Here is a 101,907-nt window from a genome sequence, read left to right as displayed (position 1 = left end):
TGTATTACATCGAAAAATACATAAAAATATATGAGATTCAACCACACGTTAATCAGATATGTTCCATAAGTTTGTCACTGGTTGCTGAAAGTTTGTCAGGAAGTGACGAGGGTGAAACAGCATAGATTGTCGAACAGCGACGCCTGGTAAGGCGTTGTCAAAGGCTTAGCAGAGACTAAATAGGAGCATGGACTGCAAAATCGTGTGTAGTTAATTCTCAAACTAGCTCTCAGTAAGTCCCTGGCATTACTATGTATTGGTAGTATCATACTTAAGGAACATATTTTATAAACTTATGATTCAACATAGGATCCGATGTTTTCAGAAAGTTACACATGTTGTTGTTAATATAATTTTGTGGTTGTTATATTTACCCTAGTTCCAAAAAGTTCGTACAAGTTTCCAGGAGTAACACGAATTTTGAGTTCCGTTTCCAATGGAATAGCAAAGGGGCTGTGTATGTAGATTGTACCTTGACGCGGCCTTACATCACCACCAAGGGTTTCATTATCGTCGAATTGTATCGCGAAGTAGTAGTCAACTATGACGAAAAACATTGCACACATTAGTAATTAAATTGAACTTATCCGAAGTTAAACTTACGCATTTGTCTAACACCTTTAACACGCCTTAATGGAGAAAAATTCCACTGACTGTTGATGGTATAACAAGACAATAAACCTCTGTGAGACCAGGAAGCATTCCTGAAAGTAAATTTTCAAATCATATTCCGTTATAAGACAGTTTGCATTAAGTTACTTGTGTATATTGTCTTCTTCGTAACCAGCGTAGCCAGTGACATTCGCGAAATTAAATAAAAAATCTGGTGTAATACGAACATTATGAAGCTCTTGCATGGTCAAATTTTGAAAAACTCCGTATAAATCCTACGTATGTGTATATTTTAAGGGTTTAGTGGTTTTTTAAAAGTGCGACAAATCTTACTGCAAAGTCATTCGTTCTACAAGTATCCTTGTAACGTGGCAAATTGCACAATTTTGATTTCATTATTCTGAAAAGAAAAAATAATTTTAATTTGCTGTGCTAATTAATTAGTTAGCTAATTAAAATTCTAATTAATTAGCATTATTTACTAATTGAAAATGGTAATTGAATTTTAATTACCGTAGTGCTAATTGAGAAGTAACTCTAATTAATTATTATGCATCGGAAATGCATTTATCTATTTAAAATTTAATTAGATCTAGGATTAACTAATTAGCCAATTGGATTTTCAATTAATCTTTTACGTCAATTTGTAGTAAAAACTAAAAATCGAGGAATTTGTTTATGATTCATCTATTTGAATATGAAAAGGCCTTATAATATCGATGAGGAAACCTTTGTGCTATACTCTCTAACTTTTTCAGCTCCTCAAAACAAGAGAGAATACTAGTACAAGTACTCTCTTCGTGAATGAAATTCCCCCACAGTGAAGTCAAAGAAAATTTCGTAAATCGTAAATCGTAACTGCCCCTTTTCGAAATTTCAACTATTTTCCCTTCTTGAATTAATAGCAGTGCCCATGGATTTACTACTCAGGAGTCCATTATAGGAACTGTGGCAAGAAAATGAAGAAATGAAACCAATTTTATCATGACGGAAGGTTCGAGGCTTGTTTCATTTTTCGAGAACAATTCACTGCTTCCGTGCCCGTTTTTCGAGGGCATTAAAACATTTAACTTTGCAGTACCAAAGTAGGAAATCCATGGGCACTTTTATACTTTTATGTTTACTTATGGTTTCTTTTTTATCTAATTAGACAAGTAATTAATTAATTAGAAATGAGTAATTCTAATTAATTAGGTCGATAAATAAATGCCTTATTTCTAATTGAATTTAATTAGTATATCTAATGGCTAATTGGCTAATTAATTAGTTCAAAAATAATTATCTAATTGCTAATTCTAATTCAATTAGTTGTCAGCTAATTAGCACAGCTCTTTAAATAAATAAATACCTATTCACTTCGCAAAAGAGAAACAATAAGAAAAAAGTGAAGAGCACGATATGCAGTTTGTCGACATTAAAAAGTTCTATGGCGCGATTTCAGGCACCATTTACTAGAAAGCTTCAAAATTATCTTTGCAGTGGTACGATATTTGATGAAACATAATAGCTAGCAGAATAGAAACATATTGTCCTCACAGATAACTAGCTATAGTTATTTCATATTTACTCAAGGCTAAAACGAATATAATGCAGACAATTGCCAATCTTGTTGTCAATAAATGAGTCAATTACAGACTCCGTATCAAAAAGGGTTTTAGTGCACAGAGTATTTTATGAACCCTTAAAAATTAGAAATTGGTGGTTGCTCACGGATGATTGTAACAAACTGAAACTGCTGGTAGAAACACTTCGTCTGGGAACACGACTTCCACGTTGATTACCATAGGATAGTCCATATACTGATAGTAAAAATTAAGAGTTTGGTTAGCGAAGAATACGAAACAAAATGCGCACAGAGATAGATAAACGGTTCTTCTTGCCTAAGGGCATTTAAAAATATTTGTTCTATTAATTTGGTCTTCTTAATAAAAGAATTTTAGTTATGGTAATGATATATTTTCATTGCTCGAACAAAATTTAATAAATTCATAATTACAATGTTAAGAATTTTATGAAATCCATGTGATTTTTCTCTTTTTGGTAATTTCTTTTTAGATTCATCTTTTTTAATTGTACCGCGGTGCTTCTGATTAGAGTGATATAAAAACCGACGATAACGTCTGGGCGCGTAATCATTTGGTGAATTGTAATACATTGAGGACTCAAGTCATAACCTAAAGCTAATTCATCAAATCAAAGAGCTCAAATGTTTTAGTTATGATCAGTTATCTCCTGAATCTTGAACTGGGTCTGTATCGTAACAAACCAGACTTCTTATTAATAACTCGTAGCCAAAAGATGTAGCAACGCGTTAAGATTTGAAAATTGGTTCTACGCACCAAAAAGTATAGAACCAGATGTCTTACAGCTTTAACTCCGTTCTGTTTCGTTCTGATGGGATAGGGACATATGCTAATAGCTTCCGTGACAATCAAATTGACTTTTTCAATAAGTACATTTTCTTCAGACAATTTCCATTTTTTCACATTCGGTTCCGGAAAAATTTGGTTTATGCCAGGCTTATGTGGTAAATGCCGAGACTAGCAACAATTTGAGAATATGCTTCGGCTGCACGTGTTAACGTGACGCAATCGGATTTTCTGATAATAAATTACTTATGAAAGTTGCTAGTACGTAATATTTTCTAGAAATTTATTAGAGCTGTAGTAAAATTTTGATTCCACGACTAAATTGGGTGCATTGAAGTTACAGCATGAGAAAAATTCTAAGAGAGCGGTAGCTCTCTTAGATAAGACTTCACACTGACTTTAATGTATAAGGAAGGTGTTTTAATTGGATATAACTTTTTCTGTATCGTACTAAATGTTTTGAAAAAATTCCACAGAACTACCGTTCGGGCCCTCAATTTTCAAAGAGATCCATTGAATAGTTCATTTTTTATTTACAACTTTAAGGGATGTAATAAATAATGAAATGACGAACCCTTATATTTCCAGGACTGGTTCAGCGACAGCACAAATAGTACCAAGAAAAATGAGCCAAATACAATATTATATAAGTTAGCAAGGTGTAAGGTTTTCCAACGCTTCCTTTTCCCGCCAAAACAAAAATGACTTCACGGGAAAAATATGGGAAATCTCCTACTACTAACATAGACTTTTGATTAAAAGCACAGAGGCGAAACAAAATGAAATTAAGGGACCGCAAACATCAAACTAGTCAGAAATCAGCCAGCCTTAATAAAGAAAGTTAGGTTCACACAGGTGGAACTCTATACTGAAGACCCTTAAAAATTAAAACTAACCTCCAAACCTACTTCGCGTTGGTTCGCCAAGTAACTTCAAGAAACCGTATTTGCAATTAAGTACTCCATTTAGTTGTGTTTGAAAGCCAATTGAATAGCTTTGAAATAGTTTCCCTGTAAGTGTTAACATGGCTTAAGTGACCTTTTTATCGACATTAGTTGAATAAGCCGAGTTGAAAGGGCTGGAGCTCATTTACACGCACTACAATAGCATTAACGCTTATTGAATTTTCAACTGCTCGGCGTTAATGTTGTGTAGCATTGCCAAGATCAGAAGTGAGATGAGACTAGAAGTGAAGGGCTCTAGCATTGGTAATAGAACAAATTTGAGGATTTTATGCCGCTTCAATCGCGCCTACACTAGAGAAAAAAAAATTGGTCGAGTTCCAAAAAATTTCTTACCCCCTTCCCATCAACCTAAAGCGGCGGAACACGGACTAGTTCGGCCGTCTACCACCGCGAGCGTGTCACGTTTTGGAGGGGAAATTCTGAAACCGCCACCAGAGGGCCAACCGTTGGTGTGTTATCAAGAATATTCACTTTCGCCAAGTGAAGATTTTAGTTAATACCTCGATACTTCTAGTCTCATCTCACTTCTGCCAAGATCAAATACCTTGCTTACGTACAGCAGATGCTGCCGTGTCTCTTATTCTACATCTTATATATCCCTTTTCGTTATTTAGTAATTTAAAAAATATTCTGCTTTGAATAAATAACGATGCTTAAAAAACCGCTAAAAGATATGTTTTCGAGAAATAATGCAATATTGTTCGTTTCCTTTAATTGTTTAAAACGCCTTTTTAAATTATCATAATATAATATTTGGATTAAAGGAATATTGTTAACATTCAAAATTCGCACACCATATTGCTAATGCCTTAATTTTCGTATTGACCCTTATCAAGACGTATTCTTTAACAATAGAAGTTGGACATCGTATAGCGAGGCACTGTTTTGAAAATATCATTGTTTTTAACAGAAAGAGACTCTGAGTTGCCTGTTATAGGACATTTTTGTTACTTTTCGAGGTGTTATTTCAAAAATTTCAACCGGAAAAAATATCTCGGATATAATGCCCGAGTGCAATATTAGTGAAATGGTTTAAAAGCTTGTGACGTTATTGCAGCCATGTTTCAAGATCATCTTTCCTTACACATTTGAACTCCAATTGCCTAAAGGACTCTTCATTTAATATCGAGAGTAATTTTGCAGAAAAATATTTTTTTATGTTAAAAATAGTTTTCAATTGCACAAAACGATACAGGCTTTGAGCGAACCTAAACATAGTTCTCCATTAGTTTAAACTGTGGGGTTTCATTAGAAAATAAGGTTTCGCAATAATTTCAAAAAAATTAGAGCTCTTTAAAATTACGTTTTCTTTTACTGCTATCCGGCGAAAATATTTCTACTTTTGTGGCTTCGGGGAGAATATTTTTGGTTCTTGGTGATGCAAACCTGGTAAATGTAATGCGGTTAGCCTTCGCACTAGCGCTACTAGTGATTCCCGAGTTTTACCATATTAAACCATTAAGTAATTTATTCCTTGACTTACACCCTCACTTTTTGTTTTTTAATATATGCATTTGATGAATCTGGTACTGTGAAATTGGTGCTATTTTCGCTTTAGCAGAAGTTGATGACTTCTTATCCTGGGAAGTATTGGACTCTAAGGCATTATACAGTATCCATCCCTGCAATTCAAAATTGCCTATGGCAATCGTAAAAGAGGGTCGAAAGTTTCCTCCCCACTAGGAAAACTATCTAATCTACTGAAAAAATCCCACGCCGAGAGGCTGTGGCACTCAAACTGTGGGGCGTGTTCAAAACTTCTTCAGCACCAATCGTTGAAAAGCCGTCTGGCTGGAACTCTATGAAAATCCATTACAATCCGTGGGCCTAGGACCCCACACTAGTTTGACCGGAATTTCTAGCAGTCTATTAAAACAGCTGTTCTTGTCACCATTTCTGATTCGTTTCCTCAAACCACAGGACACACCTTAAAGTTTCGTTTCTTGCCCGCTGCTGGCGCGCAAATCAGCCTGCCAACTCAAAATGAGGGAAATGCCGTTGGTGGCGTGGTGATCGGACTTAAAAAGAAGTTGGCTAACAGAGATGGTTCCGGATACGGTTAGAGTCCAATACTTCCCAGGATAAGAAGTCACAAACTTCTGGCTTTAGCAATGTTCAACATGTTCGGCGCAATTCTATATTAATGATAAATGTTTAAATAACTCTTGTTTTACGGTAACCAGCTGTTGTATCTCGCAGAGTTAATTATCGAAAATGAGTGGACGCAAGAAATTTCGCAGAAACAGTTTTATGGCGTAAAAAGGCCCGTAATTGACATAAGCTTTTACTTTCTACCATTTATATGGAAAATATACTTTCCGCGTGGCAACTGGCAATATTTGTTTTCATTTGAACGAAAAGGGTTCTTTCCAACCCGCATCACGTTACAAAGAGAAATATTTCAGCAATTAACTTTTATCGCGGTGAAATTGTAAACGATATTAATTTCTGTAAATGAAGAATAACGTTTAAATTTGAGAAATTTCCAATGATTTGTAAAATTTAGTTTTCTGTTAGAGCTGACTTCATCGATGACGAATAAACCAAGAAAAAAATCCGCCTGTAAGTAGTTTTTCCCTCAGTAGTACTGGATTTTGGTATTGAAATCAGTTCAGTACAAGTTTTCATACGGTTTTTATTTTCTCAGCTCTCAACGATTTTCTTTCCATTTTATTCTCTTTATAGGGCTGAATTCTCTACCTGATTGTAAATTTTTGACAGAAAATAAAATGCAAACGCGTACTATTTGTAAAATGATGCGCATGCTTCATATTAAAATATTTTACTGAAGTAATTTCGGGAAAAAAAAGTTATGTAAAAATTTTTTAATATAATAGATGTTTTATAATCATGTCTTTAGAAGTGACAATTATAATATCTGTTACTTCAGGCAATTCATTTTCTACACTTATCTTTTACACTTTCCGGTCTTTGCCTAAAATGACAGTTTTTTTAATGTATATATGAGTTAAAATATGTTTTTCTGTTGTAGCTACATTTGGTTTCTATACAGCGAAGTTAAGTTTCGGAATACTTTTAAATTAACAAGAATCTATTGAAGGTGTGCCTTTTCCAAGTTTTATTAAAAACAATTAAGTCTAAGTATAATATTTTAATTAATTTGTAAATTATGGTAAAACCGTTATTCGCTGTACAAAGTCAGTTCAAGATGTTAGATGCAGGGTCAAAGCTGTTTTGTCCAATTTTCGTGCTGGTTAATCACGGTGAATTAGGCGGCGTACTGTACATCAGTATTGTGTACGAAGGTTATTTTTTTCAGAGCTCGAAGTCATTCGATATCCCTCTTAGTTTGAAGTAACCGAGAAAAATCCAGTGATCTAGGAACTTGTAAATGGCTGGGATAGACATACCAAGACAAATGCCTAAATTGCCGCCGATGAGCCCAAAAATCTCCATCGTCTATCAATAATAAAGTCACATAATTATGTAGAAACCGAAATCTGCAACTGTTGCAGTGAGAAAATTTATAGTTATATTTGGAAACCAGAAGTACGTAGCACATTTATCTGTTTTTCTAACGAATCATCCCTTTCAAATCAATGATTTGGAATATTCCATAACTCTTACGAAAAGTTTGATAATAATATGTCACAAAACCGTTCTCTGAAAGTTTGATAAGATATGTTCCATAAGTTTGTCTCTGGTTACTGAGAGCTTGGCATTTTTTGTGATAACATAATGTTCTAAAAACTGATGCCACTGAATTATATCTGAGAAACATACTACGTACTTCCAGTGTTAGTTATTTTATCGTCGTTGAAAAAATGTTCTTACACCGAATTTGGGCTGATGATTGTAAATTAAAGATCTATACGTAAGTAAATACATATGAACAATAACCTTGTCGTCTGTATTCGTAAAATTGTAGCTGCCAAAAAAGAAGGAATCAGTCTCGTGAAGTCCAACTTCTAAATAGAAAACTCACCAACTTTCACTGAAACATTGCAACTGCAGAGGAAAATTTAAATATTTAAATTTTAGCTCTTTGTCTTAAACGACCTATTACACCAGCCAATAATTGCCTACAACTAGTTATAAAAATATAAAGGGTCAAATAGATCAAATCAAAATCGTTTCTGGCGATCGAACGCATTTTTGTGTTTTCCTATTTTATGCAATGCACGCTGATAGAATTTTCTCTTGACCCATTGCATTCGATCGAAATAGTTATTGTCTTATCTTATGGTGTCTAAAACCGTCTTGGGTGTGCACTATCAATAGAAGGGAAGGGGGCGATCTTATTGGTACGCTTAGCAATTCTCAAAGACTATGATTATGGCTTCATTTTCAGTTGTACCCCTAGTGCCCGATATATACATGCGGTGCTAAATACGTCACTCAAAAGATATTTTTAAAATTGGTAGTTATAGTTTCAATCAACTGAATGATAAAGTGGAGCTCCAGCCTTTCTGGCTTATCTTCTGCACTCCAACTGCCGGAACGAATGAGAGTTAATATATGAGGGTGAATGTAGTGCTAGAACCCCAGTAGTATTAGGGTCAGTTTAATATTGTTATTCCAATCCGAATAGTATTTGGTACACGTCAGGTTAGGTTAGCGTATTAGGATCGTGTTGTACTTAATAGGTAAGGTAAACTGTAGGGCTAAAAATTGTTCAAACTCAAGGTTAACACTGCTATATCCCAAAACAACAGTTTTTAACAACGCCCCTGTTTTTATGGGATCGCGGTTGATATTTCGGGAACTGCTAATACAAGGTACACCCCTTATAGTAAACTTAGCATGCATTTTTCATGGCAATTATATTTCACGGTGTCAACGGAGTCACCCTTTGGTTTAAAAAATTAGAGCCGTGTGTCAGTGGATGAGGCTGACCAATACATTTTTCCAACTAGTCGCGAATAAAAAATGGCTGATGTAAAGGCTTTTAAATTTAGAAATAGCGCTCATGAAGAAACCGCCATTCATTATTGGGATTAATGAGTATTGCAAAAACTGTTACCGCTTGCGATGGTCCTAAGTCGAACCGATTCGATTGCATATCGTACATTTCCAGGCTATTCGCGAGGATAAAAACATTCGTAATGAGGGAAAAATTATGAAAATGGAGAAGAAAGAATACAATAGAAATATAAAAAAGTTCAAACTTACTCGCATCTATTGGGACATTCGTCATTGCAAGAGTCGAGGTATTGAGTGTCATAATCGTTATAGCAATAGGCTTGATAAAAAATGAAATAAAATTTAGTGCTCAGTCTAACTCTTATTTATTTTTGTGTAAACTAATTATGTTAAAGTTCCCCTTGAGTCTCATATAATGTCTCCCTTGTGTAATATTCTTTAAAGGGCGTTGTTTATGGGCAATTATTTGATCTATTTCTAGAGCTTAGATTTCTTGAGGGTTTAAGCTTCTCTCAAGGCTCCCGCGAGGGTCGTAAATTTTTGTTTTAGAAAATTTGATTAAACCTCAAGTTCTCTGTGAGTCAAGGGCTCTTGTATTGATAGACCACTTCTGAAATGCCATAGGAAAAGCAAGCAGCTTGGTAATATATATTTTTTCCTATTCTGGCATTAATCTATAGAGATATAGGTAAACCTTTCTTTCGAAACGAAACTACTTCTTATAGTTATAACGTGACTCAAGGCTCGAGTAGAAAATGTACGCGACTAAAGACCTTTTACATGTTCCATAAGTTTGTCACTGGTTACTGAGAGCTTGTCATGAAGTGACGTAAGTGAAGCGTCATTGATTCTCGTAAGGCGACGCCTGGTGAAGGAGGCGCTACAGACTAAATAGGAAGATTGACTGCAAAACTGAGTGTAGTCAATTCTCGCGAGTCGCGACGTTCTCGAACTAGCTCACAGTAAGTCTCTCGCATTACAAAGTATAGCTATAGTGTCATACTTATGGAACATATCTTATAAACTTAAGCAACCGAAGATCTTTTCTCAAAAATTCTTACAGTAATCACCGACGCATTTTTGACTGCTTTTCGTTAGTATTTGAAACCTAGCTGGTATGCATTTGCAACGTTCCATGAGACGACGTTTCCGACACCTCACCAAGCAATTCTACACGTTTATATTGTAGAATTAATCAAGATGCCATCTTTAAAGTTTTAGAAATTTCACTCTTACGTATCTCCCTAAAGGTTGGGTAAAGTTACTTTCGATCCAGGCTTTGGTATAATTTCTACAAGCCGTTCTGAACGGTGGTTCTAACAACAAAATTTGACTCTAAAGAAACAAAGCACCCTGTATTAAAATTTTGGAACCATTATAAGTAGTTTATTTCGCTCTGTGAGACACTATAACGTCGCATTTTGGTTTATATCTACTAAGGTCTCTAACTTCGATGTAGATATAGGCTTCTCATTCGTCTGTCAATCTCTATGTAGGCCTCGATAGAGTGGCATCTTAACCATTGGGCCAGATGGAAACCATGATTAATATACATTTACTTAAATATGATAAGAGGTGTACCACTTTCCCAGGTGCCTGTTAAGATGGCCTAGCGTTGAGGAACACAAAAACCTTTGTTCCTTTAGAAACTGAGAGAAATGTTTTGGTTTCTAAGGTCGTCGTTGTAATTTTAATACGTTATTAGTCCAAAAGAGCTCACGCTTATACTGTTTAAGTCGAAACAGAACAGGAAAATATGGTCTCGCTGATTTGGTCGCGGGACTAATTGGTCTCGACGTTTTGGTCGCGGGACCATTTGGTAACGTGATTATTTGGTCTCGGGACTGTTTGGTCTCTTGATTATTTGCCACCTTTTCGACAACGGTATGTTATCGATTGGGCGTGTTATCATAACAGCATTGTCCAAAACGGCTTTTTCATAAACGCGTTTGCCATTATAGCCATTTCTCGTTTCAGCGCATTTTGATTACAGCGTTTATATCTTGAGCGTTGTTTCGTATTGTTGAAGGTATAAGTATTAGAGCTCGGCATTATCTATCCATTATCCACGTTATTTTATCCATAATCCAGAATTATCAACAGAAGTTGTATATTAAATCGAACTATGTCCACAACATTTATCTATAAATAATCGATTATTCACTATCATAAGTGAATCATATTACAGCTCCCTATAAGTACTGGACGTAGGTTATGCTTTGTAAACAGCGTTATCTTCCAAGACATCCAAGCCCGCCATCTTTAGCTCAGTTTTACAAGTATAGTTTTCCCATTAACCCGGCCCTGGAGTTACGTTAACCTAAGGAAGTTCCGGTTGATGATAACGGCTGTCAGACCGCCGTCAGTGTCGTGATTAGTGTGAAGCTTATTATCGCGTTATAATTTTGATTTAGAATGGCTTATGTTAAGATCAATGTAACTAATTTCAATTGTTGCATGCCCACATTAAAGAGACATCTGAACACGATCTATGTGATATTAAAAGCACTTAACCGTAAGCAACTAAAAAACGTTTTGTAAAACTGAAAAATATTGACCAGCATCTTTCGCAAACGGAAAACTTTAAAGCATTGAAAAAATTTGTCACACTTAAAAAAGGAAATCAAATTTCTATGTCGACGCACATAACCTTTAATTAGTAATAAATCGGTCTAACTATCCCCGCTAAAAATCTTTAAATCGATCGGTGGAAGCTTAGCTCAGTGCTGTACTTGGGATACATTAAAAATATTCTAGCATGATGAAGGCTATTTTGATAATTTGAATTCATATTAATTTCCTTTTCAACACAAGCGTTTAAAAATACCTATAGACCGCCAATTATTTTTCAAAATCGGAAAAATAAAGTGGACTTCTACTATTATATTCACAACCCAACATTTGTATGGAACAACTTGTTTCCTTCCGCGCTCTTTTCTCCCAAACCTTTCCTCATTGGCTACCAGACTACCACTTATTTCCGTTTGCTTCGCCCGCTTATTAAAAATTACTTTCGCGCCAAAATCATTCCTCTGGTTTAGTTCACAAATTCGCCGCTGCGTTTCGCATATACCCTTTTCTCTTCAGTGCTAGGAGACAATGCTGATGCACGGCGATGTTATATCGTCCAGTACTTCTAGGGAGCTGTAATATGATCCACTTCTGTCACTATTTCACGGATTACGGATGGATAATGCCGAGCTCTAATTAGTATTGATTTCAGCTTTAGGTTTGAATTTTAATGGTTGTCAAACAAACAGTTTCGTGGTCTAGTGTGTTAATGCGTTTTAATGTTTGGTTGGGATGGGTTATTTGAACTCCTTTAAATTACCTTCCACCTTATCCAAAATATCCTCCTATTAATTAGCTGCCACCTTTTCCAAAATATTCTCCTATTAATTAGCTGCCACCTTTTCCTAAATATTCTCCCATTAATTAGCTGCCACCTTTTCCAAAATATTCTCCTATTAATTAGCTACCACCTTTTCCAAAATATTCTCCTATTAATTAGCTGCCACCTTTTCCAAAATATTTTCCTATTAATTAGCTGCCACCTTTTCCAAAATATTTTCCTATTAATTAGCTGCCACCTTTTCCAAAATATCCTCCTAATAATTAGATGCAACCTTTTCCAAAATATTCTCCAATTAGTTAGCTGCCACCTTTTCCAAAATAATTTCCTATTAATTAGCTGCCACCTTTTCCAAAATATTCTCCAATTAGTTAGCTGCCACCTTTTCCAAAATAATTTCCTATTAATTAGCTGCCACCTTTTCCAAAATATACTCTTATTAATTTTCTGCCACTTTTTCCAAAATATATTCCGCGAACCAGTCCCTAACCTGAGGATCACAAACGGTTATGAAACGCTGTAGTGCTAAACCGCTGGTTGGGAAAATAGCGCTGTATTGAGAAACGCGGAAACAGCAACCGCTGTTTTGGGAAATTGCGCTGTATTGAGAAACGCGGAAACAGCAACCGTGGTTTTGCTTCCACGCGGTTTTGCAAACCGCTGTTTTGGGCACCGCTTTACTCCAAAGCGCTCTTTTGAAAACAGCTCTACTACCCGTGAACCTTCGACAACAATGGTGCCAATAATTCGTTTCCACAATTTCAAAAATATTGTCCTATTAATTAGCTGCCACCTTTTCCAAAATATTTCTATTATTGTTAATAAATTGTTCGTGCTAAGAGGCGGATTTTTCATACTCTTTATATAAATAATCTGCTTACCTCCAAACAAGGTTGGGTTGTCTGGGTTAGGTTGGGTTTGGTTAGGTTAGGTTAGGTTTGGTTTGATTGGTTTAAAATTGGCTGGGTTGAGTAAAGGCTGAATGAGTGATAATTGTTTTATAACGAGACTTTCGTGTCCAGAGACCAATTTGTCCCAAGATCCAATTGTTCCGGGACCAATTTGTCCCGAGACCCAATCGTTCAGGGACCAATTTGTCTCAAGACCAAATCGGCAAGACCATAACAGCGAGACGAAATTGTCGCGGACCGAAGTTGAAAACCGCGATTTTCTCTGATGCTAACTGAAGGCTTGGATGGGGAACGTTTTACAAGCGGGTTTCTTGAATGTATTGTGTGTAGTGTCGGCGCGGTAGTGATACTTATAATCCATCCAAAGATACATGAGATTCAATTTCATAAGTTATGTTCCATAAGTTTGCCACTGAGAGCTTGTCATGAAGTGACGTAGGTGAAACATCATAGTTTCTCAGTTTCTCATAAAGCGACTCCTGGTAAGGCGCTGTCTAATGCATAGTACAGACTAAATAGTAAGATGGACTGCAAAACCGCCCTTACAAAATATTTCTTAAGAAAGCATAAGAAATACTAGAAAGAGTGTGTTTTAGAATTTCTTAAAAAGTATCAACGAGAAATATTGGGAAGTTTGGCACCTATTTCCAAAAATTATTTCTTAAGAGTGTCTTAATAAAATTCTCAGGGAAGTACTTAAAAAACACTTAACAATTGTTTCCATGGAAATTCCCAAAATATGTGCAAACGATTTCAAGGCTTATGTAAGGGAAAGGAGAAATAAACCATAATCCGTAACATTTCCTTTGGTATTATTGTAAAGTGATGCTTAAAAAGAGAAAGTTTTGTTTAAATCAGGGTAAAAAACATGTTAGGCTACTGTAAATTGTTGAGATATTGGATTTTTAAGGAACGTTTTGTTTGTAGTTTAAATTTTCAGCAACAGAACCAAGCAATTATAGTGCAGAATAAATTTTGTTATTTGCGATTCCTAAACTTTTAATTCAACAAAAACCCACCACCTTGGGCCGTTTAACGATAATTTATCCTTGCTTGATTGATTTTATAACATTTTCGTAAGACTTTGTATAAAAACTCCCTTGAATGGTTTCTCCCATAACGTCCCAATAATTTTCCAAACACTTAATTCTAAGAATACTTTTCCCAAAAACTCCCTTAAGTTTTTTGTAAGGGCGTGTGTAGTTAAGATCCGATGTTTTCAGAAAGTTACACATGTTGCTGTTAATATAATTTTGTGGTTGTTATATTTACCCTAGTTCCAAAAAGTTCGTACAAGTTTCCAGGAGTGACACGAATTTTGAGTTCCGTTTCCAATGGAATAGCGAAGGGGCTGTGTATGTAAATTGTGCCTTGACGTGGCCTTTCATCACCACCAAGGGTTTCATTTTCGTTGAATTGTATCGAGAAGTAGTAGTCAACTATGATGAAAAACATTGAAAATATTTGTAAATAAAACGAACTTATCCGAAATTAAACTTACGCATTTGTCTAACTCCTTTAACACGCCTTAATGGAGAAGAATGCCACTGACTGTTGATGGTATAACAAGATAATAAACCTCTGTGAGACCAGGAAGCATTTCTAGAGGTAAATTTACAAATCATATTTCGTTGTCAGACAATTTTTATTAAGTTACTTGTGTATATCGTCTTCTTCGTAACCAGCGTAGCCAGTGACATTCGCGAAATTAAATAAAAAATCTGGTGTAATACGAACATTATGAAGCTCTTGCGTGGTTAAATTTTGAAAAACTCCGTATAAATCCTACGTATGTGTATATTGTAAAGGGTTTAGGGGTTTTTTAAAGTGCGAGAAATCTTACTTCAAAATCATTACTTTCACAAGTATCCTTGTAACGTGGCAAATTGCACAATTTGGATTTCATTATTCTGAAAAAAAAAAATAGATAAATACCCATTCATTTCACGAAAGATAAACGATAAGAACTAAATAATTGTAGGGCGAAATTTCTGCCATCATTTACTAAATATTGCATAAGCTCGTGATACGATACTTTTGAAACAGAATTTCTAGCAGAATAGAAACATATTGACCTCATAGCTAGCTGGCTATACTTATTACATATTTACTCAAGGCTAAAACGTATATAATGCAGACAATTGCCAATCTTGTTGCCAATAAATTAGTCAATTACAGACTCAGTATCAAAAAGGGTTTAGTGCATAGAGTAATTTATGAACTTTTGTGCTTTTCACCCTTAAAAGTTAGAAATTGGTGGTAGCTCACGGATGATTGTAACAAACTGAAACTGCTGGTAGAAACACTTCGTCTGGGAACACGACTTCCACGTTGACTACCATAGGATGGTCCATGTACTGATAGTAAAAATCAACAGTTTGCTTAATGAAGAATAGTAAACAAAATACGCACAGAGATACGTAAACTATTCTTCTTGCCTAAGGACAATTAAAAATTGTTTGTGCTGTTAATTTGGTCTTCCTTCTCAATAGAACAATTCAAGTTATGTTAATGATATACTTTCGGTGCTCGAGCAAAATTTGATTAATTCATAATTACAATGTTAAGAAGTTTATGAAATCCAAACTGGTCTGTTTTTCGTAATTTCTTTTTAGATTCTTCTTTTTTGATTGTACCGCGGTGCTTCTGATTAGAGTTATTATATAAGAACCGACGATAACGTCTGGGGGCGTAATCACTTGGTGAATTGTAATACATTGAGGACTCGAGTCACAACCTACAGCTAATTCATCAAATCAAAGAGCTTAAATGTCTTGGTTTTGATCAGTTATCTCCTGAATCTTGAACTGGGTCTGTACCGTAAGAATCCAGACTTCTTATTAATAACTCCTAGCCAAAAGATATGGCAACGTTAAGATTTCAACATTGGTTCTTGGCACCAAAAATTATAGAGCCAGATGTTTTACAGCTTTTACTTCGTTCTAATTTTTTCTCACGGGATAGGGACATATGTGTATTTCTTCCGTGACAATCAAACTGACTTTTTCAATAAGTACATTTTCTTCAGACAATTTCTAACTTTCACATTCGGTTCCGGAAAAAATTGGTTTATGCCAGGTTTATGTGGTAAATACCCAGACAAGCTCTTTACGTGTCGTAAACTGGTTTTCTTATAATAAAATTACTTATGAAAGTTGCTAGTACACAATACGAAAAATCTTCTAGAAATTTATAAGAACTCTTATAAAATTTTGATTCTACGACTAAATTGAGGGCATTGAAGTTAAATGAGAAAACAGTATATGAGTCAAAATTGTTTTTTTTTGTTATTGCTACATTGGTTTGTAGGGAATATCAATTGACATGTTCTTTCACTTTTGCACGGTGTTTTAAATCCGGTTAAATTTAAGGAAAGGCCCAAGCTGGATTTTATAATCTTAGGCCAGGTTAGGTTAGGTTTTGTTAAATGGAGGGAACGGTTTGCGGTTTAGGGGATCCAGGATTTTATTTTACATACATTATTTGACTCTTATGGTTTTTAAAAATTATACTTCAGCAGGATGCTAAATTTCGCTTCAGTAATATTATTTGAGATGTGACAATATTAGAAATAATACTTAAGAGGGATACACGATTTTGTGTCAGAAATGTTTTTTAGTTGTACGAATTTTTTAAAAATACCTTTGGGAGGTCAGCCGTATAAAATTACAATTAAGATCCAGCCCCTGGACCATCTTGTTTTCACTAACTTGTTGAGTTTTGTTGGGGTGGCGTAGCGGTTAGCGCTTTCGCCTCGCAGCAAGAGGATCCCGGGTTCGATCCCGGACTGTGGCACCGGGTGAAAATCTGGGACCAAATCCTTCTGCGTAGAGTTTGCAAGTTCTCTCCCCGCTTGATAAAAGGAGTTTTCCTCCGCGATCTAACCCGGTTTCTCCTTTCCATCAAAACTTGCAGAGGTTAACGGAAATAGTTAGTATAGGGCGCTGTAGGTTAGCTGTGGCATAGGGGCTAGCCACCACCCTCCTATGCATTGTAAAGGGACTGACCTGTAAATAAGCCACAGGCTTAGTGTGGAAATCCCTTCATAGACAAAAGCTTAGTTTATTTTATTTATTTTATTTATTTAAAAGTGTTCAGATGTTTAGCTATGGTGTGGTGCAGGTTATGACGTCATTCTCGTACGCAGAAACTTTCAGGTAAAAACCCTGGTAGATGCATATTCTTTTTGAGATTTTATATAAATATTGTCAGATTTTACCTCTCCGGGTGACTTATGTCATAAAGATGGTTCTGTCCTTGACATGTCTGCGTGAGTGTTCTTCTTGTAACACCCCAGCGGAGTTGACAATCGAATTCTTTCAACTTAATAATCCATTGTCTACCAGAAATTATACAAAAACGAGTTTTGCTTAGCGGTCCGTAAAGAAATGCACGTATGCACAATTCTTGGTGAAACAGGGACACTTTTTCAAAGCCACAAAGGGCCAGAAATTATAAATTAATATGTGTATTGCAAAGTGAAATTATGTTTAATTGATAGGAGAAAATTGGTTTTTATTGCGTAGTTCAAATATTTTTAATGATTCGAAATTTTCCAAAAATGGTATAAATGAGTCATTTTGAAAAAAGGGTGCTCTGATTTTCTTGTATGAAATCATATTCTAAAGGGCCGGTAGACCCTTGTAAGATATGACCTGACACCCTTCCGTAATGTTAAACGAAAAATTTACAGATTTTCTCTAAAATTTCTCACGCATCTTAACTTAAAAACTATAGCGGAGTTACGATTCGGAATACTTTTAAATTAACAAGAATCTATTGAAGCTGTGCCTTTTCCAAGTTTCATTAACAGCAATGACTAAGTATAATATTTTAATTATTTTATAAATTATGGTACAACCGTTATTCGCTGTACAAAGTCAGTTCAAGATGTTAGATGCAGGGTCAAAGCTGTTTTGTCCAATTTTCGTGCTGGTTAATCACGGTGAATTAGGCGGCGTACTGTACATCAGTATTGTGTACGAGGGTTGTTTTTTTCAGAGCTCGAAGTCATTCGATATCCCTCTTAGTTTGAAGTAACCGAGAAAAATCCAGTGATCTAGTAACTTGTAAATGGCTGGGATAGACATACCAAGACAAATGCCTAAATTGCCACCGATGAGTCCAAAAATCTCCATCGTCTATTAATAATAAAGTCACATAATTATGTAGAAACCGAAATCTGCTGTTGCAGTGATAAATTTATAGTTATCATTTGAAACCAGAAGTACTTAGCACATTTAACTGTTTTTCTAACGAATCATCCCTCTCAAATCAATGATTTGGAATATTACGAAAAGTGCGTTTGAAAAATGTAACAAAAAAACTTTCAATTTAACGATTAAAGTTTGATGGACATTTTTAATAATTCGTATGTGATTCGGTTTCGTAACCTTTCTCTAAATGTTCTGATGATGGTCAGAATTATGTTACATTTACCCCGCTTTGTGGGACACTTCTCAATATTCTATTATCATTAAGTACTGGTTCCGTCCGCAATTTTTGAAAACCGCCAAAGGTGCGGCGTTTCGAATGAATGGGAACTCGGAAATTTGGGTGCGGAAGAATCTGATTTTGGTTCAATCGAAAAAGTCACCGTTCTTCAGATCTCTTTGCAGAGACGTTTGCAGTGGCGGCGCCAGAATTTTTTTCAGTATAGGCTGAAGGTAGTTTTAGGGCCCCTAGCAGGGTTTTTCATCTTTCTACCCCCTTCTAATTAAATATCACAAGTCAATTAAAAATAAATAATAATTAATATATAATTTTTTAACGTTTACCTCTTAATTCTAAATCAGTTTTGCTTCTTTTAAAGAAATTTCTCATTGTTTTTCCTTGTTTCTCAATGTCTGATTGCCTTGTCCGTTTTTGTTTACTCTTTTGCGCACCAGATAACTATTTTCAGCTACTTATATTCTAGTGATGCCGCGAATATTGATTTTGCCGAATACCGAATACCGAATATTCGGCCATGCTCTCGGCCGAAGCACCGAATATTCGGCCACCGAATATTCGGGCGTGAGATGTGTGCAACTCGCGCGAAACCGGTTATGAGCTGTAACCCGTTCCGCGAAAAAAGTACATCCCCCACACGGACCGCAATGGGACAGGTCTCATCATGGAAGAAGAAGGGTATGGAATGGTGACGTGAATAGGCAGATGGCTACGCGAAATGTAGGGTCACGTGGGAAAACTCTCCACTCCTCTCAGCCCTAGCTGTAACGCGAATACTGCTCTGCGCAATATTGGCGCGCAAGCAGAGAGAGGGATACACTGTTTAGATCCGCTCTCTACCGCCTCTGCTACAGCGCGCCTGAGCGGAAGCTTTCAACGTTGGTGATAAACTCGGGAAGGAGGGAATGAAAAGGGGGAAGTTACGATTTTTCAACGCGCTCTCTTTAACACTATAGGACCCGTCTATAGCATCTTTAGGTTTTTGGTTCATTTGCGAGTAGATCGTCTCACTATATGCTTTTTTTATTCGTCACAACTTACCACTGGTAGATTATAAATATTAAAGTAAAAATTGTTATTGAAATAAATAATTTTTGAGTAATTTTTCCGTTTTTTTCCTTCATGATTGGAGATTCGGTATTCGGCCGAATATTACGAAATATTCGGCCGAATACCGAATACGAAAAAAAATGGCCGAATAGGCCGAATACCGAATAGTAGCCGAATATTCGTGGCATCACTATTATATTCAATGAACAGGTAGAGCAGCCTGCTAAGCAAGCGTTTTACATTATGAGAGACTTTCGTTGCATTAAGAGACTATGCTTGTTCAGACTGAAGTGCCATAAAATTCTTTTCTTACACACAACTTTGAACATTTACCCTATGGCTGGTAATGCTTATAAAAGTTTCCCATCTAAAGTCGACTCATCGACTGACTGTGAATGGAGCTGTCTTTGCTGTGTGGGGTTGGGAGGCGATGAGTCGCCTCTAGAGACGGAATTTAAACAAATGTTTACCATTCTACATAGCAGATTAAGCTGGAGCTATTTTACTACCAAACTTTGCTCCTTTCATTGCTCAGTTTTTGAGGTTTTTTGGGCCCCTCCTCCTCAATTTTGGGGCCCTTGTCTAATTGTCAGGTAGGCTATAGCCTACTTAGCCTTAATGTAGCGCCGCCACTGGCGTCACGTTTGAAACATTGAGAAACATTTGTTTGCTAGTATATGCTTTAATTTCATAGATGTGGGACCATTTGGTCTTTTGAAAGAAAACGAAAAGGTTCTAAAGCAAGGCTTACTGATGCTACTGAATTACGTCTGAGAAATATGCTACGTACTTCCGGTGTTAGTTATTTTATCATCGTTGAAAAAATGTTCTTACACCGAATTTGGGTTGATGATTGTAAATTAAAGATCTATACGTAAGTAAATACATATGAAAAATAACCTTGTCGTCTGTATTCGTAAAATTGTAGCTGCCAAAAAAGGATGAATCAGTCTCGTGTAGTCAACTTCCATAAAAAAACTCACCAGCTTTCACTGAAACATTGCAACTGAGGAAAATTTAAATATTTTATTTTATAGCTCTTTTTCTTAAACGACCTATTACACCAGCCAATAATTGCCTATAACTAGTTTTAAAAAATTGGTCCAATTATTCAAATCAAAATCGTTTCTGCCAGTCGATCGAACGCATTAAGAAATAATCGAAAAGTTTTTATTTTTTCCTATTTTATGCAATGCACTCTGATAGAATTTTTCCTTGACCCATTGCATTCGATCGAAATAGTTATTGTCATATCTTATGGTGTCTAAAAACGTTTTGGGTGTGCACTATCAGTAGAAGGGGAGGGGCGATCTTATTGGTACGCTTAGCATTGCGCAAAGATTATGGCTTCATTTTCAGTTGTACCCTAAGTGCCCGATATATATATATTTTAACTTTTAAATCCATATTTACTATTGCAGCATTGATAAAGTCGTGTATGGTGCTAAATCCGTCAATCTTATTATGTTTTTAAAAGTGGAAGTTAAAATCAACAAAATGCTTAAGTGGCGCTCCCGATGCCATTCTGGCTAATCTTCTGCACTCCAACTGCCGGAACGAATGAGAGTTAATATATGGGGTGAATGTAGTGGGAACTTGGGAAGCCCTCATACGGGAACTGCCCGATCATATAATAGCGGTCCTCAAATAGCGGTTTCCCGAAACTGCAGTTTACTCCTTACGGCAGTGCCCTGTGCAGCGGTTTCCGTAAACGTGGCATACCGCTACAGCAGTTGCCAATAGAATAGTACAACCAAGATGTGATATCCGTTTATGAGTTCTATTAGGTTAGGTTTGGCTATTTGAACCCCAGTAGTATTTGTTGGAGATAAGTGACAGCGCCTTAAAAATCGAAGCCTGCTAAACAACCTCTTTGATCTATTTTATATTATGTTATTTTTTACTGTTACTATATAAAGCTCGTTATCACTAAAATCAATGTTCACAATAAAATCCGTTATCAGTTTTGAAACTCGGCTCAATTGTTTCTATTGTCATTACGCTTACCCTTAGTAATCTAACAGTATTAAGATCAGTTTAGTTTTGTTATTCCAACCCGAATAGTATTAGGTCACGTCAGGCAAGGTTAGGTTTGCGTATGATCATCCTGTTGTACTTAATAGGTATAAGGTAAACTGTAGAGTTCAAAATTGTTCAAAACTCAAGTTTAAAACTGATATTTCCCAAAACAGCAGCCGCTATTTCTAAAACAGCAGTTTTGAACAACGCCGCTGTTTTTATGAAATCGCGGTTGCTATTAAGGGAACTGCTCATACAAGTGACACCCTTTATAGCAAGCGTAGCCAGCTGTGTTAATAAAAATCATGTTTCACGCTGTCAATGGAGTCAGCCTTTGCTTTTAGAAAGTCGAACTGGTAACGAATAAAATATGGCTGATGTAAAGGCTTTTAAATTTAGAAATAGCGCTCATTAAGAAACGGTCATTCATTATTGGCATTAATGAGTATATACAAAACTGTTACCGCTTGTGATGGTCCCAAGTCGAACCGATCTGATTGCATATCGTACATTTCCAGGCTATTAGCAAAGATAAAAACATTAGAAATCATGGGAAATTGATGAAAATGGTGAAGAAAGAAATCAATAGAAATATAACCCATGCAAACTTACTCGCATCTATTGGGACATTCTTCATTGCAAGAGTCGAGGTATTGAGTGTCAGAATCGTTATAGCAATAGGCTTGATAAAAAATAAAATAAAATTTAGTGCATGGCTTACGAGTCTAACTCTTATTTATTTTCGAGCAAACTAATCATTTTAAAGATCCCCTTGAGTCGCATAAAGTTTCTCCCTTGTGTAATATTCTATAAATGGCGTTGTTTATGGGCAATTATTTGATCTCTTTCTAGAACTTATTAGATTATTGAGGGTATTGAATTCTCTTAAGGCTTCTGCGAGTGTTGTTGATCATTAGTCAAGTAAAATTTCGTTTTAGTAAATAGTCTTTAACTCAAGCTTCGTCTGGAGTTGCCTCTTTGCGCGAAGGAACTAGCCTAATATGGTGGCCTCTGTCCTGAGTGTTTTTTCTCTGCAAATATTTAATGGGATAGTCTATTCAAACAAAATTTCTAGACTTTCTGTCCAATCTCTTGGTTCACCAACATTCTGGTAACACTGGGAGAAAACTGTTTACTTCAATAAAGCAATTACATGTAGGCTGTTTCATAATAATGGCGTTATTTGCACATTTTTGGAATAATTTAACATATTTTACTAAACAGAATTTTTCTACTTGGTAATTTCTATTTTTCCCTTTTCTGGCATTAATCTATAAGAAAATCTTTTTATGAAACGCTTCGAGAAGTGTGAAACAATAACTTTTCTTATTTATGAATGAAGGCTCGAGTATAGACAAAATACGCTACTAAAGAGTCCTTTACTATCAGCCTAAGTTCATAAGATATGTTCATATCTTTTAGACTTATGCTATCAAGGATAATTCTTACAGTAATCACCGACGCATTTTATAGCGTTTTCCGTAAGTATTTGAAATCTGGCTGGTACACATTTGCAACGCTCCATGAGACGACGTTTCCGACACCCCACCAAGCAATTCTACGCATTTATATTGTAGAATTAATCAAGACTCCATCGTTTACGTTTTAGAAAGTCCACACTTACGTATCTCCCTAAAGGTTTGGTAAAGTTACTTTCGATCCAGGCTTTGGTATAATTTCTACAAGCCGTTCTGTACGGTGGTTCCAACAACAAAATTTGATTCTAAAAAAAAACAAAGTGCGCTGTATTAAAAATTGAAAACATTATAAGTGCAAAGTTAAAGCCTGGCTTTCAACAACCAAAGTTTCACGGACCCGTTAAAAAAAATTCCGCGTGATTTTTCGGAAAAGTCCTCAAAACAAGATGAAGACAGGGTTGGGCTCATAATAGTAGCCACATCGTACCGTACTCAACATGCGTAGAGAAATTTTGCGTGAATAGCCCCTCCATGCGCTGTTTTTAACTGTGCTGAAATTATTACCCACAATGTTCACTTGAATAATTTACCTTCTTTTTATAATTGCAACACAAGCAGACAACTTGAGAGAGTAGCCACTCGATGCGCTAACTTTAATAGTGCTCAAATGATAACCAGTAATCCTTACTACAATAATAGTACTACTTGTAATAGTATGACACAAACAGGAAACTTTAACAGTGCTAAAACGATTACCTGTAATGCTATAATTGTAATATTCCGGTGCCTAAAGACAGAGATGGTACGACAGAGAACGAAAGGATATAGGAGCGGTCCGAGCTGTGCTTAGTGATCGAGCTCCAATATAGAGATTGAGGAATAGGATATAGAAGCCGTCCGAGCTGTGCTGAGTGAGCTCCAAAAGGGAGAGGAATAGGATATAGAAGCGGTACGAGCTGTGCTGAGTGAGCTCTAATAGCGAGAAGAATAGGATATAGAAGCGCTACGAGCTGTGCTGAGTGAGCTCTAAAAGAGGGAGGAATAGTTTATAGAAGTGGTCCGAGCTGTGCTGAGTGAGCTCCAAATAGAGAGAAAATTAGGAAATAGAAGCGGTCCGAGCTGTTCTGAGTGAGATTCAAAAGAGAGAGGAATAGGATATAGAAACGCTGCGAGGATTCTATAGAAGCGCGCTTTGGCAATTTTGCCCATAGATCTATTGGTTTCTTCTAAGCTACAAGGTATTGATGCATGGGACTAATAGTTTTTCCCGAGTAGTAGTGGTAGTAGTAGTGGTAATAGTTTTAGTAAATAATTAAGTAACGGGCGTTGGCGACACGTCATTCACGTTGCCAAGCAGCCATTGAAAAACTATTCCCCCTGACCGGTATATTAGGGGATATTTCACTAGAAGGATACTTATTGTAGTTGGGATAGCGAGAGTACGTAAACTATGTGGCTTAATTATGGGCTAAACCATCTTGTTTTTATGCGTAGTGTCGGCGCAGTAGTACTATTTATATGTTTAACCATGGATTCATGTCATTTTAGAATCAGGAATAGAGAACAGGGTATAATGGGCGTGCGTCAAAGTCCACGACCCCCATAACCGGAACGGGGGGTATGAAAGAAGAGGCAGTCATAGCGACAGAGGTAAAAACTAAGGAACTACGTTTTTTGCCGTTCCCGTCACAAAAAAGGCAGTGTAATTGAGCCAATAAGATCATTTAAAATTTTCGTTACGTGTTGAATAGAGGGGCTCTATACTGAAGAAAAGACTAACCGTTCTCTATACTTCTAAAATTACATAGATCCCTGATTCAACGTATGATCCGAGGTTTTTAGAAAGTTACACATGCAGTTGTTAATATTATTTTGTGGTTGTTATATTTACCCTAGTTCCAAAAAGTTCGTACAAGTTTCCAGGAGAAACACGAGTTTTTTGTTCCGTTTCTAATGGAATAGAGAAGGGGCTGTGTATGTAAATTGTGCCTTGACGCGGCCTTTCATCACCACCAAGGGTTTCATTTTCTTCGAATTGTATCGAGAAGTAGTAGTCAACTATAGTGATAAGCATTGAAAATATTTTCAATTAATTTGAACTTCTCCGAGATTAAACTTACGCATTTGTCTAACTCCTCTAACCCGCCTTAATGGAGAAAAATGCCACTGACTGTTTATGGTATAACAAGAATATAAACCTCTGTGAGACCAGGAAGCATTCCTAAAGGAACATTTACAAATCATACTCCATTATAAGACAGTGTTTATTAAGTTACTTGTGTATATCCTTTTCTTCGTAACCAGCGTAGCCAGTGACATTCGCGAAATTAAATAAAAACTCTGGTGTAATACGAACATAATGAAGCTCTTGCGTGGTTAAATTTTGAAAAACTCCGTATAAATCCTACGTATGTGTATATTGTTAAGTGTTTAGTGGTTTTTTTAAAGTGTGAGAAATCTTACTGAAAAGTCGTTTTTTTCACAAGTATCCTTGTAACGTGGTAAATTGCACAGTTTGGATTTCATTATTCTGATATAAAAAAACCCAATCACCAAAAGAGAAACAATTGACGAAGTAGAATAGAAAACATATTGTCCTCATCATTTTATAGGATCATTATCAAAACCGTTTCAGTGCATAGCGTAATTCATGGACTATTTTGCTTTTCACCCTTAAAAAGTAAAAATTGATGGTTTGCTTACGGATGATTGTAACAAACTGAAACTGCTGGTAGAACCACTTCGTCTGGGAACACGACCTCCACGTTGACTACCATAGGATAGTCCGTATACTGATAGTAAAAATTAAGAGTTTGGTTAGCGAAGAATACTAAACAAAATCCGCACAGAGATAGATAAACTGTTCTTCTTGCCTAAGGACATTCAAAAATTATTTGTGCTATTAATTTGGTATTGCTCCTTAATAAAACAATTTTAGGTATTTTAATGACATATTTTCTATGCTCGACCATTTAATTAATTCATAATTACAATGTTAAGAATTTTATGAAATCCATGTGATTTTTCTCTTTTTGGTAATTTCTTTTTAGATTCATCTTTTTTAATTGTACCACGGTAATTCTGTTTAGAGTTATAATATAAGAACCGACGATAACGTCTGGGCGCGTAATCACTTGGTGAATTGTAATACATTGAGGACTCAAGTCACAACCTATAAAGTTAATTCATCAAATCAAAGTGCTCAAATGCTTTAGTTTTGATCAGTTACCTTCTGAATCTTGAAGTGGGTCTGTACCGTAAAAATCCAGACTTCTTACTAATAACTCATAGCCAAAAGATATATAGCAACATTAAGATTTGAACATTGGTTTACGTACCATAAAGTAGAGTGCCAGATGTTTTACAGCTTTAACTTCGTTCTGTCTCGTTCTCATGGGACACAAACATCCGCGAATTGCTTCCGTGACAATCAAATAGACTTTTTTTATAAATACATTTTCTTCTGACAATTTTCGCCTTTTACATTCGGTTCCGGAAAAATTTGGTTTATGCCAGGCTTATTTGGTAGATGCCGAAACTAGGAATAATTTGAGAACATGTTTCGGCTGCACGTGTTAACATAGTGGCGTAACGACTTTTTCTGATAATAAAATTTTTTTTATGAAAGTTGATAATTTAATATATGTAATATTTTCATTCCCTTGTGATAACATCAGTTATTTGAAGAAATTACTTCTATTAGTATTTCACAAAAATTACATTTGCGCAAAATATTTCATCGTGAAATTTTGCATTATTGTCGAGCACATTAGAGGACATAGTATTCATTTCACATTTTTTAATTTTAAAAGTGTTAGCATGAAGAATATATGTAGGTACTTTCGTTCCCTGACTCGCTTATATTATACCTTTAAATATCCCTAATCAGCTAATTTTTCTTCCCTGAACAAAATTAGCCTATACAATAGACAGCAAGCGGTAAATGTAAGCGATGTCGAACGAGTTTGTTTTATACTGCAAGAGTATGTCACTCACTGTTTTAGAACTGTCATATCCTTTTCTACTCCCCCAATGTCAATGTTAACATGGGAATGGGATGACACTAATTTGCCTGTATTAGAGCTTATGGGAAGTTAACATGGGACGACAGCTTTGCGGGATCGGAAGTCAGTAAGTAAATGTATGAGTAGCATTTTGTTAAATATTTCTTACCAAGAAGTTATATCTAGTATCTCAGAGAGAAGGTATAAATTCTAAAGATTTCCAGCTTTATCTCCAGTCCAAACGTAGGTCCGCAGTCAATCCCCGTCTCTAATTTACAACCAGCATCTCATTGGTTCTTGAAAACTCACGTCAGCGCGACGACGCGAGTGACGAAAATTACAGTCATATTTTCCGACTGGGGAGAGGCGAAATAGCCCGGCGCCTCCTTTTACGTCCCCCCCTTGTATTTTGAAAGGGGGACTCGGACTATGGCGCGCGAATACAAAGGTATCTTATACCTTCTCTCTGATATAACTTCTTGTTCTTACCTTTTAATGTGTGTGCTAATTAAGTAGATAACGACTATTACGGCCCAGCCCTTGGGTCATCTTGACGATGACGTCACGGAGAGGTTTTACACTGGTGGTGTCTTTGTGTGTGTCTGTCACGGCGTTCGCAGTTGGCAAATCGGATCAAACGTCTTCGCACAAAGCAATTTTTGGCTTCTACTCCCATCGTTTGAATTGAGAAGTACGCGGCGATCGGGTAGGGTTGCGAGAAAGTCTAGCCTCCCAATTGCAGGGCTTCCATCAAATGTTCACGAAATTTGATGTTCACGTTTTCTTATCATTTATTGTGAATAAATCGCCTTATATTTCCAAAAATTGTTAAAGAAGCATACGTGTGAATTCAAACGTCAACATTAGCTATGTTTAAAATTATTTTAGAAATAAACTTTCTTAAAATGATTTTCTAAAACTAAGGTAGGTTAATGATGATTAAAATGATTTTACTGGAATTAAGGTAGGTTAATGATGATTAAAATAAATAACATCAAATATGTTTATTTAATTATTAAAACAAGTTGGGAAAACCAAAATATTACCTCTCCGAGTCTAGAAGAGGACTACTTACAAACTTATTTACCCAGATATGGAAATGTTTCTTTTTTTTTATGAGCAAATAGTGAAGTTAAAATTTATGAAATATTAAAGCAGTATACAAAGCATAGCAAATATACTGTAAATCAGACGATATTTTACATCCAATAAGGATATACTTGTACACATTAAAATCATCCGATGGGGGAAAAACGGGAAATGAAGAGATAAAACTTTGGGGGGATATTACCTTTACGTGTTTGTAAAGGCCCAATTTTCTACTCCTCAACTGTATACCCTCTATGTTCAAAGCCATATTCACAACAGGGTTGCCATGTAAACACTATCCTCTCGTTTCACCTCTCTCTCTCGTTTGTCAACATGACTGTTAACGTTACATAACACCAAAGCTAATTTGTGGCCACACACACTGAAGGTAAATGGGCACCATAAAAAGCATGAAAACACGAAGCTATAATCCGATTGCGATCAGACCTTTCTCTGATCTGGGCTGCGTTCAGCAGAGCTCACCAAAAAAGACAGCGGATTTGGAAAACGTTTACCTGTGAGCTCTGTCGTCATAGCTTTTCTCCGGTCATCGGTGTTTTAAAAATGACGCTAGCGCAATAAAGCGTGCAAGGTACCAAGGCTTAACAAAAATTGTATGATAACATATTTTAAGAGATAGATAACAACAACTTTTATAATTAAAATTAGAAACTAACATGTCTCTTAAACTTCTCGCGTGATCAACTTGTTTCACGCTAATTAAATAGCTCTAGTCCCATCATAATCAGCAAGAGCTATTTGTATTAATTCCTCCATGCTTTTTTCGCCAAGCTGAGAACTACGCGTTTTACGTCACGTTATCCAAAAACCCGACTATTTTCCTTGAAGACCGTGCTGGCTCAGCGCTGAGCACCGTGACGTCAAAATTCAATAACAAAATCCCGTTCTGTAGGACACTGCTAACAGCGCTGAGCTCTTCTGAACGCGGCCCAGATTTCCACCATGATTATAAAGTCTAAGCCTAATTATTTAAAAGTGTATTTAACTTTCGGCTCACTCTGAACCGTTAATGTCTCTGTATTACAGAAACGAAAACCAAACCCAAGCGTTTACTTTTTGGTTCGATAGGCCTATTGACAAATAAAAGTTCATTTGACCAATATAGATGCGTTCGTCTTGAAATCACTTTAGAAAAAATTATGCTATAAACAGATGTAGTATAGCTTAAGTAATATATAAACATCGATTTCAAATAATAATAATAAAAAATATTCTTGGCATATCAAAATGAAACAGAGCTTTATAGCTACAAAACCACTAAAGGCATCGAAATTACGAAAAATATTTCCATATATTAATTATACATTATGAGAAAACCAAATATTAAGGTTTTGTAGGATTTTTTCCACAAAACAAAGCGAACTGCTAACGCGGTGCACTAACGGACGGACACACACAGACTAAAACATAGGCTAATTTTTAACTCTTTCCGTTTTAATTTTGAGTTGAGAAACTAGATTATCTTAAATATTAAAATAAATATAATTAATATTAAATATTTTCTTCGTTAGTTGTTCGCCTTATTGAGCGTTACATCGCGTTGATAAAGAACAATTAGACATTCTTGAGAGACTTGACTAATATTGGCGTTTGAAATGAAGCATACTCCGGTTGCTTTGCCTTACTCAAATAGGTAGTATATAAGGGTGCCGCGAATGTCTTAAACCCAACGATGACGATGGAGTAGAAGCCAGGTGTACAGACTGGTGTCCAAGTGGAATGGACGAAGACCAGAAGATGGTGGTGATTAGAAGCCAGGTGTACAGACTGGTGTCCAAGTGGAATGGACGAAGAGAAGAAGATGGTGGTGATTAGAAGCCAGGTGTACAGACTGGTGTCCAAGTGGAATGGACGAAGACCAGAAGATGGTGGTGATTAGAAGCCAGTATGTACAGACTGGTGTCCAAGTGGAATGGACGAAGACCAGAAGATGGTGGTGATTAGAAGCCAGTATGTACAGACTGGTGTCCAAGTGGAATGGACGAAGACCAGAAGATGGTGGTGATTAGAAGCCAGTATGTACAGACTGGTGTCCAAGTGGAATGGACGAAGACCAGAAGATGGTGGTGATTAGAAGCCAGTATGTACAGACTGGTGTCCGTGTGGGATGGACAAAGATCAGAAGATGGTGGTGTGAGAACTCAAGTAGAGGAGCCATTTCCGTGACTTTTGAAAGCAGTTCGGAAATGGCGAACACGTTTGCTCCGATTTGGAAACTGCGAACGCGGTCACGTGGGGTGTAAGTCAATAACAACAGCCACACACACACACACGTCGAAATTAGAACCTCTCCGTGACATACGTCACTCGGAGAGGTAAAAAGAATATCTTAATTGCGTCTCAACTCGGACAGGTTTATTTTGGTTTCCCAATTTTTACTAAGCGAAACTAATCGAGAAAAAACATTTCACACGACGGACAGGAGGCCCCGATATAATGTTCCGTCCATTCCCAATCGTTATCTAACCGAATTCTTAATCCCAAATCTAACGTAACCTTGGAAAGACACTTTTTTATAACCTTATCAATCTCAGATAATTGAGCAGCTTTCCAAACTGTTTGTTAGTTTTTTTTATTTTTTTATCATCGCGACATGCTGGGTGTCTTAGCTATTCGAGGGCTGTCAATGGGGTAGTTTTATCCTACCGTTTAATTGTGTTTCCCTCTATATGGAGTGCTGTCAATATCCTGGCTTTGGAATTACTAATACATACCTAATCCTTATACTGTCTATAAAAACAATAGTTTTTGTCGTATATATGTTGTGTGTTTTGAGAAATACCAGAAGTAGGATGAGACTAGAAGTAAAGAGCTCAAGCATTGGTAATAGATCCTGGCACTAGTGAAGAAATTTGAGGATTTTATGCCGCTTCCATCGCGCCTATACTAGAGAGAAAAAAATTGGTCGAGTTCCAAAAGATTTCCTATCCCCTTCCCCTCATCCTAAAGCCGTGGAACCCGGACGCCTGTGCTTGAATCTAGTTCGGCTGTCTACCGCCACGAGCGTCTCACGTTTTGGAGGGAAAACACAGAAACCACTACCAGAGGGCCAAACGTTGGTGTGTAATCTAGAATATTCACTTTCGCCAAGTGAAGAATTTGGTTACCTCATTACTTCTAGTCCCTTATCCTACTTCTGGAAATACTTATAGCAGAAATTTAAATGAGCTTTAACCAATTTTTGAAGAAAACGGCATCATTACTATTCTCACGGTGGCGTTCTCGGCGCATTCTACAAAATAAAAATGCTAGTCACGAGCTACATATATATTCCAACACAAGGTAACACCGTTAAAACCTGATCATTTATTAAAAAAGAATATTTGATTTTCCGTTTTCGAAATATTTTAATTCCATAGTTTTCAGACTAGGAGGATTGATACCATTTACAACAGGAGACCAGGCTACTTGGTACTGCACTTTGTCCGTCAAGAAGCCTGGGCTCCTGGTGTAAATGGTATTGCTCATCCTAGTCCAAAGTGTTTTAAAATATTAATTTAAAATTGCGCTCTGACCAATTTTCAAACCCTTGGAAAATATTAAAGCTGCATTGGGCCATTGTTTTACATTATGGTTGAAAGCTGAAACCCAAAAACCCATGGAACTCGTCAATAGGATATAGCAAAACAAGTTACTAAATGACATTGAAATCAGAAGAAACGGACGGAGGTTATTCCTCCAGGAAAGTGTTTCACATTTATGTCAGCCATTTTTATCTGGCGTGTCTGTCTGTGTCTGTCACCGCGTTCGCAGTTGGCAAATCGTAGCAAACGTGTTCGCAGAAAGATATTTATGGCTTCTACTCCCATTAGCCCAGGACTTTTAGGGTTTGACCTAGAACATTTGAACATAAAGATGAAAACTGGTACATGTGTTATTTTCGACTCAACAAAAAATATACTAAAAGTCCCCTGCTGTAGAGCGCGAGCTTTCGCCGCCATCTTGGAAAATGGCCGCCGGGAATGCCAGCTACAATGTATTCCACGTTCTTCTTCAAAAAATATGAAAATTGGTACACATTATTATTGGAACCACTTGAACATCACGGCAAAATTTTATAGCTCTGTGTTCAATAGTTTGGCCGCCATATTGGAAAATGGCCGCCGTTAATGCTAGGTACAGTATATTTCACCATGTTGTTGGAAAATTATGAAAATTGATAGGTATTACAATCAGAGCTTTGTGAACCTCATAGTAAAATATTGAAGCCATTAATTGGATAGTTTGGCCGCCATGTTGCAAAATGGCCGCCATCAATGTCATATAGATACAGTATATGGTTCAAAAATTATGAAAATTGGTAATAATTATGTTGAAGACCGTCTAAGCATCATACTTGACTATTGAAGACGTGCTACTGATAGTTTGGGCGCCATCTTCGAAAATGACTGCTGGAAATGCTAAATATATTTCAAATATATAAATCTTTTTGAGATTCCTTTTTTGAATAGATGATTTTCATTAACGTAATAAACAACAAAAAATGGATATCTCGAAGTCGAAATTATCGACGCCATCTTTAAAAATGGCCACATGAAAATCATAGCCCTAAATTCTGAAAGAAAGAAAAGTTATTCTAAGCTGTTATTCTCAACATGTTGATTAGAGAATATGATTTAATATGGGGTTTATACATTCTACTGTTGTTTAAGATTAGAATTTAGACAGATCTCTAGCATTTCATACATATTCATCGTCATCCTGAAGATTTTTCATAATAATTGCATGTCACAACCCTTGAATAGGCGCTACACATAGCTGGGGGCCTTAACAGCGCCCCTCCCCATCATATTCCAATTTGAACCTGCGGAACCGCCGTCATGGCACACGAGATCGGCCAGTGGGACCGACAAACGCCACTTGAGCAAGTGACAGAAGCTGGACACCGTCAGCGGCGAGCCCAGTCAGAGGGTGGTGGGTGACAGGGAAGGATTAAAGCAGCAGAAGGCTCGAGGGGACGGGGGAGTTCTCTCCAAGCACAAAAGTGCCATACGGCCCAAACAAATAGAGTATCCGCGACCCCTAGAGGCTTGCCAATAGCGGGGGCGAGCCAAGGCAGCACCTGGGTGGGGCCGAAACGGCCCAGCAAAACCTTTACGGAATGGGGCAAGGAACGGTCTGAACCAAGGGTGAACCCAAGGAACTCCCGAACCGTCACACCAAACTCGGGCCCCCTCCGCCACGACCAGTCCTTTGAATTAAAAAGGTTAAGAGAACACTTCTTTCATTTACGTGCTGTAATTGGGTGTGGTTATGATAAGGCGTGGTTTAAAGTAATGACAGATAATCAACATATTACAAATTTGTTGCGTTTTTATAATGACCATTTTGCATCTAGGGAAGCCATAGCTGCTGCCGAAGAGAGATTTCTTTTCGCTTTTTTAGGGTGATAATTGGCACGTCACGCTTTATTTATGTAGATATTACACGTATAATGGAACCGTTGCCACATATACTGTCAAGTCCTCATTTGATCTCGCTAAGCTTCATCCAACGACCGACACCGCAAAACTACATTCTTTCCGAGCGTATCTTCAAGTCCAACAACAGCTAGAAAACGATTTAATCCCGAACAGTGGGGATTGGTTCGCGATCACGAAAGTAGAAGACCCATTCACACCATTCTCCTTCCGGCATCAGATGAACTTATTCCACTCATTATTTGTACCTACAGTCTGCAGAACATCTTGTATAAAGAACTGTGAATGTAGACGATCTGTATTAGCTTGCTGGGCAATGTGTGGTCATTTTCAAGGTATAAGCCGTAATAAAGAATCTTCAGGTGGACGAGAAATATGAACGAAATGTAAAAAATGTGTCTTAAAACTAATCCTTAACGACACTAGAATGTAAATACCACATATAAAACGGTTTTTCATAACCAAAATCCGAGTAATATGGCTTTCCTTTTCTTTTTTCCAGATTTTAGGATAGTAATATTTAAGGGACCATTTTTGAAGATGGGTCGATAATTTAGACTCGAAAATATTTATTTTTATGGCGTTTTATACGTTCATGAAAATCATCTACTCAATAAAAAAATATAGAAAAAATTTATATATCGGTAATATATTTGGCACTTCGAGCAGTCATTTTCGAAGATGGCGCCCAAACTATCAGTAGCACGTCTTCAATATTCATGTATGATATTTAGACGGTCTTCAACATAATAATTACCAATTTTCATAATTTTTGAACCATATACTGTATCTAAATGGCATTGATGGCGGCCATTTTCCAACATGGCGGCCAAACTATCTGACTAATGGCTTCAGTATTTTACTATGAGCTTCACACAGCTCTGATTATAATACCTATCAGTTTTCATAATTTTCCAACAACATGGTGAAATATACTGTACCTAGCATTCACGGCGGCCATTTTCCAATATGGCGACCAAACTATTGAACACAGAGTTGTAAAATTTTGCCATGATGTTCATGTGGTTCCAATCATAATGTGTACCAATTTTCATAATTTTTGACGAAGAACGTGGAATACATTGTAGCTGTAATTCCCGGCGGCCATTTTCCAAGATGGCGGCGAAAGCTCGCGCTCTACAGCAGGGGACTTTTAGTATATTTTTTGTTGGGTCAAAAACAACACATGTACCAATTTTCATCTTTATGTTCAAATGTTCTAGGTCAAGCCCTTTTTTGGCCTATCTGTCCTGGCCTACATCGTTAGGATTAAGAAGTATGGGGCGATCGGCAAGGGTTACGAGAAACGTCTAGCCTCCAATGGTAGGGCTTCCACCAAAGGTTCACGCAATTGCTGGTTTTCTTATCATTTATAGTGAATCAATCGCCTTATATACCCTTAATTTCCAAAAGTTGTTAAAGAGGCATACGCTTGAATTCAAACGTCAAAAATAAGTTTTAAATTATTTTAGGAATAGAGTTCCTTTAAACGATTTAACTAGAATTAATGCAAATTAATGACGATTAAAATAATTATTTATTTAAATATTTAAGAAAAACCTCTTAATTTCGTCTCGAGTCGGAGAGGTTTATAGTTTTGTCCCAACTTGTTTATTTTGGAGGCAAACTCAAAAACTCTTCCATAACGTAACGTCACTGCAAAACTAAGCTTCCTAAATAAAGCGGTTTGGTCTGAGCGTTAATTATAAGTAAGTCAAGACTTTTAAATACAAGGACTCGAAAGAATAAAACGTTTTCATCCAAAAATTAGTGATTGATATATTTGTTACTAATCTTTGAAGGTCTTTGCACTGTTACACAATTTACACAAGAATATTTCAAGGTAAACCAGATTGTGAAATGATAGCAGAAGGGAATAAGAGAGAAGGGATACACTTTATATCTCCATAATGCTTTACACTCGTAACAACAGTCTTACTAACCTCAAATCGACTACCCTTCACTGATTGGACATCTAACTTCTGTCGTAGCTGTGACGTCAGATAAGAAGGCGACGTCTCGGTTGACGTATAAAATGTAGTTTTGTTTACAACTTTACACTGAAGAAGATAAAAATGGCCAAATTTCATGTTCATAAACGAAATCAAGCTGTGCAATTAATTTAGATGCACGGGAATTGAGAACATACCAAAATCAGATAATTTGAAGGTAATAAATAGATGAAAACTAATTATTCTGAATTAATATTAAAAAATAAAAATTAAATTCAATAAAATGCATACTTGATATAATTACACAAGAACGAAACATCGACAGCCCTAAGCCTTTGTAGAATGAAAATCTAGCAGAAAAATAGGCCGCCTGATACCGCGGAGAACTTAAAGAACTATATTTGCAGTAAATTGGTTAAAAGCTGTGTGTGCTTGCGCAAAGTTTTCGTGGTTTTCTTGAGGTTGGTCGGACTCCCTTTACCATAGCAGGCTCTAATGTCTCCCTTCTCTCTTATTCCCTTCTGATGATAGTAACATAAAGTAAATGTATTTCATCGAATATATAAGCCACGCTGCACTGTGCATGAAACCGGGAAAATATTTTTTTTAAGAAATTTCGAAAAACATTTATTATAGTAGTTTTAATAAGAGGAAAGATTTTAGGATCATTTTTCTTGTGTTTAGCAACAGAAAAGTTACTTTTAAAAAAACCTCCAAAGAGAATGGATTGGATATTTTTATTTGATGTCGTTAAACTCGTAGGAGTTGTATCAATTATATTTGTTATTTACCAGTTAAGCGTTAGCAAAATATCAACGTCTAAATATTCAACTAATGAAATAGCCGGTCTTAAATCGTACCCAATTTTAGGAAATTTACCAATACTCTGGGGAGAGTGTCCACACGGATACACTAGAAATATACGTAAGTGTTTTATATATTCGTGTAATTACTAGTGATGGACACAAACCGATACGGTATCGGTATCGGTGACCGATGTGGCACATAAACCGACATATCGGTTAAAGCATATACCGGTTAGAGGTTATTTTACCGATATATAAACATTCAAAATATTCTATATATTTTAATCTGATATAAACATTCTAAATATTTTAAACATTTGAATCTGAAGAAAACAAGTTCCAAACATTGTAAATATTTTAAACATTTTAATCTGAAGTAAACTAGTTCCAAATGTTCTAACTGCTTTAAACATTTTGATCTGAAGTAAACCAGTTATAAACATTCGAAATATTTTAAGCATTTTAATCAGAAGTAAAGAAGTTCCAAACATTCTAAATATTTTAAACATTTTAATCTGAAGTAAACAAGTTCTAAACATTCTAAATATTTTAAACATTTTAATCTGAAGTAAACAAGTTCCAAACATTCTAAATATTTTTAACATTTTAATCTGAAGTAAACAAGTTCCAAACATTCTAAATATTTTTAACATTTTAATCTGAAGTAAACAAGTTCTAAACATTCTAAACATTTTAATCTGAAGTAAACAAATTCTGAACATTCTAAATATTGTAAACATTTTAATCTGAAGTAAACAGGTTCTAAACATTCTAAATATTTGAGACATTTTAATCTGAAGTAAACAAGTTCCAAACATTCTAAATATTTTTAACATTTTAATCTGAAGTAAACAAGTTCCAAACATTCTAAATATTTTTAACATTTTAATCTGAAGTAAACAAGTTCTAAACATTCTAAACATTTTAATTTGAAGTAAACAAATTCTGAACATTCTAAATATTGTAAACATTTTAATCTGAAGTAAACAGGTTCTAAACATTCTAAATATTTGAGACATTTTAATCTGAAGTAAACAAGTTCCAAACATTCTAAATATTTTTAACATTTTAATCTGAAGTAAACAAGTTCTAAACATTCTAAATATTTTAAACATTTTAATCTGAAGTAAACAAGTTCCAAACATTCTAAATATTTTTAACGTTTTAATCTGAAGTAAACAAGTTCCAAACATTCTAAATATTTTTAACATTTTAATCTGAAGTAAACAAGTTCTAAACATTCTAAACATTTTAATCTGAAGTAAACAAATTCTGAGCATTCTAAATATTGTAAACATTTTAATCTGAAGTAAACAGGTTCTAAACATTCTAAATATTTGAGACATTTTAATCTGAAGTAAACAAGTTCCAAACATTCTAAATATTTTTAACATTTTAATCTGAAGTAAACAAGTTCCAAACATTCTAAATATTTTTAACATTTTAATCTGAAGTAAACAAGTTCTAAACATTCTAAACATTTTAATCTGAAGTAAACAAATTCTGAACATTCTAAATATTGTAAACATTTTAATCTGAAGTAAACAGGTTCTAAACATTCTAAATATTTGAGACATTTTAATCTGAAGTAAACAAGTTCCAAACATTCTAAATATTTTAAACATTTTAATTTGAAATAAGTTCTAAATATTCTGAATATATTATACATTTTAATTTGAAGTAAACAAGTTCCAAACATTCTAAATATTTTTAACATTTTAATTTGAAGTAAACAAGTTCCAAACATTCTAAATATTTTTAACATTTTAATTTGAAGTAAACAAGTTCTATACATTCTAATGAGTCTGATCGCAACTAATCATTTTAAAGAATCTTATCGCAACTAATCATTTAATTCGATATGAACGTTTTAAACAAGCTTTATTCAGCTTGTATGGATTGAAACTTTTAAAGGCAACTTAGTTACAGCATGAGTGAATCATATACTAGCTCCCTATAAGTTACTCAGTCACAATGGCCTAATGTATCCAGCATTTTCTTCCGAATAGTCGAGAAGAGGGGAGGCGGGTGAAAGTGATAGTAGACGGCGCCCTCTCTTAGGGCTTTGAAATTAATATATCGAGAACTTGAAATTGATGAATGATAGTTCCAAATGGTATTAACGTTTTGGAGGTTTTGGTTTCTATGCGCCACATTCATTCTTTTGATTATTTAAAAATAATTTTGGTTTCACAACAGGCTTCGTTACAAATGGGTTGGGCCTTTCTTTAAGTTTTTCTATTAGTTCTTTTAGAAGCATTATTAAAAAGTTTAGTAAGGTTTTCGAGATGACTATTAAGTTGTTGTTTAGCTCTGCCTCTGAAGCCTGAACGTTGCCTACGGAATAAATTAAATAATAATTTAAATGAGTTTCTTTCATTTGGGCTTTGCCAAAAAATATCCAAAATTCTGCCATTTTAATTGCGCCAACCCTGACCCATTAAAATAATTTCAAAGAAAAAATACGACTGTGAACCGTCCGCAAACAATCACAACATATCTAAAAACGTCGTCTGCTTATACTAACTACCTTTTAGTTCGAAGTTTCATTGGTTGATCCCATTTTCCGGTTTTTTTACTGGAAATACGTAAGCGCCGAGAGTAGTGTTATTTTCTCTCACTGGGGGTCGCATATTGGTAACACATTTTTGGCGGGAAGAAAATGCTGGATACATTAGGCCAGTGTGGCTGAGTAACTTATAGGGAGCTAGTATTTGATTCACTCATGGTTACAGTTAATACGAAATACCTTTCGTTCTTGTTCCACTAATTTATTTATTTTTGCGCGGAGAGGTGAATATTGTTTTCCCTTTTTTTCTTTTTTTATTTATCAATTTTTATTTATTTATTTACATATTGTTAATTTTAACGTTTTTACTTTTTTTCTAGGACTTCAACAAGTTATTTTTGGATTGAAACACTTGTTCCCAAAGGAGTCTTTACTTAAACTCTCAGTTTCTGTTTTTTCATATTACTTCATAATAAAGCCCGATTTAGCCGAAGTTTTATTGAGCAGTACCAAGGAAATCACGAAATCAACTGATTATAATTTCTTCGAATCGTGGTTGGGTTTAGGACTACTCACGAGGTAATTAATTTTAATTTAGTACAGCGTAAGTTCATAAGATACGTTCCATAAGTTTGTAACTGCAGCTTGGCAAAGTCGAAGCACTTTACTAATATACCTAAATGTTCAAGGCAAATTCGAGATTTTCTAACAATATTCCCTAAATTACCTTCATGAACATACCGGCGATTTACCAAATACCGCCGCAAATTACCCATTATAACATACAGTAATTTTAGAAGGGTAATTTACCGTTAAATTATCGTTATGAATTACCAAACAATTTCCAAATTTTGGCGCTCAGCTTCAAAAAACTATAGTTTTTCTTTTCATATATTAACTTTTTTATACTTTTCATATTACGTTTTCCCGCAGTACTGGGGCAAAATGGAAGAAACGTAGAAAAATGTTGACCCCCTCGTTTCATTTTCGAGTTCTTAACGAATTTCAATCGGTCATCAATGAAAATAGCCACGCCTTAGTTGGTCATCTGTCGAAACAAGTCGATAAGGAGTACATTGATATATTACATTTCGTCACCATGTGCACTCTTGACATCATATGCGGCAAATATTAAAAAATAAATTATTCTTGAGCGAGGCTTATTAATTATTTTTTAATTTCGTTTGTAGAAACCGCCATGGGAGTTAATATCGACGCGCAAAATAATAGCAACTCTCCATACGTTCAAAGTTTGCACGAGTATGTTCACATATTTCGGTGTAATGAAAATTGGTGGTAAAGTTCAAGGTTATTTCTTCTTCTAGCATGAGTAAAATTGCGATCGAGAGAGCAATCAATGTCTTTCATTGGAGTGACTTCATGTTCAACTTGCTTCCAGTTGGTAGACATTATAATTCTTCATTAAAAACGGTCCACGATTTCACGAAAAAGGTTAGTAAAGCCTTTTTAGTCGATACGACTTTTGACTCAACTACCTGAGTCAACAAAAATTGGTCAGTCATCATTTTATAATTTGCCAATTCAATATTTCCAACTTTTGCTCACACGTCCCAAGTATAGTTTACTCAACTCAAGTTCACTCATCTAAATTAATCAAAGTTGTGTCGTCTTAAGTTATTTTTGAAAGTTTTAATCCTGACATGAGAATTATACTATTAGATCATAAAAAGTCGCATAAACGAAAGGTTAACTGGAAATACACAGGACAATGCTACCGACGTTGGAACTTCCGACGATTTAAATGTTAAAAAAAGATCAGCTTTCTTGGATCTCCTCGTAGATGAACATTTTAAAAATCCGAGTTTTTCTGAAGGTGACATCCAAGAAGAAGTCGATACTTTCATGTTTGAAGTGAGTATTGTGCTGAACTATATCCCTAGTATTCAAGTTTCCCTTCGTAGATAAAGGTTAGATATTAGTATTATCCGAACGGAATAATAAGAGATATGGGTACAGGATTATAACGTCAGTCCGACCAGCCTCAAAAATACCCTGAGACATAGCGCAACTACAAAAAGTAAAACCAACTTACTCAAAACATAGTCCCTAGGTTTCAAAAGTTTTAGCCTTCCTCTCAGGTTTTCTGCTACAGTGTGAATAGCCTGATTCAGCTTCACGAAGCTACAGCAAAGTTCATTTAAGGAATGCAGATTACACCCTCAACTTTTATTCGGTTCTACAAGTACCCCCCGCATGACACTAAATGGTCCAATAACGGCAGAGGATTTTTAGCCAATCAGGGTAGAAAAGGCAATTTGAAGTTGGGAAAAATCCTGTTATCAGTGCCATTCTCTATTTTCCCTTCTGGTATTATTATTATTACGTCTTTGTTTGAAATGTTTTAAATATTAGGTTTTGTTCTGTTCATGAAAAGTTGTAATTCTTTGAAAGGGCCATGACACAACGGCAGTTGGTTTAAGTTGGTGCGTGTACTTACTGGGCCATCATCCAGAAATCCAAGAGCGCGCCTACAACGAAGTCGTTAGTGTTTTGGGTCAAGATAAACAGGCGTGTATCACCGACAAAGAGTTGAAAGAGTTGAAATACCTCGAATGCGTCATTAAGGTAACTGAAGTACTTGGAATTTGAAAATTCATTTTAAATTAATGAATAACTTAGGAATCGCAAAGATTGTATCCTTCTGTACCATTCATTGGTCGAAAATTGGAAGACGATTTACCGATGTGTAAATGAACTAGTGCTATTTATGCTTAAGTAGTATATTTCCTCTTACGCAACTTAAACTTACTGTTTTAACAATTATTCAAGCTGCTGGTTCTACGATAAAAAATTTGTGAACAGCCCCTTTGAAAATGGCCAGATTTTTAGCTTCATGAACAGAAATTAAATCTTATTTTTAACTGTAATGAAATTTCTAAATTTAGGCGGGAACGTGATTCCCAAAGGTACAAACTGCTTCGTAGCCATCGCGGTCATTCACCGAGATCCTGATTTATATCCAGAACCTAATAAATTCGACCCTGATAGATTTACCATGGAAAACTCTATTGGTAGACATCCATACGGTTATATCCCATTCTCCGCTGGACCCAGAAACTGCATTGGTAATATTTAAAACAAGGTTATCTAATACCAATATTAAAGTGTTTTACGCCTCCAGGTCAAAAATTTGCGCTTAACGAAGAGAAAACGATTATGGCGAGTATGATTCGGAACTTCTCTTGGATATCATTGGATCCCTTGGATAAAGTGACCTTTGCCCCCAATATGGTGTCGAGGCCCGTGCCTGGACATAGAATTAAACTCTTTCAACGGGATTAGTTTAAGTACATTTCAAAATTTCTTATATCTTTGGAAATTACAAAATAATTAGTCCTTGTGGTAGTTTGAATTACAAATTATATTTTGTTTTTCGCAATTATTTAAACGTCTTTTAATTTTTAAGAGGATTCGCAGAAATTAACAGTTTGGAGGGAATTATATTAAAATGTGTCAGTTTTAAATTGCATGCACTGAACTTATCGATATTATTTACTGAATGTAGCATATTCGTTTAAGATATACTTGGGCCTATTTTAAATGTGTGAGAATCTATCGGGATTCACTTGAATTCATATGAATAGAGATGCTTATGGTTCACTTCCATTGCGCCGAATCCCAATCAACCGAACCCAATCCCATTCGACCAAAAAAACCCGCACATTGGCAAATTTATGATTCGATCCAATGGGACAACCCCATTGCACCGAAAAACCCGCACTTCGGGTTTTTCCCGATGGAATTTAAATAAATAAAATCCCGGGAACGCAAAGATTTGCTAGCAAAAATTAAATTAACTTAAAACAATTCAAGACCTACGTAAAATGAACACTAGATCCAAACATTTTCTAAAATCTAAATAATTATTTTAAAACTAAGTCTTGTAAGAAAAATATAACTTGAAAATAGTAATAAATCAGCAAAATATGACATAATATTACCAATTGCTAATATTTATTTATTTTTTTATGTTATAATCATCATGAAAACACTTTAAGCCAGCCGTTTTAATATACTTGAAGTGTATAACCGCTCCAAAGTGGAAGAGATGTCCTACTAACCAAACCTAACTTAACAGTAATTTTTTGGAAAAGACATATAATTTGAGAAGTCAATGAAGATAGACATCAATATTTTGGAAAAGGCGCAACATTTGTCAAGTGATTTATAAAATATTACTAACCTAACTTAACCAAATTTAATTTTTACAAGTTTTAATCACGAATCATTGGTTTCCGATAAGTATATGAAAAGATAAAAACTAAGTTTAAGCTATTCGACGAATTCGGAAACCCCATACTCAGAAAACAACTTTCAGGGGCGCTAGCCATATCGGGGGCCAAATATTTGTAATAACACTTCACGGTAGATGGCGCTAAAATACTTGCTCTTGATACCCATTATGGGGTGGTGGAATAAAGTATAAATGGAATAAAGTATAATGGGAATAAGGCATAATAACGAACTGGAATAGTGTATAACGTCGTATTTGAAAACTGGAATAAAGTATAACCATAAGGACATTATGGTATAACTGTCTTAATATATAATGGGGGAAGGGACAAAATGATAAAATGTCATTCCTGGACTAAAGTATAATGACCCAGAAGCCAATACTGGAATAAAGTATAACTGGACTAGAGTATAACCGCGAAATTCTATACCGGAATAATGTATAACCGGATTAATGTATAATGGACGTACGTATAACGCCAAATTTCACAACTGGAATAACGTATAACCGGACTAATGTATAATGGACGTAAGTATAACGCCAGGTTTCACAAGTGCAATAGTGTATAACTATCGGCTCTACGACAATTGGGAGTGCGACAATTTGGGGCGTTGAAAAGTGGGTGTCCAAAAATTAGGAGAATTAAATTTTTATTTTGTAAAAATTACAAATATCTTGACATTCTCAATTTTATTTTAAAACAATGAAACTAGATTAGGTGATATAGGTCAGGTTAGGTTTGGTTTGGTTGAAATAGGGTAGGTTAGGTTAGGTTGACATAGGTCAGGTTAGGTTTGGTTTGGCTTTGTTGACATAGGTTAGGTTTGGTTTTGTTGACATAGGTTAAGTTTGGTTTGGTTAGGTTACGTTTTGTTGACATAGGTTAGGTTTGGTTCTGTTGACATTGGTTAGGTTGACATAGGTCAGGTTAGGTTTGGTTTGGTTGAAATAGGGTAGGTTAGGTTAGGTTGACATAGGTCAGGTTAGGTTTGGTTTGGCTTTGTTGACATAGGTTAGGTTTGGTTTTGTTGACATAGGTTAGGTTTGGTTTTGTTGACATAGGTTAGGTTTGGTTCGGTTAGGTTACGTTTTGTTGACATAGGTTAGGTTTGGTTTTGTTGACATAGGTTAGGTTTGGTTCGGTTAGGTTACGTTTTGTTGACATAGGTTAGGTTTGGTTCTGTTGACATTGGTTAGGTTGACATAGGTCAGGTTTGGTTAGGTTGACATAGGTCAGGTTTCGTTAGGTAGACATAGGTCAAGTTTGGTTAGGTAGACATAGGTCAGGTTTGGTTAGGTAGACATAGGTCAGGTTTGGTTAGGTAGACATAGGTCAGGTTTGGTTAGGTAGACATAGGTCAGGTTTGGTTAGGTAGACATAGGTCAGGTTTGGTTAGGTAGACATAGGTCAGGTTTGGTTAGGTAGACATAGGTCAGGTTTGGTTAGGTAGACATAGGTCAGGTTTGGTTAGGTTGATATAGGTCAGGTTCGGTTTTATCTTTTGCCAAACATTTGTTGAGGTAGGTCAGGTTTGGTTTGGTTGAGATAGCTCAGGTTTGGTTTGGTTGAGATAGGTCAGGTTTGGTTTGGTTGAGATAGGTCAGGTTTGGTTTGGTTGAGATAGGTCAGGTTTTACCAGAAATATGTACTTTTTAAAAAACATTAATTAATTCACCCAATTCATTGACACCAAATTGTCGCTCACCCAATTTTCAAACCTCCCAATTTTAGGACAACCAATTTTCAACGCCCCAAATTGTCGCGCTCCCAATCGTCGTCACCCAATTGTCGTAGCAGTTGTGATACTTGGCGTTATACTTACGTCCATTATACATTAGTCCGGTTATGCGCAATTCCAGTTGTGAAATTTGGCGTTATACGTATGTCCATTATACATTAATCCGGTTATACCTTATTCCGGTATAGAATTTCGCGGTTATACTCTAGTCCTGTTATACTTTATTCCAATATTGGCTTCTAGGTCATTATACTTTAGTCCAGGAATGACATTTATAATTTTGTACCTTCCCCCATTATATATTAGGAGAGTTATACCTTATTCCAGTTTTCAAATACAAATCCCTAAATAAATAAATCCCTACCGGCGTTAACCTATTGCAGCGTCATCTACGTACACTATTATTTTTGGAACAATTTCGAAGCAATAATTATTAAATATTAAGTCTATATAAAATTTAGTGTATCAATTGCAAATTTTATTTATGAGAAAAAGGTTTAAAATAACTTTGGCAATATGCATGCAAAATTAGGCCAACACGATGGCGCTAAATAGGGTCTAGTTCTGAGGTAGCTCACCTGCCTTTCGTCCCGAGTATTCCTCCCCCATTTTTAGCGTCCCACCAGACCCAATCGCGTCCGAAGCTACTGCGCGTATTTCTCTCAGAATTCGTATCCACCCCCTATAATCCTTGACTCAAGTTGTTTGTTTAAGATTTACGCGAACTTCAAAATCCACATTTTAGCCCTACTAGCAGACGACAATGTTTGTTATGATTACAAGTATTAATAGAGGTAGAGCTTATAATAGGTAAGTTTAAGATATATATTAATCCTTGTATTTATAACCAAGCTTCCGGTAGCATCCCTTGCTCGATTTGAATAAAGTTTCCCTTTTGTGCCACCAGGAAGACTTGTGTTGCGAGTTTTACCTAGACAATGCCTGTGGCTAATTTCCCGCCGATTCACGCCTACGGGTGGTTTGATATGCTTATGGTTAAAGACATAAAGGCATTTTATTCTTCTAAATCGGAAACCCAGCAGCATTTTCGTAGAAGCTACAATTTTTAGCCACATCGTAGTATACGATAGGCTCTTAGTTTGACCCGAGCTGTAGTAGTAGTAGTAGTAGTAGTAGTAACAGTAGTGGCCGGAGTTTTCGCTTTCGTTATCGTCAGATTTTAGCTTAAAAGGAACTTTATATTACCACAACCCACCCATAGGGGTAACTGGGCTCGGTTAGAGATTTAATTTTAATTAAAATTTTTTTGAGATCGCGGCCGGGATTCGAACCCGGGTCGCTCACGTAGAAGACGGAAATTCTACCACTGAGCTATAGAGACTTGATAGAAACCCCGAGTTTTTTATTATTTATTTTTATCTCTAAAATGTCAGGGTGATGTGGGGTGGGGTACCTCTTAATCTGTGGGGTCGGATACTTTTGAATTTTTATCTGTGGGGTCGGATACTTATGAATTTGTATGTTTGGGGTTTTTATATTTATTTCCTTTTTGTTTATGTGCTAATTAAATAGATAACGATTTTCCCTGTTTTCTATTGCGCTCCTCGTGTGTTTCGTTCTCGTTCGGTAGCTTTGGCGGTTAATTCAAATGTGTCTCAAGAGTCGAGGATGGGGGCGTTGGGGGAGGGTACCTCTCTATCTGTGGGGTCGGACACTTCTGATTTTTTTCTTTTAGGTTTTTATATTTATTTTCTTTTTATTTATGTGCTAATTAAATAGATAACGATTTTCCCCGTTTCCTATTGCGCTCCTCGTGTGTTTCGTTCTCGTTCGGTAGCTTTGGCGGTTAATTCAAATGTGTCTCAAGAGTCGAGGATGGGGGCGTGGGGGTAGGGTACCTCTCTATCTGTGGGGTCGGATACTTTTGAATTTTTATCTGTGGGGTCGGACACTTCTGATTTTTTTTCTTTTAGGTTTTTATATTTATTTTCTTTTTATTTATGTGCTAATTAAATAGATAACGATTTTCCCCGTTTCCTACTGCGCTCCTCTTGTGTTTCGTTCTCGTTCGGTAACTTTGGCGGTTAATTCAAATGTGTCTCAAGAGTCGAGGATGGGGGCGAAGCCCTCTTATTTGTGGGGTCGGATACTTCTGAACTTGTATCTTTTGGGGTCAGATACTCCTGAACTTGTATCTTTTGGGGTCGGATACTTCTGAACTTGTATCTTTTGGGGTCGGATACTTCTGAACTTGTATCTTTTGGGGTCGGATACTTCTGAACTTGTATCTTTTGGGGTCGGATACTTCTGAACTTGTATCTTTTGGGGTCGGATACTTCTGAACTTGTATCTTTTGGGGTCAGATACTCCTGAACTTGTATCTTTTGGGGTCGGATACTTCTGAACTTGTATCTTTTGGGGTCGGATACTTCTGAACTTGTATCTTTTGGGGTCGGATACTTCTGAACTTGTATCTTTTGGGGTCGGATACTTCTGAACTTGTATCTTTTGGGGTCAGATAAAACGTTCTTGATTGCTGGAGCCTTACAAACGATGGGGCTCTAATCTGGCCGGGGCCGTCTTGTTTTATTGAGGAGTATATTGCTTCTGATTCATTAATGAGCAAAGCAGAAGTCTAAGTAAAAGAGTTTAACCAATTTTGATGTAGGCATTATTATTAATTAATTCGTGTCAACATTTCAGTGAGAATGACAGAGTCTTTGTTAAAGCCCTATGTTTCAAAAGTCAGAAAAAAAAAATGAAAATCCCTACACAGTTTGTGCTGCATTGATTATTATTCGGGTTCGTTTCAATGCTGAGAAGTGGAAAAAGATGGAATCCATTTTAAAGGCTTTTTTTTTTACATGCTGCCTCATTTAGCTAATTATAATAAAAAAATTAAAGTTCCTAAAATCGTTACTAAAATATTTAATCTAAAGTGTGCAATTGTCTCTGTCTAAATTGAGCAATTTTATGAAAGTTCCGAAAATGGCCTAAGTTTGAAATGCACAAATTTGTCAAAGTTGCTAAAATGATTTTACTGAATTGTACATATGTCTTAAAGTTTATTACAATTATGTTTTACAAAAGTTGTATGGAACAATATTTTTTTAACATACATTAGTTACCTTCCTCAAATGAGGTATCCAAATTAATTAAAGATACATCTTCCTTATTTTCATATTCATCTGAAATAAAACCATTCGGTTCGTCGCTTAGCGACTAATTTTCCGGTTGCTAAATTTCTTCTTCGAAATTATCCAACTCTTCATGAATAGGTACTGTTATTTCTTCGTAAAATTCATCATCTTCGAGGGACCTCAGAGATAAATTATCTGTGACATTGATGAGAGGATTTTGAAAGTTGGTCAATAGAGTTACAACTGTCCAGAGTTGGTTAATAACCGGAGCAAGAGTTAAGGGAACAGGACGGTTAAGGATGTGGAACCCTCTTATTCGCGCAATTCGTCGTTCTACATCGATGCGCAGGGCTGCAATCTTTTGAGATTTCTCTAGTTCTTCTTTGGTAAAGTGGTCTTTTTCGCTCAAAAATGGTGGTATATTTAATTTCACACCTATCTTGTCTAACATTTTTTCAATGAGAAAACCCTTATCAGCCATGACACTATCATTTGCCGAAAATTTCAAGTCCATAAAGCCACTACGTCTAGTTATTTCCTGGTCTGATATGGATCCGGTAAACAAATGTGAGACAAATGTGACATATCCATTCGGGCTTATGCCTATAAGTCCTTTGTATGTGTTAATCGATTTGTAATTTGAGCATGATGCTGATTGCGATACTAATGACTTAGAGGTTTGACATTTTATTTCGATAGCATCAATAATGACCCGGGTAGTGGGGTATTCCGTTTTAAAATCTTGCGGCATAGTTGCGTCGATTGCCTCTCGTGTTGGCCATATGTTTATTTTTCCTAGGCGAAAGTACATGAAATTTATCCATGTTATGCAATAATTTGATGCTGTGCTGGGTGAAATATTGAAGCGATCAGCTAAGTCTTTTAAAAATAGACCCAATCGTAGACGCATCAAAACAAGAAGAAACTGATCTTCTACGCTCAGTTTTCTGGGACGACCTGTAGGCGTTGTGTGCTGTGAAACATTGCCACAATTCCATAAATTTATATTTTCCCCCATTGGACCTGGATTTAGCCAATGGTATAAAGCCATGAGTTTTTCATAGTTAGGTAATCCTGTGTAAAATGCTATGTCCTTGTTGTTATTCTTTATTCTCTCTATGCTCGGTTTAAAATCAATATTTTTGACTTTTTTTAAGATCTTCCCATGACGTAAATCTTTTTCCGCTTTGTTCATGTTGAAATTTTGTACCTCAATTACTCTCTTTAGTTTTTCGATGGTTGCTTTCAGCTCTTTTATTGTTTCAGCACATTTACATTTAATATTATTCTCTGGTTGGTCAAAATGCTTCTCTGATAAATCTTTAATACATTGGTCTTCGGAACTCGCATAATCATTCAGTGGCTCAACAACTGTAACTATATCAGGTAACATTGGTTCTATAACACATTCCTGGTCTTCCGCTATGGGTATTACGCTTTCTTCGCTAGAATGGTTGTTTTTTGCACTATCGTTTTGCTCTGTGGTATATTCTTTCGATGTTGTTTCTACGGTGGTTTCATATTTTTTAGGGATTTTAATAGATGTTGATTCCATGGTGTTGGTAACTTTAGTTTGATGAGAAAACTCCCACGGAAATATTGAAGGTACAGCTCCCTCTTTCAAATATTTTGGTCTATTCCCAAATTTCCCATTAAAAGTTTTGAAATCAGACGATTTAAAATGCTTGGAGCATACTAAAATGTGCTTCACCAGTTTATAAATATAATCTCGACGCCGAATTCTCTTCAGCCATAGACATCTCATTGCAGAATTTTTTAAGGAAGGAACTTTATGATATGAAATCTGAAACAATTTTTTAATAATAACGTACTCGCCTTAAACTCTCAAATTTTAATTTTTAATTGTATTTACGTTTTCTGAATACCCTCTCTGGGTGCAATATAAAACAGAGCAAGCTTTCCCAGCAAAGCGAGGGCTCCTAGTTCTCGAACTCATAGTTTTGACCAAGGCTTACTTAAACTTATTATATTTCTAATTAAAGTAAAATTTAAACAATTTAAAACTTTTATCCTGGAGTTATTATAAACACTGCAAGTTGTACATGAACCCGTGAGCAGACGATGCTAGTGACTTGGCGGCAGGGCCGGAAATAAGCACAGGACACTGGACATTGTCCAATAAAATTTTAAAATGTCCCATAATTTTTCTAAAAACTCAGGGGGTCACTGGACATTCTGACCAATAAAGTTTCCGAAGTTTTGATAGTTTGACTATGAAGATGCGACTATATTTTTGCACACTCCAGTGGACAATGTCCTATAATTTTTCCAGTCAAAGGGGGCGTCACTGGACACTTGTCCTATAAGAAATTTCCCTTATTTTCGGCCCTGCTTGGCGGCGTTGGCGCGTAAGCAGGGCCGGAAATAAGCACAGGACACTGGACATTGTCCAATAAAATTTTAAAATGTCCCATATTTTTTTTAAAAACTAAGGGGGTCACAGGACGGTTGACCAGTAAATTTTTTCGGAGTTTTTATAGCTTGACTATGAAGGCGCCACACAATTTTTCGCACTGCAGTGGACAATGTCCTATAAATTTTCCTGTCAAAGGGGGCATCTCTGGACACATGTCCCATTAGAAATTTTTCTTATTTCCGGCCCTGCGCGTAAGCGGCGTAATTCTTGCCAATCACAGATCACAGAGTGCGCTTTTTCAAACCGTTCCCTACACTTTGAAACGAGAACTAATAACTAATTGTTTGACATAAATAAGTTTGGACCTTAGGTACAAATTTATTTGCATACATACAAACGCAAAATAACACGAAAAATATTTTAAGAAAATAATTAAAATCAAGAGCAAGTATTTTAGCACCATCTACCGTGAAGTGTTATTACAAATATTTGCCCCCCCCCCCCCGATATCAGTCTGGGAAATAGCACACTTCCTCTGGTCCAAAACCAGTTTATTAATTGCTTGGACTAGTTTTTTAATTCAAGAAGTGGGGGTTACTGGTCCTCAGGAACAGTTTATTAATTGCAAGTCTATAGGAGAACAAAGGCTGGGAATAGTCCGGAGACCAGTTAATTATTTCGGGGACTAGGGGGGGTCACTGGTCCAAAGGACTAGTTTAAAAAATATCCTTATTTCCCAGACTGCCCGATATGGCTAGCGCCCCTGAAAGTTTTTTCTGAGTATGGGGTTTCCGAATTCGTCTTTTTATTTCCCACTTTGAGAATGAAACGGGTTTTTTAGAGGATAAGACAGGACAATGCAATCGAGAATGAGCTTATTCTGTATATACTCTGTTACATCATCGGTTGTCAGCACGCGCAAAGCTAGGTCTCGATGTAACCTAGCTTTGCGCGTGCTGACAAGAGACAAAAAACTTCAGGATATTTTAAACGATTTTAAATCCAGAAGATCCTGAAGTTTTTAGTCTCTTGTCAGCACGCGCAAGGCTAGATTACATAGAAACCTAGCTTTGCGCGTGCTGACAACCGATGTTGTAAAGAGTATATACAGAATAAGCTGTCGTTCGAGATAGGGAGTTGCAGATCCTGTAGAGTGAAAACAAATTTCCTCACGCGCATTCTTTATCCATGATGTATGCTTAATTTCAAGAAAATTCACCGTTCGTAGGGGAAGATAGAAGGTTTTTTACCCGAAAAAATCCGTTTTTACTTAATTTCAATTAGAATGACCGAGTTGCAGTTCGTGGGGGAGATACAAACCCCCCCCCCCCCCCCCAAAAACTGTTTTTAATTCTTGTTTAGATTGGTCTGAAAATTGTTATAGGTATTTTTTGCTTTTTTCTTTTGGCAGAACTTCCGATATTTTCCCGACTTGATTCTGCCAGGGCATCAATGGACACATGTCCTATAAGAATCTTTTCTTATTTCTGGCCCTGCTTGCGTCGTGATGCGTGTGATCAAGTGGGCTATATCAGGGCCGGAAATAAGCACAGGACACTGGACATTGTCCAATAAAATTTTACAACGTCCCATAATTTTTTTAAAAACTAAGGGGGTCACTGGACATTTTGACCAATAAATTTTCCGTAGTTTTGATGGTTTGATTATGAAGATACGACACTGGTTTTGCACACTCCAGTGGACAATGTCCTATAATTTTTCCAGTCAAAGGGGGGGGGGGCGTCACTGGACACATGTCCTATAAGAAATTTTTCTTATTTCCGGCCCTGGGCTATGGTCCAGTTTAAAAAAATCCTTATTTCCCACCCTGGGCTGAGAAGTAAATTTCCGAAGCAGACGACTCTAATCATAATTAACCATTGACCATGACTAGTTTCATAGTTTTCTTACTTGTCACTTGACATCGTGGATTATTTGCGAAAATTATTTATTGAAATTACTAACTTCAATTCTATATTCCATGGACGCCAAAGTCACGTTATAAAAGTAGATATTCTCAAATAGGGAAGGGCAAATTTATGGCTGGTAGTAGTGAACGATTTGAGGAAGATTTCCCAAATGTCAGACCAAGTCCTAGCGTCGGAAATTTTAATATAGGTAGAAATACGAAGTTATCAAAGTCTGCCTCAGAAAGAAACGCGTCGTCGGAAAAAGTAGCGAACACGCTTACAAAAGTAAGCGAAAGGTTAGGTTTAGCTTATCAGGGAATCATTGGTTCTAATGTTAGCCAAGACGTTGGTCCTGGAACTAATTGTCAACCAGGACCAAGTCGTTCACTGAGTTTGCAGTGCCTTGCCAGGTCACCACCTGAGGCCAGAGTAAGCCGTAAAGCCGCTTCTACTTGTAAGTATGTGGTTCAGTAAAAGACCTTTTCCCAACTTCAAATGTTTGACAATTTCTCCTTTGATTCAATGCATAATCAGCTTCGTAAATACAAACCTGGAATCCTGGAAAAATCAGGGAAATAAATTGTTGACAAAAATCTCAGGGAAAACTCAGGGAAATTTAGTAGAATTTTTAGTAAAATTCAGAGAAATCAGGGAAATTTGCGTCAAACAGGGGCAGCAAAATGTTCATAAAAATAACCCCCTCCATAGGATTAACATTACACCATACTTTGGAGGCTCATAACTCTGGTTATATTAGAGATACGGGGATGTCCTTTTAGTATGTTATAGTCCTATTTGCCCCCCCCCTCCTTCGTTAACATTTGCTCCATAGGATACTCCATCTTCGGGAAAAACCTGGAAAATTCAGGGAAGTATATGGAGAAAAACCTGGAAATCTCAGGGAAATTTGTTTTCCAAAAGTTGTATGAACCCTGTGATAAATTAGGTTTGTACATCTAAGAGAACCTACAAGAGGTCTTCAGCTTCGTAAACCACTCTAAAAACCTCTTTGAGAGTTATATTCAATAGATACTTTGAAATAGTATTATAATTGGCAAATTAGTCCCTTTGAACAGGGTTAATACAAACCTGGAAAAATCAGGGAAATAAATTTTTGACAAAAACCTCAGGGAAAACTCAATGAAATTTAGAATTTTTAGTAAAATTCTAGGAAATCAGGGAAATTTGCGTCAAACAGGGGCCGAGTAATTAAGCAAAATGTTAATAACCATACCCTCCAGAGGATTAACATTACACTAAACTTTGGAGGCTCATAACTCTGGTTATATTAGAGATACGGGGATGTCCTTTTAGTATGTTATAGTCCTATTTGCCCCCCATCCAACCATACTAAAAACTCGGGTTTTTGTCAAACAGGGGCCGAGTGATTAAGCAAATTGTTCACGCCCCCTCCATGGGATTAACATTACACTAAACTTTGGAGGCTCATAACTCTGGTTATACTAGAGATACGGGGATGTCTTTCGAGTATGTTATAGTCCTATTTGACCCCCTCTTCCTTTGTTAAAATTTGCTCCATACGATACTCCATATACGGGAAAATCTGGAAAACTCAGGGAAGTATATGGGGAAAAACCTGGAAATCTCAGGGAATTTTTTGTTTCCAAGAGTTGTATGAACCCTGTTGAAATAATATTATAATTGGTAAAGTAGTCCCTTTGAAACACTTTAAAGTGATGACGACTATATCACAACTAACCCTTACCGAAAAAAAACCTCTAAAAAACGTCTTCAGCCCAACCTAAGACCTGTTTTAGAGGTGGTATTTTCGGTAAGGGAAAACCCTTAAGTAAATTCCAAATCCAAGCTATTCCTTACCCCCAGAAGTTAAGCTTATCAAGATTGTCAAGTCCCCGTTGTTCTGAATAACATGAATCATTGTTTAATGTGTCGTTTATAGGTATTAGCTCATCCAGTGCATCCCTGAATAGTTTTCTGCAGCTAGAACAAGACATGGAATCATTGATTAAAGATGATAGTCTTGGCTCATTTGCAATGCACGACCCAACATCTAATAAAGAAGTAATGAAGAAGAGCTTGTCATTTTGGGATTCTCCTACCAGACGGAAAAAGAAGAAAAAGCGAATCCCATTATTACCACCCCTTGTTAGTGGCGGAAGGTCCTCTTCAGCCACTCTGACGAGAAATTTGTCCTGTCAATCGCTAATCATAGAAGGCACCAACTCTAGTATTTTTGATCGACCTTGTGGAGAAAGCCATACACTACCGGGCTCTCTTTCCGAATTGACTAGCTCTTATCCTGGAAGTATTCTACCACCTATCACAACTAGAGAAGCACGCTCAAGGTACATGCAGTTTTAGGGTCTGAACCTTGTAGTCAGTCCCTTAAAGCCATTAAAGCAAAGGAGGCAGGGCCTGAAATTAGCACAGGACACTGGACATTTTCCAAAATGTCCCATAATTTTTCTAAAAACTAAGGGGGTCACTGGACATTTTGACCAATAAAGTTTCCGTAGGTTTGGTGCTTTGACTATGAAGATGCGACAGTATTTTTGCAGACTAAAATGGGCAATGTCCCATAATTTTTCCAGTTAAAGAGGGCGTCACTGGACACATGTCCTATAAGAAATTTATTGGTTAGAAATTTATTTAAATTAAAAAAATATCAAACTTTTTAGAATTTTCAGAAAATTCCCATTAGATGGGGACTCTATTACCTAATTATTTTTAAGACACCAAAGCGCCATCTCTCGTAATATATAAGAACTCTACCCTTACTATGTAGTTCATACGAAATATGTTGGATTTTGATGGTTGGTTTTGGTTATTTGCTTGTTTTGTGGTAACAGGAGCTATTTGGTTGGACGAGTGAGCTCACGGGGGTCTCTTTTGGGTGTTGAAGAAATGATTCGCTATTTTCCTGATAAAAAGCTTAAAATATTTGTTGGCACTTGGAATATGAATGGCCAAGTGAGTAACTAAACCCTTTCTTAATCTCTCCAACTTCAAAAAGACTAGCTGAGCAAGGAAGGGACCATTCATTTTGTGTCACAAAGTTTAGGGGGAGGTGTTCATCGGTGTGATGTCAACTTAGTTGCTTTCAAATTTTATTTCTTAAAGCAAAGCGCGGGTCCAGTGGATCCCCCTACAAGTTGACTTTCCTTGCGAACTCCAGTTTTGGCTTAGCTAAGGCAGGAGGCATTCGTGGGCGGGATTTATAAGTACCTTTCTAAATCCCGCCCACTAGTCTTTGCCAAGCTTAACCCGGAGCTAGTTCAGGAGAAAAGTAAACTTGTAGGGGATCCACTGGACACCCGCGCTTTGCTTTAAGAATTCTTTTATTAATCATTTCCCAAGATATCAAGAAATAGAGCACCTTAAGAGGTCTTCTGCTAATTATATGCTAAGAACTAGACCGCTCTTAGAGGCCGTCTACTAGTTATCGGGTATTAAGCTTATAACATAGGAATAGAACATGTCTCTAGGAATAGAGCACCCTTAAAGCTCAGGTATACAGATTAGAACATGTCTCTAGATAGAATACCCTAAAAGGTTGAGTATTAAGCTTATAACCTGTCTCTAGGAATAGAACACCCTAAATGGTCGGTATTAAACAAGCTCATAACATATCTTTAGGAATAGGACACCCTTAAAGGTCGGGTATAAAGCATATCCCACGACATCGAGGATTGCAACGGTTCTATCCCATTGGAGTGAAATCGCATTAGATTGAACTCAAAATTTGTAGGTCAGATACAATCGAAACCCTGCACCTTGGGTGGTTTATGAGAAGTTCTGGCGGAACTTAACGATATTTGAGTGTTGCATAACTATGCGGGAGTGGCCCTCGATTTGAGGCTTACCCTGAGCAGGGATGTCGAGCTTGTGACGTGATGGTTAGAAGAATAGTTAAAAATTACCAAAGAAAAAATTTGCATGACGTAGTTATGAATGGTCCCAAATGGTTGACTTACTGACTCCTGTTGGTACTTTAATGAAGTGTTGTAAAAGTTGTTTTAAGCGGTGAACGGTTGCGTTTTTGTGTTAGAGGGTTCCTAATATAATTTATACGGAATCTTCTCTAAACTAATAAATATTGTGAACTTTATTTCATAGAGTCCCCCTAAAAGTTTGAATGACTTTCTACTGCCAGAATCAGTTAAACTGGTTCCTGACATGTACGTAATAGGAACTCAAGAAGGGCCAAGTGATAGGTAAGTTAACAAAAAATAGATTGCGGCCTTTCAACCCTCGACTTGCACAACCATTGTCTACAACAAAGGTGTATGTGTAAGGGAAAGTCACCAGTGTCCCTAACTTGTTTGAGGCATGTAGTTGTCCCCGGTCTGGCGTCCTCTGAGCAAAAAAGCCTCACTCCAGGGGTCATTAAGAGGAGTTAAATAGCAAGACCGACGTACAGTGGGAAATCTTCTGTGACATTTTGCCCTATAGAATTTATGACTACAGATGACCTCTTAATTAATTAACATTGTCTTTCAGTTTTTTACTTAAATCTCTCCCTGTAGTATGAATCTTGGTCGATTTTAGATATTTATTTATTAAAACCTTGCATATTTGATCTTGGTCGCGCACTCAAGCTTAAATTGTCGGAAACCTCGTGTTTTCATCATCTAATTTCGATGTGTTCTTCGCTCCCTCATTGTGTTATTAGCATCCTGTTAGTACAGTTAGTAATTCTGTTGTCGATTTATGATTCTCTTTCATTTGTTTTTTATTTAACTTTCTAAAAAATACTAATTTTATTTAATTAATACCTAGCTCTTACCCTTTACCAAAGTCTGAGGGACCCTCACTCGATTCAGTTTCAGTCTTGTATGTGTAGACTGTTGGGAAAGCAAATTTAAAGTCATAAATCGGACAGTCTTAGTTGACCAATGCAGATTACGTTAATCAGGTTAGCTGGTAGAAAAGATGATGGGGGAGGACATGCGAAATCTAAGAGAAATAAGCGCGCTAACTGTGGAACAACTCAGGCCGGTGAGACGCAAGAAAATGGCGGAGGAATACTCGGAAAAATGGCGGGAGTTCTACGGGATTCGTTTGGCATAGACCGCCCTTCATTTTTCCGAGTATTCCTTCCCCATTTTCTAGCTTCCCACCGGACCTAAGCTGTTTCACTGTTAGCGCAGATTAAGCATCCTCTCCCCATCAGCCTTGCTGGTAATAGAGCTATCTCAGAAGCCTTAGTGTGACGTCACCCATGCTATTTGCCCATAGAACCAAAGCGGTACCAAACATGGCCGCCCACTGCCAAACCTAAGCCCGTGACGTTTTACGTGGGCACTTAACGGCACAACTAAAATGACTCTATAGTATACTTACGCTATCGCGGGTTTGACAGGGATTTGTATATATAAATGCAGTAATTGTGGTACTTACAAAGGTGGTTTTGGAAACCCACGTGACGTAATGCGGGAGGCAGTTGACAACGTAATACTTAGCGTATTTCAGTGTGACAAATTTAATAAGGCACCTTTTACGTATTTCAAATTTAGTTTTTTCAAAGTGAGGGTCCGTCGATAAAAGTTCTTTGTTAATAACCTTGCGTGATAGTGCTTCAATTCTTGCTCTATTTCTTCCATTTTTCTAACTAAGGCGGGATTGGGAGATTGGTATTCAGTCATGCCTCGGTCCCTCTCACGTTCTCTTCCATTCTGCTTCTCTTGGTGTTTTACATTTGGCTGTCTTCCTCAGAAGGGATCTGATCTGGTTTTGTTCCGGTAATGATACTTAATTTGATTTAAATTAATTATTGAAATATATGGCACGTTTCCACGTCTACTTTCTTCACTTTTAGGTGTTGTAGTTAATAATCGAATAATAGCTATTTGATTTTTTTCCGGAAGTATTTAAGTGTGTTTGTTTGAAATTGAATCAATATACAAGATGCGGTAATTCGGGAAATAAGCTTCATAACATTGTTCAGCGTTTTATTTTTCCTATATTAAGAAGTTTAAGCCACTCCCAAAATTCTTATGTCGGACGGAAACGCGTCTGTTTGTGATTATCTATCTGCCATTTCTGGTAATTAACTGTCGAACACAAACATAAGACAATTGAAGTCGTACAAGTGGTTCGTTTCTGGCCTACACCTTGGCGACTGTTTTTTTGGTCGCATCTGAAAAGTCGTTTCATGTCGTTAAAGGGACTGTAAAGAGGGTATAACGGACGGACTGTGAGGATCTATTCTGACAGTCAGGCCGCCCTGAATGCGCTGGACCAGTGTCAGATTACCTCTCAACTGGTGCGTAGCTGCCTTGATCTGCTAGCGCAACTGGCGTCCTGCAACAGGGTTCTGTTGTACTGGGTGCCAGGGCATAGCGGTTATTATGGCAATGAGCAAGCCGATAGATTTGCGAAAAGGGGCGCGGAGGCCAAGCTCTTGGGGCCGGAGCCGGCCGTCCCCATCCCCTACGGGCATGTCAAACGGAGCCTGCATGACAGGATGACTGTCATACAAAACCAGCTCTGGCATGACATGGATGGCCAGAGACAGACAAAACAGTTAGTCAATGGTCCCTGCAGGTCTCGTGCTAGAGACCTAATTTCGCTCAGCAGATGGGATATTAGGCTGGCCACCGGTCTTCTGACCGGACACTGTCGGCTAAATAGGCACCTCCATCTGATGGGTCTTGCTGACGACCCCCTCTGCAGGTCGTGCCAGGAGAAGGAAGAAACATCCGCTCACGTACTTTGCGAGTGCGACTTCTTCGCCTCGCTTAGACTAGAACATTTTGATTCACACACTGTGGAGCCCTCGCGGGTCTCCTCTTTTACGGTGGAGCGAATTCTTCGCTACGCTGCGGCTACGGGCCTATTCAAGGCCTGATTTTGAGGTTGCACAATATGCCTTTGGCATCGGTGCTAGGGCGTGAGCCCCGCCTCATCAACAATAATAATAATAATAATAATAATAATAAAGAGGGCATCGGTAAAAATTGTTTAAATACGTCACGGGCACTATGGGGCGCTAAGATGCAAAGACTCCACTTGGAGTGGAACTTGACACCTAATTCTTGTTTTTCACGAGATTGCAGCGCCAACTCCCTGAAGTGGTAGGTTTCGGAATAAAACGTACTAAGTTTCTTTGAACCACGCCGTTCCTCAGTCATGTGCCTTAGTGCCTATGACGTATTTTTATCCACCCGACGATGCGTTCCTTACAGTCCATTTAACATCTACACTAGATGTTCACATTGTTTGGAAAACATTTGGCAATGACAATAAGACAAGTCATGTTCGTGTCCGAAGTACAATTTTTATTAGTAGTGGCTTAAGCTGTTCATTACCATCCGGGCCAGTGGAATACTAGCAATTGCGGGTGCTGTGATATACGAATAAAAATTATTATTTTGTTAGAGCATTAATTACACATATCGAGCGCACAAATATTATTAGCAACTTTCTATTATGCGTGTTAATTTGAGTAAGATTGTTTGAAATCTAGTTCCAGAGGATGATTCTTTGGGTACTCGTCCTGGCACAATGGTGAAAACAAAAGGAGCCGTTGCTATATCATTTGTCTTTTTCGGAGTGTCATTTTTATTCATCAACTCTCATTTAACAGGTGATTGTACTTGTCTTAATACTGCTTAGATAATGGAAACTTAAAGCAAATTTCGGCTTTTGTTCCTAATCCTAAACACCAATAAGCAATCGGAACTCTTACATGAGTGCTGAGATAAAACTAGCCTTTGTTAAGCTTAGCGGGCCAGGAATTTCCAGCCCTCGACTATGGGGGCATCTAGTGGCATTTGTTTAAACTAAACCATAGCCGAGACTTGCTATAAACGCGACGTTAATGTCTGTTTTTAAAACCAAATTTTTCTTGCATTTGAGAAAATTGCCAATCTCGGGGATTTGTTTCGTGCAATATTTTATGCTGAAGAAGGCGCCTTAGGTTCCTGATATTTGATTAAATGAGATAGAGTTACAATTCAAATCGGCTAAACGCGAAACACATTGTTTTTATCAAGCACGTTTATCAAAACATAACAGCGCCATCTGTGAGCCTCTAGCGGAACTAATTACAACTTTTACTCGCATATTTGCAATCAGAAACATCGTTATGATTTTTATTTCATCTATTTATTAGATTAAAAAGGACTAGAGTTTTTATTATTTAACTCGCGTAGTTTATTTAACACGTATAAAAAAACTATCTTGACAGCCTGTTACGCATATTATAGCAGCAGACGGTAATAAAAATGTTCTTCGAGTGATTAATAGGTGGCGCCACCCGTATTTGATAAAGTTTCATGCTCGACAAAAAGTGTATCGCGAAACGTCGATCTCGAGATCTCATGTTGTGACTTTAGGTTTAATACGTACCTGTATATTCTATCTCATTGATTTGACTATGGCACTATCAGGACTGTTTCTTTCCAAAAACAACAAAACTATTTTTGACTGCGGAGAAATATGGCCCAATTTGAGTTTTGAAGTAAATATAATAAATTTTTTGTTTTCTTCCTGTTAATGCGCAGCTCATGAAAAGAAGACCAAGGAGAGAGTGGCTGACTATGAAAAAATATGCAATTCCATTTCCTTGCCAAAAAATATTCCTCCCAAAGCACAATACATTAACAAAGATGCCACCGCCAGGTTTGATTACGTTTTCTGGTGTGGCGACCTCAACTTTCGCCTTGATCAAGAAAGGTCAACAGTCATTCGAATGGTACAGGACTCTTCTCGTCAAACGACAGCCCGATACCAAAGTCTACTGCAATATGACCAGTTACGCAAAGTTATGGATAAAGGTATGTCTTTAATTGCAAGCTGAGTCCGCCTTATTCCCGATGCGTGTACCAAGGCTTAACGCTCAATTTTTGTCAGACAAATCTGTGAGTCTGGGACTAAATTATGCTTTGTCTGCTTCACAGTCAAAAATATTGAAACTTTTCTACTGTGAAGCAGACGACGCATTTTGATCCTAATTTGTTAGTAAAAATCGCGCGTTAAGCCTTGGCACACACATCAGGAATAAGGTGAGTTTATTCTTTGCATTTACTATTGTAGGTGTTGCATTTCGTGGATTTCAAGAGCCACATATTACCTTTGAACCTTCTTACAAATATGATTACGGAAGCTCAGATTTTGATACTGTCAAACAAAGGGTTCCATCCTACACAGTAAGGAACTTTTTCGTCTCTCGGATACGTTTTTAACTTCACTTCCTAAAGCTAAACGCGATCTACCATTCGAATATGCGAATAAATGGCCACTTATGAGTATAATGCTTTTCACATGAGTTAGCAGTGTTGTTAGGAGCAAAGTTTTTAACTTAAAAAAGGATACCACGTCCAATGACGTTTTCCATTTCCAGATTGGAAGATATAAAGAGCGTTTTGAAAGTGCTGTCAATGTGAATTTTTGTACGTCATTTTTCCCCACAGTCTTTATCATCTTGTTTTCAAGTCATTATGTAGCGCCAACTTCAGTTCAAATATTTTAGAAACAAACCCTAACCCAAAACAAACCGTGGCCATTGTAATTACCCCTACGGCAATGAATTAATTGTGGGCAGAGTTTGTTGCGTAAGTTCTTGTCGCAGGAGCATTGAAAAACATCCTGAGCTTCGCTAGTTTAGCCTTTGGAGTGATCAAGAGCAGTTTATAGAGGAGTTCGAGGTGTTGTTTAGGCGATGGATTATTCTATCCTGGATATTTACTTACATTACTGATGAATTTGAAGCAAATGTGGTCGTAATTGTCCATTAGCACGTTCTGTATTAAGTATTTGTTTTTTAATCATTACAGGATCGTGTATTATATAGAAGCAAGACAAATAATTCAGTAGAATGTTGTCATTATTCAATTGTTCCAGACTTACAAAGTTCTGATCACCGACCAATATTCGCAGTATTTGAAGTAAATTTAAGGCCTGGTAGGGACGAGTAAGTTTTTAAAAAGAAATATGGTTCCGATACATAGTTCAGTATTGATGAAGGATCTCTGTTTTTTAAAGCATTCCCCTGTCTGCTGGTCTCTTTGTTCGTGAAGTCTACCTCGAAGGTATAATCTTTGAAGTTTATTACATTCCACGAGTGATAAGTGGGTGGGAAGCGCTGTTCTCAAGCAGTAGATACTGTTAGATGCAGACTATAGTTAGACAATCAGTAGAAGCTGTTAGATGCAGACTATAGTTAGATAAGTGGTAGATACTGTTAGATGCAGACTAGAGTTAGATAAGTGGTAGATACTGTTAGATGCAGACTAGAGTTAGATAAGTGGTAGATGCTGTTAGATGCAAACTATAGTTAGACAAGCAGTAGATGCTGTTAGATGCAGACTATAGCAATAGTGTTAGATGCAGACTGTAGTAAGACAAGCAGTAGATACTGTTAGATGCAGACTGTAGTAAGACAAGCAGTAGATACTGTTAGATGCAGACTATGTTAGATAAGCAGTGGATACTAGATAGTGTTAGATGCAGACTATAGTTAGACAAGCAGTAGATGCTGTTAGATGCAGACTATAGTTAGACAAGCAGTAGATGCTGTTAGATGCAGACTATAGTTAGACAAGCAGTAGATGCTGTTAGATGCAGACTATAGTTAGACAAGCAATAGTGTTAGATGCAGACTGTAGTAAGACAAGCAGTAGATACTGTTAGATGCAGACTGTAGTAAGACAAGCAGTGGATACTGTTAGATGCAGACTATGTTAGATAAGCAGTGGATACTAGATAGTGTTAGATGCAGACTATAGTTAGACAAGCAGTAGATACTGTTAGATGCAGACTATAGTTAGACAAGCAGTAGATACTGTTAGATGCAGCTAGACTATAGTTAGACAAGCAGAAGATACTGTTAGATGCAGACTATGTTAGATAAGCAGTAGATACTTGTTAGATGCAGACTTTATTTAGACAAGCAGTAGATACTTGTTAGATGCAGACTTTATTTAGACAAGCAGTAGATCGTGTAGAGATGCAGACTAGTTAGACAAGCAGTAGATCGTGTAGATGCATATTATTGTTATATTAAGATGGTTTTTCTCTCTCTTCGGGGCCAATAGCCCTGCTTTCCAAAAACGTTTCTGGACTTGGTGAAACTGTAACTTTACCTTTGATCGTTTTCAGGTAATAAGAGAAGAGCTAAAGAAATGGCCAGCGAGCTTAAGAGACAAGGCAGCGTTGTTTGTAGTTTAATGTGATTAAGCGCACAAAATATAGTCATATAAAATTAATATTTATATACGCTGTTGATAAATAAATTCTAGGTGTTTGTATGTAGAAATTAACCAGTTTATGCACAGTTTGGATACATTCAGAAGTGCCATTATTTAAATTAATTATAATAGGAGGAATCATTGAAACTGTTATTATATTGTAACAAATCAAAATGTTTATTTTTAAAGCCCACAGTATTAATTGTGATACTTTTAATATTTTCTGACTGTTAATATTGCCGACGGAGAAAACCATTGACTATCTCTTTACATTTGTACGCTCGTGTTCAGACACACTTGGAAAACCAACTTTAAAAGCGTATGTTACTATGTTATAAAATGCCTGGTAAGGTGGAAAGGGTCGCTGAAATCCTGTTCATATTGCGACTGTGACAAAACATAATGAAAATGATTATGAAAATTAGTCTCTTGCAAAGAAATATTTACGTAGCACCGTTAGTTCTTAAGATATGTTCCATAAGTTTGTCACTGGTTACAAACTGGAGCTTGTCATGAAACGAGGTAGGTGAAACGTCATAGATTCAGGGTAAAGCGACGCCTGGTGAGGCGCCGTCAAATGACAATGGCTTAGTACAGACTAAATAGGAAGATAGACTGCAAAACCGAGTGTAGAGAGTTCTCGAGTAGTTCTCGAACTAGCAAGGGGAGGAGAAGGGGTCTTAAGTTGTGAGGTGTTAATTTAAAACTGTTTATTGGTGGCGTATAACGTCTACTTAAGAACGGTCTCCCAACTCGGCGTTTGTGATTAATTTTTTTTTGGCTGTAGCAGCAGCGCGTGATGTGGAATACACCTAAAAATAAATTCATTCAAAATTTACAACGGCCATACGAGTTTCTAAACCGGGCTTTCACGAATGAGGGGTGATCTTATTGGTTCGCTTAGAAATGCGCAGAGGCAGAATTTTAGTGTCAGAATGTTTTCAGCCAATGAAAAAATGTCACCTTTGAAAATGAAGCAAGCGCCATCTAGTGAACAGAAATACAAACGTATTTCTGTTAACTAGATGGCGCTTGCTTCATTTTCAATTTGCCCCTTAACGGGCGTATATATATGGCCAGCTTGTTTATTTTATTTTTAGGTCTATTTGCAAGTTCGTCTGCCGAAAACGTTCCGCTAGCTGAAAGGGGCGGCGCCAATTTTGTGATAGCCAATAAGGGAGCAAGAGAGACAGGGAAAACATTCTGGTTATGAAATAGATATAGCTAGAGGATAGTGATCGATTTTGATTGGATACAGTTATGGTGTTGTCAATACCCTTTAAAAAAATCCCCTCCCCTCCATCTTATCGCATCACGTGTCGATTTTAGAAGGGAAACAATTTTTACCCCATGTGTACCAAAAAAAAAGGAAACTTTCGGAAAATTTTCATTGTCAACATCGGTATCGGTTACTGTATAAAGGAATGACTCTTCGTAACTCCCTATATAATAAACCCCTGGTTTTATCAAGTGCGACTGAACACGAGTATAGAAAGATTGAATGTGCTAATTTGTGCAGGGTGACCACTCTTACTCTGTATTCCCTATTTTATCCTATATTTTAATAACCTTCCTATATCTCCATAATGCCTCATTTTATACAATCTGAAATGGTCTGTTAAGAAGGCAGTGGCAGATGGGTAAAAATTATTTCCAAAACGTCATAAGCACGTGACTGAGAAAAGGCGTTTAGTTATTTCGAAAACCTACCACTTCGGGGAATTGGCGCTGCAATCTCGCGAAAAACCTGGACAAATTGTTCAGTCCCACTCCATGTGTAGCCTTTGTAACCTGGCGCCACGTGGTGCCTGTGACGTATTTCAAATAATTTTTCTAACCCGCCGATGCCTTGTTTTACCATCCCTTGAAAGACCATGACCAGATTCCGTTGAAATGCGATATCCTGTGAAACGCCAGAAGGTTTAATGTTTAAACCTTTGACCAACTATTTTCTGTGGCTTTTTAAGCCTTTCTAAATAAAATAATCAGCACTATAAGCAATTCAACTTTAAAAGTAATAAAATAAATGTATGCAATAATAACTGTGAATGAAATGTATGTGTATATTATTTGAAAATTTTATCTAAATATAATTTTCTTCTATATTTTACACTTAAATGTGGTCACCCTATTTGTATTAATTTCAATAGACCGATTTTACACACAGTGCAAAGAATGAATGATGACACTAAAAAATGGAAAAGATAATTAAGAACACGACAACTACTCAATATATCAATAAATATTCAGAGATGTGATAATAAATTGATCAAATCTGAAGAATTGAATGATTTATCACCGATTGAGTCACATTTTGCACATAAGAACTGAATTTTCTTGCAGGTACTTGAGGCCAGAGTAGCTATGGACCGAATAGCGTCAATAGGCCTAAAATAACATGCATAACATAAAAGAACTGGTGAATGGATCAATTAGTTTTAGCTTATTTAAATAATCGGTTAAAATCGGTATCAGTCCCAGTTTTCAGTATTGACATCGGTTATTTTACGGTATCAGCCATCATTACTAGGGATGAACCGGTACCGATACCATATCGGTATCGGCACCGATACTCGGGGTTTCCCGATAGTATCGGATCGGTTGGTTCGATACCGATACTAAACCGATACTCGTTTAAAATGGGTTATATGGCGCTACATGACATTTTTAGGTCTTTTCGTAACGTAATGATGGTGATAATATCTCATTTCTATGAATTTCAATCGTGACGAGTTCTCATTTATATAAAAAGTACCTGAGTTCAGTTTATCTAACAACTAATAAGCGAAAATCTTTCTTAGTACGCGCCTACTACTCTAGGGATGAACCGATACCATATCGGTATCGGTTCATGTTTGTACCGGTATCGATCGGTATCGGGTTAAGCCTGGTATCGGCCATCTCTAATTTTTACATAATTACATCTGGAAAGAAAAAAACTGATCGAGCGCTGAAATAGGAAAATATCGTTAGAAAAAATTGCACTTGCATAGTAATAATAATAATAGTAATAATTATATTTAATTTTTAAACAAGTATGTTAACAAGTTACAGGCAACGACGAAAAACATTATATTACATATGAAACAAAGGCTGCGTTAAAATTAGTTAAGGCTAACTAACTCCTTCAAATGTTCTCGACAGTATTATACAATTCTACTTTGGGAATTTAAAACACCAGATTCCAGTCAGGATTTTCAAGTCTTGGTCGATAAAAATATTTTCACTACTATCAAAGGGGTTTTAGCTATGCCTAGCTAGCATACGGATTTACGCAATCCTTAAAATTTAAGCATGTAATTTAGGAAGCCAGAACGTCAATGTAGTGGGTGGTGAGACCATTGGAGTGATTCGCAAATCATGATATAAGTGGACTCAAAGGGCAACCTCCCTTACCAAAATTTAACCATACCTAGAATACAGTAATAGGCGATTTTAAAAATCACGTTTCACCAGGTGTGCGCGCAGAAATCTCTGCATTTTCCCCGGATACATATTTAGTACAGGGGACTTTTTAAAAAGGCTTATTTCAGAAAAAAATAGTGTTGAATGTTCAATAAATGGGTAAAATAATAGTATTAAGCCTCCACGGATTTTTAAAAGTTTATAGTCGTTTCCTATAGTAAACGAGGTGGGGAACACGATGCCGTCAAAATTTTTCACCGCAAATGATTTTGAAGTTTTTTTTTTGTTTTTATGAAAATTGCAATATTTTGGAAAAGGACAAATCTAATAGAAACTGAACCTAACCTAAAACCCTAACCTAACCTAAAATATCCCAAACATAATCTAAACAAGTGTATGCGCCCCAAATATCAAATATAAAAACAACCATAAGTAATATGTGCTACCTTTTTTTTTTTTAAAAAAAAAATCATTTGCGGTGAAAAATTTTGACGGAATCGTGTTCCCCACCTCGTTTACTATAGGAAACGACTATAAACTTTTTAAAATCCGTGGAGGCTTAATACTACCATTTGGCCAATAAATGTTGTATTCTTAAACTGGAATCAAGCTAGGGAAATTTCTATTTTTGCTCAATATAGAGAGTGAATAAGGGTTGAAGTATCGAAATTTTGGATGCTTGGTAAGAATGGTTTAGCAAGGCAGGTGAATATGTGGGCCTATTCAGCGAAATCTCGGGTGCATTTTAGGGCAATAAGTAATTATTGTATGTATGGTCTTAGGTAGCTAAATATTACCAAATAGGGGAATATTCCAATTCCTATTGGGATTTTTTCAGTTACATAAGGAGGTAAATTTCGCTAATTTTGACACCTGAATATCACGTAAATGTCACGTAACGCTATTTCATAAATACTGCAGCAAATCCATTGTAACAAAACTGAAAATATTGTCTATTTCAAATACGCAATACATTACGATCAGTTTGGTAAGGGAGGAGTCCGCCATTCCAGGAGGTCAGACGTTTGATGAAATTAATAAATTGTTCGTGATGCGAGGCTCTCATTTTCAGTACTTTTTAATTTATCGATTTTGACGAACTTTATAGCATTGCGGATTTAATTCTTAAGGTTTTATCACCACTTTACAGAGCCCCTCAAAACTAAATGTGTGCATAACGTCAATACTATCTTTTGGTTCATTGTACCTCTGCAAATAGATCTTGTGCACTGGCCTTGTACGGATTCTATTCCATCTGTCTATTTGTTTTTACTTGCGCTTTGGCCTTTGCTAAGAATAGACGTTGCGCTTCGGCGCTAATAGCAATCCTTTATTGCTAGCATTAATATATGTTTATATTAGTGTTAATCTGTACACCATATTTCTTTAAATTTTCCCACCCAACTATAAAACCAACATCCGAACAAACCCCAAAGATGACGCTCATATTGTAACCGCTATCCTTCTCCACCCAGTGTCCTGCTAATTTGGCATTTCTACAATGACATTTAAGTTGCGCGAAACTTGTTTAAATCCGTTTTTTTTGTGCGCATCTCAAAGTGAGGAACAATGTAGTATGGGTTACTTGGAAATTCACAAAGGAATAAGTACAAATTGTTTGTACATCCAAAAAACCCCAAAGGATGACACTCATACTGTAACCGCTATCCTTCTCCACTCAGTGTCCTGCAAATTTGACATTTCTACAATGACAAATATTTAAGCTGCGCCAATCTAGTTTAAATCCGTTTTTCTGTGCGCATCTCAAAGTGAGGAACAACGTTTGTAGTATGCGTTACTTGGAAATTCACAAAGGAATATTAACGAATTGTTTTGGTATCTGTCACTGTCACGTACGCTTATGGGCATGTATGTTTTGGATTGTGATGCTACGCGATGATATCTAAACAGTCAATCGTTTCAGAAGACCTTGCTTGACACACGTCATTCGTGCTTATTTCAAACCTCGCGACGTTAAGTATTGGCTCTGATGTTAAAACGGATAGTTCTTTGTTTAAAACAAGACTGGATTACGTATACAATAGATTATATTTAAAATCCTACTCTTATATTTTAGTTTAAAGGTAAGACTCGGAAAATTCAAAGTCAGAATGTGACGCTCTTGAACTTCTCGCGAAAGATGTACCAGTTACAAAACCCGAGTCTGAAACGGGATCAATTGAAATTGAATCTTTTTTGTGGCCAGGCGCGAGTAATAGTCCGTCTATTATTTGAGGCTCGAAACAAATCCGCACTCTCTCACCACCACCGCTGCCCAGTTGAGTAGTTGTAAGAACATGCGCCGATCGCAGGTTTTGTTTTTCTCGGAGTTTGATTGTCAGAATTTGAATTTCTTCCTCTTTCTATAAATGTATCGAACCACAATCTCGATTAATGACGTTTACGATTCTACTCTAAGTAAGCGCAGAAGGGGATATTAGAAGGATGACACTCCGTATCCTCTTAATGCTTTAGTTATGTAACGTCATTCTTCCGAGGCTCACCCTTTAAGTTTGCTTTCCCGCTCATCAAACTACAAATGGGCATCGCACCGTAATGTGAATTCAATAGTTGTTTGGCACTAAATCTCCAGCAATCATTCCACAAACCTCGTCTTGACGTGGGACAAAATGCACAAGCGCGTCTTGCCAACTATTTAATCGCTAATAGAGTAATGAAGAGGGAACTATTTATCGCGTATGTGATTCGGTTTAGTAGCCTTGCTCTAAATGTTCCGATGTTGGGAAGAGTGACGTTACACTTACCCCGCTTTGTGGTACACTTCTTTCGAAGAGAATATTATATACTTCTGGTAAGCGTTACCTGCGCAATTTGTCGTTTGAAATCTTCATTCTCAAGGAGCAGTCTCTGATGTCGTTCTTCCTCTTCTTTGCTGCTAATTGTGTCTGTGAGGCTTCTAGCATCCGCTCTCTCTTTTGGCCGCCTTACAAGTTCAATTATCTGAAAGTGTTTGGATTTTAATCCCCATATGCCATACCACAAATGAGTAATAACTTCCAAGAAATTTAACGAGATGCATTGTCACTATTAAGGCAATGCAACCACTAAGTTCTTTCGTGTATTTGAAATGCTAAATTTATGCGTCTGGTTTAGGTACGGATTCAGAATCATAAAAACAAGAGAAGAGAATCGTTGTGAATTTTTTTACCCGAAAAATATGCATTAAGGTAATTATAAACGCATAGAAATGAATTGAGAAATAGCCGCATTTTCGAAGACCACTTATTATGGGTAGAGTCGCGATCATAGCCTCTTGCGATCACGTGATAATTCAATAATTTCTCCACCCGTTTACATATGGCGGCATGTAATTTTTACAGTTTCATACTTGCGAGAGGGAAATGGAAAATTCAGTAAGAAGACTCGAACTATGTTATGGCTCGAGATTATTTGTAGATATTATATGTTGTAATATGTCTGCGGATGAATTTATACGTGTAAGATGTTTTTCAAACAACACGGAAGAAATCGGTGGTTACATTACATCAGTGAGTTATTATTCGCTTATGGGCGTATGAATAAATATTGATTGTACCTTTGGTATGAAAACAAGTGCCATTGAAAGGAAACTGCAGAAAATGATGGCAAGAGCGACAAAGGCGAATGTCGCATCTTGTTGACTACTTATAACTAGCGTCACCGGTGCCGTGATTAGACACAAAACCTGTAGAAAACAAATAAACAATTAATGAAAAAAATAAATAATTGACGAAGACATTGGTAAAACTATTGTAAATTCGTACCACAACATTGTAAATGCTCATTCCAACAAGTCTGGAATCATTGAGTTGCTTGATTTTGACACTCCTAGTTTCGTATGCCAAGAAGATACCAAATATAAGTAACAATCCTTTGTAACTGTAGAGAACGCCTTCAATACGAAATTGAAATCTTAGTATTATAAAATTTATAAATTATAATTTCCGAGAAAAAATGTCAAGTACCAAGCCAAATCGCGTTGTATTCAGATTCGCAATGTTCCAGTAATGGTTGAATTTTTATATCTCTTTCCGTTCCAGCTTCGGGATCTTCTTGGGGAAATATTTCCAGTTTTCTTTGTAGCGGGTCTACAACCTGCCACGTTGTCAGGATAGTGATGTCCAAAAAAAGAAGAGCACCAACCAAGACGTAAAGTTTCCAGCTTTCCACTTTCTGCGAATGATATAAGAAGATCATGAATAATTATATAGTTTTCAGTAAAGGGGCTATAGAAAATTAATAATGTTCGTTTCGTACCTTATTTTCATTATTTGTCTTTGTCGTCAATCTGTGAACTCGCCATATTTTGGAGAACATGGCGCCGTATGACAAAGTAAAACCTAGCGTTAACAACCATGCTCTCGCCTGACACATATGCGAGAATGACGCTTCTTCGACGAACTGTCCATCCAAGCCCAGGAAACAGACGCAAAGAAGACATAGGATGATGCCAGTAAGGAGGATGTTATTACACATTGGATGAGATAACTGGATGTACCTGTTAGAGCAAGGAACAAGTTATTAAGTGATTAATTGTAGTAGTACACTGCTTATCAACTTTTTACTACTAAAACTATGCTAACACCTTGGAGAGTACTTTTTTTCTATAATGATCTAACGTTTGAAAGGAAATTATACCTTGAGTGTCGAAATAACCAATTGAATACGAGAAGACCAACTGCCCATGTTATTCCAATGAAAGCAACGGAGCACATGCTAATAAAAAGCCCAAGTGACACAGTTCGTAACACTTCTACTATAATGGTTCGATCCTGAGGTGGCCGGCCATCTATAAAATAATAATAATAATCTAGTTTTTTTACACACTAAACACGTGAGTCCCTTAGGCAATGCATAAAGGGGTGGTGGCTAGCCCCTATTGCCAGAGCTAGCTGGCAGCGCCCTATACTAACTATTACAGTTTACCTAACCAAGATTTTAGAAACCGGGTTATATTGTAGAGAAAAACTCCTTTAACAATTGGGAAGACAACTTGCAAACTTTACTCAGAAGTATTTTTATCCATACATCGTAGCAAAGCTTCTATTATCTAGATAATCTTACCAGGCCAGTGTTCAGATCGTATCCAAGTTAGATTGTCAGTCTGGGTGTCATAAAAACCTAACTGGCGATATTCTCCATCTGTATCAATTACAAAATTAAACATTAGATCAGTGTACTGGTTCCATGCATGCAGTATTTCATAAAGCAATTATAATGGACACTGTGTAAATCAGCCTTATAAATATATTGGAAACATATGACCACTAAGAATAGTGTTGAAAATAAGGCAATATATGTCATGTCGGCCATCTTGCAGACTGTTCTATCTGTATAGTTATCACTACTCCCGGAGAACCAACCGGTTTTAGGTCGACATATTGCCAAACAATCCATTCCGAGAGGGCGAAATCGCAAAGATCTCGGTACCCTTAATGGCTTAAGGCATTTTTACATTGTAAGTTTTGATTAATTTTGCACAATGGGGGAAGATCATAAAAGCTTCTAAGTCATTTTATATAAAACATTCTTAACTGTAAAACTGTGAAACATTTGGTTTTGCTCTGCTAATCTAACCGCCTAACTTCAAGAAACATGACAATTAGTTGCCAGTTCTATTGCTTAATGCTAAGGGGTGCTTTGTTTGAACCTCCATGAAAGGGTAAAAGATATAACATGCCTATCATTTGTTCGATCTGTGTCCAGGCCATTCGGTCTCCTTTAGATGAAAATGCAACGTGTCCCTTAAAAAAAGAAAATCTTTGTAAGTTATGAAACGAAAGTAGAAATGTGGTATTACCGAAACCCCTAAGAATTGAGTTGAATTCATTGCCGAGTAAATTTCATTGGCTATATGGCTGTTTGTGTAAGTGAAATCTTCCAATGATATTCCATCGTTTCGTAGCTGTGTAATTGTTTTGTTTAGAGCCAATGTAATGGCCCAAATAGCGTCGTAAGCCAGAGGAGCTTCTTGGTATCCTTCTGGTCGACGATCCACGTAGCCCATTTTATTTAGCTCTTTTTGATAACGATGAATAAACTCTTGTGAAGTCTACAAATAAAATTATTCCAAGTGTAAACTGTTGTAACGTATGAAATAACAAAATGATTGTAAGTGTAAACTGTTGTATCGTATGAAATAACAAAATTATTGTAAGCGAACTCTCAAGTTAAAACTGAACAGTCAACGTCTATAGATAATAAATTTTGTGCGAGTCCGGGGTGTTTGTTTGACGTAGTGGGATATCAGTTTAGTTCGAGAGGTCAGATCGTCTGTAGATAAGTAATGGCGAAATCTTTCTTATTCAGGAAGTGAGTATTGTTCCTGTCGATTATTTTCAACGTAAATATAGGTAATTTAGCAGCGTCACAAACCTACAATGCGTGAACCCCCTCACCTTCTATAAACGTATACACTTTAAATATTTACCATTCCCGAAATAGTTTGCTTGCTATCTTGATTAAGCATCAATGCTTCTGTAGTAAAATGCCCTTCTACAGCTTCTTTCATTTGTTCTACAGTACAGTTGATGTTCGGATCTTTCATCGTGTACCAGTCATCTTCGTACCAACCAATAAGAAACCAGACGAATTGCTTGCCGTAGACTTTTTGTCTATAAGCCTGTGGAATTTATTTTCATTTAGAAGGAGCTGTTGTGCTTAAATGGTATCACGAGTCGCTTGAATTGGGTAAAATGGTTTTATCCGTAATTCAGGCGTATTTTCTGAACACAAAAGTTCACATTGACCAATGGGAAGAGTATGCGATAAGGTGTGCAAGCGGCTTGCGGAATCCATCAAGGATTATTGAACATTTTTATCTTACCTCGCATAACACTCTTCTCGCTGCTCCACCGTAGAACATACCAACAATAATCCTAGCGTCTTGTCTCTAAAATTATTTGGAAAGATGCTTCAGGTAAAAGTAAATAGTAGGCCACATCTAGCTCCCCTTCGCTGAAAGCGTTCTATTATCTATCCTTCTTTCACTTTTCAAGATCTGAACCAATTCGATTTTCAAAATGCTTACCACTAGATTTTTCACTGCATCAGTCACGTCAGTCAAAAAACTTTGTCGAGTTACAATTTCAATTTTCGCTTCCTTGCAACGGTGCTCCAAATCTTCGCTTGTCTAAAATTAAATTATTCAATGGTGTTAAAAATAACATTGATAAAAACAAAACGTATAGGCCTACATCATTAAAGCTTGCTCGCGCCATGTACTTGGAGAAACCCGCTTTACCCTCGACATAGTGTCTACCCCCTCTGCGTATGATTACCTACACGACCGTAGCACAAGGAACACGCGTGAATAGGCTCAATGTAGTAGACCTAATATAGTACCAAGTAGTAACGTTTGGATGGCCACCAAAGAGTACTATTTCTATAAACGTTTGACCTCAAAAAAGCCCATCTCTGATAAGTTCATAAGATGTGTTCCATAAGTTTACTGAGAGCTTGTCATGAAGTGATGTCTGGTGAGGAAATGTCAAAGGCTTAGTACAGACTAAATAGGAAGATGGACTGCAAAACCGTGGGAAGTCAAACCTCGCGTCGTTCTCGAACTAGCTCTCAGTAAGTCTCTAGTATTACGAAGTTTAGGTAGTGTCATACTTTATGAAACATAGCTTATAAACTTATGATGTAAGCGAATATTTGAAAATTTCTAATTCGCACCGAAATGAAAACTTCCTCGGCTTCTTGTATGATGGCGATTCTGGACCAGCCAAATTTCTGGAACAACTTTATCCGTGTTGGATTGTGAATTGTCGCTGATGGATGAGTGCGAAAAAATGTTGGAAATCGTTTTCTGTTTGATAAGGCCGGAGAACTGGATCCATACGAAATCTATAAAAAAATTCACGTATAGTAGATGGACTGCGGGTTAGGTAACATTAGGGGATAGCAGAAGTAACTTTTGGGACTGATTTACTAATGTAGGTCCTAAATCCGTAATTTTTAATGTCGATGAAGCCGAATATCTAATGATAAATATTCTAGTTTCTATGTATTTAAATGAAAATATTTGATGAGACAATGTTTTCAAGTGCAATTTTTGCCCGATTATAAATACAGCGTGTTTCTGAAATGTCTCAGAAATTAGGGAGTTTGTTCTTTGGGCGATTTCGAGTCGAAAATGTTGCATAACATTTTGCCGTCCGGACCACCTTTTTCAGGTTATTATAGAATGTTTCAAGGATGGCTCTTGAGTTTAATTAAAAAAGTGAAATACTACTTTTGAACGATGTCCCTTAGGAAAAAATGTCAAAGAACATTTTCGATCCGAAATCGCCCAAAAGAACATCCCCCTTAAAGCAAAATGCGGCTACAGTGGATCCCATACAAGGTGACTTTGCTCCTGAACTCCGGGTTTAGCTTGGCGAAAGCTAGTGGGCACTTATAAATCCCACATGGTATTTTTTTTTTTTGCCTTCTGCTTTTGCCAAGCCAAAACTGGAGTTCGTAAGGAAAGTCACCTTGTAGGAGATCCACTGGACCCGCGCTTACTTTAAGAAAGACTATTCAAAAACACCCTGTATATGCAACATCTTTCCATTAGGGATGTTCGGGTACCCGAAACTAAGCGAGTAACATTTCCTGGAACGGGTCAGCCCCTTGCCCCGATTTGAAATGACTTTTCAAATTACCCGAAACTAACCGGGTAGAAATATATTTAGCCCTATTACCCGCGTCGAGTTCTAATTGGTTGTCCCAGTTTTTTTTTCTTTTTGCGAATAGTAAACAGGAAAGGATGGAATAAAAACAGGGCGGGGGGACCCTCCTATTCCCAGCTTATTTTTTTCCCCCACAAAAGACATCATCCCCACTTTTATTATTCAGCATGTAAACCATGCGTCAATTAATCTGTACAATTGATACAGGGATTTTCAATCTTCAAAATGCGCCCCTGAAATATACATTTGAAAAACCCAAAACTAAGTTATGACGATGTTAAGAAAAGTGTTCCAAATTAGAGCTGTTCCAAGTTAGGACTGCTGAGCCTAGTATTCAACAAGTTATTGGTCTTACCACGACTAAGTTCCACATTTTTGCGGCTTCAGCGACCGTTGAACAAACTATACTGCAACCTCCGAGCAGCATCAATTTCTGTGGTGGTTTGTACAAGAGATCGTACATCACACTAGCGCCCAATCCGGGATTGCACTGAAAATTAATAAAATTATCCATATGATAAATGTTTCGTAAGACAAGTGGAATTTTATGTTTCATCTTAGGCTTGAGTACTTTCCGTCATGCCTATAATTCTGGCGTCTATCGAAGCGCAATTTCATTATTTTTGTGGCAACGCGAGGTCAGGTGCGCACGCTAGGTGCAACGTGCAGCGAAATAAGTTATTCGCGAGGAAAAATTCGTCACACATAATGATAATGTAGCTCTTCCCACAAAATCTGCCTAGCTGTGTTGAGAAAAGTTTTTTGCAATGATTTCTATTATCTGTATATACTGTTTCCATCAATTTCCTCCTATATTTTTCAAGGATTTCCTGCTATATTTTTAATTAATTTTCTCCTATATTTTTCATCAATTTCCCCCCATATTTTATGCAAATTTCGTGCCATATTTTCCTTTTTTAAAGATAAGCAATTGAAGGAATTGTTTTCAGTGGTCACCGATTATGATAACCCTTACCAAAATGAGAGTCTTATTTTAGTATAAAGTAAGTCTAAAATAAGGATCAAGGATATTTGGGTACCAAACATGTCTCAAAAATTGTTAAAAAATATAATGGTTTCATATTGGACTCCTTTGAGACTAAATTTAGTCTTACATAAAAGGGCTCAGTTTTAGAGACTGTAAAAGGATTGCTTTTAGACTTGATTGAGAACACAAATCTGCGACTTATTATAGGACTCCTATAAGACACATTTTAATCTCACTAAATAAGGCTTAGTTTTTGAGATTGGAAAGCGATTCTTTCTAGACTTCATTGAGAACACAAATCTGCGACTTATTGTAGGACTCCTATAAGACACATTTTAATCTCACCAAATAAGGCTTAGTTTTTGAGATTGGAAAGCGATTCTTTCTAGACTTGATTGAGAACACAAATCTGCGACTTATTATAGGACTCCTATAAGACACATTTTAATCTCACCAAATAAGGCTTAGTTTTTGAGATTGGAAAGCGAATCTTTCTAGACTTGATTGAGAACACAAATCTGCGACTTATTGTAGGACTCCTATAAGACACATTTTAATCTCACCAAATAAGGCTTAGTTTTTGAGATTGGAAAGCGATTCTTTCTAGACTTGATTGAGAACACAAATCTGCGACTTATTGTAGGACTCCTATGAGACACAATTTAATCTCACTAAATAAGGCTTAGTTTTGAGATTGGAAAACGATTCTTTCTAGACTTGATTGAGAACACAAATCTGCGACTTATTATAGGACTCCTATAAGACACATTTTAATCTCACCAAATATGGCTTAGTTTTTGAGATTAGAAAGCGATTCTTTCTAGACTTGATTGAGAACACAAATCTGCGACTTATTATAGGACTCCTATAAGACACATTTTAATCTCACCAAATAAGGCTTAGTTTTTGAGATTGAGAACACAAATTTGCGACTTATTGTAGGACTCCTATGAGACACACTTTAATCTCACTAAATAAGGCTTAGTTTTTGAGATTGGAAAACGATTCTTTCTAGACTTGATTGAGAACACAAATCTGCGACTTATTATAGGACTCCTATAAGACACATTTTAATCTCACCAAATAAGGCTTAGTTTTTGAGATTGGAAAGCGATTCTATCTAGACGTGATTGAGAACACAAATCTGCGACTTATTGTAGGACTCCTATGAGACACATTTTAATCTCACTAAATAAGGCTTAGTTTTTGAGATTGGTAAGCGATTCTTTCTAGACTTCATTGAGAACACAAATCTGCGACTTATTATAGGACTCCTATAAGACACATTTAATCTCACCAAATAAGGCTTAGTTTTTGAGATTGGAAAGAGATTCTTTCTACACTCTAAGAAATGGAAGTGTTAAAAAAGTGTTAAAATGGTGTAAACACCGTAAAAACACCCAAAAGAGAGTTTTATTACGTTGAGTTTTTAGGGGCCAATTTAAAGTGTAAATTCGGTGTAAAATAACACCATAAAAACACCGTTTTGAAATTAAACATGTAAAATTATAGTATACTGCGGGTTTTTAAAAAAGGTCTTTCATTTTCATTAATGTTTTAATATTAAAGTCAATCCGAACAGTAAAAAATTATTGAAAACCTTAATTTTTAAACGTTTTTTTTAAAGATGATATTCATGAAAGAATATATTTTTATCCATTAAATAAAATTAACAAGGAAATTCTTAATCCAACGGTATTGTACATTCATAAAGCACTGCTAAACGTGTTAGGTGACACTCTTAAAAGCGTTATGCGACACTCTTAAAAGTGTTATGCGACACTCTCGTAGTGGCGTCGCTAGGCCTTTTATGGGGGCTATAGCGCCCCCAAATTTAAAAGTTAGCCCCCTCAAAATAATCCGTAAACTATACCAAAAAATTGCTCGTAGCCCCCTTAAATTCTTTAACAATAAAGTGTATGTAAATTATAATGAAAAGTTCGTTAAGGTTCATCTTTGTAGAGATGAATTTCAATATCAAACAGTAGTGGGGACTAAAAGCAAACGAAAACTAAACTTAAAAAAGACGAGCGAAATTCTTTCATCTACAATTGTCTCATAGTCAATAACTCGGTTCCGTACTCTTTATCATAAAAGTTTGTATATCTTTAATATACGAATAATAAGATTAAGCCCCCCAAATTTCAAGCCCTAGCAACGCTATTGCACTCTTGAAAGTGTTACGCGATACTCTTAAAAGTATTGTGTGACACTAAAAAAACGAGACTAGGTTAGGTACTGGCCTCACAGTAGGGCGACTATTATTATTATTGTTACAATTGGGGAGAGGGGGGCTCACATTCTTGCACCAATGTCAGAGGCATATTGTGCACCCACATATTCAGGCCTTGAAGAGACCTGTGGCCACGGTGTAGCGTAGAATTCGTTCCACCGTTATGGACTATAGACGCCAGCTTGAGAGGCCAACATGTGGGGCACATGCTTTTGTGACATGTCTTATCTTTATTTTGAGTAAAATTAGAGTAGAAAATGGATTTTTTTTAAAATATTTTAGAGTAGATTCGGTCAAACGCGTTTCTGGTGTTCGAAAAACTCTTCGTGAAAAGAGATTGTTAAATTTAACGAGTTCGTCTGTATCTACTGCTGGGATATTATAGCCTCCAAAACCAATTTAACACCCGATGCATTTTTACTAATTTAAAACTTTCTGCCATTTCAGAAGTTATTAAGTCGGTGAAAATGACCAACATATCATGCAGTTTCACGCTGGATTTTGTGCAGTTTCACATTGCATGAGAGAACTACCCTTGTCTAAAGGGTTATAGCTCTGCATGTTAGAACTGTCCTCTTAAGTTCTCTCAAGGTGGAACCTTGCTATGAATATAGCGCTATTCGCGAATAAATCAAACACTCATATGAGAGTAAAAAATTATCTTTTAGTTCGATATAAGAGATAAAAAGGTGTTAAACTACACCTCTATTTCACCATTTTAATCTTATCTTTGACACCAATTGCTCAAATAAGTGTTATTAAACCCTTTTAGGGGTGTAAATGAACACCTGTAACGGTGTTAAATTTGGACCCATATAAACTACTTTTAAAGGTGTTAAGGCACACCCCATATTCTTAGAGTGTACCAGCATAGTTTTTTCCTTGTTTTTTTTGCAATTTGCAATTAAACAACAGAAAATCGAGGGAATCTTGCAATAGTATACAAGCAAGAGACTCCAGGGAATTTTATAATAGTATACAAGGAAGAGACTCGAGGGAATCTTACAATAGTATACAAGCAAGAGACTCCAGGGAATCTTATAATAGTATACAAATAAGAGATGCGAGGAAATCTTACAAAAGCATCCAAATACGACACTCCAGGGAGTCTTACTACAGTGTCCGAAGTAGAGACTAGAGGGAATCTCGCTATAGTGTCCAAATGAAAGACTCTATGAAATCTTACATTAGTGTCCAAATGAAAGACTCTATGAAATCTTACATTAGTGTCCAAAAAAAAGACTGCAGGAAATCTTACATTAGCATTCAAATACGACACTCCTGGAAGTCTTACTATAGTGTCCGAAAATGTGACTCGGGGAGTCTTACTATAATGTCCAAATAAGGGACTCGAGGGAATCTTACTAAAGTGTCCAAAAAGAGACTCGAGGGAGTATTACTCTAGTATCAAAATATGAACACCCGATGGAAACTTACAATAGTATCCAAAATAGAGATTCGAAAGAATCTTACTATAGTGTCCAAAAAAGAGACTTAATGGAATGTCCAATTAAGAGACTCGAGGGGTACTGCTACAAGTCTTGTAAATTTAGAAATCCAAACTCAAATAAGTCTCGTTTTTGGACTGCCGGTGTACCTAGTGGGGACTTATTACGGTACTTAAATAAGTCTTGAAATTCGAACCGCGATTTTGGCAAGGGAAGTGATCTGAACCCTTATCTAAAAATAATCCATCAGACTCTGAAATATTAACATCAGTTGTTATTCAATGACTAAAGATCTAGTCAAATTTCACCTTTAAATTTGTAACAAAAACGGAAATATAAGAGCACAATCCTGAAATATCAGAGCTTTGCACTTAAAAGGTTAAAATCAGATGACATGACTTTGAAAAAGTTCAAGGTTATCGATAAAACGGAAATTTATCTCACGAATAAAGAGTAAAGTGTACTATACCGTATGTAAACAATATATTTATTATGAGGCAATATTAAAGCATATAAGTCTACGTGAATAGTTTTAATTGTTTACTAATATTTCTGACTACAGTCGTGATATGTTTAAGAACATAATAATCTAAGCTTTATTGCTCGTCCATAACACCCAGGGGTCAAGAGATGGTGACTAGCCCCTATGCCACAGCTAACCGAAAGCGCCAACCTATAAGTGGGGTATGAGTGCCAAATATAGAAATCTGGAAGAGTATAAGTCGATGTGCTTTACACCAAAGAATTCCAGTGTGCATTTTGATGATACCACTATATTATTTTATCAAAATACACAAGCATACATTGATACAAAAGCATAATAACTAAATTATTTCAGACGTCTGCTATAAAAATTTCGCATAATGAACTCTTTAGTAGAAGGGAAACTTAGAACTAGTATAGGGCCTAGTTTATCAAGACAAAACCAGTTCCTGTGGAGGAGTTAACGGTTTCTAAGGTTGCATCCTACCCTACAGTGACCTTTGATTTAGCCCTGAAGCCAAACCCCGGGCAAAATCAAAATCATTTATTTACACGAATAAATTTGACTTGGATGGCATACCGAGACTGAATCTAAAAACATAACTGTTCATTTTACCTCGCTGTCATTCCAATGCATTTTCAATCGGTAGCCTGGTAAAAGACTGCGATCCCTGTTAACGTCTTTTAAGGCCATTAAAGCGGCTGGAAGGCATCCTTGTCCGCCTAACCAACCGCCTGTGCCCTTCATAGGAAATATTGCGGCAATATGCAAGTCAACATCATCATCTTCAACTACGTAGATAGCCCATGTACTTGTTCCGTAGCAAATTGAAACAAATAGAAATATTCCTATTCTATTTATGAAAGTTAAACCCATGTTTTAACCTAATATGAAGCCAGACGCGGCTACCCTGACTCTTTCTCGCGAATGTACAATTCGGGCCTTGATCGCCCAGTCAGGTTAGCAAATCGATAAAACCGTACCGAGAGTTCTCTAGGCCAGGTTTATTTAGCCTTTTATTGATTAGGCGCGACTCGCTTTCGCCTCGAAATGCTGCCATGGGGACAACGGAAGGGAAAGATACCGCTTTTGATAACCCTTAATGAAAATCGCCGGTGGTCAGTTTACACAATAGAAAGCACAATTGTCCATAGCAGCATACGTCTTATTTATATCTGAGAAAGGCGTTTGTTAGTTCATTATGCACAGCCACAATTCGTTAATTTCGGCATTTGAACAAACAACATATGGTTTAAATTAGTAATATCATAAGTTTACAAGATATGTTCCACAAGTTTGTCATGAAGTGACGTAGGTGAAACGTCATAGATTATCGTAAAGCAACGCCTGGTGAGGGGCTGTCAAAGGCTCAGTACAGACTAAATAGGAAGATGGACTGCAAAACGAGTGTAGTCAATTCTCGCGTCGTTCTCGAACTAGCTCGAGCTGTAAGTCTCTAGCACTACGAAATATAGGTAGTGTCGTCACACTTATGGAACTTATCTCATAAACTTATGGTAACATATAAATTGAGAGAGTAGATTAAAGTGTTAGTGACATAATTTTCGTCATCCACAAACTTAATATGCGAAAAAAATGCTTGAAAAATCTAGTTTATTATGATATGTTTACTTTTTTATTTGGTTTAGAAGCAATCTAGAAAATTGCAATCAAAGTATTGTGTTTGGAAAAGGCTTAGTTAAAATTTTGTTTCGTTTGATGACGTAGTAAGGAGAAATTTTCTCTCTAGATATCGCTCACGTGACGCCTGTTAGTGTCTCTGCGCCTTGTTAAGCCTATTTTATTCAGATTCGCGCGGCATTAGTAGACTCGGGAGTCTCGTGCGCTCGCGCTTGGCTTTCCCGCGAGATGCCGTGAGTGACGTATCAAGGAGAAAAACCCGCCAAAAATATTCTCCGCAAATTTGCCTTTGTCCCCCAAATTTCAAGTTTTCAAAGTGTTTTTTCTGTGTTTTCCCTCTTAATTAAATATTATTCAAGCATATTTTTGGAATCAGAAGAGTTTAAACTCTCAAAAAAGTAAGGTTTTCTTTAGATTTGAGATAATTTTTAAATCACGTCGCTATTCCTTTAAATTTGAGATTTATAGCTATCGTATCTTTCGTCAAATTGAAACGAATTCTTCTATTCATTCAAGGATTCGACTATCTTTACAAAGATGAATTATTAAAATAAAATTTACTCTTTATGTTCTACAAATACAGTTTTTAATCAACTATCCAAAGACTATCATACAATATCTTCCCTAGGAATAAGGACAAAATGTACAGTTTTTGAAAGAACTATTTTATCTCGTGAAGTCTGGCATTTTTTATTCTGCTCCAATGTAGACGAATTCGTTCTGAAAGCCACTTGTGTTTTTCGAGTGAGACTTGTTCAAGGTCTTTTAATGTACTGTTTTATGCCGTGAACGTTACAGTTTATGGGAAAACATTGAAAGGGTTAGTTAGTGGCCCTATAACATAGCATCGACTGGCTGTTAAATAAATTGCTCAAATTATTTTATTTTAGCAAATATTTCACTGTTAATAATCTTAAAATGAGTTCCTTCATTTTGGATAATTTTTGTGAATCTCCATTTTGGGTATGTTTTTCTTTTTAAGTTTCAGGTCCACCAAACTAAGCGCAGTAATAATAATATAAATATAGCGGTAGCGCTCTCGAGTATATGAATGATTTTGGGCTTAAAGTAAAAAGTTAAAATAAAGAAAAAATCATTATACATTAGATGCAGTATGAAGTTTCATCTTTGAGAGCTACAGCTCCCTTAGAACAATAAATATAACGAACTAGTATCGAAGCCAATTAAATATGTTAACAGTGTGTTTAGTGTTACCTACAGCTATTTTATCATGACAAGAGTCAAAAAGACTATCAGTTCCTATCTCCATAATTCTTCTTAGTTGTATTTGCGTTTAATTATCAAGTCTGTTATTATTTTTAACAGGACGCTAATTTGACATGGTACACTGATAATCCAGACTTCACTCCTTGTTTTCAAAAGACCATCCTGGTCTGGGTGCCGTGTGCGATACTATGGGTGTTCCTCCCTTTGGAAATCGCGTTGATCGCCAAGTCGGTGTGGCGAAGCGTCCGTTGTTCTCATCTTTCGATTACGAAAAGTGTAAGTCCATTTTGAGCGAGGATTTTCGGCACAGATACGAAAAGTTCCAGTTTTGTTTTGTGTTTCAGCTCTTGGTTTTGTTACTGGCCGCAACTAGCGTCTTGAAATTTGGTAAACAAATATACTACAGCCATATTCAAGTCGTTGACAATTTGGCGGTCGTTCTTCAATTTGGAACTTACGTAAGGCCTAATGAAGAAAACCGTATTAACATTTCGATGATTTAAATTGAAATCGCGTGTTGCAGATCTTGGCATTATTCCTCATAATTTACGGCAGAGGGGGTGGTACGGTGTTGTCCGGAATCTTGACATGCTTTTGGTTTGTCTTAACACTAACGCAAACTATCACACTGAGATCCACCATCATGAAATACTATTCACAAGTAATTGAATTTTTTTTTACGTCTTAATTATATTACTGTTAAATAATAAAGACGTGAAATGTTTCAGAACGACAAAGACGACTATTTCGGGCTGGTAATTGAGTCGGTAATTTACCCATTAGTAGTAGTTACCCTCGTATTACACACAATGAGTGACGCCTCTACGCATTATGAAAAACATACGTACGCAGTCGAAGTCAAAATGGTAATACTACATACAATTATTTGTTAATGTAATATAAGTTCGACACTGTAGCTCTTCCCGCATGTCGTTCTCGATTTAGCGCTTTGTATGGTTTTAGTGTCTAAACCTAATTTTTCTATTAAAATGGTGATTATTTTAAAACATTAAGGAATCAAGGGAAGATGACGCATCGTTTTGTGCACGCATGGTTCATTCATGGCTTACCAGGTAAATCTAGTGCGATTCAATTGTTCATATTGCACTTATTTGGAGTTATTTCAGGGCAGCTCATCGCACTTTAATTCTTTTTCTTTTAAATTTTAAACTAATTGTAGCGCCTTGTGGAAAGGTTGGAAGAAAAACCTGGAGCCATCGGATGTGTACGACTTGAATGACTCGGAGCGAGCGCTGACTGTCTCGCGCCTTTTCGAAAAACACTGGAAGCCCCAAGTTAAGACAAATAGAGTTATCGATGAAATGGAAATGAAAAGCTTTTCGGGACAACGAAACAGAACAAAATATCAAAGAGAGTCAATCACTTGGCCCTTGTTGAGGACAGTTGGGCCTTGCTTGATTGCTGGAGTGGTCTTACAATTTCTCTCTGACGTAGTGTCTGTAGGCCCCGCCCTTCTGACAGGGTAAACAATTTCACTTTTTCAGCCGTACATGAAACCTCACACGTCATAAGCTGTTATATATTGGCTTATATAACAGATATTAAAATTTTCAGTTTTAAAGGCATTATTATACAACATTACTTATCTATTTTTTTTTTTCACCAAAATATTTTTCAACATAATTAGAAGTGCCATGATTTATCCTATGTACTTTTGACATTATTTGGTTATGACTTTAGCTCTGAAATATAGTTCCGAGAAAAAAATGGGCTCTTCGAGGACAGTGGTGATTCATAGGTTTCGATAGATTTTGAAAATAATGGATTTGTGAAAGTTGTTAAAGTAATGTCAAAATCATTACCTAACAAAACGCAAGAAACGTTATCTGTTATTAATTTATAAATTTACAACGTCAAAACATTAGCATCATAGTGTGACACTCTACTTTCAAATATTTTTATGTTGATCATAACAGCATCACTGTACGAAAAATTATTGGTATTTCACGAAACTTAAATTAAAAGTATTTCCCTTATAAAATAGCAACTTGCCAACTTCACTTGTTAGCACGCAAAATTATTTTCAACCAGCACGAAAATTGGAGATAATAGTTTTGAACGTGGTTACGTTTTTAAACCGACTTGGTACAGCGAACAATGTTTTTGCCATGCTTTACAAATTAATTAAAATAACATACTTAGACTTGTTTTTGATAAAACTTGGAAAAGGCACATCTCGAATAGCTGCTTGTTAATATAAAAGTATTCCAAAACGTGACTTCGCTGTAGTTTTTAAGTTATTGGAAAAGAACCATCACGAAAAACCCCATGCTTTTTCTTTGGGCAATTTAGCGGAAAGGTTTGATTTTTTTCGTCATTACGGGTAGGTGTAAAGTCATATCTACAAGAGTCTACCGGCCGTGTTGAAATATTTATAGCAAATCAATATACAAGATTACGTACATGGGTATCACTTAAAGCGTGAATTTAAGTTACATTGTTGCTGTCAGTTGGTTCTTTGCTCATATTGAAGCGTAGAGAAAGGTTCAATCACAGGGGCAACGGCACTTTCTGTGGGTCAGCTGTCTGAATGTTTTCGTTCTACTGAATTTTCTTTAAAACTGATTTAGAAAGAGGTTGAGATTTTAAGGGGTTGACAGTCAATTAAGTAAATTTTGGAACCGAGTTAACCAATTTAAAAACTTATGTTTTCAGTTCCATTATTGATTATTCTACGAGCGAAGATCCTTTGTGGAAGGGGATTTTCTACGCTTGCCTTTATGGTTTAGCCGGTCTTGTACAATCTTTGTTGCAAGAAGGCAGCGCCATTTTTCACACCAAACTAGGACTGAGACTCAAATCCGCCACCATGCACGTTCTCTACAAAAAAGTAAGTTATTGTTTTCGTGATAGTGGGACGCTACTTCACTAATGAGATTCGTCGACGCAGACATTTCGCTTGACAAGCAGCGATCGACGTGACCTGACAATGGGCGAAATACTGAACACGATGTACGTCGACACGAACAGATTCCAAATTCTGTCACCTCAACTGGGCCTCTTGTGGTCGGTCCCGGTACAATTAGTACTGTGCTTCGCCTTCATGTATCGAGAACTGGGCTATTCAGCCTTTGCTGGCATGGTACCTATTGCCGTTCTTCTTCCACTAAACTATCTCAGTACCAAGAAGTACAAAGAATTGCAGGTAAATGTTATCGTATTAAAACGCCACTAGGCTTCATTGCGAGTCTGGGAAATCTGATGCCCTCTTGCCACGTGATTAGCGATAACCAAGTTTTCCCTTTCTCCCGTTGTATGCCTGATTGAATGATTTTTTTTTAATAATCTGGTTTATTAGATTGAGCTGATGAAGCTGAAGGACAACAGAATGAAAATGATGAGCGAAATCTTGAACGGAATCCGCGTCTTGAAGTTGTACGCCTGGGAGAGATCGTTCCAAAGAATCGTTCTTGAAATCAGGAAGAAAGAAACTGCACTCATGAAGAAACAAGGCTTCTTCCAAGGAATAAATATGTTTATAACTGCTCTCATACCGGTTTTGGTACGATCATAAAAAAATTAAATGAAGTGAATTTTTTATCGATCATAGGGGCACATAGATTTTGTATATACATTTCACCTCCGTACGCCTATTAATTTCTTCTCAAACTTTCTCACTCGACTCAAAGACGCAGATCTGCCTTTTTGAGTCGAGTGAGAAAGTTTGTAGAAAGTGAAAAATGTAGAGATTTCAGGGACATCTATGTCCCTGATATCTCTACACTTTCGTCATGGGTTGATGTTGATTTTACTGTTTGTTGTCACCTAACTATTAACTTCAGGGCTTGCACGCTCCTTTTTACGTCCATATTGATTTTAAAATCTGATCCTACATATATTGTTTCTAAAATTCAGATTACTTCACCGTGTTTCGCCATGTACGTATTAATTGACGACGATAACGTTCTGACCTCGAGGAAAGCTTTCGTCTCCTTTCAGTTGTCACGATTATTAGCGACGTCAATGCTTACGTTTCCGGATTTAGTAAATACCTTAGTTTCGGTAAGAACGGTGTCAGGGAGGGTCGAAAGATAAATCTAGAATTTCATTCTTCTACTAAATATATAAACTGTTGAGCGACGGTTAAATCAGGAGGCTAGAGGCTAGATATTGTGTTTTTGGAAAATAGGGTTGCTCAAGAGATTCTGGGAGAGGGGACCGCACCTCGTCCGCCGCCTCTAAGCCCGTTGTCTGTGATGCGGGAACTATTTTTCTTTCTCTAAAAGCTGCGAGGAGGCTATCCGGGGTTGAAAAACTACTCAAACGAGGCGAAGCCAAAATTATTATACTCTTTTCTAATTTTTTTTTTTTTTTTTTGATAACGGCAATTAAATTAATGTTTTAAAATACTTAGGCATTTATATAATACATTTGCCCAAATAAGACGTATTGGTATTAGAAAATGAATCGCACAGGATTATGCTGACCTTTTCTTTAGTTAAAACATCTACAAGTGACGCTAATCCACTAAGTAATTCTTTACAGACACACGTCTCGGTAAGGAGAATTGCAAACTTGTTGAGTCGTGGCGAAACCAAGAATTACGTGGAGCAGATGGCTAGCGACGCCCCATATGGTATGTCAATTAATTACGGACTTGAAATAACAAGATAGGTCGCTTATTATTTCCGGCAGTAATTCCCAAACACGGAGGTGAATTTAAGCTCAGAATTAAATGTGGTTAAAAAGTACAGGGCCAAACTTGAGCGCGGAGAAAGAGATAATTGAAGGAACTTCTTCAGAACTCATTCCACCAATCCGTGGCATTGGTATAAACTGAAAATATCCTCCTACAATAATCAAGTTTCTTCCCATAGAAGCTCTGAAGCACGGCTCAAATTGAATTCTGGCTTAGCACAATAATAAATTTTAGAAGGAAACCCCGCAAAGAATTAACTATACCTCCTCCAAAAATCTTTTTTGTAAAATAAGCCAATCAACATATTGTTCTTAAAGAGGAAATACTGTAGTCGCTTTTAGGTTGTTTCTAGATATTTTTGAATTCACAATTGGTGAGTGTTGACCAGTTTAAACATCTATTAATTTCTGTAAAAATTTCAGCAATTGAGATTCAGAAGGGAACGCTTTATTGGAACCTGGAAGAACCGGCAGCGGCGTCTCTTCGGGACATCAATTTGAAAGTGTACCGCGGTTCTTTGGTGGCCGTGGTTGGTCCGGTAGGTTGTGGCAAGTCTTCGCTCTTGTCCGCTCTGATTTCCGAGATGCAGAAGGTGGAAGGGGAGGTGAAAGTGGCCGGGAGAGTGGGATACGTCACTCAACAACCCTGGATTCAGAACGCCTCACTCAGAAAGAATATACTCTTCGTCGACGACATGGACCGAGAAAGATACAACAACGTCATATACGCATGCGCCCTACAAACAGACCTTGACCAACTACCCGCTGACGACGAAACGGAGATCGGTGAAAGAGTATGTATTATTAGTAGTGGTCGGCGTTTGGACAAGATAATCCACAGAATTTTGGTTAATCAGTTATCCATGGATAATAATCAGATAATTATTCGTGATTGCATTGCATTAATCATAGACTTCCCGTGGATAATTTCAAATTATGGATAAAGATAAAACAAACAGATATTATCCTATCCAAATGCCGACCACTAATTATTAGAACCAGAAATGTTACGAGAAAACTATTGAATTATGAGCAAAATTATCGAACACATTCCCATTAACGCCCTCCATATAAGGTCTGTTTCTCGGGAAGCTGTCGAAATAGTCTGAAATATATAACGCGCTGTACTGGAAAACCCTGTCGTAGCGCTGTTTCAATCATAGTTCCATAGATAGAACGCTTTCGTTCGCAATGCGTTCTTTTACTAATTTTACATGACAGGGCATCAACTTGAGTGGTGGTCAGAAGCAAAGGGTCAACGTGGCTAGAGCAATTTATCGCGATGACGATGTTTATCTCTTTGATGACCCGTTAGGGGCGGTTGACTCGCACGTGGCCAAACATCTCTTCAACGAAGTCATCGGACCAAAGGGATTTCTTCGAAAGAAAGTAAAAAAAAAAAACGCTACTCTTATATTTTTATGAAAGCGTCTAGCGGCCATTAATCTAAATGAGTGGTTAACATGTCGTTACAGACGAGAGTTTTGGTGACGCACAACTTGAGCTTCATCCGAGAAGTGGACGAGATCTTCTTCATGAAAAACGGACGAATCATCGAGAGGGGAACCTATGACGAAATCATGAGTCGTCAGGGAATGGCCAGAGATTATTTCGCGCAACACATGAGTGACATGAACGACGAGAATAAAGAAAAACCGTCGTGAGTACATTTGGATCTATATCAACACTTTCTACGTAGTAGAAAAGCGAAAAAGCTTCAAGTCATAGAAGTTAACCATGTACGCTTATGATTTTTGGTAACGTAATTCTTTCAGTACGATAAATATCAAATCTGAGAGATCTCATCTTGCATCCCAAGGGAAAGTCTCTGATGAAGATGAGGCAAAACTCATGACAATAGAGACGCTCAAAGAAGGAAATGTATGTACTCTTTAATATTCGAGGAAAATTTTAACTTTTCCTGGCTTTTTACCTTTCCGAGTGACTATGACGTTACGTAGAGGTATAACACTGGACGTGTCTGTGTATGTGTCAATCTATTACAGTGTTTGCATTTGGTAAATCGGAGCAAACGTGTTCGCAGTTGATAGAAATTCAAAAAAAAATTAACTTCTCTAGCCTTCCAATGGCAGGGCTTTCACCATCACCAAAGGTTCACGTAATCTCACTGTTCTTATCCTTAGCTTCGAAACATTTTTATACTATCGATTAGTGTAAAGCACACGCTTCATGTTAAAGGTCAATATTAGTCAAGTCTCTCAAAAATGTTTCATTGTTCTTTTTGAAAACGATGTAACACCCAATAAGTTGAATAATTAACGAAGAAAATATATTATATTAGTTATATTTTTCTTAATAGTTAAGATAATCTGGTTTCTCGACTCAAAATTAATACAGAAAGAGTAATAGAGTCGTCTTTCTGTGTTTCTGTGTGTCTGTGTGTACTTTCGTTGTAACACTGGTGCACCTCGTTATGTGTATGTAGCTTTGAACATAGAGAGTATACAGTAGAGGAGTAAACACTTGAGCCTTTACCAATACATTATAGAATGTCTTGCCAAAATTTATACTCTTCATTTCCTGGTTTTTTCCTATGGCAGATTGCCTTCTGTACCAGACATATCCTTATTGGTTGAATTCTGTATTCTCTGAATATTATTGAAATTACTGAAATTGCTTATTAATAAAGAGAAATAATTGATATAAATTTGTAGGTAGTTCTCTCCTCGACTCGGAGAGGTAATGTTTTGGCTTTCCCAACTTGTTCAGAACTAAAACTCTACACACAAATTTTTCCATGTGATAATATTATTGCGCATTTGCAGATACCCGTATCACAATACAAACAATATTTTAAAGCCTATGGTATAACATGGTATGCGATCTTCGCAGTAACTATCACCAGTGCTGTCGTCATAAATTTCGCGTTAGTTTTATGGCTGTCTCTGTGGTGCGCGGACTCCAAAGAAGGTTTTATAGCGAACGCAGACTTAAAGGCAACCCGTATAGCAGTCTCATTCGTTCTTGGTCTAAGCCAAGCTGTTACGGCATTTCTGTACGTAATCATCAACGTCTTTCGCTGTCTTCGAGCGGCAAACTGTCTACATGGGAAAATGCTCGACAGCGTATCTCGCTCCCCAATGTCCTTTTTCGACACGACCCCGGTTGGAAGGATACTCAATCGCTTCTCCCAAGATATCGACACCCTCGACCAGCAATTACCTTTGATGTTAAGATTGTCAAATCGGGGATTAATATTTTTAGTTGTTTACCCGTTAGGAATTGCAATATATTTACCATTATTCATAATCCCCTGCATTGTTGTTGTCATTGGATACCTTTTACTTCAGGTAGGAATTCGATTTCAGTCTTCTGTCATAAGTAATTATTCAATATCACACACAGTTGTTAATTCACTTAATTGTCGTGGTTAAACACGGAATTCGTATCGAATGTGAGATAGATACTTTTTGATCTTTAATAATCTGGGAATTGGTTGTAGTTCAAAGTTTTATTAAGCATTGAAAAGCCCTTAAAGCGATGTACAATGCGCAATGTAGGGTGGCGCCTATATCAAATATAGCGTGGAACTCCCTTCATAGACATTAGCTTAGATTATAATTACTATATAACGGATTGCACATCGCTTTAATAAGAACGGATATTTAGGCTTTGGCTTCAGAACTGTAAGATTTTCCTATATCTTTTGCAGCGTTTTTTGGTGTCGAGCAATCGTCAATTCAAGCGCATAACAAGCTTGAGAAATTCCTTCTTGTTCTCGCACGTGGGAAGTTCAGTGGCTGGCAGCACTGTCATCAGGGCATGTGACGCTGGAGAGAAATTTGAAGGACACTTCCTCAAACTGATCGACGAGTGCACTGCCGCCAATTACATGATGAACATGGCTCAAAGGTAATTTTGTAATTGAGTCTTTTACGTTTTGGACCGACAGCCTTTCGGCATCTACAACACATTTTTATCTTTGGGTTGAAACCGTGCTATGGATGCAAAGCAAAGCGGACATTCTAAGTCGCTACTCATTTCTAAAATTTATTACTAGATGGCTGACAGTCCGCTACAATCTCTTGGGCAATTGCTTGATGTTTTGCACCGCAATTTTCATAATTTCGAGCAAAGGGACTCTGTCAGCTGATTTTGTGGGATTGATATTGGCTAATGCCGATCGGGTAAGCGAGTAAATCTAAAGCTTTACCACAAGCTAGTTTTTCGTTTAACTCTTGAAACTAGCGTGATCGTGAAACGTCATTAAAGTAGGACGATACAAAAAGGACCAATAGTTTCTGAATCAACAAAGAGTTTCTCAAGATGAAATTATACGCAGGGTTTTGATTAGGAGATTGATATAGCGAAGAGAAGCAAAATATCACTGTAATCAGGTTTAGCGAAGATGTAATTTTAGACCTACCACCGCATTCTTGTTATTTTTTTTGTGAAGTATATAAAGCTAGTGTGGCTGACGCTGTCATTTTGGCACGTTTTCGAAAAAACGTTTAGTTTTCATTTTATGACATGCAATGACAAGCTTGTTTACCTCAACGAGTGACGGAGAGGACGTGTAACACCTCCTGGAAAGGGTGTAGGAAATTGTGGAAACGGGTATGATCTACCGCTATTTGATCGAGACCTTTTGTTTTAATTTATATACTTTTGGAGATATACCATTATCTTTAAATTAAAGTGGTTATGAGGTCTTATCTATGAAAGATATTCTTTAACAGACTAATAATAATTTCCCCTGTATTTTGAAAAACAAGGCGAAGGCTTTTCTGTCACGTGGAACAATTATTTATTTTCTACAAATATATAAATAAAATTTCTATTTTGAAATAACAGCTTCTGCAATATCTGAAAATTTTTATCGCTGCTTATACGAGTTTGGAATCAAATATCGTCTCCATAGAAAGAGTCGACGAATACTGTCGTTTGGAGTCAGAGGCAGAGTGGGAGATACCAGAATCTCAACCACAAGCTGAGTGGCCTCAACGAGGACAAATCATATTCCAGGACTACAGTACCAGATACCGAGAAGGATTGGGTTTGGTCTTGAAGGATATTGATGTCAGGATCGAAGCTGGAGAGAAGGTGGGCGTGGTAGGGCGGACAGGAGCGGGAAAGTCGTCACTGACGCTTGCGCTCTTTCGACTGATCGAGGGAGCACGCGGTCAGATCGTCATAGACGGAGTCGAAGTGGAGGGATTGGGCTTGTCCGATTTGCGTTCGCGGTTGACCATCATTCCCCAAGAACCCGTCCTCTTCTCGGGCACTCTCAGACTCAATCTGGATCCCTTCGGCATAAAACATGACCAGCAACTGTGGGCCGCCCTTGAGCACTCGCACCTGAAGCCCTTCGTGGCTTCACTCGAACAGGGACTGGATCACCCCGTGGCCGAAGGAGGTAACAACCTGAGCGTCGGGCAGCGTCAGTTGGTCTGCTTGGCTCGTGCTTTATTAAGGAACACCAAGATCCTGATCTTGGACGAAGCGACGGCTTCGGTCGACATGGACACCGACGATCTCATTCAAGAGACCATCAAGATGGAATTTGCCAAGTCTACCATCATCACCATCGCGCATAGAATAAACACCATCTTAGACTACGACAAGTTAGTTTACCTACCTGTTATACCAGCTTAAAATGATTGGCTAACTTGTCGTCATTTAACTCTTCATAGGGTGATGGTTCTCGATCAGGGCCGGATTGTGGAATTCGACTCCCCACGTGCTCTCTTGAGGAATGAACAATCAATGTTCTACGATTTGGCCAAAGATGCCAACATAATCTAAATCACCTTTAAATCAATCACCTACGTTTAATGTTATGCACGGTTCGTTACGAGTCTAACGTATAATTTTTACATCTCCGAGTGACGTATGTCACGGAGAGGTTCTGTTCCCGACGTTCTGTCTGTCTGTCTGTTATTACACCCTAGTGGATAGCGTTCACAGTTTGCAAATTGGAGCAAATGTGTTCGCCATTTGCGAACCGCATTCGCAGTTCACAGAAATGGACACCAATCTTTGTCTTCTAACAACACAATGCACTCTTAATTTCCAAAAGGCATGCTCCAGAAGTAAAATGTCAATAATAACAAAATTATTTCTATATACTTTTGATAATAGCTGTTTCAAATAATTTTAGAAATAATGTTTCTTAAATCGATTTAACTAGAATTATTTTAAATAAGTGACAATTAAAAGAATTAATATCTATTATAATTTTTTCATTATTTAAGAAACAAGTTGGGGAAACCAAAATTAAACCTCTCCGCGTCGAGACGATGGCTATCTACCCACTTAATTTTCTGAATATGCAACTATCGATATTTATTGATAAGCAATTACAAGCGTTAAAATTTTAAATAATGAATTATTCGAGCATTATTAAGAGTTCCATAAACAGCTCGATTGGCCTGTAAACACTACCCTCTCGTTGCACCTAAACAATATTCTTAGGTATCCAGCACTATTGTTAACGTTTCTCCATACTAAAGACAAATCATCTCCAGCCGCGGAAAAAGAGCATGCAACAACGAATGGAAGCTTCAGATCTATAGCCGCGGCCATGACTCATGGTTCCATCATAGAGTATATATTATATTAGAAGATTAAACAGTTGTAGAACTCAGTTTTATTTAAATTTTTTGGAACTACTTCCGGCACTCTGTTTCCTGGTTGACAGTAGAGCTCGGCATTTTCTATCCATTATCCACAAATTGGTGGATAACCGATTATTTATAAACAAAGTTGTGGATATAACACGATTTAACTTCTAAGTTCTTTGGATAATTTTCCAGCATGGATAAAGATAAAATAACGTGGATAATGGATAAATAACGCCGAGCTCTAGTTGACAGGTAGTTGTCTAAATATCACTCCCAGCCCCCGAAGACAATACACGGTAAAGCAGACGACATTTTCAACCGGTGATTATACTTCTTAAACGGAAATCAATAAGCTAATAAGAAAAAGTCAAAAAACCACAAATAAAGAGTGTTAACTTCGCCTTATCCATTGGTAAAGGTTTAATGGTCTACTCCTCACTGTATATCCCTAATGGTTCTATTAAGCTCACTCTGAACCGTTAAGACCTCAAATAGGCCAAGAAACAACGCCATTTTTATGTTCTTCAATTATAGATCCAATCCGAACCGACGTAACAGCAATGGAAGAATTTAAACTAAGCATCATTTTCCATTGTTTTTAGCTCAATTTAAATCTACGTTTAGACTAGGCCTATATATAAATGTAGTAAAGCAATATTTATGAGGAAATTGCTCGTAATATATTAATGGTGGTGGTTGCTTGGGGTCAAGCAACCCGAAATTATAATGAATGATTTATTTGCAACTGTTAAATACATCATTGAATTCATATGAAGAAATTGTTATGATAAACAAGAAATATAAAATGGAGATGTCACAAAACACATTTTAATAATTAATGATTTTACAATTTAAACTTAACGCTTTCCATTATTGTAGCTCATAGCCCTGACAGGAGCTTTAAAATTTGCGGCAGCTTGTTGCTGCAATTGATAAGCCAAAGGATGAATCTTGAATCCGTACAATCTGGGTACGAATTGATTAGTTGGCCTCTTGGGTCTGTATTCAGGATGAACCATGAACAACATATGGGGGAAACCCGTGCCAAAGTATGCTCCGTCAGTGTGGTGGTGTCTAGATGATTTTGGACTGTAAACGTCCATGCACTTTGGACAGTACAGTTTCACCATAGCTTCACCAGGAATGTCTGAGAGACCTGCAATTATTCAGATAATACCATGAAAATCTTCAAGCTTTATCAATAGGGTGGAAAATGTCTTGGGACTCTACAATAAGCTAGCTCCAAATTTTCAAAGATATAACTTCCAGGGTTCATACATCTTTTGGAAAACAAATTTCCCTGAGATTTCCAGGTTTTTCCCATATACTTCCCTGAATTTTCCAGGTTTTTCCCGAATATGGAGTATCCTATGGAGCAAATATTAACGAAGGAGGTGGGGGTGGGGTAAATTGGACTATCACATACTCAAAGGACATCCCCGTATCTCTAGTAGAACCAGAGTTATGCGCCTCCAAAGTACAGTGTAATGTTAATCCTATGGAGGGTATGTTTATGGACATTTTGCTTAATTACTCGGCCCCTGTTTGTCGTAGCCGTATGTTTTTAGTATGGTTGGATGGGGGATAAATTGGACTATAACATACTCAAAGGACATCCCCGTATCTCTAATATAACCAGAGTTTTGAGCCACCAAAGTATAGTGTAATGTTAATCCTATGGAGGGAATATTCACGAACATCCTGAGGTTTTTGTCAACTGTTTATTTCCCTGATTTTTCCAGGTTTGTACGAACCCTGACTTCGTACTAAAGTAGTTCTAGTCAATTTACTGTCACAGCAGACTAGCTATTTGCGCAAGAAACCCCGTTTATGGCAAAACAAATCCGTGTAACGTAACTTAACAAAACACTAAGTCAAGACCAATGTTTAAAACTATCTATCTTTTTTAACTGAAATTTAACATATTAGATGGTACTCACCGATAGGTAGCATTGTTTGATTTTCGCAATACACTCTCGGACAATATCCGAAGTCACCATTTTGGTATTTCTCAATCTGAAGGAGACAAAAGAGACGTATTTAAAATGAACGTGATTGCTTAAGGTCTCTTATACCTTTAAAGGGAGGGTGAAAAGGAAAATTAAGTGTTTTTTAGCGGTTTGCTAGTAATATTAAGACTAATCTCCATAGTGAAACAAAGGAAATATATCGATACAAAAATTCCTTGATTTTCCAGTTCACCCTCCCTTCAAGTATTCGATGGACTCCAAATCGAACTGAAATGATGAAAAGATATATTTTGATGAAAAACAATTACCATTTGAGCAATTCCTCTGTTTGTAAGTATATATCGAGCATGAATGAGGCCATAGAGCATCTCAGCTGCCTGTTCAATGAGGTCACTCTGATTGGGATTATCCTCGAGTTCATCATCTGGTTCCAAGTCTAAAATCATATCTAACGCTTGTCTGTAATGTGGAACTTGTTCACTGAGACCAGTCAAGTTGAATTTGTCTTGAATATAATCCTCATCAACCTAAATTCAACATTAATAGTTAATTAGGTGAGAAAAGGAAACGAATTAGAAGCCTTAAGGTTGAGTTTGATAAATATAAACGCACTTCACAAAAAAATTCATTTCCCCGCAATCCACAGAACCAAGAAATCCATGATACCTCCTCTGATGAACTCATGTCGCTTTGCAATCTAAAATCAGGACAATGTGAATAATTATTGTGAAAACTTGACAGAAAATTACACGCTCAATGTTTCGCACAAATTAAATGGGGGACATCTATGAAATTCATCCTCTTATACATGGAGGATTCATACCATTTAGACCAGTCTACCTGGAGGACAGAAACCAGCCTGCTTTTTGTCCTCCAGGAGGCCAGGCTACCTGGAGGACAGAAACCCGTCTGCTTTTTGTCCTCCAGGTAGCCTGGCCTTCTGGTTTAAATGATATGAATCTCCATGTGTGTAAACTATCTATATGTTATTCCCAAGACTTGTCTTCACTAATTGCGCAAATCAAAGTCCATCATGTTGTTAAATTTTCAATATTTAGAAAAAAAAAAACCTTAAAACTTTATATATTGAATATATTTTTGTCACAGTAAAAAAGTTGATGTTGAGTCCATAGACCGCGTACAATTTTATTGTCCAAACACTACACATAAAGCGTTAAAAACACCAATTTTAATGTTATTAGAATGCGAATTATTGTTCAATTGTTTGAACAACATTTTGAGCACTAAAAAACTTAATATATACATATTTTGAGTTTTTTTACCAATTATTGTCCAAAATTTACTGCAAATTATTTTCCATTTACTAAACAATATTGCGACATTATATTTGAACTTTGCACTAAGGATAAGGAGCAAGTTATCGAGCGTGTAGGCTGAGCTTAAGAATTTATTTTGTATTTGCTCAGTAAAATATCAACGCTGTCAAAAATTGTATTTAAGATTACATTGTAACCATAGTAGTAAGAATCTGGTTAGCTATCATTGAAAGATATTTCTCCACACCTTGAATTTAGTCACTAAAATCACTGTCTTGCATTACCCTGAAGTCCACTGTGAAAAAGTTATAGGTGGAGTCATAGTTTCGCGCCTATATTTTATTACCAGTGAGAAGCAAACCTTGGTATTTGGGTGCAGGGCGGGAAATAAGCACAGGACACTGGACATTGTGGAATAAAATTTTTAAATGTCCCATAATTTTTTTGGACAGTTTTACCAATAACTTTCTCCCAAGTTTTGATAGCTTGACTATGGAGATGCGACACTATTTCTGCACACTCCAGTGGACAATGTCCTATAAATTTTCCAGTCAAAAAGGGGGTCACTGGACACATGTCCTATAAGAAATTTTTCTTATTTCCCGCCCTGTTTGGGCGTGCATTTCGGTTTCTTGTAGCAGACGACATATCCCACTCGAAAATTGCACTCACATACGCGAGCTGGTCGCACTAGATATTGATGATGTAGCTTGCGTCCGTGAGCGCAGTATTCGAGTCGCTATGCTACCACTAAATAGACTCCTCCTATCGCATAGTAATAGACCTGCCTGTTAGTTATTCATGCTAGTGAATATGTATTCATGATATTACTTTCAGACGTAGAATTAAATAAAAATATATCACTTTCCACTTAACTAAAGGAAAAATGCATTGTAGTATTTCAAAATCACTTAAGCTTAACAATAATTTTTGATAAATGAAACGTATACAATTTTATAGAACCTACACATGGAACTCTTAATTACACTTTCAGCTCAAAGCTAATTGGCTTGAGTTAATTAAGATGGTTTAAAAAAAATTGTGTTAAGGCAGAATGTCAACTGTCCATAGAGTCAACTGTACTTCGGACCTACCACCTAATCTGTTAGGGTCGTGCAGACTATTCATAACTATTTGGTCAAAATAAAGCTTTAATATTCACACTGACGAATTAAGTATAACCAGGGATAGAAAAAATTTTAGAAGTAGGAATGGAGAATGGTTAGTATTTACTTCAGTAGTCCGACTCATAGCCCAATATAGAGCCCCTCCCCCAACACGTAACGAAAGTTGAGATTATCTTATTGGCTCACTTGAACTACATTTTTATGACGTTACTGACGGGGATGGCGAAAAATAATTCCATTTTACCTCTGTCGCTATAACCCGCCTCTTCTTTCATACCCCTCCGTCCCATGGAAGGGGTTCGGGACTTTAACTATACATAGTATTTAGACTAGTAGGATTGATACCACTTACACCAGGAGGCCAGGCTACTTGGTGATACACTTTAACCGCCAAGTAGCCTGGCCTCCTGGTGTAAGTGGTATCAATCTTCCTAGTCCGAAAACGAATTTTATAGAGTGGCACTGAGAGGGGAGGAGCTACGGGGACGTGACGTCACTATTGGTAGTCTAAATTGTATGACCTGAGCTGACGACTTCCAATATTGTCGTCAAAACTGAGGTAAGAGATAGGAGGGTGTGACGTCATGAGAAAGTTCGCGGTAAATGATTAGAAGGCAAAGGTTTTTATCAGTCTATTGACAGAAGTATTTGTTATGCATTTGCAACACAATTTTTAATTCAATTCTTGTTTTGTGAACTTGAAATTGCTTTGTTAGTGTTAACAGCCAGAAAATACAGACGCAGCTATTTTTAAATATTATCTGTGTTCACAGAGACGCGTGATCTAGAAGGCTATAGCTGGAATCAGACACTCAAGTCCTTAGAAGTTCGGAGACAAGTATAATCCATTAAAGGTTTTAAAGGAATTATGAGTATTATCAACTAGTCGCTTTGAAGCTTATAGAGTGCTGTCAGTTGTGACGTCAGATCCAAGGTTAAACGTCACGAGTCTGCCTTTAGCAATGGGCGGCCATGACAGTTACCGTTTTTTCTTTATGAGAAAACAGCATGGGCGACGTCACACCGGCGCTTCTGACAGCACTCTATAGTGAACTATACTTGTACTACATCACAGCAGTATAGTAGCACCACAGACTTTGGGTAGCACTATGTACAGAAACTTGTGATTTCGATACTTGGTCAAAAAGTATGGTATCATACACTGAAATGGGATATTTTGACAACAAATTACTTAATTTTCAATAAAATAGGGCATTGGTTCATTCAAACAGAAGTTTTTAGGTGTACCATCATTTATAAATTCGAAATTTGATAGAATAATTTTATTGAAATTTAAAGTTTGTCAAATTTTTAAACTTCACACTATTATTTAGTCAGTTTCCTATGAATACCAAAAACAGTGTTATAGGGACTTGGCAGTACTACGTCATGCAACGTCAGGCTATACCTTCCACTAGCGCTAAAAAACATACCAGGAGGAGGGGCTTATGTAGCTTTCATTCTGTTAAAAAACATACCATAATGGCGCTGGGGGCGGAGTTAAGCCCGAATTGCCAAGTCCCTATTCCATAAAAAGTAATACTCGCACAGCCCTAATCTGTGTAGACTGAAGTGGTCACATTTTACGACCCCTATTGGGCATAACCTATGACACTTCAGTTTTTTCAGGGTGAGGTGGGAACACTTTGTATTCTTCATCCCTAACCCTTGTTTGTTCTTAAAAATTCTAACAAGATAATCAAAATTTATGTTTTTCTTCCGGCAAGTTTAGATATGATATAAATTGAAACTCCTAAACAGATTATAAATGTCAATATATGGATAGTAAATGCGTATTTACATATTCATATTCAGTTATTCCTAAAAATGTTAGCCAAAGGCCTTGGTCTGAGTTCAGCGCGCTTTGCACTTTTGCAGGTCCGCGGAGGGTCAAAAATCTGTCTTAAATAATTAAGCTAGGAAATTCAGGCGGATTTTGAGTATTTTAATACTAACTTATAACAATTTTGATAATTTTAATTAACATAGTATTAAAAATAACTTACCTACTATTAAATAATTGGCCGTCGAACAACTATTCACCCGTCACCGCCTTGTCAAGGCCAAGCAGACTCTCGTGTCCTTCCTTTTCGATTGGCGGATAGTCTTTTGACACCATGGAGTATTATTCCAAGAGACCAAGCTTCATTTTAAAGCTCTTGTAATGCTCTTTATTTATTTATTTATTTATTTATTTATTTATTTATACAAGACAATTGCCCACAGAGCCAGCTGAGTGGCTTAAGCGTGAGCAGCGATAAAAACATGCGTTTCCTATGAGATATAATAGAATATATATATACATTTTTAAAGAGAACAATTAAGTTAAGATACAATTGGAAGGGAGGGGCCTGCTATAGGGGGAGGCAAGTATGGCGAAACAAACGATCGAGAAACTAAGCTAAGGTAAAGACTTAAAAAACTCGGATAATTTACGGCGAAATTGGGACTTATTGGTAATAGTAACGAGATCAGGGGGTAAAGAGTTCCAGTCATCAATGACGGCAGTAGTAAAATGAGTTTGACGATAGGTAGTTAGAGCCCTAGGCTTAAATAATTTGTGAGAGTGACCACGGGTGCGAGTGCTTGAATTACGGGTAAAATAGTCGGAGAAGGCGGAGGCAAGGTGACCATGAATAAAGTCGTGAACGAGGCAGAGATTATTAATTTTGAGGCGGGTGGCGACAGGGTCAAGGTGTAGTAATGAGAGCCTGAGCGGGGCTGGGCGATTGCAGATTTGATTGGGGAGCTTCGAGTACGCATTTTGAGCCAATTGGAGTGTGTGAAGGTCAGTAGAGAGG

General features: G+C 36.9%; 9 protein-coding genes and 2 long non-coding RNA genes across 18 annotated transcripts; 5 read left to right on the top strand and 6 right to left on the bottom strand.

The window, feature by feature from the left end:
* Nucleotides 1-7,021: 7,021 nt before the first annotated feature.
* On the bottom strand, nt 7,022-10,097 carry LOC149678680 (uncharacterized). Its single transcript, XM_089837192.1, has 6 exons — nt 9,892-10,097; nt 9,080-9,149; nt 8,931-8,985; nt 7,893-7,915; nt 7,742-7,835; nt 7,022-7,366 (listed from the first exon to the last, which is right to left on the bottom strand). Exons 1-6 carry the CDS (start codon nt 9,965-9,967, stop codon nt 7,223-7,225), a joined length of 462 nt encoding a protein of 153 aa, XP_089693318.1. The 5' UTR covers nt 9,968-10,097; the 3' UTR covers nt 7,022-7,222.
* A 7,993-nt stretch (nt 10,098-18,090) lies between these two features.
* On the bottom strand, nt 18,091-25,508 carry LOC149678679 (uncharacterized). The gene is made up of 8 exons (XM_089835921.1): nt 25,308-25,508; nt 25,152-25,252; nt 24,923-25,089; nt 23,238-23,336; nt 23,063-23,171; nt 22,226-22,295; nt 22,078-22,132; nt 18,091-18,234 (listed from the first exon to the last, which is right to left on the bottom strand). Exons 2-8 carry the CDS (start codon nt 25,153-25,155, stop codon nt 18,091-18,093), a joined length of 648 nt encoding a protein of 215 aa, XP_089692047.1. The 5' UTR covers nt 25,156-25,252; nt 25,308-25,508.
* A 503-nt stretch (nt 25,509-26,011) lies between these two features.
* On the bottom strand, nt 26,012-26,640 carry LOC149678678 (uncharacterized). Its single transcript, XR_016366281.1, has 3 exons — nt 26,370-26,640; nt 26,261-26,281; nt 26,012-26,203 (listed from the first exon to the last, which is right to left on the bottom strand). It is a non-coding gene; the product is annotated as an uncharacterized LOC149678678 (long non-coding RNA).
* Nucleotides 26,641-33,730: 7,090 nt separating this feature from the next.
* On the top strand, nt 33,731-34,687 carry LOC149678677 (uncharacterized). The gene is made up of 2 exons (XR_016366280.1): nt 33,731-33,994; nt 34,068-34,687. It is a non-coding gene; the product is annotated as an uncharacterized LOC149678677 (long non-coding RNA).
* Nucleotides 34,688-36,239: 1,552 nt separating this feature from the next.
* On the top strand, nt 36,240-42,232 carry LOC149678676 (cytochrome P450 4C1-like). The gene is made up of 10 exons (XM_089835920.1): nt 36,240-36,441; nt 39,213-39,411; nt 39,736-39,956; nt 40,023-40,092; nt 40,158-40,317; nt 40,513-40,704; nt 41,245-41,418; nt 41,473-41,539; nt 41,739-41,918; nt 41,975-42,232. The coding sequence occupies exons 1-10, from the start codon at nt 36,240-36,242 to the stop codon at nt 42,133-42,135; spliced, it is 1,626 nt and encodes a 541-aa protein (XP_089692046.1). The 3' UTR covers nt 42,136-42,232.
* Nucleotides 42,233-47,832: 5,600 nt separating this feature from the next.
* Nucleotides 47,833-50,281, bottom strand: LOC149678675 (uncharacterized). 3 transcript variants are annotated; one of them, XM_089836624.1, is made up of 3 exons: nt 49,997-50,015; nt 49,801-49,920; nt 47,833-49,731 (listed from the first exon to the last, which is right to left on the bottom strand). In XM_089836624.1, exons 2-3 carry the CDS (start codon nt 49,882-49,884, stop codon nt 48,025-48,027), a joined length of 1,791 nt encoding a protein of 596 aa, XP_089692750.1. In that variant the 5' UTR covers nt 49,885-49,920; nt 49,997-50,015; the 3' UTR covers nt 47,833-48,024. The 3 variants fall into 3 exon arrangements, with proteins under 3 accessions (XP_089692750.1, XP_089692751.1, XP_089692749.1); XM_089836625.1 differs by lacking the exon at nt 49,997-50,015 and having other exon boundaries at nt 47,833-49,561; nt 49,639-49,731; nt 49,801-49,847; XM_089836623.1 differs by having other exon boundaries at nt 49,801-50,281.
* A 1,873-nt stretch (nt 50,282-52,154) lies between these two features.
* On the top strand, nt 52,155-64,378 carry INPP5E (Inositol-3-phosphate synthase). Its single transcript, XM_089836622.1, has 11 exons — nt 52,155-52,668; nt 54,136-54,541; nt 55,046-55,166; nt 56,313-56,410; nt 57,813-57,937; nt 59,665-59,784; nt 60,704-60,976; nt 61,236-61,348; nt 61,976-62,112; nt 62,184-62,230; nt 63,300-64,378. Exons 1-11 carry the CDS (start codon nt 52,344-52,346, stop codon nt 63,371-63,373), a joined length of 1,839 nt encoding a protein of 612 aa, XP_089692748.1. The 5' UTR covers nt 52,155-52,343; the 3' UTR covers nt 63,374-64,378.
* A 2,000-nt stretch (nt 64,379-66,378) lies between these two features.
* GABA-B-R1 (gamma-aminobutyric acid type B receptor subunit 1) lies at nt 66,379-81,967 on the bottom strand. 2 transcript variants are annotated; one of them, XR_016366111.1, is made up of 17 exons: nt 81,237-81,967; nt 75,824-75,958; nt 74,471-74,641; nt 73,824-73,925; nt 73,620-73,685; nt 73,224-73,415; nt 72,594-72,845; nt 72,474-72,537; nt 71,858-71,935; nt 71,432-71,582; nt 71,051-71,291; nt 70,759-70,966; nt 70,558-70,685; nt 70,350-70,478; nt 69,617-69,754; nt 68,507-69,156; nt 66,379-67,948 (listed from the first exon to the last, which is right to left on the bottom strand). XR_016366111.1 is itself a non-coding variant. In XM_089836621.1 (16 exons), the coding sequence occupies exons 1-16, from the start codon at nt 81,495-81,497 to the stop codon at nt 68,872-68,874; spliced, it is 2,601 nt and encodes an 866-aa protein (XP_089692747.1). In that variant the 5' UTR covers nt 81,498-81,967; the 3' UTR covers nt 68,163-68,871. The 2 variants fall into 2 exon arrangements, 1 of the variants encoding a protein (XP_089692747.1); XM_089836621.1 differs by lacking the exon at nt 66,379-67,948 and having other exon boundaries at nt 68,163-69,156.
* A 750-nt stretch (nt 81,968-82,717) lies between these two features.
* Nucleotides 82,718-88,135, top strand: LOC149678672 (ATP-binding cassette sub-family C member 1-like). Of its 3 annotated transcripts, XM_089836620.1 has the most exons (14): nt 82,718-83,082; nt 83,153-83,225; nt 83,589-83,765; nt 83,834-83,947; nt 84,013-84,150; nt 84,218-84,355; nt 84,504-84,562; nt 84,670-84,972; nt 86,166-86,340; nt 86,401-86,655; nt 86,809-87,012; nt 87,366-87,388; nt 87,450-87,512; nt 87,996-88,135. In XM_089836620.1, exons 2-13 carry the CDS (start codon nt 83,181-83,183, stop codon nt 87,463-87,465), a joined length of 1,647 nt encoding a protein of 548 aa, XP_089692746.1. In that variant the 5' UTR covers nt 82,718-83,082; nt 83,153-83,180; the 3' UTR covers nt 87,466-87,512; nt 87,996-88,135. The 3 variants fall into 3 exon arrangements, with proteins under 3 accessions (XP_089692746.1, XP_089692744.1, XP_089692745.1); XM_089836618.1 differs by having other exon boundaries at nt 82,718-83,225; nt 87,366-87,512; nt 87,640-88,134; XM_089836619.1 differs by lacking the exon at nt 87,996-88,135 and having other exon boundaries at nt 87,366-87,779.
* Nucleotides 88,136-88,171: 36 nt separating this feature from the next.
* Nucleotides 88,172-94,339, top strand: LOC149678671 (ATP-binding cassette sub-family C member 1-like). Of its 2 annotated transcripts, none has more exons than XM_089836615.1 (10): nt 88,172-88,522; nt 88,586-88,942; nt 89,370-89,537; nt 89,624-89,808; nt 89,924-90,029; nt 90,935-91,459; nt 91,822-92,021; nt 92,170-92,296; nt 92,964-93,733; nt 93,803-94,339. In XM_089836615.1, exons 2-10 carry the CDS (start codon nt 88,733-88,735, stop codon nt 93,912-93,914), a joined length of 2,403 nt encoding a protein of 800 aa, XP_089692741.1. In that variant the 5' UTR covers nt 88,172-88,522; nt 88,586-88,732; the 3' UTR covers nt 93,915-94,339. The 2 variants fall into 2 exon arrangements, with proteins under 2 accessions (XP_089692741.1, XP_089692743.1); XM_089836617.1 differs by having other exon boundaries at nt 88,172-88,687; nt 88,739-88,942.
* A 1,199-nt stretch (nt 94,340-95,538) lies between these two features.
* On the bottom strand, nt 95,539-101,264 carry CkIIbeta (casein kinase II subunit beta). 2 transcript variants are annotated; one of them, XM_089836613.1, is made up of 5 exons: nt 101,113-101,264; nt 97,315-97,399; nt 97,011-97,229; nt 96,673-96,748; nt 95,539-95,888 (listed from the first exon to the last, which is right to left on the bottom strand). In XM_089836613.1, exons 2-5 carry the CDS (start codon nt 97,384-97,386, stop codon nt 95,590-95,592), a joined length of 666 nt encoding a protein of 221 aa, XP_089692739.1. In that variant the 5' UTR covers nt 97,387-97,399; nt 101,113-101,264; the 3' UTR covers nt 95,539-95,589. The 2 variants fall into 2 exon arrangements, with proteins under 2 accessions (XP_089692739.1, XP_089692740.1); XM_089836614.1 differs by having other exon boundaries at nt 101,117-101,253.
* Between the last annotated feature and the right edge of the window lie 643 nt (nt 101,265-101,907).

This window comes from Phalangium opilio, unplaced genomic scaffold, assembly GCF_054372755.1.
Source record: "Phalangium opilio isolate 3A_F unplaced genomic scaffold, DU_Popi_V2 ptg000042l_1, whole genome shotgun sequence".
NCBI classification, from domain to species: domain Eukaryota; kingdom Metazoa; phylum Arthropoda; class Arachnida; order Opiliones; family Phalangiidae; genus Phalangium; species Phalangium opilio.
Note: the sequence above shows the minus strand (reverse complement) of the source record. Positions and strands in the feature narration are given on the sequence as shown.

What these genes read in the sequence shown, in the direction of transcription:
- LOC149678672 (XM_089836618.1), top strand. Translation starts at nt 83,181, where the DNA reads ATGAGTTCCTTCATTTTGGATAATTTTTGTGAATCTCCATTTTGG. An exon ending in TCATGAAATACTATTCACAA is followed by an intron (nt 84,151 to 84,217) that starts GTAATTGAATTT and finishes GAAATGTTTCAG; the next exon opens with AACGACAAAGACGACTATTT. An exon ending in GTTCATTCATGGCTTACCAG is followed by an intron (nt 84,563 to 84,669) that starts GTAAATCTAGTG and finishes AACTAATTGTAG; the next exon opens with CGCCTTGTGGAAAGGTTGGA.
- LOC149678676 (XM_089835920.1), top strand. Translation starts at nt 36,240, where the DNA reads ATGGATTGGATATTTTTATTTGATGTCGTTAAACTCGTAGGAGTTGTA. An exon ending in TCGATACTTTCATGTTTGAA is followed by an intron (nt 40,705 to 41,244) that starts GTGAGTATTGTG and finishes ATTCTTTGAAAG; the next exon opens with GGCCATGACACAACGGCAGT. An exon ending in GGAAGACGATTTACCGATGT is followed by an intron (nt 41,540 to 41,738) that starts GTAAATGAACTA and finishes TTCTAAATTTAG; the next exon opens with GCGGGAACGTGATTCCCAAA.
- GABA-B-R1 (XM_089836621.1), bottom strand. Translation starts at nt 81,497, where the DNA reads ATGGGTTTAACTTTCATAAATAGAATAGGAATATTTCTATTTGTTTCA. An exon ending in ATGCAGTGAAAAATCTAGTG is followed by an intron (nt 73,686 to 73,823) that starts GTAAGCATTTTG and finishes AAATAATTTTAG; the next exon opens with AGACAAGACGCTAGGATTAT. An exon ending in TGGTTATTTCGACACTCAAG is followed by an intron (nt 71,292 to 71,431) that starts GTATAATTTCCT and finishes TTGCTCTAACAG; the next exon opens with GTACATCCAGTTATCTCATC.
- LOC149678680 (XM_089837192.1), bottom strand. Translation starts at nt 9,967, where the DNA reads ATGGAACGTTGCAAATGCATACCAGCTAGGTTTCAAATACTAACGAAA. An exon ending in ACTTAGGACCATCGCAAGCG is followed by an intron (nt 7,916 to 8,930) that starts GTAACAGTTTTT and finishes TTTCCTCTGCAG; the next exon opens with TTGCAATGTTTCAGTGAAAG. An exon ending in ATCATCAGCCCAAATTCGGT is followed by an intron (nt 7,367 to 7,741) that starts GTAAGAACATTT and finishes TATTATTGATAG; the next exon opens with ACGATGGAGATTTTTGGGCT.
- LOC149678671 (XM_089836615.1), top strand. Translation starts at nt 88,733, where the DNA reads ATGCAGAAGGTGGAAGGGGAGGTGAAAGTGGCCGGGAGAGTGGGATAC. An exon ending in TTGGATACCTTTTACTTCAG is followed by an intron (nt 91,460 to 91,821) that starts GTAGGAATTCGA and finishes TATCTTTTGCAG; the next exon opens with CGTTTTTTGGTGTCGAGCAA. An exon ending in TATTGGCTAATGCCGATCGG is followed by an intron (nt 92,297 to 92,963) that starts GTAAGCGAGTAA and finishes TTGAAATAACAG; the next exon opens with CTTCTGCAATATCTGAAAAT.
- LOC149678679 (XM_089835921.1), bottom strand. An exon ending in CCAAACCTTTAGGGAGATAC is followed by an intron (nt 23,172 to 23,237) that starts GTAAGTGTGGAC and finishes ATAAATGCGTAG; the next exon opens with AATTGCTTGGTGGGGTGTCG. An exon ending in AAAATGCGTCGGTGATTACT is followed by an intron (nt 22,296 to 23,062) that starts GTAAGAATTATC and finishes TTTTTTATCAAG; the next exon opens with CCTATTGCTATAACGATTCT.
- LOC149678675 (XM_089836623.1), bottom strand. Translation starts at nt 49,884, where the DNA reads ATGAGTTCGAGAACTAGGAGCCCTCGCTTTGCTGGGAAAGCTTGCTCT. An exon ending in AGAGAGGGTATTCAGAAAAC is followed by an intron (nt 49,732 to 49,800) that starts GTAAATACAATT and finishes AAATTGTTTCAG; the next exon opens with ATTTCATATCATAAAGTTCC.
- CkIIbeta (XM_089836613.1), bottom strand. Translation starts at nt 97,386, where the DNA reads ATGAGTTCATCAGAGGAGGTATCATGGATTTCTTGGTTCTGTGGATTG. An exon ending in ACAGAGGAATTGCTCAAATG is followed by an intron (nt 96,749 to 97,010) that starts GTAATTGTTTTT and finishes TGTCTCCTTCAG; the next exon opens with ATTGAGAAATACCAAAATGG. An exon ending in TCAAACAATGCTACCTATCG is followed by an intron (nt 95,889 to 96,672) that starts GTGAGTACCATC and finishes GAATAATTGCAG; the next exon opens with GTCTCTCAGACATTCCTGGT.
- INPP5E (XM_089836622.1), top strand. Translation starts at nt 52,344, where the DNA reads ATGGCTGGTAGTAGTGAACGATTTGAGGAAGATTTCCCAAATGTCAGA. An exon ending in TCTGATCTGGTTTTGTTCCG is followed by an intron (nt 57,938 to 59,664) that starts GTAATGATACTT and finishes TTTGAAATCTAG; the next exon opens with TTCCAGAGGATGATTCTTTG. An exon ending in ACGCAAAGTTATGGATAAAG is followed by an intron (nt 60,977 to 61,235) that starts GTATGTCTTTAA and finishes TTACTATTGTAG; the next exon opens with GTGTTGCATTTCGTGGATTT.